This window comes from Malurus melanocephalus, unplaced genomic scaffold, assembly GCF_030028575.1.
Source record: "Malurus melanocephalus ecotype Western Australia unplaced genomic scaffold, MMel_1.1 scaffold_14, whole genome shotgun sequence".
Lineage (NCBI taxonomy): Eukaryota > Metazoa > Chordata > Aves > Passeriformes > Maluridae > Malurus > Malurus melanocephalus.
The window spans coordinates 3,554,414-3,657,468 of NW_026623246.1; the positions used below are offsets into that span (position 1 = coordinate 3,554,414).

General features: G+C 40.4%; 2 protein-coding genes across 3 annotated transcripts; both read left to right on the plus strand.

Annotated features, from left to right (window-relative positions):
• Positions 1–10,269: 10,269 nt before the first annotated feature.
• ARMC3 (armadillo repeat containing 3) lies at positions 10,270–60,232 on the plus strand. The gene is given in 17 exon segments (XM_057383033.1): positions 10,270–10,314; positions 18,519–18,636; positions 20,612–20,737; positions 21,810–21,878; positions 22,212–22,387; positions 23,724–23,918; positions 24,530–24,713; positions 29,840–29,989; positions 30,115–30,220; positions 43,028–43,277; positions 44,452–44,588; positions 48,057–48,225; positions 49,118–49,227; positions 51,087–51,152; positions 56,280–56,477; positions 58,427–58,589; positions 60,032–60,232. Coding segments are annotated over 17 exon segments (2,463 nt in total).
• A 12,741-nt stretch (positions 60,233–72,973) lies between these two features.
• Positions 72,974–81,869, plus strand: MSRB2 (methionine sulfoxide reductase B2). Of its 2 annotated transcripts, XM_057383794.1 has the most exons (6): positions 73,174–73,232; positions 73,309–73,561; positions 74,524–74,630; positions 75,608–75,684; positions 79,560–79,707; positions 80,848–81,869. In XM_057383794.1, exons 2-6 carry the CDS (start codon positions 73,378–73,380, stop codon positions 80,953–80,955), a joined length of 624 nt encoding a protein of 207 aa, XP_057239777.1. In that variant the 5' UTR covers positions 73,174–73,232; positions 73,309–73,377; the 3' UTR covers positions 80,956–81,869. The 2 variants fall into 2 exon arrangements, with proteins under 2 accessions (XP_057239784.1, XP_057239777.1); XM_057383801.1 differs by lacking the exon at positions 73,309–73,561 and having other exon boundaries at positions 72,974–73,232.
• Positions 81,870–103,055: the final 21,186 nt, after the last annotated feature.

Consider the following 103,055-nt stretch of genomic DNA (forward strand, 5'->3'; position numbering starts at 1 on the left):
TACCAGAAGGGAACTTACAGAAAGGATCAGTAAGACTATTTATGAGGGCATGTAGTGACAGGACAAGGGGGAATGGGTTCAAATTGAAAAAATCGTAGGTTTAGATTAGATGTTGGGGGAAAATTCATTACTTGTGAGGGTGGTGAGGCACTGGAACAGGCTGGCATGGGAAGTTGTGAGCATCCCATCCCTGGAGGTGTTCAAGGCCAGGTAGGATGGGGCTCTGGGCAAACTGGTTTAGTTGGAAGTCTCCTCTTCCCACGGCAAGGGGGTTGGAAATAGATGATCTTCAGGGTGCTCTTCCAACCATCATTCTAAKGTTCTATAATTTTAAAAGAAATACATTGAAGTTTTCCTCTGAGCCCAACCATAAAGTCCTCTAAAAACTCTCTGTGTGATAAGGGTATCTGCTGTTTTAAGAAAAGCAATGGCAATTGCAAAATTTATATTAAAATTGTGGTGTTTAGTAGCAGCTGAAGTGTATCAGTATGAGCATAAATATAAACACAACCAGGGCAAATCTTGCACTRTTTCATACTAGAAACTGGGAATTTAGGAATTGGTGTCAGCAAAGGTAGGATAAGACATAGGTGGATGCATTCAGCAGAGGATAACTGTACTAGTACTTTTAAATGTGAACCAGGAAGCAAGAAACCACAGTGGACCTTCCGTAAGGAAACTTAGATGGTAGACGAAAAAGAATTTTGTTTAAAAATCTGGGTAGATAATATGGAAAAAGAAAAGTACCAGTTCACTTMAGGTGAGATGTGGAATTTTTGTGTGGCTGTAACATGAAAGGTATGAAGTCCAGAATTGTATGGATAATAGATGAGAATAAAAAAAACAGTTGGGTACAGAAGTTTTCTCCCAAAGAACAGTAATAGGTGATTAAGCTATTGGAGGAAAACCTCACCTCATTTGTTAATATTTCAAAGGTTTTGAGAATTTTGTAGACTGGAATTTCAAAGCAAAATACGGATCGGCTGGTAGAGAAGCACTATCTGCAGTACAGAGCTTTTTAAAAATATTTTTGGTTGTCTGGAGTTATCATCTATATGAGGTAGTYTGATACTTATGCAAGGTAAAGACATCTGCTTTCTATTGTTCATTGACAGTGGGCAAGATCACTTTYGCATTTATTGATGGAAGCAACATTTCYTTTTTTAATTTYCTTTCATTTTTRTGATTCTTATCATGTTGCCATTTTCTGATTATCTAATATTCTTCTRACACAATGAATGCCAACATGGGCTTATATATCCATTGCTCCACTTACGTTTGCAAGTCTGCTACCTGTATATTTGTCTTAAACTGCAACAAATACATGTATTTTTTTTTGCTGTTAACATAATAAAGTCAGGTGAGTGAGCAGTTAAAATTATACAGTAGGGCTACTCTTGCAGATGTAACCATGAAAATCATGAACGTGATAGTAACACATCTGAGACATTTCCTGTGTTAGCAAAGAAGTATGAGTACAATTTTGTACAAGACAGGAGAGGTTTCATCTGGGATACTGTGTTCAGCTGAGGTCATCCATGTTTTCAAAAGGGTGACTTAACAAATGCTTATGAGCATGATCTTTCTAATGCAAAAATTCAGAAAAGAAAACAGCCAATATATTTCTTCGAAGAGAAAATTATTAATAGAAGCAGTTTCCACATCCCTATATTCTTAGCAAGTCTTGGAAAAGTAAGGGCTAAAGTTAGAGTTTATGTCATTTCCTGGGGTTCTTATGGGGTTATGTTGTGGTGTTCTTTACTCATAGTTCGTGTGTGTGTGTGTGTGTATATGTATATGTTTTGTTATTGCTGTTTTTTTTTAAAAGTCCCTGCCTGCAGACACTCTTTTGTTGCCTTTGCTATGTTGCATCACAGCCATTTTTCAGAACCTATTTATACTGTCTAAAATAACTTCATTTTCTGAAAAAATGCTTCATACTCTTCAGCTATACTTCTTTAGCTAGCCAGATGGTGACATATGGCCACGTCTCTTCTTGCTCTTTTGCTTGCACATGCATRTACTAAATATTTGCAGTGGTAAACTTTTTTAYTAAGGAAGGAAAGAGCATAGGGTTTTCAGTACGTGCGGTGTGAGAAATCTTTTGATTAACGTTGCAGTTTTTCATCCTTACAGTAGATARAGACTATTGTATATATAATATATTTTAATATTGTATGCGTTAAAATTGTATATATATATATAATATTAAGAAATAAAACAGAGATGAGGATAAATATCCTTTTTGTGTTCTATTTAGGATTTTTGTTTGTTAAAAACCTGACTAATGTATAAAATTTTACTGTAATATACAATCATTATAATGTTTTACACTTTTGATGAAAAGGTTGTTCAATGAATAACATGCTGCTTGGACATGATTTTTCTTTCTAAAGCAATCTGAACACTTCAGTCAACAGCRTGTGTCTTCAGAAAGTTTGTGAAGCCCCTTTTTTGAAGGTTTTTCTATGTAGATAAGTCTTTGACATTCTGTTTKAATTTAGGTACATATTTCTGTAGTTATTTAAATTAAAAGAGGCCTTGTGGAAARATTTGACCAAATAGAGAGTTGGGCAATCACAAGACATGAAATTGAGCAAGGGCAAGTGTCAGGGATGGGGCGGCCTTGGGTGTATGCACTAGGAAAGGAATATAGACTAGGAAAGGGATCTGGGGGTCCTGGTCCATGGCAAGTTGAACATGAGCCAGCAGTGTCCTGGYAGCCAGGAGGGTCAACCCTGTCCTGGGGGGCATCAGGGACAGCRTCACCAGCCGGGCAAGGGAGGGGACTGTGCTGCTCTGCTCTCAGCTGGGGTGGCCTCACCTCAAGKGCTGGGGGCAGTTTTGGGCACCACAGTAGAAAAAAGATATTAAACTATGAGTGTTCAAAGAAGGGCTGTGAGGATGGTTGWAGTGTCTGGAAAGGAAGCTGTGTGAGGAGCAGCTGAGGTCACTCRTCTTGTTCAAMCTGAAGGACACCAAGAGGAGAYCTCATTGAAATCTACCGCTTCCTCACAGAGGGAAGTGGAGGGTTGGGCACAGATCTCTCTGGTGACCAGTGACAACMCCTGAGGGAATGGCCTCAGGGTTTCTCAAGGGAGGTTTAGATAGGATATCAGGAAAAATTTCTTCACCCAGRGGRTAGCTGGGYRCTGGRACAGCTCCCCAGGGAAKWGGTCAGAGCAYGAGCCTGAAAGAGTTCAAGAAGCATTYGGACAATGCKCTCAGGCACATGGTGTGACTCTTGGGGTGGTGCCGTGCAGGGCCAGGAGTTGRACTTAATCRTCCTGATGGGTCCCTTCCAACTCAGTATATTCTATGAGTCTGTGTGGGAAAAAAGGAATCATTTTTTGGAGGAAAGTAGAATTCATTAGGCTAACAAAATGAAAACTGAGTKGGGGTATGTTTGTTATCTTCAGATAGAGGAAGGGCAKGATCAGAGGGCTGGAGARCCTGTCCTATGCAGRTAGGCTGAGAGAGTTGKTGGTTTTCAGCCTGCAGAAGTGAAGGATCCAGGGACACTTTAGAGCACATCCCAGTATCTACAGTGGGCTCAACAAGAGAGCTGGAGGGGGACTTTTTACAAGGCCATGTAGGGATGGGACAAGGGGGAATGGCTTTAAACTRTAAGAGGGTRGGTTTAGGTTAGACAGTCACTCAGAGGGTGGTKAGACTTTGGAACAAGTTTCCTAGAGAAGTTGTGGATCCATCACTCGTGTTCAAGGCCAGGCTGGATGGGGCTTTGGCAGCCTCRTCTAGTRGAAGGTGTCCTTGYCCATGGCAGCAGGGTTGGAATTAGAGGATCTTTAAGGGCTYTTCCAACCAAATCATTCTATAATTCTAAATTTGATTCTGATTCTATGTATGGAAATATATGTGGAATTTATATAATATACTGTATTATATGCACAGAATATAGTAAACATATTTAGYATAAAATAAAAATATAGTGTAAATCTTTACTATAAATGTATATGTCCGCAAAGAAAGCAAGTGACAAATATTCAGACATGACACGTACACAGTAAAGAGTAGACTGAAAATTAAAAATTGAAAAAAAGGTCCCTGACACTGAGCAATTGGCTTATGGAACAACTTTTTAATGAGAGAGGTGGGAACAAAGTATCTAAGGTTTTTAAGATCTGGTGTGATAGGTGTCTGGTGGAATTAATAACGCAGTGGCTGTGATGGGGAGGTGAACTGATCGATTTGTTCAGAATTTCCTTTTCCCCAGATGTCCCTGTGAAACTGCCAGGATAGGCATTCATTTTAAGACATGTATATAGGCACAGCTGGCTAAAATCTTAGGAGTGCCTTTAATTTTTTCCTAGTATTTCTTCCTAAATCAGACCATCTTTGCCTTCTGAATGTCCTGCTATTATAGCTCAGATAATGGTTGTTTRACWACTGTSTCTCATTTGGTTTMGATTAAGTCAATTTTTYTTTAGTCCCATTCYCATKGGATGAGGGATTTCACTATGCATCYTAGACWTTTAAARTCATAYACATAATTTCTAAAAATCTCCTCATTTCAGGTTGTCACAGCTTAGATTCTTCAAGGATAGATCCTAGGTCTGGTGTTATWTAAAATGTTCACTATAATTTGGAAGTGAGCAATAGAATAGAGAAGTAAAAATTTTCTGGTGAGATAAAATAATTTTGTTACAACTAAGGAAAACTTGTAGAGAATTCTGAGACCGCTCCTGCAGTTGGGTGAACTGGTAACACCATGACAAATAAAATTCATTGTTGATGAAAGCAATGTAATTTATACTGTTGGGAGTATTTGGAACAATATACTCTTCAGCAGTAAATCTAAATTATTRTGATCAACTGATAAAATGAACTATTTACCATATGTAACTTAGTAAAAATCTTCACGGAGGAAACTGGGTAAAAATAAATACCCTGAAAGTTACAATGTCACTTGAAGAATTCAGTAGTGTGCTAGAATTGATTATGGTATTTCTGGATAGGTACATCATATCTGAGGAAAGTTTAACAGTCACAAAGGGACTCTGAGACAGGAAACATACATGTCCGGAAAAGCTATATGGAAAAAATATTTAACACAGCTTAGAAAGGAGGTAAATCAGAATGTACAGTGAGTAAAGGTAAAAAAGATCAAGYCAAGGCATCTGTTAACTAAAGTTGTAATAGAAGAAGAAAAGGTTATTGTGTTGAACAGAATAACACATTTAAGCTATTTACATATTTTTAAATCTAAGGAATAATTTCTTATACAATACACTTGACAATTGGACCTATGCTGTAACATGTCTGACTAAGAATGAAGAGTAAAAAGATTAGGCATTTATGTGGATGGTAAAAATAGCTACTATTGTTAGGAAGAACATAAAAACTTTTACAGATCTAAACCTTGGTACTTTAGGGAAATAGAAACCCTGTAACAGATGGAGGAAATCTGACTTTTGGGATTAGTTTCATGCATTTATCAGAAACATTTGTCTGTTGCCCTTCTGGAGTCTGGGTATTGATCAGCCATGTGGAAGACTGTTCTTATTCACAGAATCACAGAAGCACAGAGTGGGTCAGGTTGGAAGGGGCCACACAGGGTCATCTGGTCCAACCTCCCTGCGCAAGGAAGCCATCCTAGAGCACATGGCACAGGATTGCATCCAGGTGGTTCTTGAATCTCTCCATTGAGGGGGACTCCACACCATCTCTCAGCACAATCTGTTCCAATGCTTGGTCACCTGCAGAGTAAAGAAGCACTTCCTCATATTCAGGTGGAACTTCCTCCTCATTTTTTTTTAAATATACACATGGACACAGATGAAACAGTGGGCAAATTCRTAGGCCTTGACTCAATTTGTCTCTCATAGAATGTATTATTTTCATACAATGTATTACTTTCATGTGGCACATATATATATATCTKCAGGAACTGAATATTAAATTGGACCTCCTATCTCTTTTTAACTCTCTTATTCTATGAAGCCAAGTTTTTTAATAGTGGGCTAAATGCTTTCACTGTCATTACAACACAGTGAAAGGGGAGTCTGTTGATCCATATTTAAGGAGTTGGGCAGAAAAAAAAATGAAAGACTAATTTGGGGGAAAGAAAGTTTTAAGACAACCCACCTTGTTCTCTTAATTAAAATGAAGCTATCTGAGAATGATGTGGAGGATATTTAGGCTGACATGGAAGCTTAAGCTGGCTGGAGTGTGATTGTCTGCTGAYGATACAATTATCTTTCAATGGCATCGGATGGCAGCAGTACTAGAATGTCCATACAAAAATCAATTGAAATAATCAATGATAATGACCGATTTATAGGCAATTTTCATTCTTATCACAAGAAAAAAAWAGCTTCTCTGAGACAAAACTAAACAGCCAAACTTACCTAAACTTGCTCAACTAAATTGATATGTAATTATCACCTGGAAGGCAAAAAGAATCTCACTTGTGYGTCATTTTCTGTAAGAACCTGAAAATCGTGGCTAGGTTGTAGTAACATGGATTCAGACTGTCTTATAGCATTGAACTGTTAATTTCAATGTGCATCATGTAATAAACAGCTGGTTAGAGGCTATTTCTAAATCCTTCTCTKTGCACTGCTTTTCTACAGGGGTAATTGCACTCAAAAGGGACCTTTCATTCCTTGATTAAGAGGTAAGCTCCACAGTTGGCTGTGCCTTTGACTTATTCCTGTTCTTCATCTCTGTTTTWGCAGTGTGTGCAGGGTCCAAGGTTATTGCATCTTTTACTTAAGGTTTAAGATTTTCAGATCTGCAATCTAAGAAACTACTCACCCTGAGAAAAGTAACTATTCCCATTAAGGCAAGGCAGTAAAATTAAGTAAGTACAGGGATAAGGGCCATCCTTATCTTATGATCTAGTACTAGGAATCTGCTCCTCTGAGCAGGCACCTGCAGCAACCTTTTCAAAAACTAAATATGTTTTCCTTATTTTATTTGACTAGGCAGAGATGCCASTTCCTGATAAAATAGTCAAGAATTTAGATGGTTCCACTTTTAACCAAAAAAATCCACATTTGTGGCTTTCCTTAAAATAATTTTCTGCTTACAGGTGGAATGTTCTGGTCATAGAGCTATTACTGGAGATGTGCCTGTTCCTGCAGCCATTTCAAAAAAGACAGTGTGGCTGTGTTTTGTCATATGCCTGGTTCTGATATGTTCGAACTGCTATGATAGTGTCTGCCAGACCTAGCATGGCATGTGGATTCCTGTGGAGAATGGGGTGAAAAACTTAGCTCACAAACTTTGATGTCAATGTAAATGTAAATACATGAGCTAAACACTCTAGACTCTGGTTTTGATCCAAGCAAAAAGCAGTTATTTTTAAGATGCGATGCCTTTTTCATACCTACTTTAGGATGAATCTGCCTTAAGAGCTGTTGAATATGTTGACTAAATCTCCATCAATTATCAAGCAGAGTAATTGACTTTAGTGCTGATGCTTAATTTGGTTTAGTGGACACTAGTCATAGATTCCAGATACAGGTTTAACTTAGGGTACTCACACTGGAGTGGTTCTGGTCCCATGGGAAAGCTGGTGGTCTAAAGTTCARAGTGAAGGGAAGTGCCTACTGAGCTCAGGCACTAAGAATAGCCAGAGCTGAGGGAGAGTGTTGGGGATTGTGGTTTTGGAATGAGGATTTAGTTGGACATAATGACTGTCCTGCTGGTTGAGAGACAACACCTGATTGCACAACTGCACTAAAACTGGGTCGCAGGAAAGTAAAACAGGCTAGTTTGTCTACCATGGATGCAATAAATTCCAGGTGAAGGACAGGAAGTAGCTTAGGRTGGTAACTTCATAGATTGCTTGACTAGGCATTGGATACATCTGTTAGGTCAAAGTACTTTATTACCTCTAGCTCTACATGATTTAAAACAATCAACCCTTTAATCTCAAAAAACATATGTAGAAAAGGCGTGCACATATGATTCTAGAAATGTGCAAAACATGAAGCAGAGGATATTACTCAAATGAGAATATTATTTTATTTTTAAGATTAAAAAACATAGAATCCATAGTTTAGTTTGGAAAAGACCTTTAAGAGCAGTGAGTCCAGCTGTTAACCTAAGACTGCCAAGCMCRCCACTAAGCCATGTCTCTAAGYGCCGCATGTCTTTTAAATACCTCCAGGACTGGTGGCTCAAGTACTTCCCTGGGCAACCTGTTCCAATGCTTGACAACGTTTTTGCTGAAGAAATATTTCCTAATATCCCCCTGGCTCAATTTGAGGCCAGTTTCTCTTGCCCTATTGCTTGTTATCTGGAAGGAGAGAATGCGGAGAACTTTATACTCACACCAACATTAGATGGCAGAATGCATTGAAATCTAGACTAGTAATTGTAACAAAGAAACACACTGAGGTGTATAATCCACAGTAAACTAATTGACCTGTTCTCTCTGTTGCTACAGATCATACTGCTTTTTAAATAAAATTTTTAAGGAACCAAATATTCCTGAGCATTTAAAAATACGTACAAGTTTCTTAAAAATGTGCTCAGAAGTTGGATGTAATTATTAGACTGAGGAAATATTTGCCATTAAAAGCCTTAGTTATTCTTTGTCTTGAAATATATATAATTTGACTTTGAGAGCATTAATTATGCAGCATTATAAGTAATTTTACATTAATTAACTTTTAAAAATATTTGTTTTAAACTTAAACTCACTCAGAATTAAAATTACCTTTTATGAGTGCAGCTTGATTTATATTTGAAAATAATTGAGCTGAACTGAATGATTCTAAATAAGTCCATATCTCCCTATCAGGAGTTAGCACAATTTAAATAACTTGGATTTCCTGAATGTCCAACTAAATCTGATTCTTGTATTTGTGCATGATTCTTACTTTCTACAGTGACTGCATAAATCAGAAGGTAGTATGTCCATCATACTTGTTGAATATACTGTCAATAATTTGTCCTTAAGCTTTTTCTTTTATAAGTTAATTTGTCTCTGGCCAAAGCTTGCTTTCTGAAACACTGAATTCATGTGTGTGTGGTTCATTTGTGTATATGATGTGTACAGATAGACAAAGATAAAGCAGATTGGAACTGAAAAACCTTTGGTTCAATGTATCTTCCTCACAAAACTGTTATTAGTGCCCTGCCTATGAAGTTTTAAATTTCAGATCTGTTTTTAGAATGTGCTTATCTACTGCTTTCATTAGTGCTGTGTTACAATTTATTTGTAGAGGCTGGTAGAGGAAAATTCAAGAAGAGCTCCAAATTTTTGTTGAACGCAAGTAACAGCCTTGACTTTTGTAACCAGCCAGGCTACAGCTCATATTGCATTAGAAAATAATCTCTTATRCCAGAGGGAGGCTCTCAGTAAACCCTGGCTGAGGGTTAACATGTGGTCTCCCTCTGGGAACTAACCAGGGAATTAACAAGAGGCACTAACGGTGCACATTGCACTTTTGCACAGTGTTAAAACAAACTTAAGTTTGGGATAACTTGGGTTACATTCTATGCACAGCTAGTGTGAGTGGCTCATGTTGTCCTTTACTTTTGCCTGTACCTTACCTGGAAGGCTCTGCTGTTGGCATTTGCAAGCCACATGAAATTAGGTCCACATGAGGTATTACATCCATATGCTTCAGAAGCTGCTATTAGATGCAGCTGAGAAGGTCTTCTTCATTATGTGCACATATGCTAATACAAAAAAAGAAAGAAAAAGTAGAAGACAAGCTGGACTTGGTGTAAATAAGTGTAACRTTTTTAAATCAGTGAAACTTATACTGTGTGGAACTGTTTCTTAATACCTTCAGACCTGATTTTTGTCTCCTGTGAAATACGAACAGAAAATTCAAATTGTGTTTGAATCATGTTGCCAAGGCAGAACTTATATGTACATCCTGCAGTTGTATGGAATGTGTRCCAGCATAGAATGTATAGACAAACATGGGGAAATTCCCTAAAAGTACTTTCAAGTTCATATATGGCAGAAAGGGATGTTCTATGTACATGTACCACTTTACAATCTGAGCCTGCAATGTCTCAGACCTTTTTAGCTATGTATGTTGTTGACAAATGTATTTTACCTAATGTGTACAAATATTAGAAATAGGGGTGACTTTCTAATAGTATAGAAAGTAATAATATAGRATTTACTGTGTCAAAGAAATCTTCACACTGATTTGGTGGGTCAAATGAATAAGAAAGTCTGTCTTACAAGCTTTCCTAAGTCAYTGGTAAACTGGTTCCTAAAACACAGAAGGGACTTTGTTTGTCTGCTTTTATTTTTTTTGTTTGTTTGTTTTTAGAATGGGTAAAAAAGTAAAGAAGGAAGAGTCTCCACCCAAGGATGTGGTAAGTTTATAAACTGCTATGTGCCATAAAATAAACATTACACAATTATAGGCCCAGCTCTACCATCCTTACTTAGTTCCTTATTCTCCTAGTTTACCCACATTATTCTAAAAATGGCTTTTAAAGATGACTCTGTTTTTGCTTTTCTTGGACAGCGTACAAACCAGAGTGACTGGGCATGTGTAGTTCTTTGTAGAGATTGTTGTCTTTGGCAGGCATTGCAAACAGTAATGTATGAAACAATCCAGGCTTCTTTTTATTCGAAGAACAGTGTTAGCTTTCTCTTTGTAACAATCAAAGGAGAAAGGAGAAGAGAGACCTGAAATCTGCCTGTCTTTTCAACTGTGAAGACATACTCTTCCTTTAAGGATGAAAGAGTTAAGAGCCTAGATGGATCTGCAGAGTTTTTTACTGAATACACAATCTGACAAATATTTTGAATAATACTACATACTCTGGCTCTTTTGCAAATATATACAGTSTTTAGAAGCAATTTAGGTTTTTTGTTGTCATTGGAAGTACAGTGAAAAGTACAAGAACTGAAGCCAAATATATCATAATGGTGATGGTGTGRCTTTTTTCAAAAGGTGGAATTTAAGGGTTTGGCACTAGGACACTTTTTGAGAGTTTTTATAAATTCACAAGGTATGAAGAGACCCCCAAAAAGAGAAATGTTCAACATATAACTATTTTTTAAAGTTAAATTGTTTTATTCAGAAAGAAGTAGAGGAAATATAGAAAYATTGAAAAGAGTATAGTATAAATTCTGTGAATTTACTGTAACCAAATTAATGAAAATGGGCACCTCAGTAAGTCCTACGGAGGCAGTTCCAGTCCCTCAATGAGTCCCAGTAAATRCAAAGTTCAGTACACTGTTTTTAAAAACAAAAAGGATTTATGTGTAAAGAATTGTAGTACTGCAAGAACTTTTTCAAAGGTCACAGAAAAGTTAGTCAGCAAAAATTACATTACAATTGCAATATTAAATAAGCATAAATAGTTTTTACTAAGRCAGTAATATCCAATAGCCATGATGTCACAGAGACATAGCAGTTGTCATMAGGTTTACCACACTGTTTTGTGGAAAGGTGAGTATTACAAATGTAATTCATAAACTTCAATCAATAATAAATTCTTATGAAAGGAGATTACATAAAACTTCCATGTAACATATATGTATAAAATCATCTAGAAAGCCAGGAATCACAAAGAAGGTGAATAAGTCTAATTTWAAAAGGCCTGAAGAATCAAAAACAAGTATCTTTGCAGTCTAAGAAAAGGTTTGAAAGGCATGATGACACACTTAAGTCATACATGAGCTGAAGTAATAAAAGTTGTCTTTTTCAGTAAATCTAGAAAACCAGTAGATGCAGCATCACAATTTCTAGATCCAAATGATACAGTTAGATTTTCTAGATAAAAGTGTGGTACAGCCTACTATGTACTATGATAACCTGTGAATACACAGAAAAAGTCAGTAAAACTATCCAAAAGGAATCAGTTGGAAAGAGTGAATTCCAGATGGCATCTACAGCTTTTGGCTCAGTTTTTACCCTTATTGTACTTCAGGCTAGCATATCTGTTCCGACTGCCGTAGCAGTAGAAAAGAATCCTGAATGTTGCATATAAAGACAGTATTGAACATGTAAATAGATAATTGATTAGTTGTAACTATTAATGAAGAAAATCTTACCATGATGAGAATRTTGTTGGTAACCATTATGTAAAATCAAATCTGAAAACTTGAAATTTCACCTGGGTATTTCYGATGGGAGGAAATGAGATGCAGACAAAATAAAAGATGTATTAGCTGTTATCTTCTGATTGATAATCTGTTTATGAAAATGTCAAGTCCTAGAAAAGAAGCCTTGAGATAATGTAGACGGGCTTGTAAAAGAGGGTCTTTGTGCACGCAGAGTACTCTGAGAATATATGGTACTGCAGATGATCAGTAATTTTTTTTAGATTTCTAGGAACAGGTGGGAAACACATCTCTTAGCCTAGCCACTGCTTACATATTTCAGGAAGTATTCCTGAAGATTCTGTTTTCCTGCCTTTCATAATTTGTCTTTTACTATTCTGTGTTCTGAGAATTGGTCTCCAACAGGAAAAACATTGCTTTGAGCCTCTATCTCTATATGAATTACCKAAGACAGTAATTCAGGCAGATAAAATAAACTAGCTTTGACATAGATTGATAGGAACTTTTCATATGATATCTACATTAAGTTTGGTCTAGACAATATTATTATTCAACCATTTTAGCTAAGTCASGGACAATGAAAGGGGAGCCTAAGATTATCCCTAGAGAAAATACTGGAGTGTTATCAGTTAAAGAAAGCTACAGATAACTTGGTGGATAAGTCTAACTATTTTTGAAAATGGCTTCGTTCACAAGACTGGTGTTAAGAAAAGGTGAAACATTTGAATTCSTACAGTCAGCTCCTGAATTTGTCTCCACATAAACACCTTCTTTTGATTAATGCCTAAATATTAATTTGACCTGAATTTAGTGAGGCTTTCAATACTGTCTCTTGTAACATCCTCATAGGTAAACTGGTGAAGTACAGACAAGATAGATAGACAGTGTAAATGAACTGAAAAGTAGCTGAGCTGACAGCCTCAAAGAGATCAGCAGCATGAGATGCTGTAAGAGGTCAGGTGCTACTGTTGTGCTCCAGGGGTTAATCCWGGGGTGGATACAGTTTAACCTCTTCATTAATGACCTTAATGGTGGACAGAGTGCAACCCCTGCAAGTTTGCAGAAGATACGAAATTGAGAGGAGTGATTGATAGACCACATGGTTGTGCAGCCATTCTCAACAAACTAGAGAGGTAGGAAWTTGGGAATTTAATTAAGTTCAATAAGGGGAAATGGCAAAGTCCTGCACCTGGGGGAAGAATATCCGGTGCAGACTGGGTGATGACCAGCTGGAAAGCAGCTTTACAGGAAAGAACCTGGTGATTCTGGTGGATATGCCCCAGCAATGTGARCAATGTGAACTTGGGACATACTGACTTGAAAGAAACCCAACAAAACCCTGGGTATTAGGTAGAGCATTGCCGCAACTTGAGAGAGGGGACTCTTGTCTTTCACTCAGCTGGTGAGTGAGACCACACCTGGAGTGCTGTGTCTTGTTCTGGGTTCTCTGGTGCAAGAGAGACAAAGGCCTTACTGGAACTAAGTCTTGGAGCATTTGTTATAGGAGGAGAGACTGACAGCTGGGACYGCTCAGTCTTGAGAGAATGCTCGGAGGGGGTCTTGTCAGTGTAAAAACTGCTGATATGAAGAAGTAAACAAATCAGGCCAGGCTCTTCTCAGTGGTACCCAATGGAAAGATGAGAGGCAGTAGGCACAAATGGAAATGCAGGAGGTTCCATTTAAGCGTAAGAAAAAATTTCTTTTTTACTGTAACTAAGATGGAGCATGGCATAGGTTGTCAAGAGAGCTTGTGGAGTCTCTGTGCTTGGAGATACTTAAAATCAAACTRTGCACTAGCCCTGAGCTCTAGCCCACCCTGCTCTGAACAGGGTAGTGTGACCAGATCATCTGCAGAGGTGCCTTCTAATATCAACTATTTGTGATTCAATGGAATATCTTAGGTTTTATTGTTCATATAGGAAATTAGCCAATCACAGAACTGAAACAATCAATATGTCCAGRTATCTAGTAGCTCTGCTTTTCTAGGTAAAGGCAAAGGGATTAAGAATATCAAAGCTATCAGTAGTGCTTTGGGAGAGAACTAGCAAAGGTACAAAAATTAGCAATAAAGCTTTTTCAAATTGACTAGATACAAGATGCTTCTTAGAGGGACACTATTAGGTGATTGCAGTCATGAAAGGAAAGCAAAATTGCTTATTTTTGTGTCAGAAGACAAAGCAATGTGTTAATCACTAAAATAAATTTTATAAAATTTCCCAAGTAAGAATAAATAATATTTGCCCAGGTCTTGTGCTAGATAAAAAATAGCTAACATCTGAAATTGTGGTACTGTTACCTATCATATTTAATGAGTACCCTTTGTACAAGAAGAATGGAGGGCAGGAAATTTCATTTTCAAAAGGAAATACAGCAATAATTATAGGAAGTTTTTCTTCTGTGCTGTGTTATTTGGTAGAAATAGTTATGGAAAGAAAACCAAAACTAAAATCAAACCAGTGGATAAATACGATAGTAATGGGGGAGAATCAATAGTGCTTGTGTAGAGGAAATTTAAGCTATGAAATCGACTTCAGTTCTTTGGAGGAGTCAGTGAGCAAGTGGATAAGGTATTCTGATTAATACAGTTACTTAGCCTTTTCAAAAGTTTTCAGACCAGGCTTTTCACTCACATAAACGTGAACAGATAAAAAGAAATTCCTCTCCTAGCAATAATGTCTGGTTATAAAATAGGAAGCAAAGGTGAGAAAACAAGTTACTGTTTAGATTTCCTAACGCAGAGAAGTTGCCAGTCGGGTTTTGCTCTGCAACYGTGTGATCCAATGTATCAAAATGAATGTGGATATTTTCATGATAATGGCATTCAATTCCAAAGTAGGAAAAAGTGAAGAAGTACAACATTTCAAAATCTGGAAATAAAAGAAAAAGCATCATGTTAGTAGCAAATGCATTATACATGCACATGAATGCTATTAACAATTCTGGTGTTTCCATCTCAAAAAGGTACAGTGGAACTGTAGAAAGACAATAGAATGACCTAAGGACGAACTAAGACAACAAGAACAGACAGAGTGGCTTCTGTTTTAGCAAAGATCAAAGGGAATAGGTTTCTTCATTCCCAGACGGAATCACTGTGAAGAGGAGTATCATAGAGACATAAAGACGTACAAAATTATGAATATACAGGGAAGGGAAAGGTGTGTAATTKATTTCCCTTTTTCTTATGGTGAATGAACTGTGGAGGACAAATAAAATAATCAGGTGGTATTTTTAAAATGAAGAAGAAGAAGCACAGTTATTTTGTGACTTTTGAACTGTGCTACTTGTGTCTCAGAATATTAAGGGTAGTTAAAATACAGATGGCTTCAAAAATTATGTACTGAATTTTTCTTGGACTTTTTGATCATAGAGATAATATCACTGRGCTTTCCAGTTCTCTAGGTTGCAGAGTGCTGGAATCTGAGAGGAAACATAAGTAAAATTTAATAGTCTCTTGCCCACACCTGTTACATGGCCTTTGTCAGAGACAGGATGCTGGGATAGATGGGAAATTTGGTCTGACTGGAAACATATTTTGTATTACATTCAATTTCAACTAAATTAAGTTGATGGAAGCAAAAAGCAAAAACAAAAACCAAAAAACAAAAAAAACCCAAGAAAACCACAAACCAAAACCAAACCCCACATACTCTTCAGTTTCTAATGCCTTTGAAGTGAAAGGTGCACAAAAGTCAAGATCAAAGACATGTAGAAAGATTTGAGTTATATCTTTCTTTTTCTTTTAACTTGCTTTTTTCTTAGTACAAACAATATTGGAAATATTGTTGCTTATAAATCAGTTAAATTTCTATATTTAATTCAAGGTTGTTTGTAACTTCAGGTATATTATTCTGGCATATCATGTTCTGTATGTGCCATTACAGGAAGAGTCTCAATGATATATGAAGATTTAAATGCAACCCCTGATTAAAAAAACAGGTGTAACACTAGCTATGCTGGCATTATGAAAAGGAGAAGTCATAACCAGTTCTATGACAGTTTTGATGAACAATGTTATTTCCCAGCAAATCACAGAATCACAGAATGATTCAGGTTGGAAGGGACCACAGTGRGTCATCTGGTCCACCCTCCCTGCTCAAGGAGGCCCATCCCAGAGCACACAGCACAGGAYTGTGTCCAGATGGTTCTGGAATATCTCCAGTGAGGGCGAATCCATACGCTCTCTGGGCAACATGTTCCCATGCACAGTCACCTGTACAGTAAAGAAATTCTTCCTGAATCACTCACCTGCTCAGGTCTCTGACTTCTTAAACATACATTGATTTTAGGGACATTTTTTACTGTGTTTTCAGCACAAACCTGCTTTTAATAGAATGCCTRTTGAATATTTCAGACAGTAATAACGAATCTATTGTCTGATCAAATGCGTAAAAATTAGACTAATTGCACTCTGCTCATGTGCCAACCTGACATTAAACCTTAGGAATTTTCATTGAGCTGTGGTTTATACAATTACTTGTGAACACRAGAAATACTGAAAATGGAGCAATGCAATTGTGACTTTGGTATTAGATCMATGTATAAATAACTGAGATCTAAAACTTATTTCATCTTTCATTTCATATTGAACTTCATCTGAGATCAGTATTGGTGTTTTCCTTTTCTCTGAAGAGCTTACAGCCTTTTCTAAAACTTGGAGCTTTATCCCATCACCAAGTATTTGGCCAGACTCAGGAGATACGTCTGTGCTTAAATAATAGCACTTACCTTAAGGATCTTGTTCTGTCCATGCGAAGACCCCATGAAGGAGGCTAAAGGGACTTTCAGTCAYCTTTAAGTTCTCCCATGAATAGAATGAACTGTGATAAGCTGAWTTTTTTTGCCTCCTTTCAGTCCAAGAATTCCCATAAACAATTCCATCATTTTTGGCCCATCATTAGGATGTAACTTGCACCACCATGCTATTATTTGATTTAATTCCTGTTCCAGAGTCATTATTAGGCAAAATGACTTTTGGTACAGTAAGCTGATTATGTTTTTGTTTTTTTTAGAAAAGAGCATTTTTCCATTACTTGGCCCATGCCACCACCTTGTCACAGCAAACAGGAAATTGACGGTGTCTTCAGATTTTCAGACTTCATTCAAACTATGTAGACCAGTTAAGCACATTAGGCAGGCCATCTCTTCATGAAACTTGTATGTTGAGGTTGCTGCCTGYTAAATTGTGTGATCTGTCTAGTGGAAGATGTTGAATTATTTAGATTTAAAAACCTATCAAAAATACTAATTTAAAAGTCTTGGTGCTAGTATCGTATTTTGTCTTATTTTTGAGCAAATCAGAGAAGGGAGAAGGAAAAACCCCTCCTCTGTGTTCATTTTTCTTCTAGCACACCCATAACATTTTTTAAGATTTGCTGCCCATAATTTCCTTGAGTGACAACTGATTTGTATGTGTCTTCATACCTTTATTATTCAGCAGCATGTTCCTCTGATGTAGCTATTAGAAGTTTTTTTAATGGAGCTGACCAAATAATTGTAATTTGTAAATATATACGTATATATATTATGACAATATTTTAATTAATTTGTACTGCTGTCCTATAATCTGCTATATTTTAAATATAAATGCATTGGTTTTGAGAAAGTGTATGACATCAGTATTGTAGTTTCTATATGTAACATAGATACTCTATAAGCCTGAAGTGTGAGGACAGAAGACAGTTTTTCCATAGTAACTAATTACTTTAAATTCGAGGAGGCTCAAAACTTTTTGATGAGTAGAATTTTCAGAAATCCTTGTGTCTTTTTAAGAAAAAAGGGCTTTTTTAGAAGATTCCCTTACTCAAGTAATGTTAGTCCTAAGGAGTCTATTGAGAGSGTGAAAACTGATTTGTTGGAAGATTTCTTTCTGCATGAAAGAGCTTAGAAATGGAAATGAAACCTTTGTATCATTTCTCGCTGGGTGAGCAGGAATTAYGTTTTGGAAATACTTCATCTAGTACAGGATCATGGTGAGCTGATGAACTGAGCTGACAAAAGCACAGAAAGTGTTCTGTTGTATTTTAAGCAACCACAAAATTTCATTGCCACAGAGTAACCGAATCCTCTTCSTTGTACACCACCTGAGTTCACAGGCTCTCTGTACAGCTGTGCAAAAGAAACTTCTCATGCCTGCTTCTGAAGCCACAGAATGCYCTTACATGAGTAACAACTACATGGTTTGTTACCTTCAAAACTTTCTAGACTTGCAGGGAAGTGTCAAGGTTTTCCCAAAATCTTCATACATKATGAAATTGTGGTTATATTTATTTGGAAGTCAATTATTCTTTCTTATTTTTAACAACGTCTCTAACTGTTATTTTAAAAAATGTATTTTTTTCCAAGTAAATAGCAACTCATTGGTATTTCTAATTCAGTGTGGATATCAAACGAGGTTTTATTTTTAATGAAATGTGKGAGTCTACTGCAGCACACGGGAAGACTCAGTATAAATCAAACTTTTCTTTCCCTTTTTTTTTGTTCTGGTTTTTTTTTTTGTTTGTAGTTTGATCCCTTATTGATTGAAAGCAAAGCACCAGTAACAGCTGTGCTAATGCTTAGCTCGCCTGAAAACGAAGTTTTGACCAAAGCATGTGAAGCTCTGTATAAATTTGCATCAAAAGGTTAGTCTTTTTGCAATGAGCTTTGTTTTKCACTGCTTTGATTTTTGTCGTAGTTCACAATTCTTCAGTTTCCTAGCATTAAAATCTTACTTTCTTSTCAAAGGTGTCTATTGAAGTTTGGTTGGATAGGTGAAGTACCTATCCAGCCTGTAGTTGCAGTAAATAAAGAAATCTTACAATCTGCATGAATGAAAATTTTATCGTTTTGTTGTAGAATTTTATATTCACTGTTTAATAGGGCTTCTTTTAAATATAACATAGATATATATTCTTTATGAGCAACAGATCCACAATTGGGAAAGAATTCTCTTATGTTACAGTTTGAAACTTCTGTACCAGTGTAGTTATTTTAAGGTTCAGTTTTCAATGAAAGGAACTTCTTAGCTTTTTTCTGGTTTCTTTTCTTTTTCCATAAAGTTGCTGTGTCAGTATTTCTGTGCAGATGATTTATTGAAGACTGTTCAGCCTCCTTTATAAGACTTATTTCAATATGTGTTGGGAATCTAACAGGTCTCCAAGATTCCAAATCTTCCAACACTCCCTGTATAATCTATAGCTATATGTCATGTTCAAGGTACTCAGGAGACAAACAACTGTAYGACAAAAGCTCAAATTTCTGTAGCACATAATTTCCTAAATTGTCTCCTACTTATTCCATTTTGTTCAATATTAGTCACTSAAATTGGTATACACTGGTAGTATTCTTGCTCTGATTAATCTGGTTTAATTTTAATTTCCATTTTATTTATGTTTTCTTAAAAAAATATGTATTAATACASTGAATATTATATTGATGTAAATTACCTACACTGCTGAAGTTGTGAGAGAAGAGCTGAAGTCTTTGACAATTGGCGGGGGGTCATTGGATTCTGAAAGATGTTTAGGTTCAGTTTAAGATGGCAAGCTTGGCTGAGGGCATGAGATCAAATTCTGAATATGTGCAGTGAGAATCTGAACTGTTGATCCAGATTCTGGATTCTTGCTGGCTCCTTCCCTTCTGTCCACAGAAAAATGTCACACTGTAAGAGGACAGATGTTTATGGCTTTTATGTTTATACTAAAAGACTAATCTTTTACATTATTCATATAGATGTTCCTGCAATCTTCCAGAAGACTAGACTGTAACTTTGCAGTGTGGCACAAGAGAAGGAGTTGTTTTCAATKAATTAATAGCAGTTAATCTATTTCTTTAAGTGTTTCAAGTAAATTAAGTCTCATCCCTCAATAAAAAATGCTTCCTCCATTTTAACCATGTCTGGCCTGAGAATGAGCGTGAGTCTCCAGTTTCCTCTCACATTGCTCACTTGTAGCCAGAAGGGCAGGCATGGTTCATTAGAAAATAAATTATAAAGCTGTTGTGGGAACTGAGAATAGGAGTAGGGTTGGGATTTTTTTCTTGGGGTTTGTGTGTGTTTTGCATGAGCAGGAACAGAAGGCTGTAATCACACTAARCTCCTCTGTTCTTTGCATGTCCAGCACCTATTCACCTACAAAGCACTTCATTCTCAGGTGGTAAAAATCTYGAGTAGGAATTAATGATACAAAAGCTGGTAGTTGCTCCCCTTGAGGGATATTAAAGATCCACAGAATTAATGAACTGGTGTTTTGAGGAAGAAAAAACTGGGAGGCAAGAAAAGAGGAAAATAAAACATGTTTACCTGATACTGGTCACCTGTACTTTACTAAGTAGAAAACTTTCTTCTGTACTTCCACTGCAGTCTCCAACAAGAGAGTTGAGTGTGCAACAGACAGAAGTTTCCTTTGTTTTAAAAATGTGAATTAATCTTAAATACTACTAATCCTTGAAACTATTTGACACATATTTATTTGGGGTATAAATTAGATGATCTCCCAAGGACCTATCAGGCCTCTGTTCTTTGATTCTATTGTCCAGTGAAAGATTGGAAGCGGTTTCACTTCAGAGCTATGAGGTTGCTGGCATTTTTCTTGGGCTTTTAACCCAATTTCTTTTCAGATGATGTAAACAAAGTGACACTTCTTGGTCTTGGAGCATTGGAACAACTGTATAAACTCATCTCACATGAAGATCCAATAGTACGCAGAAATGCCATCATGGTATTTGGCATCATGGCCTCTAATCGTAAGAGTCTCAATTTTTAACTATTTTTCAATGTGTGGTCATCAAAACAAGAGATAGACCATGTGAAAAAATCCTGTATTAATGGCCTACAATAAAGAGTAAGTGATGTAAGGTTGAGTTTCACTGGCTGTTATTTTTATAGTTCTTTATAGACCTATATCTGATTAAGACAATTAAGCAGGTCTTAATTTGAATAATGTTCCACCCAGTTGTCTTCCATGAGGATATCTCAGCTGCTTTCTAAGTCTTTTTATCAGCTGCTACCTGCTTTCCATGCTGCACTGGACCTTACCCTCTTGGCTTACTTTTAATTTGGCATTAACATGTAGTCAATGCTGCTTCATGGACATGGATTTGAATGAACAAAGATCTCCCATTTATATTAACATCTTAATTGTTTTCTTATTTAAAAGTAAATTAAACTCATACCTTTTTTTCTTATATTTCAACATGTTGAGATCATTGATAATAACAACACAGCTCTGTAGGATTGCACGAAGCCTGTCCCAAAGAATATTATTTGATTTTTCTGTCCAGTGGTTGTGGTTTTTCTAGTTTGCCATTAGCAATAATAAAAATACAATCTGAAAGTCTTTACTGGGATTTTAGTAAGACCTGTGTAATTCATGTTTTCCATTTGCTGTGTGGGCTGGCATTAGCATAAAATTGCAAAGTGATGGCTTGAAAACTAAATAACAGAAGGATTGCTTTCAGTTTGATAATTTTAACCACCAGTAATTTTAACCATCAGGGTACGACTTCTTTGGCAACCAAAATAGCACAATATTTAGTCAGAACTTATTAGATTCAAGTATTTTGAATAAAGTTTCAATGAAATATAGAGGAACTTCATATCTATCAAATGTCAAAGAATGTCATCTGCTACTTGAATGTTCTTTTTTTTCTGGGCCCATTATGGTCTTGGTCTAACTTTAGCTGTGTCTTTCCCAGTCAGATCTTTTTGTCATTTGGGGAGTAACCATAAGTACATTTTGCTTGGAGCAGATTCTGTTTCTTTACTAGCCAACATTGCCAAACAAAAGACTTCATATTTGTATTTACTTCATTGTAGATGATGTCAAGAAGTTACTGAAAGAACTGGATGTCACAAATGCACTTATATCACAGCTGACGCCAGAAGGTACCTTACAGTATTCATTCCTTGTGCAAAAGGCCAGTCAGAAATAATTTATGATTTCCATTTTATCAGACAATTTAATAAAATTTTCCCTGTAACTTATGCTTTGTCCTACTGCATGTTAAACAGGTAAATGCTTTTAGAGGAGTAACTCTGTAGCTCCCTGAGTAGATTTTTATGTTGTACAGATGGAAAAAGATGTTTATGGTCATATCGTGTATGGTTAACAGCTATTATTTATTGACTTCAAATAGTATTTTAAACTACTGGTTTAGTGAACATACTCTGTGCTGAATAAAACTTGATCAAAGTGTTTCTTTTTTTTTTTTTCCACAGAAGATGTAGTTATCCATGAGTTTGCTACTCTATGTTTAGCATATATGGCTGTTGAATATACTGTTAAAGTAAAAATATTTAAGCAAGGTGGGTTAGAACCACTTATCAGACTGCTAGGTAGTCCTGATCCTGATGTTAAGAAGAATTCAGTTGAATGTATCTACCTTTTGGTACAGGTAAAGTTTGTTCTTGTTGTCTTAAATTACAGAGGCAGATAAGCATTGGAACCCCTACCCTTGACATTCTGTGGGGGTTAATAATTTGAAAATATTTGTTTCCTTTACTCCTCAGTGTTCCTCAATGTATTTGAAATGAGTCCTTGAATGTAAAATCAGTTATGAATATAGCTGATTTTACTTTAATTCTGTTGAACTTAATGCAATTATCTGTGCTGTACACTAGTATAAATAAAATCAGGATAAGATTCTGATTTTTAAAATTAAATAATAATTTGCCTTCTTAGTTGAAAAATAATATTCTTGGTAAAGAGAGTTGTAATCTGTCTATCCAAAAGGATGGAATAATCCTSTAAATTAAAGAACTACCAATTGTATTGTGTCTTGTTTTGACCAGCAAGTCCATAACACAATTTTGAACATCTTTTTAATGATAGGCGAATGCTGTCAACAGCTACTTTCCATACTGGGAGGAATAAATTTGTTATTGGCTACTTTCACACTCTGCACTAATGTCATCCATATGCTGCTTAGCAAAAGAATGGTGCATTTGTATGGCCATTCTCTCTCATGGCTTAAGCGAATCAATTCAATAATGAATTCAGTTTATAACTCTATCTCTTTTGGGGCATCAGAGCATGTCTATTCAGAATCACATTTTACTCTTTCTCCTTTTCTACTATCTCGCTGTCTTTGTTGCAGGGTATATCTGGATAACTGCACCTGGTGCTTGCTTATATTGATAAGGATAATTGCATGCTGCACATGTGCAATAAGCTATTTAAAAGCAAATTGTAATTTATTTATTTATTTTCCTTTTTAATATAATCAACTACTSTCTTTTTATTAAGCTGCACATTCTCTGTTTAAAGTTGAAATTTTGAATTGTCATTTTGTAATTGATAAAACAAAAGAAGATATAACCAGGCAACCATACCAAAGTACAAAACTGTTTTACTCCCACTGAGGTAAATAAATATGGTGAAACTAAATTAAAAAAACTTTCTCCAAGAAACATGTTGAGACACACGTGGCAAAATCAAGAGTGATTAGGCTTCTTTAGACAGCACTAGATTCTGTAGTATGTACTTCAGTCATGCAAAAAAMCCCTAGAATTTAAGGTTTGTGGGGCTTGATTATGTTCAGTTTGGTTCTTAGCTTAAAAGAAAGAAATCTTCAGAACTGAAGCTCTGGACTATTGACTCAKTTTTTAATATTTGAGATCAGATTTTTGGTGTTCTTTCTGTGAARTGACAGAATTGTTATATATACATTGAAGTGACGTATTGTTATATTCTCTGTCACAAACATTCTTTGTTGGAATATTTTATTGCAGGATTTTCAAATCCGTGCTGCAGCTCGTGAACTGAATTTAATTCCACCCTTGGTGGGACTACTGCAATCTGAATACCCGGTCATTCAGGTGTTAGCCCTTCGAACCTTAGAAGTAATGAGCAAAGACAGAGAAACCAGGATAATACTGGGAGAGAATAAGGGATTAGATCGCCTTGTGAATATACTGGAAAACAGTGTATGGTTTACTTGCTTTAAAACTTTTTTTTGTTCCTGATGCTGATGTTTGTATGACTAATGAGAAATATTACTTATTTTATGGAAGAATTATATAAGAGAGTTCCTTACTTGGAGTGGACTATGATGGAAATAGGATAAGTTGGGATATCTAGTTTACTAAGAAAAGAAGCAAAGACATTCCCCAAAGTGTTTATTGAATTTACTTTATATATCAATGGCCTTGGACACAATTTCCTACCATTGTTTATGTTACTATGAGACTCAGTTTAGTGCTTCTTGAGTTCAGGTGTTGCAATGGGCAGTATAATGCATAGAAATTAGTGAAGTTTCCAAAGTTTTAAGATCGCAGGCCCATTCTGAGTACYTGTCTGACCCAYTTCGATGCAAATAAGAAACTTCTGRGAGTTTTACTGTTTTTAATAAAATGTGTTGCATCCTAAGGCATCATCAAATAAAGTATATGAAAATATGAATTTGTTAATACGTACTTGGTAGTATGAATAAACTGTCCAAAAGAAAGTTACAACAATTATTGTGCAAACTTAAAAGCCAAAGATATTTYAATCCTGATTTCAAGATTGTTTGTTTGTTGGGGTTTTTTTAAATTAGGAACTCAATGATCTACATATTGAAACTCTTGCTGTGTTGGCAAATTGTCTCGAAGATGTGCAGACTCTGCAGCTGATTCAGACAACAGGAGGCCTTAAAAAACTACTTTCATTTCTAAAAGTCTCAACTGTTCCTGATATTCAGAAGAACGCAGCAAAGGCAATTACTAAAGCAGCTTATGACTGTATGTGACTTTTTAATAATCCATGGACATGAATTTGTTTATGAAATGAATTTTTATCCATGCTCTCTGGTTGAACGTAGTACTTGTGCAGAGGAAAACACTGGCAAGAATTAATTGAAGTGATGACTCTTGCCAGTCACAGCAGCAATTGGATGCTAGGAGGTATATATGTATATGTATGTGTATATATGTATACGTATATGTATATGTATATGTATGTGTATATGTATATATGTATACGTATATGTATACGTATATGCATATGTATATGTACATGCATATGTACATGTACATGTATATGTATATGTATATGTATATGTATATGTATATGTATATGTATATGTATATGTATATGTATATGTATATACACACAGAGATATATATGTATTTAAATGTTAATTTTGCCTCAATTAACTTTTAAATTTTTATATGAATATATTGTAAAATGCTGTCCTCACAGAAAAATGAAGCTCTCAAAATATGATCCTTGTCTTTTGTTTAGTGATGCCAACTGACTGCCATCTTAAGCCACCTTTGCTGGCAATGTTTTCTCSCCACTATCTGTTAAGACTTCTTTGCAAGCTGACTTCCTTTTGCATTCAACTGCTCGTCTAAATGTCAGGCAATTTCAAATACAAATTCCTTTAACAGAGGCATGAAAGGAAACCTTTCAAATGGCTTGCAGGTTAATATTCCCAGTGGAGTTAAATAGTTGCATTGTAATCTTTTTATAATTATTMATCCTATAGTTCTTTTTTATATGCTTTTTTTTAATTCATCAAGGAATTCTGAATTAGGCAGAACAGCATTTATACCYAGAAGGATGCTCTTTTAAATAAAAYTACATTTGAAATTTYTTCARTATCTTGGCTATTGAGTTGCAATGTGTGCCAAGTAGTGTTGTATAATAAAATGCAATGGAACTAACTACATACTTCTGACTATAGAAGATGTTACTTTTGTCAAGGCATTTCTATGACAGTTGAATTTAAATATTTCTATCATATTTCTGGCACCTTGTGGTTGAATCATGACTTTAATTTATGTGTATTTAAAAATATGTCATTTAATTTAATACATGGATAAAATAATCTGTCCTTTCTGACATATTTCAGTYTTCCTTTCTTCTCTCCCCATACTGTCTTTCCAATTCTCTTCTCACTTTGCTTAGTTTGATGTCCTGAATATTTGTAATTATTTGGATTGAAATTTATACACAAAAAGAGTGCCCTAGTATTCTGTGGGGTTATCTGTGCTTTAGTCATTATCTGTTGGCAGCTTGGCAAGTCACAGAAAATTGTTTTCATTAATGTTCAGGTATCAAAGATAGGAAGGGAGTCTTTTCTTTGTGTATTTTCYTGTGTTGTTATTTTATTATACTACTTAAGACTGTCACTATCATTTTTATAGTCCTGTGACAGGCTTGTAAGTTGTATGCTAAGCAGATTTATATTTGCTCCTACTTCTTTCCGCTGCATCTTACTCCTTTATCATATTTATTTTCAAATAAGCATAGCCTTCTTTTCCTCTTTCACACTTTTTTCAGTTTTTGTGGCCTAATATTTTAGCAGCTGTTAGTAGAAACATGCCTGAGCACATTTTTAAAGCACGGTGGCAAGAACCACACATAATATATTACAGTACTGCCTATGATCTTATATCATGGGATGTTACCGTCAGTGAAGATGCATCTTCTTGTCATGCTTCTTTACAAATGGAGTCAATGAGGTTTCATTATAAAGGTTTGCTCTCTTCTTCAGCCTATGACAGTTAKTATGGATGTAGCAAGCTGGGAAAATACATCAAAAGAAGATATAAAATATTTGCTTTCAAGCTGTAGAATTTTGGTGACAACCAGTTAGACAAAAGGTAACTTGCTGTCCTGGTGCAGTGGAAAACATAGTACAGAAAACTTGCTGCTCAATGTGGGCTCCAAAAGCACTGAATTTTTCAGATACAGTACTCTGTACTTAWGACAAAAAATGCTGCTTTTCATTGGAATGAAAAACCTACTTCTGCGATGACAGAACAAGTATCTAGCTGGGTTTTTAATCCTAGCAGCTGAGTATACAGCAGTATCTGGTTTWGAAATTATTTTTGTTGACAGATGGAATTTAGTTTTGGATTGKTTTTTTTTTCCTGATAGATGTGATCATAGCAAGTAGTTTTATTTTATGTCSCTTTCAACTCTTTGGAAAGGGACTCCTGTAACTTGGTGTTATGGTTATAAGATATATTTATCCCTTATGAGGTATTCTCAATATCAGAATAAATTACATGGTATAAACATGATATTCAACTTTAAATAGCATTCTTAGGATGCTGTTCTGTTTAAGTACATTAAAATGGATTGTATTTCTATACATCATTTCTATAATCATTATGCATTTGTCCCTAAATTTTGTTTTGTTCTGTAATATAATTTTGAATTTAATATAGTAATTTATTGATGATTTTGTTTTGTGTGCTCAGAATTATAGTGGTGAATTACACTGTGATTTCTGCCTGGCCCACCAAATAATGCAGTCATTTCAGAAGGCAAAATATAATCTGATGCTATAAATTATTGAATGTCTGTGAGTGGATTATCTGGATTGTTGATTAAGAAGGACCTGATTTTCCCCTGACAATGTCAGATACACCAGCAACAACAAAATGCTGTGGAGTATATATGGAGAAAGTGATGATCATGCTTGCTCTGCCAAACTTCTGGTTTGAAGCTCTCCCCATTATTTTTGTGTATCTCAATGCATCTCATGCAYTGAGAAGGGAAGTACACTAAACATGCTCTGTACCCTGATTAACATGCATTTCATARTACAGATCTTTGTTTATCTGGGTTATCTCAAGTCAAGATCAAAGAGAGGTCATGATACTATTAAACATTAACTTTTTTTTTCATTTGAAATTGCTRTAAATAATACCAAATAATAATACAAATTATACCAAATTAATAATACCAGTAAGGTAGTGGCAGTAACCTGAATAGGTGATCAATAGAACTCAGGTCATGACTTTGGGGTAAGAAGGGGAAATAATAGGAAAATATATTGAAAAATAAAAGTTGTCTCACCATGGTGTCAAGGCATGAAAAACTGGACAGAATGGTTTATCCTCCAGATACTTTTAGGTATGTGTTCTTGATTTTCCTTCATGTTAAATCAATGTATTCAAATAACTTAGAAGTCCAGAAATTCATCACTGTAAACATGGTGTTGGCACTTACATATGAAGTACTTCAGTATAAACGATGCTTTTCAATTGTGCATTCTTTCTTGTCTGTAGTAAAGGAAACAAAGGAAATAACTCATCACACAGAGTCAGCAGAAAATGTTCATCCTTTAAATAGAATTGGCACCTGGGTATTGAAATATTAATAATTTTCATTGAYCTAGGTACCTAAATATACAAGCATACTCTTTACCATAAGCTCAAATTAAAAATCTGTTTTTCCACATTATTATAAATTCTTCTTTTGTTTGAAATATTTAAAATTACTAGTTTCATGCTTTCAAATTAATTATTAATATTATTTCATAGACATAAATTATCTTCAACGTAAAACACAGATCATCATAGCTGCCCTGAAAAGCAAGAATAATTTTTAAGAAAATCAGTATATTAATAAATAACTTGCTGTACAAAAAAMCAAATTACTGAGGCATGAAGAACCTCTAGAGATCATTATTTGGGATTATGGACTACTTTGTCAAGCAACAGGCCAGCAACACACTTGATAGCTTGTCAAAATGGTCTTTCCCTTGAGAGCTGGCTGATATGCATCAAGGTTGTGGCAAAGTCCTGCTGACACTTAAATTCCTCTCTGTTTTATTTGTTGCATCTTTTTTTTTGTGATTTCATTTGTGTATCTGAGAATTCTAAAGAAGTTTAAAACTGAGCTGAATGGGTGAAAGTGACTGCACCTGTCTCATCTATATGCTTTGAGTAATTTCTGCTCTAATTACATTTTCARTCAAACTTGCTTTTCATTGACTTTGCAGACTTGTATTTGTTTGCTTATATTCACTACAGATTCAGATTTATCTAAAAGAATACTTACAATATTTTTTTCTTTAATTTTTTTTTTTATTTGGAGGACAGCAATCAGCACAGTAGCTGATTGCTGATAAAATTGCTAAATATTTTGAAACCCCACTGACTTCTCAGTTCCTGAATTTAATACATTCAAAAATTCTACCATGTAGTTATAACTTCCAGCATGCAATTAGTCTGGTTTAAATTATGCATATGGTTAAATGTTTATTGACTCTCATCATTATAGAGCTTCTTGGCTGTCCAGTGCCTTTCTGCATTAGAAAGTTTCTTTCAGGGCTCTTTCTAAGAGACACCCACATTTCTGATRCTATCCATTTAGGGAGAAGGGAGTTATCAGTTTATTGTTATCTACATACAGGTGTCTGTAGATACTTAGTAGGCACTGTGTGTTGTTATTTGTGTAGAGGAAGGAGCATCTCTGTCCTGCAGCTATGCTGGTCAGTGCAGTGTAGGTCAGCAGTGAACCAGGCKAAACTGCAAAATTCAAATTCTCTGCAAAGGGGACATTAACAAAGAACTACAAGCTGTGCGGAATTTAAAATTTTCTTAGTAATTCTCCTTGCCTTTTTTTGGCTCTTTTAGTATGTTGGGTGGTATTTCACCAAGTTCAGTTGTACATTGACTGGTGTGTTCTTCAATTTTATGCATTTGGACTTTGTTAGCATAACCTGAAGTCAAGCACAATCCTGAGTMAGTCTGATCTGTTGCATTGGAAAAGCTGTTTCCATCAAGCCTGTATGCATTCTGTGGTTTTAAAGGCTTACAGAGAACAAACTTTGCATTCTGTTGGGCYATGTATGTTTATACTGTGTTTAATAGTCATCATTTGGGCTTGATTCAGAGTTCAGTGAAGCCTAATCTGGGAGTTGGACTTGGATGATCCTTGTGAGTCCCTTGCAGCTCAGGATGTTCTAAAATGGGTTTGGCTCTGGTCCTTTGTGCACATTTGTTAAAGGCTGCTTCCTCTGTTACCAAAATATTTCTCACAACTAAGTGAAATAAAATTAATGTTCTTTCACTGATTTGGAAAACAAATGCAGATTAATTCTATTGTTATTTCTCATTTAAAGCTGAAATCCGAAAAATCTTACATTGGGAGAAGATTGAGAAATTCCTCCTAAGCCTTTTGGAAGCTAAAAATGATGTCAAAATTGCTGCTTGCCAAGCAATTTCTGCCATGTGTGAGCATATAGACAGTAAATATATCCTTGGACTCGAGGGTAAGTAAGGTGGAAGATGATGAAATGTGAATTTATGTTTTTTTCTGTTTGTAAGGAGAATATTATAACCTTCTAGACTGCCATATTTATTTAAAGGTTCATATATACCATTATTTCTTTCAAAGGGATTCCTCAGCTAGTGCATTTGCTTAGCAGTGAYAATGAAGAGGTAAAAGAAGCTGCAGTGACAGCATTAGTTAATTTGACAACAGCCAGTCCTGGAAATGTAAGGTGAGTCTGCAATAATTAAATAATTATTTAAAATGCTAATCTGAAGTGATAATATTTTGATTTTTAAAGAATGCTTCATCTTGTCCTTATCCTACAAGGCAGGTCTGTTTGAATTTGACTGTAAGCACTTTTTGGTGCTTATGGATCACTAGAATAGCTTGGTTCTCATCAGCATTACTGTTGTAGAGTTGTACTGTCTCTCCTAACATTTGCTTCATCAAGGAAAGGTATGAAGCAGATGCAATGAAAGCAGACATATAAGCMATGTTTTGAAGAGCACATATGAGCAAAATATGCCTTATAATCAAAAGCATTTGATGTGGAGCTCTTTTTGTAAATCAAAAACCATAGAGGTATTTTAAAAACTGATGCTTTGTACAACCTTTTTGACTGATCTAAATTCATTCTTTGAGGGAGATATATCTCCTGAATATTGGCATTGTTTTGCTCTTCTTTTTTTTTTTTTTTTTTTTTTTTTTTTTTTTTTTTTTTTTTTTTTTTTTTTTTTTTTTTTTTTTTTTTTTTTTTTTTTTTTTTTTNTTTTGTTTCCCAATTAATAGAGTATGCTTCTAGTGCATTCTCTGAAAGAAGTGTGACTTCAGTACCCAAAATTGCTAACAAAGGTAACAATGGTTAGCTCACTATGTGTTCCAAAACAATTGTATCAACTAAATTCTACTGTGAGCTGCAGTAGATAAAAGTGATGGTATTAAAAGTCCTGTTCAGGGAAAAGCAACAGAGCAGTGTGATGTACACGAGCAATCACATTAAACTTACAAACGAACAAAAATCCTTAAAAGTTTCCTGGAATATACTTTAAAAAGTTATACAAAGAATGATTCACAGGCATTCTTTGAAGTGAAAAAGTAAAAAACTCACAAAATAAATTATGTTTCAATTTATTGATTCAGCTCTAACAGTCCCTAGTATTCACTTAATGTTACCAGATAGAGCCATAATATGACACCAGAGGAATCTGTTCTCAGATTCACATAGTAAATTTTTTTTTTGTCTGATATTCTGCTCTCCTCGTGTGCTGGACTCTTCAGTTGGTGTCAGTGGGAGTCACACACACATAAAACAAGCACAGTTCTGGAGTCCAGAGGTCAAACTTTCAGTTCCACTACAGCTGTTTTTCGTAGTGCAGCCCTTTGAGGTTTTACATTGTGAAAAGGGGATCTCTGTAGCGTTTTCAGTTGGTATAGCAGCTTATGCCAACTCATTCCATTTTTTTTGCTAAGGAGATAGTCAGGACATTGTTTAGCTCAACTGCTGGAACAATTCTCTGAGACCTCAGGCAGGGAAATAGCTGTCTCTGTTCCTCTGCATTATAATGAAGTCCGTATTTGTTTCTTGCTGAGCASAGTCAGGAAATTGTAAAGGTGGCTTACATACACTTCTCTCTCTTTGCAGTCCAGTTTCGAGTACAATATGGAAGCACCAGATAATCTAATCACAGGTCTTCTGTGAAAATCAGGAAGCAATAATTTACATTAAATATGTATATTGGATGAATTCCATGTGACTATATAATTACTTCAAAGCTTCATTTCTAAATCAAAACCATTAATAAGTCATAGAAGAGTCTGAGTGTGACTAGGATCTATAAATGAATATATAGTGTTGAACCCTTAGCTGATACAAATTGGTGTAGTTCCAGCTCACTGACTGGCTATCAGACCCGTATTTATTTTACATTCACATAATAGGAAAAAAAATAGTTTGGAGAAAATTCATTCCAGATTGAGTTACCATAATCATATTTCATTCTAGAATGTTTCATTTGTATGTCCTGTAGACCGCTGAAAATAAGTATATAAATAATGAAGATGTTSATACACTTTTATAATAATGTGACTTTGCTGTGTGATTATGTTGACAATATTCTGATTTCAAATGAAACTGATAAGTCTAGTGCCCTTTTATCAGTTATGTATTAGATTCTTGTAAGAAACCCTCCAAGTATATAAAAACATAAAGGTAGTAGTAGCAGGTGCACCTTGTGTGGCAAAAACAAAATGGGTCCAGTGATGGGGAAAACTGTTTGCTGTAAGTGCTTTCGCTTTTTACTGGCCAGTCAAATATTCAACCTTGCTGAACTCGTATGCRTGCATTCTGCTCTTTTTCATTCCATGAGCATTTTTGTATATTATACTGATTGAAGGATGTGTACCTTGCCCTTTTATTTTGTATGGTGTATATTTGAGGATATAAAATGATTATAAGATGTTGCTATTTTTGCTGGAGATTTATTGTTCTTGATAGGAATATCAAAAAGTGCTGCCACCTTTTCATATAATATGGAAAGAATACAATAAAAAAATACACAAATTGTGTGTAATTAAAACTCCCACCATAGGTAGCTCATAAAGATAAAGTTTCCATTGATTAATAGCAAAGAACAGCATTGGCAATGGGCAATACTACCCCCCATTAATGTATATTAACCTTGACCCTTTTGTGCTTCCCCACAGCAATGAAAGGCTAGTTCTGTACCCTTACCCAATCAGTCCTTTGTTTCTCAACTGAGACAGGTTATAAAGGTGTCAGATATGGTGGAGGTTTGGTAAATAGAACACCTGTTCACRATGAACGGGACAGAGACCAGCTTGTCACGTGATTCAAGTCCTCAGGCAACCATGATTTGGCAAAAAGAAATAAATTAATGAATTAATATGTTTTTTAGAGTATTTTAACCAAAAATGTAGACCAGAAGAGGACATGAGTCCCATAAAAGTGGTTTGRGTTTTCAGGTTTACTGGAAAAAATGGATTTTCAATAGGATCTCYACCATAACACATAACAATTAATATAAATGGCTTCTAAAATATTTCACCATTTATGTTTTTGCTGCAGAGCTGATGGTGTGTCGTACTTCATTAGCACATAGAAAATCTACAGTGATCAAATGACTCGTTAGTTTACAGACTGACACCCCAAAATTATGCATTTACAAGAATTTTACCATAAGAACAGAGTTTTAATGCTGCTCAATATTGATGATAAATCCTTGTAAAYTTGTTAATAATTAGCCTAAGTAAGAACAAAATTGCAAAGTACATTGCAGTTTAAAAGCCCATGTGCTTATTCTAACGAGCTATGTTACCGTGTGTAGATAGCTCTGAGGTCATCTTTGAAGTATATGTCAGAATTTTCTTCTGTGRTGTGCTTCTGGAAAAAAAAGAGAATTATGTCCAGCTGGGTATTTGCATCCATCTTTTCCATCACATTTTATAATCCAGAGCAATAACTTGCTTTACTGAAAACTGTATACAGTTATTTGTACAGCAAAATGCCATTTTAAGAATCTCTGAAGCTTTCTGTTTCTGCTGTGTCCAGCCTTTGGGCAATGTGGGCGCAGTCACTTCAGTAATGGGCGTGATGCACAAATGGAACAATTACAAGCGAACAAAGAAACAGCAGCGTCATCTGTTGGGCAGGAAAATAAGTGATTCTGTGCCATACATCTAATCCTGGAACAAATGGCTTATCTCAGCCTCTGCATTTTTTTTTTTTTCATTTAAAGTATAATCAAAGATTTTCACTTCTCCTGTATTTATTTAGATAATTGTGTTAAATACAAATATGATACTAGAAGTAGCACATAGAAATAAAATCTCAAGTGTACCAGTTGGACATTAATTTGACCAGCTCTTTTCTTCAGTATTGCCGTAGCACAAATGCCATTTCTAATAGCTGCCTTCATGAATCTGGCAATGTCTGAATTCCAGGCACCTAATGGATTTGCCACTAAAGAAAGACATGTGCTCTGGAACTTAGAACTTCGTGCTGGACATGAAAACTAATTGACAGCCTCAAATAATATTTGTCCTAAATTGTTTGTTTTAAGTGCAAAATTTATAGCATTCAGTTAGAATTTGGTCTGGGGGAAGAAGGAAAAGAATGTTTTTTCTTCATCTGTACCAAGGGCTGCAGGAAGTTGTGGTACATGACAGACATATGACAGAACATTTATATAGGGGTTTACAGTAAGTGTAATGTGACAAATTTCTGTATTATATCTTGATTCAAGACAGTAAAGTATCCCAAAATTTACAAAGTCAGCAAACTTATGTTATTTAATTTTCTAATTTTTAAATTCTTCACAGGAATCAGAGAACCAATTTAAATTCGCAAAGGTTATATCCATATAGGGAGCTCTAGGTATTAGCACAGCATCTGAATGTGTGCCTTCTCAAATGGGTCAAGATTGTCAAGATTTGAGAGTAGCTGGGATAGGAGGAGAAGTTGGGAACTCACTGGTTATGGACAGTGCCCAGTGAGGAGTAAGTCAGTTGTTCCCTTGACATTAGTGGATGTTGTATCTATTCCAAACTGAAATTCATATACTGATCTAATGACTCAAAATACAATCCTCAGTCTRTTCCACCTGTAGTCAAAGCGTCTCACCTTTTTAAACTGAGATTTTCAGTACACAGCAGATTTTTTCATTGTTTGTAAGGTGAGTATGSCTGTCAAGGAATGAATTTGAAAAACATCCAGTTTTTCTTACATTCTGAATATCGTTATTATTAGGAAGTAGTGATTACTGCAATTAGGTAGTAATATCACTATGTATTAATCTTCCCATTAGAAAATGGGAAACTTAGTAGTAGCTTTTCTCTTTCAAGACTAGATGGAACCTAATTCCCATAAATATTGAAGTGTCAATATTATGCAAGATAACACATTTGCATTAATGTATGTGTTAATTTATGAGAACAGGAACACAAATTTCTACATTCTATAAGAGCTACATTTAATAGCATAAATAGGTGATAATCCATTGTAGGTTTTGTCTTTTATGGTTTAATTGTTCTTTAAGATATAAGTTTGTTTTTCTGAAGGAGGAAATCAACAATGGAATGCTGCTGGCGGTATTGTGTAGATGTAATATGTTTTAATACTGACCCCTAGTGACAGAATTATATTTTTGAGCTAATGTGCTTCAAGGTAAAGGGATTTTTTTTAATTTTGTGGGTCATGCTGTTACTTTTTAGCATTAACATCCATATCTAGTGCACCCTGTAAAACAATTATCTCATGCCATGAACAGCTTCTTCTTTTTCCTTTCGGTTACTGTATATCCATATTGTGGGCGGTACTTTATAAAATAAAAACAAMAGAGAATGAAGTCATTACCCATTACCTAATAGTTCTCAAGCTTTTCCTTGCCAGTTACATTTTCACTTCCGTTGAAAATTGCAAAACATTTGTTTTATGGCAAATTTCTCCCTTGGCCGAAAAACTGAATTAATTCCTGCATCTGGGATGTCACTCATAAACAGGTTCACAATAAGACTTTAACATCACATCAGATGACTGAGACAACCCACGGACATGGGTCTGTGCCCTGCTGGCAGGTGAAAAATCTTTCATACAGCCAGCTGTTGTATTTTTCTCTTAGATTTGGGAAGGTGTGGCTACATGGGAAAGTCCTTCTGTAGGCTTAGATACTGTAACTGTGTTTTCTTCCCWGTACAGTTCTTTCACCGAACAAAGAAATAAACAACAACAACAAAAAGTTATTCTCCTGGGGTCTTCTTTTGTTGTTGTTGGTTTTTTTGGTTTTTTTTTTTGTTTGTTTGTTTGGTTTTTTTTTTAACTTTGGGGTTATTTTCAAGACAAAGACCAATATAGAACATTTATCTCTAACACAGATCTCATGTCACCACATTCTAAAGTGCATGGAAACCTGAGTAGATCCAAAATAGTTTCAGACAGAACAGAGAACATTTCTAGGATAATCATAGCTACATAGAAATTTTACTCCTTGTAAGTGCAGCAGAATCTTTTGGCCTGCTTTTATACCCCTACTTTCAAAGCCTTGCAGTATGATCACTGTTTATCTTAGCTGTGGAAGGCTGGAATTTCACTCAGAGCATGTGTGTTGTCACCTGTAACTTCCCATGATACATTTCTGTGGGATCAAGTGAAAGTTTTTTCTTCCCGGATGGAGACTTCTAAACCTGGGAGAAAAAACTTCCTTTTGTGTAGCAGCACAAGTACCATGATTACTCTTGAGTGTGTAGCCCTGCAACGTCATTCAGCAGTATGCACTGAGATGAATTACTCTTTTTATGAATTAAAAGCGACAAGGGTTATTTTAGATATGAGTAAATTTCAGACAAACGTATTTATGCTTTTGCATTTGTACTTTCTTTGTAGTAGATTTCGAAATGAAATTATTTAAGTGTATGTTTGAACTTATTTTAGTATGGTGTGAAGTATTGTTTATTTGAGGTGTCTATAAGGAAATTTTARGGTTATGGCTGGTCTGCCCTGCTGTGAATTTAACCTGTGTGATGACTGTGGCATGTTGCCTACTTAGACTGTTATTTGGTAAAAATAATCTTTCAGAAGTAACCTTAACATTTTGACATGCAATCTTAGTAATTTTATCTTAACGTACTAGTATAGGTGAATGTTCTTAAAGATGTAATTTAAAGAGAGAAACCTAAAAGCATGAATTTTTGCACTCTAAATCATTGTAAGAGCATGAGATTTTAGCAAGGCAAAACAGACTACTGCCATTTGAGATACATTCACAGTTGTCCAGAAAAGAGTTATCCAGAAGTTAAAGCTCAAGTTCACAGTCCAAAGTACTTTGTGTAGAGACTGACTTACACAACTTTTTTATTCTCTTTCAACTGGTGCTTCCAAAGATGAAGAACCATGGTCTCATCACTCCCTCTGTTCAGAGGAATTGTGAGGATCCTGATTTGGCTCTTTCCTTCCTTCCTTCCCTTACACTTCCACGAAAGCTGCTCTGGCAACATCTGCATGTTGCCTCTTATTTTGCTTTTGTGTGCATTCCAGACTCTAAATATTTGTGCCTACTTACTGATTTTTGCATGCACTACTTCTGGGGTCAGAAAAAAATAGAGAGGGGGATTGTGTCATTTTGATGAGCTTATCCTGGCTGAAGGTACATGGGATCTTTCAGGAGCAMAAAGGGTTTCTAATCATAAAGGGTTGAATTTCAACCCTTCCACATAATAGTAGAAATATCAGAAATTCTTAACAAAGATTGCAAATGGTATTATTGTTGAAAGTCTGAGGTGTCATGAACAGATAGTTCATTATCAATGCTCCTGTAATATTTTAAATTAGATATASTACAGTTTTATAACTGCGATCTGTAGTAACTTTGTCAGATGACTTAAATGATAGACATTAGAAGATCTCTGTGAATTGCTAAATCAAAGTCAGGTATTACAGTCTCTGCTAACCCAGACAGTTTGAGGTTTTATTGCTTCCAGACTGTGAGCTTTATTGAGTTTTGGTTTTGTTGCAGTTTTAACAAGATACTTGTCATTAGAAAATAGGAAGAGAGGGTTCAGTTCCTGAAAGGAAAAATTAATATGGTTTGTTGATATCATCAATATTTTTATTGGAGCACAAAAAGCTCCCAGTCTGTAGATCAGAGTCTCTTGTTCTAAATTCCCTTACTCAGAATAAACATACTGACATTAATTTCTCTTGCATAGTGAAGAAAACAGAAGTAATATTAGTCTTTTACTAAAATACGAATGACTATTTACAACAGTCAATCACTTTTAAAAATAATTAAATCACAAAGTGGAATTTTTGATAAGTGCAGAAGACATTAATTGGATGTGATTATTTTGATGGCATAACAAGGCTAATGAAGAATACTAATACATTTAAGGAATAAAAAGAAAGCTATTTCTTGAGGTGTTTTCAAACTTCTGGTTATGATATTCTTTTTCAGTCAGAAATTGCAAAAGAGAGCTGGATCAAAAATGCCTTGTGTGAAAAAGAAGTCATGCGATTTAACACAGATAGAGTTGATTTTAAAAAAGGTGTGTAATTAGATGCATAATTCTTATGCATAATTTACATGCAATTATGTATGAAAATGAAGTATGCACAGGCATAAATGGCTAGCTAAGCACCTCACACACAATCACAGTAATTTTTAATTTTGCACAGAAATGAAACAGGCAGTTGCAAACACATTTGAAAAAAATGAAGTCCAGTGAGGAGGAAAATTTTGGATCTTTTCTGAGCAGAAATTGTGCTAAATCCTCAGTTGGGGGAGGGGGGGAATAAACAGCATTGAAATCAATAAAAAATAATTTAATATAAACCAGTTTATGTTCGGTTGTGGTAGAAGAAACGGAACCAAACATGCTTGATCATTTTTATGAAGTGTCAGTCTCACTAGTGTAAATTTAGTATAATCCAGAGTAAACAGTGGTGTCAAGCTGTACCACTGCTCTTCCCCTCTATCTCCCTTCCCTGGGAGGTTGTTTAGGTTGGGGGTTTGGGGGGCAGTCTCAGTGATTTCTGRCAGCTCTTTGAACATTTTTAGTTGCTTTCTCCCTTAGGCTAGACCTTCTCTTCAGGAGGAAAAGCTAGCTGGACCATTCCCGGCTCTAAGTAAATAATCCGTTATTTTTCTTGCTGTGGCTAGAAGGCTTGGTCACAGACCAGAGCTTTTATGCTGCTGTGATGATAAGAAAKAGATGGTTTTTGCCACAGAGTGCTTGTACTACTAAAAATAAAATTAAGTAAAAAAAACCCCACACAATTTTCATCAAATTTTTATTGCTGATTGTTTTCTCAACACACTCCCAATATCTGAACTTTACTATTGCACCCCAGATGACTATAGCAACAAAATACTCACTTTGGTGACACTCATGCACACTTCTCCAAAGTGTCTGTTAAAAAAAAGTTTGTGCAGTGAAGTTTTAGATAATGATTTTATTGACAACTTTAATTTATTTTTGCAGTAAAAGCAGTAAAGAAAATATTTGTTTTTCTGAGTCTCTCAGCATTTTTTCTTTTAGCCTTGAATTATCTTTTAGAAAATTTTCAAGAAAATGGCTTAATMACTTGTTACAATGTGTATTTAAAATTAATAAATCAAATATCTATTATCTGAACTTTTAATATTTTTCTTCCTAATGACAGTTGAAAAAATATTTTAGCTGTTCTTRAATACAGTAATTTGAATCCAATTTTAATCAGAATTTTACTGTTTCACTAAAGGGCATAGTTAAGGTGCATAGGGGTACCTGAACTGTATATATGCTGTTTAAGGTAAATGCCTAACCCTGTTAGGCAGGTGTTTCATAATATGTGCCTATGATTCATAACATTTAAATTATTTTAACTTTATTTAAGCTCTGCAATTCCTACATCTTTTTCTCTTGTTTGTAGATCAAATAGGCAGCTTCCACTTTGGARTAAAAAATGGTGATGTTGCTAATGCAATATCCTTTTTTTTTACTCTTGTCAGTGTCTTCTTTCCTTTTCCCTAACCTTTTTTCTTCATGTTCAGAAAAGTATGTATTTTGAAAATATACACAACATGGAGGGAAAACCTTGTATATTTATATAATTTACTCCTTTTCCACATTAAAAAGTGTATACTTTTTTTTTCAGCTAAACCAAGGCTCACTTCTTTCTTGAGGATGTAGTTCTATAGTGGAAGCACTGATAAATTCCACAGTCTCAGTAGGATTTGTGTAAAGGAGAGTGATCTGGAGATCTGGGAGAGATTCTTGTGCTGATCTACATTAGGCAAAGACAGTGCTGGTAAAAGCATTCTCTGACTTTTGTTGCCTTATAATAAAAGAATACACAGTGCATGTTTCTGCCCAAGATAGAAGGGAACAAGGATAATTGTACTTAGTGTTTCATCACTTCATTGTGGTATTTCAGCGCTTTAAACATGTTCATTCTCTCAGCTCCCTTCCGAGGGATTCAGGTTCTGTGACATTTCTGTGTTCTCCAGAGGCCTGTGGGGTAGGAGTGAGTTGAACTGTGGATTCCCTGTTTTTCCTTCTCCTGTGTGCGTCTCTGTTACCAGGGCACAGCACTGGCCTCMGATGTTCATGCCCTCTTAAAAACTTACTCACAAAGGTATTTGTTACCTTCAACTCTTGTTACCTGCCATCATCACTTTGAACAAATTCTTTTTGCCTTGTGCTCAGTTGTGCTACTTGATTAAACCATATGCATGAAACCATGATTCAGAATGAGCCTGCGCGAAAGTAGAATGCAGGATAGAAATAAATATGTATGATCTTCTAAATCAGTGGTTCTCAACCTTTTTGAAGTTGAGTGGCACTTGAGAAAATTGGCTGTGCTCTGTACCTTGCTGAGGTCAGCTCTGAACACACAAGGAGCCGTCACCTTGCTCTTTTGTTAAGTGCTTGTATACTTGCTGGTTTTATGGAAATTATAGTAAATCTGCTTATAATGTGATTGGCTACATCATTCAGTGCTGTGTATCATTTTGTAGCCMGTCTGTTAGGGGCTATATGTTTACTAGGAGCTCTAATGGGAGAATATGTGTATCTTGGGTGTAGTATAGGAATAGTAAGCCCTATACTTACTGCAGAAATATTGGATATACCACACCTGTGAGATACAGGGATACATTTCATGAGTAGTAAATTAGTCCCATAAGTCCTGGAATTTCTGTGTATCCGTTGTAAAGAAGAAACTGCTTGATTTTATTTTTGGTTTATTTTATTATGATTTTTTTTCCTATCTGGGTAAAATGTGTGTGCATGCCCTGCATGGTACAGTAGATCTGATAGCTCACAGGCACTGTGCCTCACTGTGCATGGCCATGTGTGTGTATGGTGAGTCTCACCCACGCTGTGCCAGCAGGTACATCACACCATTGTTATATGTGCTGTGAGTGTGAGGTTTTCCAGCACGCCTGCGATACATGTGGTGTATAGCTGACTCTTGAATGGGCAATCAACATATATACAGCAGCCTGGATAGAGCTACAGCAGTCCTGAAGCTGAAAATTTGGATAAAATTTTCATGGGCAAGGTAAGACAGTGTTAACCAAAGAAGTACAGTGGCCTTACCTAAGTAAAACACCCAAAAAACTGCAAGAAAAAAGCCACCCACCAAACAAAACATTTTCACCTCTTCATCATCTGGTCACGGAGGAAAGGGGAAGGAGACAAAGGGAAATCCAGCTAGTTGAAGACAGTCAGAGGAGTGCAGTGTGGGACATCTGATAACGTAGGATTCACTTCTGAATAGAGAATGAAGTGCTTGCATTAAAGCTRCTGGTGCTCCAGGAAGATTAATTAGGCAACACCAAACTGACCCTGTATTTTAATGCTGCACCCAAGCTAAAAGTCCCACTAATCTTCAGTCCCTGGATTCTTGCCTTTTCYCTGATTTTCCAAACAGGTAACTGCTGCCTACCTGCCAAATTTCCTGACATCCATGCTCCAGCACTGCTGTTGAGCTGCCACTGCCTTGCACCTGAGGCAAAAATGAGAGTAACAAACCCTGTTAGGCTCTGGTGATTCATTCCAGGTATGCTCAGGAGCATCTGTGTGCCCCTCTTTGACAATGTGGAGCTACTTGCACTAAAATGAATTCACAGTAAGACCTACACCAAGTTGCCCATGTAACGAGATTATGTGGCTCAGGTTGACATGTACTCTACTTTCAGTTCTATTTGCATAAAAGTGTGACTGTCAGCATTATTCATGTGGTTTTTTTTTTTATCAATGCCTGAAAGTCTTTGATAGTATAATGATTCCTTTTATATGTGAAATGTCTAAGCTTGGTTTATTTTGTAGCTGTGTAAGTTATCAAAATGTTAGTCAAATTTTGCTAAGACACTGCACAGTAAAAGATTCTACAGTAAAAGATTTTCACATGTAGATCTCTTTTATTACTGTATTCACAGAAATTTAGAGAAACTTATAAAAAGTGTAAATTCCTTTGTTGAAGAGYTTTTATGTTTTTAATGTAGACAACATGTACTAAAAGAGGGTTTAAAAAGCAGTTACAATGAAAATTCTACTTGCCATCTGTGAATTCCCATTGCTAACAATATTGCCAACTTTTATTTAATGAACAGATGAGCCTAAAGTAACATTATATATCCTCTAATAGTATAGCTCCTTGCACCTASTGCTTTCTTCTACCCAAAGTTGCTATTTCATTAATAATATTTCTTCAGCTGTTTTTTTTCCTTGACGGTTCTCTAAATCTGTTAAATTATCTTTWAAAAAATATCCCAACCATCTTCCCCAATGGTATTTGGAAATTATATCTGGGAACAGAGGGAATATTTTAACTGGATCTGCTGTTGATAGACTAGTTGGTCTGGACTCTCAGTCATAGCCAGTCCTGGGCTCTGATCTGATGAGTCTSCTGTTATCCTGCTGTCTAACTCAACTTGTATAAGTCCAGCTCAGTAATTCCTACACTGCACTGAACTGCACCGGGTACACTTATGCAGTAAGAATGACAGAAACTTGATCTACATGTTTATACCACCTAGGTACCTGATCACAGAAATTTCCAGAGGCAGAAAAGTGAAAAATGTGGTATACCATAATCCTTTCCAGAAGAAGTGCTAGAATGTTTATGGGGAGATGTGGTAAGAGGCTGCAGAAGCATTTGCCTGTAACTAAAGATATGGAAATTCTGGCCCTTTGAAAAGATGCAGGATTTAATTGACTTATGCAACACCTCAGAAAGAATCCATGTCCTAGTAAGTTAAAGAATCCAGAAGTTTGAGACTTGATTTGTCTGCTTAGGTTGTGCCTCTTGAACTTCACACTGTGAGTCATATATAAATCACATACACACACACACACACACACACACACACACACATACACATATATATGTACAGATACATACATATGCATGTCTATATATATATCTATATCTATGTCAATCATGAAATGTAATACTAGTTTAGTTGGGAAATGCTACGCACCAAGAAGAAAAAAGGGTCCTAAAGTAACAAATATGTTTTCCCCTTCTTCATTTTGCTAGGGCTGTTGCTGAGGCTGAAGGAATTGTGCCATTAATGAACACCTTGAATGCCCAGAGGGATGGAGCCATTGCCAATGCCATTGCAGTGCTAATAAATCTGTCCATGCAAGAGCCATTGCGCACCACTATCCAGAGCAATGGGATCATGAGTGCCCTTGTAGGGCCACTGCACTCAACCAACAGCAAAGTGCAGAGCAAAGCAGCGTTTGCTGTGGCTGCCTTTGGTTGTGATGCTAATGCACGAACTGAGGTAAAACTACTCTTTCAGGTTGTGGTTATTGATAACATTTCTAGATCATGAGGTGGGAGTTATATTAACCTAGAGCCCGTTGTGTCTGTCCTAGAAGTCCTGAGCTTTTTAGGTAGCTACTTATTTTTCACTTCTGTGAAACTTGTTCTGCTGAATTTAGCTCAGTTTTTCATGAGAAAACCCTTTTGRAAAGGGTTTTCTTTAACTGGTATTTCCATGACTGTCCTTACTTGCACCAAATTAATGCTTTGCAGCTTTTCGGTGGCTTCAAAGAGCTCTAGCCAGGGCTGTATCTTGATCTTTATATTTAGAAGCATTAAACATCAATGTTTCTTTCAGCTGCAACTGTCGGCTGAACTTTGCAGATGAGAAGTTGAGTCCTCTTTACTCTCCCTCAGTGTTCTGTTGCCCACTTTCAAGGYCTGAACAGCAATGTCTGACCTTGATTAATGAGATACTGGATGTGCATGGAGTAAATGTATTTCAGACAAAACTCGAAATATAATTAATCCTTTGATCAGTGGCATCCAGCAAGCTGAACTCTTTGCTGTTTATGAATTGGTCATAGTATTTTATTCTCATAAATAAGAATGATGCTATGTGCATTCATAAATCATAAGCTGGGGTTTTCTCATGGGTCAAGGCTGTTAATTAGGACATGAATAAGGGGCACAGATAATTAATCTACCTCTTTCAGTGTCCTTAAAATGTCTTTCTCTTCGAAAATCCAAATGAGCAATATTTCCTCCAGCATGTATAGGAAAGATACTGTAGCACACAAGAGAATACGATGTTAATAAGATTGTCATACATACAATACAAATTCAATTGTATTGTGATGTAAATTAGTTGCTAGGAGGCACCAGAACACAGAAAAATCTGTGTAACTCTCTGTGGCAGCCTTGGGTTGTGTAGTCTCTTTGGGTTCCACACTGCAGCCTAATAACTGAAAAGGAGGGCAGAGCCAGAAGGGATGTCTGTCTTGTACCACTCTGAACTCCAGCCTATGCAGCATTCACAGAAACACAGACTCCCCATAAACAACCTTTTTTTTTTTTTCCAGCTCAATGTATCTTGTCTAAAGGCTTGAATGTTTTGGGAGGTKAATTTCACAGGCTGTTCTTACTGGGATAGATGAAAGATTTAAGTGGCAATGTCTTGAYGTTTTTTATAGTTGAGAAGTGCAGGCGGGCTGGAACAACTCGTTAAATTGCTGCATTCTAATAATGACGAAGTCAGAAGAAATGCCAGTTGGGCTGTTATGGTCTGTGGAAGTGATCAACTAACTGCTATTGAACTATGCAATCTAGGGTGAGTACAAATAGTATCAAAAGTCAGAAGAAAATTTCTGAAGGGAGAACTCAATTTAAGACAATCTTTATTTTTAGGAACAAAAGTCTTCTGACAAAATATAAGTCTGTAGTGAGAACTCTCTGGAATTATAAAACATTCATTGTTTCTGTGACTGAATTAGGCTTTATATTGAAGATAACTTATTTCAGTCAATATTGGGGACTACAGTGGCCCATACATTTAAAACTGAAATAAAGGTTTCAGACTGAATTTAATATACAGTAAATTGTACTTGTTACATACAGACCAAATTTGATTTACAAACTCTGGTTAACTGCAGGTGTGTTGAATGGTTATGTAAAAGGGGCTGTTTTATTCTTTCTTAGAAACTCCCAATTCCATATATTAATATCTGAATTACAAAAACTGGTTTAGGTTATAAGAATTATGACACAGGACTCCTCAGGGCAATTCTCTTAAAGTTACTGTTAAATGAAAATTTACATAATTGGGSGGCTCCCTCTGCTGGGCACTTCTCTGATCACTGGAAAGACACTTTAAATCCATCTGTGAAGGGATTTCAGAGAGACTCAGGGATTCAGATCAGGTGGGGATGTCAAGGGTRATGTTATCCATCTGTCTGGTGTAAGACTGAATAAGGTACCCTGACATATTTTGGCTTGTGTAAATACTGATCCTTAAAGAGTTTCACAACTTTCCGAAGTAGCCTATTCCCATGCTGAAGTGTCCTTACACTTAGAAGGGGTTTCTCAGTTTTAAATATCCCTTAAAACAAATCATATTGTCCTGCTTTCAGTGACATTGAATAATCACTTTTTATGGCAATTTAACTCACCAAATTTTCTCCTTTTCCCTGTCCCTCTTTGTTTTCTTTTCATGACAAAATAAAAATGCTAAGCAAGTTTTGTTTTGGAATCTTGTATCATTTCATCACACATCTCTTAATTTCTCTCATTTTTGATGCCATTTTGAAGTGTCATCTCCCAGCCTGGATGAAGTACTTCAGAGGAAGTTGTACCACCATCAAATAAAGCTCAGTAATTATTTTCTGTATCTTGCATATGGCTCTTTTCTTATTTAATCCCTTTTTGAGACAGTATTGAAGTAGGACTCTAATTTATGAGTCCTTCGAGTTTGACAGCATATTACTGATAATAATACATTAAGCACAGTTTTTCAACTAGTCAGGCTCTACTTCATGTGATTTTCATGTAGATCATATTTCCCTGACTTGCTCATGAGTATCCAAGTAGGAATATGTGAAAAGACTTACTAAAGTAAAAACGTATCTGTACTCAGCTTGTATCTCACATCTATTTTTTCTGCCTATATGTGAAGTCAGTTACCCCATTGCAAGGGTTAGATTGACTTTACATGACTTACTCTTGACAAATATATAACAGCTATTTCTCATCTCTTGTTGCTTGCAAACCAATTGTTTAATAATTTGATATGGTATTCTTTTGATACTGAAATTTGGCTGAATGATCTCTATTGTAATTTTCTTGTTCCTAGTTTTTTCAAAACTAGATAGTATCTTTGTCCTTCTCCACTCTCCAGGCATTTAGCCTAGAATTTTCCAATACAATTATAAATAGTTCACATGTTGCTTTTGCAAATGGATGTGCATGGAGTAAATGTATTTCAGACAAAACTCGAAATATAATTAATCCTTTGATCAGTGGCATCCAGCAAGCCACTGTAGTGGCTCATACACTGTAGTGTATGAGGCAATTGTCCTCAGGGACTGCTAACCTTGTCTTCTCAAACTTATTCTAGACATGTTACGACTACTGTTTCTACCTCCTTTTTAATATTACTGCTTGGCATCTGCTTGAAACCTTTCTATGAAAACTGAAGCAAAAAAGGCATCAGACACTTCAGTCTTTTCTGAGCCATCTGTTATGAGTTTTCATCCCACATCGAGTTTTAGGCCTACATTTTCCTCTCTGATTTGTAGCATATGAAACATTTATTTTTTGTTTTGGTTATGTCTCACTTTGCCTGTGCATCTTTTGGGTTTGTCCCTTACTACTTCTATTCTGTTGGAAGTGTCACTGTTTCCAGTTCTGTTTAAATCCTGGTGGTTTTTTTGGTTTTCATGTCTTCACAGAATTTTTGGTACAGCTATATTTGTSTGGTTTTGGCTTATCTTTTGTCCATATAAGGGTAATGTGCCTGTAATGTCATCTGGTTCAGACCTTACTGTACACATTGGTGTTTCTTTATTCATTTTCCCCTTTGAAATTCTTCCCTGTGTTACTTGCTGGTTATCTACAATGTGCTGGAGACATATAGCCTGAACTGCTCTTCCACTGTCTTCTCTCATTTCTTTCTTCTACACAATGTTGTCATTTGCCTTTCCTGAAAAATCCGTTCTCTAGAATTCATCTGAATTCATCCCTTCAAAAGTCTACATTGTAGATGTCCACAGCTGAGGGTGTCTGTGTAGTTCACAGAGAGAAATGAGCAGTCTAAACATGGGGATCGTTATATATATATATATATATATATATATATATATATATATATAATGTATATATAAAATTGAATCCTTGAGGTGCGAAAAATATCTGCATGTGTGCATAGTCACATGCACAGAAATTTGAATGTGTGTACACACACACATATGAAGGCATCACCCTTTTTTCATGGTTTTTTTTTTCATTCCTAAACAGTCCCGCAACTGCAGAAGGTGATGTTCTCCTGATTCAGTTTTGTTTATTTTCTTAGTGAGCTCTTCCTAAGTTTTTCAGGYCAAAAGTGGTGAGTATATGGGTTTCAGCACAAGAAACACCTTAGGAAATTAATTTCTGTCCTCCCATGTCCCTACATTACTATTTGTTTCTATGTCCATGCTGCAGAAATCCTGCTATTGTGGTGGTGTTGATACAAYTCCTTGTGTTTCCATGCTCATTCATGTTTAGCAAATATCTGCCAGCGGTGCTCCCCCAAACATTCCTAGACCACAAAGATTCACACAATGCATAATGCACTACTGGAATCTGCAAATTGCATTGCAGCTGAAAAAGAGAGAGAGAGAGAGAGAGGCAGAGAGGGAGAGAAGTTGCCTGGACTTTATGATATGGTCAGCTCTGATCATCATTCTTCTTACATTGTTTTTTCCTTAAGTTCTCTATGGTGCATAGCATCCTTCTAGACAAAAGGTTGTAGCATCCTTCYAGAYAAAAGGTTCTGGCATCCTGACTGCATTTTTTTAATGTAGCATTTAATTGCCTAAAGGAATTGCTTTTGCTTTTGAGCACCACAAGGTATTTTCCTTCCCTAGAGAAGAAATTCTGTGCGGCACAGCCGGCTCCTTGCTGGCCCAGGGGGCACAGGATCAGCATTTGGAAGTGAATCTATCTTGGCCTTGGTAATGCTGAAAACTAACTCTGACCTGTATAATAACAGTTTATTAGTCTTTAATGATGAATTAATTATCCTTGGCATTTTATTTATCAGTGCTTTAGACATCCTAGAAGAAATAAATCTGTCAACAAAGCGTCAAAATAAGTTTAGTGAAGCTGCTCTGGAAAAACTACTTGATAACAATCTTTCCCAAAAGTACAGCCGGATGGGATATTTATCATCAAGTAATATCATTGTTAATGGATTCTATGATTGTGGTCAGGTAAGCTGTTCTAAACAAATTACTCTATTTAAAAAGAGTAAAATTTTCATTTTAATTTAGAAAGAGTAGTGTAGCAAAAAAGCCAGAGTCTAGCTACAGAAATACTTCGTTTTCTTGTCCTGAAATTTCACAGCTGTTACACAGACTTTTTTGATTATCTTTTTTCATGGATGAAATAATCTTCATGCTATTCCCTATCTGTGATCTTCCCAATCCTATCTRAGCTGTTCAGACCTCATTCCTTTCCAGATCCTTTCTCAAATTTTAGCTCTTCTGGTCTCTTTCCCTGCACTGTATTTAATATTAACTTGACATTGAATGACCTGTGGAYGTTTTGTTTGTTTATTTTTACATAAGGGAGCAAAGAGTTCTTATTTTCACCTCGGTCACGACCCTTTCTCTCACARAAGAAGTGTTTGTATATAAAGACTGACTCTAGTATCACTTGTTAGTGCTGTGTTCAGTTTAGATCCGAGAAGGACTTTTCAAAATACCCAAATGAATTTGAAATATCAGTCTTACAGACAATCAATGAAATATCAGCTCCTAAAGCACTGGGTTGCTTATAAAAATTCCATCCTGTAATTGTAAAGCTTTCAGAGGCAGGAATATTTCCTTATTCTGGAACTTTTTGGAATGCCTTAATAGCCATAACTACAAGCTAAATTACAAAATAGTTATAASCAATCTTTTCTAAGAAAAATTGATAAAGAAAATGCAAATTAAGAAGAAAATAACTTCAGATATTTTGAATGGTTTTGTAAGTTTTCACTCTGTCTCTGATTTTGTATTAGGAATTTTAAATTACTGTTGAGGTATCTTTTAAATGTATTTTTTCTCKGCATCTTTTACTGAAAAGAACACCTTATATTTTATGCTAATTTTCTTGTAGGTAAAACGTGGAGCAAGATTTTTGACTTTGGAAGAACTAAGCAAGAAAGGGCTTACAGACCGTAGGGCCATAATCCTCATTAATGCTAAGCCCCAAGAAGAGTGAGTCATGTTAGATGTACTAGCATTTGTTGTAATAGCTCATCTTTTCATTGGTTTTCACTGTTTCCAACACAAATTTCATTCTATCTGTCTGTCTGTCTGTCTATCTATCTATCTATCTATCTATCTATCTATCTGTCTGTCTGTCTGTCTGTCTGTCTATCTATCTATCTATCTATCTATCTATCCACACACATATATAGAGACACCTGTTTTATTCCCAGCATGGTGCTTTTATGTCCTAGAAGACAAAACATTTGGGTTTTTAAAATAAGAATTTGGAAAATAACTTATTCAGTTGAATTGCTTTTTTAGTCTTAGCCTTTAAGACTCATTAATTTAACACTGATTCCTGATGATGGGACACCCAGTCTTTTATTAGTTATAACAAAGCTTGTTATCTGCAGTAATAATTATGTCATCTAAGCTGAATGTCAACATTCGACAGTGAAACCTATGATTTGATGGTTCYCCTGTACAGACAAATGCATGGAATTTTAAGCACATCATCCCGAGGGGCGGGACAAATMCAAGCATTAAGCTCTCAGCCTTGATAAAGAACCTGTGACCATTTTTTCTCTGTTTAAGTTGAAGCCAGCCTAACAAATCWTAGATTTGAATGCAGGAAGTTGGTATTGGGCTTGTTTAAATGGGAGCCATTTCCTGTAAACAGTCTCACAGATCAAAGATCGCTCTACCAATATTTTGCAAGTCCAAAAACTTCTTCTCTGTCAACACATCACATATTTGGTTTATAGTATCATTAGCTTCCCTTTTAAGCTTGTTTATGACACTATAAAGATGTCTAGGAATATCTATGACAAATTAGACTTCCATACTTTTTGTTGATCCCTAGAGTTGTCTTTAACTATCAGGTTTTCTTTCTTTGATTTTGATAAGGATTCTTGCTTTTGTACTTTGGCAGCAGTCTTACTCCCCAGTTACTTTTTTGTCCATCATKGGATATTCACCAATCCCAGAAAGGAAAAAAAAAAAAAAAAACTCTAGCAGAGGAGCTAGCAGGGCTTGCTGGCAGAGCTGGCCTGAAAGGGGGAAGAGGACAAACCCAGGCTGGCCGGTGATGAGTGATGGCATGGTGTGTCAAAACTAATGGGACTCTTCAATCTGCCTCAGGAGGTGTTGGCTTCAATGCACCACACCTGAAATGTCTCTACACTGAGAACCCACATGAGGGACAAACAAGGGCAGCTCAGGGCTTTGGTGCAGTCCCAGAGATTTGACATCATTGGCACAAGTGACACCTGATGGGATGAGTGCTGTGACTGGAGTGCCCTGTTGGATGGCTCCAGGCTCCTCAGCAGGGACAGGCACAGCGGGAGAGCTGGAGGGGTGGCACTGCCTTTGATGGAAGGGGTGGAATGTGTGGAGATCACAGCTGGAATGGCACAGTTGGGAGCCTCTGGATGACACAACCAGTGACAGGAGCCAAGGGAATGGCCTGGATTCTCTCAGGGGAGGCTTAAGTCAGATATCAGGAAAAGGTTCTTCACCCAGAGAGTGAGCTGAGCACTGGAACAGCTCCCCAGGGACGTGGCCACAGCACCAAGCCTGACAGAGTTCAGAAGGCACATGGTGTGACTCTTTGGAATGGTTCTGTGCAGAGTTAGGAGTTGGATTCAGTGATCCTGATGAGTCCCTACCAGCTCAGCATATTCTACCATTCTGTGATTCCATATTTCTTTTTTGATCCCTGGATTAATGTCTGGTTTATTAGTAATTATGTTATTTCTTCCACTTATATACCACCGATGAATATATTTACTGTCCTTTAAAATCCAAACACCATAGCATCACATGCAAATATTAACTCTGCAAATAACATGCAAAAATATCTTACTCTTTTTCAGGGTTGTAGAGAAAGTACAAGATGTATCACCATCTGTTTCAAGAGCAAGCAGTAGAGAAAAAGGAAGGTATGGTTTTCAGATTTACTAATTGTCRATGCTCTGTTATTGCTCTAACACTAGAAATAGAATTCTAACAACATAGAAATAGAATTCTAACTGAAAATAGTGACAGTTTCTGAATGGACTACAAATACTTAAATACAATGTTGAATGTTTTGGAGTCTTTCACTCACCTCCTGTTTCCAGTAATATTAATTTGTCTATCTTAGTGATTATTTGTCCTCCCTTCCCATGCTGTATTGAACAGCTCACACTTGTTTGCTTTTTTTTTCTTTCATTATCTATTGGAAGCAGTGAAATGCTGTTATTTTACAACCTGACAACCAAGACACAGGGAAATTGCAGAAGAAGACATTTTTCAGTTTAGAACCTAGACCCATAAAATGTTCCTACATTGCCTACATGACTCCTTATTTCTAGATTAAATCTCTTCCAGTGGAATTCCTTAGGTGGAAAAGGTGAGAACAGTGTGGTCAGAACTGTCCTGATTTTTAGGCAACTAGACTAAAAATGCTTCACTACTGCAGGGCTTGTCCTGATCCATAAGATACTCTAGGCACAGTGCTACAGTCTGTCTGTTCCTGCCAAGTAAATCAGAACCTCTACTCTTGTAGTAAAAAATTAATTTCTCTCTTTTACAGAAAGATGATTTGAGTCTGTCCTTCACACCTGCAGATAGCTGACCRCAAGATTTTTGGGGTTTAGCAGAGYCTTTGTGRTTTATTGTAGCTGATCACTAATGATGAGGTGTAACRAACAGGGCTTTCTATTTCAGCGGTTCAGGTACTTAACATCCTTTACWGTCACCAAGACCAGGCTTCTAGACCTTGTCTAATACAAAACACTTAACCCGTAGTTTGTTCCTGTGGAAGAAAACTGAGCCATGGTCTCCCAACTGTCYTTCCTGTAAAAAAGCAGCACAATCACGACCACAACAGTACCTTTTGGAGAAGGCAGGTGTACATGCCAAATTCCAGGGGAATCCAAAACCAGTCCAAATAGAGCCTCCTTGCCATCAATGGAATGGTCTCTAGTCCTTGATTGGAATATATATAACCAAAACTCTCCTTGAGTTTTCTGTTAGCTAACCTAATGAACTGACCATTCATCATGCTAGTTTCTGTGGGTCCCAGTCCTGACTTCCTAATTTTCCTTTCTTTATGGTATAGGGAGCCTTGGCAATGGCTCAGGGAGGTAAATTCTAGCCAGTGGTACACATTGCAAAATGCTAAATTCTGSAGGGTTGGAAGAAAAGGAGAAATAGTGTGTTGTAGGAGCTGATGTACTAAGTTTCCAGTTTTTATGTTGGAGCTCATCCATGAACTGTGACACACTGCTGTCTGTACATGCATTTTATTGACAGAGATAATGGCTGATTTCTTACACTGCTTGTCTATTTCTGTGTACATTTGTATCTGTGCTTGAGAGACGATATGTGCAGTAAGAATGTCCAGACAAAACTGAAAACTGCTTTTGACTCAGTGATTCAGTGATGTCTCCAATGAAGGAAAGGCAGGAGTTATATGAACAATGGTGTTCACTCAGCAAAAGCAGCACTAGAGAAAAAGGCTGAAAGTATTATACTTTGAATTACATTTGAATATATTTGAGTTACATCAATTTGTTTAGAACTGACACACAAATTGTTGACAGATAGTAGCCACTGACTGTGAATGGTTGAGGTTGTGACTTAAGTCAGACTAGTCTATCCAAAAGTTATTTCTTACAAAGCATACATTTGCATTTGACTAGTTATTTGGACTGGAAGCACTTCTGGCATTCAGTTTAARTCATTTCACAGTGGATACCTGAAATGGATCATGTGAATTGCATTGTGGAARGTTCCTGTTTCAGGATGTACCAGAGTAGATGCAGCAGCTCTAGCGTCTCAGGAGGCCTGTCCCGGCTTCTGCTCCTTGCAGGTCCTCCTGCTGTCCCGCATGCTCTGCTCATGACCCACTGTGCATGTGCCACTTTACTCAAAGGAAACACAGACAAGAGRAGATGCTGAGCCCCAGTTATGTTTTCTCTCCTCTAGCTGGGAGTTCCTTCACCTCAGAAGATGCTTTAGAGTCCTAGGCCATTTTGTATAGTCTCAGGAGCTGAGACCTGTTCTGACAAGATAATTCATTTGTTTATTACAGCGTCTGATAAGGATACACTGGATAGTTCYCTTTGAATGTAATTTATGTCAATTACAGAGTAAATGCTCTGTTTGCAACCATAACTCTTTTGGAAAGCAAAAAATTTTATTTAGAAAAAGCAAATACTTGCCTCAATTTCCCATAGTAAACCTTGCAGGGATACAAGGACTCCTTTCTTCAAGTATGAAATAATTGCTTTTGAATGTCAYGATGAAGTTCTATGATTTATAATCCCATTGTCATTCATTTTGAATCCATAATTCATACATCATTATTATTATTAATTTGTGAGATATATGGGAGTTACTTGAAGGTCAGTATCTGACTCCAAGTCTCAAACATGCTTAGACATTTTCCTACATATTTTTTCCTTTGATCATAAGTTTCTGYTCATCGTTATTTTGCAAAGTACTACTGAACACTGTTTAAAGCCATTGTTTTGAAAAAGTGATACTACTTTATATAAACTGTAGTTGAAAGCCAAAAGAAAGGGCAGTTGTAATTGTCTGTTGGAAATGTTTGAATTAGATGTAGAGGAAGTGCCTAGTTGATAGTTTGACATATATTTGCATTGACAGCAACATTTTTCATCAAGCAGTTTCATGTGTGATATRCACATTGACTGGGCTAAAAGACTGTATTTAATGTAAACTAATAAATGTGTATTTATTCAGTTCTATGTTCCAGTACAACATTTAAGGAAATACTTCTCAAAGCTCATTTATTCCTTTTCAAAAGAGAACCAGGGCATTTAAGCTATGCAATASAGGAAAGAAAATAGGTGTCATGGCTGTCTTTTGATGGTAGAACGTTGTATTGGCTGCCTTCTTCCTCCAGCTGATGCTCTGGTGACCTGTTGGACTCTTGTACTAAAGTTGCAAAGAATCAGAAACAGCTTGGAGACTATTAAGTGCCATGAGCTCTCCTTAGCAATGTTCCTCTGCTTTCACAGCAAGTATTCTCATGACTGGAATACAGCTCTGAGAAATTAGAGTGATTTTTTTCTGATGACACAATTCCTACTGGTAAGGGATTAAAGAAAAAAGACAATAGTAGTCTGCTAGTGGTTACTGGTTGTTTTATAGCACTGAGCTGTAAGATAGCAGCTCCACACTTCATTTTGAGATAAGGATTAGACAGTTATGATGATGAGTTGAGCAGTAAGGTAGAGACAAGTGTGGAAGACAATCTTGAATCAGCTATTCCACCAAGGAACAGAACTCAGTCATACCTGAGAGAAATAAGCAGCATTAGAAAAACCCAAGCAAATCACTGTTCAAACCCATCTATCTCAGATGTTTTCTTCCTGAAAGCAGGAAAGGAGGAGAATAAGTGTGATTTGAGACTCATTTGAGTAGATAGGAATAGGGAACAAATTTTCCTATAGCACTGTAGTTTAATGGTGCACTTCTCATCGAGGAAACAAAGGTACTGGGAGGATAGAGGGGAAGAAGAGGGAAAAGGGCAAATGGAGAAGAAACAAGAATTACAGCATTTATAAAAGTTGTTCTTTTGAAAACTGCTTGAACTGGACACCAGAGAATTGGGAATAATTCAGGATTTTTTAAACATGGTATTCTTAACCATAATGGATAAATGGATAAATGGATACGCAGATAGCTATTTAATCTAGCATTATAAGGTTCCCTGGCTATAGTTAGATAGAGTCAAATTAGATAAGAAAACTGTTTGTCTGCTTTTTTCCAAGTATAAGTATAATTAATAACCAGAACAGTTTATTTAAGAGGGTGGTGAATTTTCTATAATTTTAAGATTAAATCTTAATTGGTTATCCTTCTAAAATAATGTGCATTGTGACACCAAAGAAAAGGGCTTTTTGTGAATATGGTAAATCTCAATAGGTTAAAGAARAGTTTGCAAAGTATTCTGAAGACAAATTGCTTGAATTCAACTACTGATAATGGTGTATGCCCTTTTGCTTTGTTAAATGCCTTCCATCTTAAGAGTGCTATTCATAATAAAAATTTTAAGAATAATTTGAAGAGCAAGCAATAATGATAGTGTGTCCTGGAGCCATGTACTGTAGTGGTCCTTTATTTCTTTTTTTCTTTTTCCTTCCAAGATCACCAGAAGTATTATGGATTTTTAAAAAAAATAAGCCAGAACTCTTTAATGAAGGAAATTTTTTTTATTTCATACTATAATAGTGCAGGATCTCTGCTGAAAAAAATACATAATGCTTACAATACATTAGGTTCATATGATCTCACAAATGAAAGATCCTAAACTGTCTGACTGCATAGGCCTTAATAATACCTCTGATAAGATACCCATTTTATAGYTGCTGCATAACTTGTGAAATGCACAGTATTTAATCTAAGAAGAACAAGCATTTCACTTATACTTCTGTTGGGTGCTCTTCAGAATCACAGCCATTTTTCAGATCCTGAGCATTAGTGAAATATGAAGCATATGCAATGAAAAAAGTCAGCAAAAACACAGACTTGTTACAAAATCTTCCTCTGACAAGCCATGTTGTATAATAGTTTGCATAATGCTTGAAGTACCTGAATTTGCAAGTACAGAGACTGTCTTGTCAAGATTTGAGCTGTGCTTTTGATACCATTTGTTCTTTTATTTGAAGTCCAGATTTTTGTCATAAAAACTCATTTGAGTTCATGATTTTTAGTTCATTTCTGTACAGAATTAAACCATAAATTATGTTCTATATGCATATAGTAGATATCTAGTCMCCTAGATAATCCATATATGGGAAAGGCATATCAGAGCCATTAACAAAAAATAAAATGAGAATTTGCAACAATATTCACATGGAGCTAGTGGCACTTGCTTCCTAAACACCTCCTGAGGGCATATTCTCTACAGCTTTTTGGACATTTGTTACCAAGAGAAAAGATGCCTCCTACCCTCCATCTCTCTCCAGTCAATTGTCCTGCTGGAGAACTAATGTATTTGAATTTTAGAGATTACACTATTCTCAGTAAATGTGTATTTTTTTCTATGTAAGAAAAGGGAAGGGGAAAAAAGAAGAGGATAAAACAAAGGAAGTTACTGGAGTTACACCCAAAGTCCAGGAGGAAATAAATCTAGAACATGCCCAATGGGTACCACCACCTGACTTTATTTTAATGGATTACATTAATGAAGCTTCCAAAACAATTCTACCACTAACTACTACCCGGGAACAGATTGTGGCTCTTGCACAGTGAGTACCAAATTGTATTTCCATAAGCTGAATTGGTGAAATAACTGTATTTTGTTTTCTATAGAGCCAAAATCATAAGACAAATTTTCTAACATAGCCTTTAAGTGCTCCTGTTATTAATATCCTGATGATATAATAGTGCCAGAATATTGCAATAGTGCATATACAGACTGTTGTTACCAATGTGTGATTCATTAGTTACACTGACTACTCAGCCTGGGCACCAATCACTGTCACCTCCAAGCAGCGTCTCTTTTTATCTTCTCCTTAGTTTAACCTTTATATCTTAGCAATTTCCTGGCTGCCTCCTGAATCTGGAGAGTTTGGTGTCAGACCCCACTTACTCTCACAAAATTTGTTACTTTTACTAACTCTCATTTTTAATGAAGTGGTCTAATGTGATATGAGAAATGACTTTTCCATTGATTGCAGAATTTGACAGGACAGATACTCATCCTTAACTATCCAGCTSTGTATAAATCATGCTGCCTTCCTCAAGGTGGAATCCATAAAATTCTCTTTTAAATCCGCTCTTCTAACACACCAGTGAAATACTTTCGGACACAAGTGAAACAACCCACACAGGTGTTGTTTCACAACCCAGTGAAACAAACATGGGAAATTTAAGTAGACTGTTTTCTGTGGGGATTTTTATGTTTGTGTTGCATTTCAAGCGGCTGCCTGAATAGCATGTKTTGAAGAGGGAGTGCTGGAGAAGGCAGCTGCAGCATCCCTCAGCAGCCTGGCAGCCTGGGCAGAGTTCCTCTTGTGCTCAACTGGGGAGGGGGTCAGGCTAAGGAACATCAGCAGTGCTGGATGACTCCTTTGGAAGAAACACAGMGCACCTTTGTGTGGTGGTGAGCACMTCAGCTYGGGCARCTTTGCTCACTTTTTTGAGGGCTGGCCATGGGCGCACCCAGCACAAGGAACTTCCTTGAGTCCCACACTTTCTCAGCTTCACCAGTAGTTCCCAGCTTCAAGATGTCACATCTGACACACTCAGTTATAGCTCCTCGCACCCGTGCTGTTGCAACCAGTGCCTCCTCYGCCCTAAGTTTTGAGAAGTGAGGCCTTGGAGTTTGCCTTGCTTGTGTGGTGAAGACAGAACATGTTCACAGCTTTTGCAGAGGAAGAGTGAGATTTTCATGTCAGCTCTGAAACATCTTGTCCAGAGTGAGAGCCCTCAACAATCCTTGTCCTCGTGGCTGAGACACTGAGAGAAATAAAGGTCTTTACACACAGCCACCCTGCACAGGGGAGATGAAGGTGTGCATGTATGAGGAGACTTGCAAACCAGGGCTTGGTCCTGTGTGTGCACCATCATCCAAAAGACATGCTTTTTGGCAGTTTGCACTGACTGTAAATTTTGACCTGTTTCTTTTTCTGAGCTATTTGTTTTAATGCATAAAAACTGCTCACCCCCAAAATACAGGCTTCAATAAAAGAAAGCGCATGTGAATCTAGAATCTAGACACTTTCCTATGCTGGGATCATTATCTATGGCTTTGACATACATATTCTCATGTCTTCATTCCTATTTCAAACAAGTCATAGGTCTGGGGACTGTAATATGTAACATACCTCATCTGTTACCTGTAAATATAAACACCAGCTTCTGTAATTTCTTTCTCTGTAATTACACTGTTATTATGTTTTTTTCTGAGAACTTTGTGCCTATACTACACCACTCCAGAATCTCTGTGTTTGCACCTTGTTTAGGTCTGTGACAAATATGACTGACCTGAGTTATGGTTATCTGTATTTATCAGTAAGCATATTTAAAATACCAATTACTGGATTTTAAAAAATAATTAAGCAAACATAGAAAAAGTTTCACAGTCTCAAAGGTCATTAATTTCTTGCTTATATACATTTCATTTTGCTAAATGTTTGCAATATGTACAAGTGAAATTATAGCTGTAATTGATCCCAGTATGCATTTGAAACAGGTTTGTYGCAGACAAGATGGGTGGCTCTGTTGAAAAAGAGAAACTCCATAACTACTGCTGGGAACTTCACATAAGTGAAATAGAATTTGAACTGAAAAGCAACATTGTGCCTATTGGGAAAATACAAAAAGGGACGTTCTATCACAGGGCTTTACTTTTCAAGGTACATTATCATTTATTTTGCAATATAACATATTGATGTTAAATAGATAAACTAATCAAAAGTATATTTGCATCAGTATAATACTGTACTGATATTCCTGTAAAATCTTTTGTATACAGTTTCATAATTTTTCACTAGCAAAGTTGATTTCCCAGTGAATGAAAGCCAGCATYGCTTCTTTCTGTAAACATTCTTGTTGTCATTAAATTGTCTTAAGTGATATCAGCAGAATACTTGATAAATGGCAAAAAGCCAAAGTATTTGATTTGGAGTCAAAACATTTTACATTTTCTGTAAACTGTAAAATATTGAATTATGCAGCTTCCTTCTTTTKCCATGCTGCAAATGTAAACTTGTTGGGACAATTTTTATTTGGTATCTGTGATATTCTGATAGTATATAATAGCTTTTKTGTTCTTGTTTCTTAGACTGGGAAGTTTTATTTCTTCTTTCTTTATATGAAGATGTACTGATGCAGCCAAGTTATCTGTCCCATCCTTTTTTTCTTGGCAGGGTTTTTCTCTTTCTTGAATGGAATGAAAAAGAGAAACAAGGGCCTAGTACATTAAGCAGGAGGGATCTAAAAAAGAGTACACAGGAGAAAGAGTACAACCCTAAATTTATGRTATCCATAGGGAGGGAAAGTTTCCCAACTTATTTTATGAAGTTCTGAGGGTGTGAATTAATTATGCTCCACTGTCCTAAGAAACTTTTGTAGGGACAGATCATCTCTCTTRAAGCACAGCTCTCTAAGCAATGGATATCCAGGTCCATTTGTAACAACTTAAAAATCTTCTAGGATTTCCTTCCTTCACAGGAGATGCATGGTGAGAAAGCAGTTTTGTAGCTGGAATCTATTATAGGTCTGTCTTGATAGGRCAACCCAGAGGAAAGGCAGGTGTTTCATCTAGCAGACACTTGGCTCRCATTTCATTGCTTCCCACATTTCCAGGGCTGAAAAGCAAGGAGTGAAGCAACAGTCCTAAATTTACCCTGATAAAAATGTACATTTTTACACTTAATATTTCATACTAGCTATGTATGTGCTCTGTGCCTACACCTCATTGTTTGAATAGACTTCACAATGTAATTCAAAAGTCTTCCAAATAGAAAAAACCATTGCTGGGTACTGTGGGTGTTGCACTTMATTTGATATCTGAAGGACTGATAAACAAATGTATCAGTGTTTGAAAAGAGTTAAAAATGAATATTTTTAATGTTGTACATAGGATATCAAACAATAACATTTAAAAGCCTACAATTTCTGAGCAGAACCAAAAATAAAGCTTTGAAATTTGGAACAGCTGAGAAATTTATGAAGTCTGTTTCAAGAATTGGCCTTTCAGGTGTTTGTTTTGTTTTTAAGCATCTMTGGGCATTGCTGTATATCACAGAAGCTACATGGATGAACAGTGATTAACTACTTTTTCTTTCTTTTTTAGGCGATAGCAGACAGAATTGGCATTGGCTGTAGTTTAGTTCGGGACAAGTATAACAGAGCTTGGAATGAAGTTAAATTGGTTGATGACTCTCCCAAAGGGCACCTGCTTCCTCCTCAAGAGTATATTGTAGATCTAATGTTTGAACCAGGCAGTTTGCTAAAACAAAGAAGTGCCAAGGCAGATCAATACAAACAGATTTAATTATCTTGTTGAATTTCACCAAAATAAATACTTAAAACATGTTTCTGGTTCTGCATTTATGAAACATAAGGGGGTTCATACCCAGCTATCAAAAAGAAGTGTATCTGGTATGTTGTCTTAAAGGTTTAATTAAACATGTTTTTGGCATCCAACTTCAGTTCTTAGAAAKGTCATTAATTTTTTTTGTACTATTTTAAGACTAAACTGCAAAACTACGGATTTAAATTCGATAATCAGTAATATTTGGTGTGTGCTAACAGCATATTGGGTTTTTTWAAAAAAATTTTCCTTTGAATCCCATGCACACTTACAGGAATTTCATGTCCATAAAGCAAGAAAATGTGACATCTGATGAAATAACAAGTCACCTAAAAACAACTGGACAGTTTTTATGTGAAATAACCCAAGAACTGAGGATTAGAACTRCAATAACAGTATACTTTCAGCCTCTGTAGAAAAAAAACTCCATTTATATTTCTTAGAACTTGGCAGAGTTAATATTTACAGATAATAAGATATTCTGGATGAAATTAAATACTGTTTGTCCTGGCACAAGGAAGACAGATGATTGATAAGTTAATGCTTGTAATCTCTGTTTAAGTTCTCTATTTTTCACTTGAAGATAAAATGGACTCTGAGAACTCAGCAGTTTTAGACAGGGAATTTGTATTTCTTGCAGCCTTGGGTAACGGGGTGTTGCTRAAGAGTGGTGGTGCTTCTAAGGGAGGTAAAATACTGGCTAGAACACTCTGGTGAACACTTCCTGGTGAAACTGTCAGGAAGGTACTGGAGTATTTCAGAGAGCACTACTCTCAATTGAGTTTACTGTACAGAACTGAGAAAATGTCCTGTATAGCAGTTAGGCCAGTGCAGGCAACGTTGTACAGAACTGAATTTCTGAAGACCAGAACACCTAAAACAAGGCATTTACTTCCTGCCCACCAAAAATGTGATTAAAAAATTTGGCATCTGTGTTCTTTTAGCTTCTTTATGTTTGTGTAAGCACAGTCACTTGACTGCTTTGGGTTGAGGAGGTTTGTATCTGTTGTATTCATTACTKCTCATCAGCATGATCATAATGCTCCTTCTCCTTCCTCCTCTGACATTCAGCATGATTTCCTGGTAGCCCTTAGGGGAACATTTTATCTTCATGTTGTAAAWTCACTTATATGGCCTCATGTTCTTTTTTTTTTTTTTTACCTTATGTTCAGCAGTCCTGTAGACATCAGAATGAAAAAGAACTCTGGAAACAAAATGCAGGRTGTGCTGGCAGAACTGAGAGAAATGTGAGGATGTGTTTCTTATCATTGCTATGTAGCAGGTAGTGGACTGACAGAAAGTCATATGTTCTCACTGACAGGTATGATTCAGTATGGAAAACCACAAGTTGTACTTTACAACTTTGAAAGTACAGTAAACTGAAGTAAAATAAGAATTAATTTCCTGCTAGGTATCATTTTGTATAGTTTTCTTACATTGGAATTCCATTATTTTGTATTGGAACCATAATGTTAAAATATGACTTACTGTGTTTGAGGAGGTCTTGAAAAGAAAGCAATTTCTGTTGTTTCAAATAAAAATTGATATTAAAGAAAAAGACAAAAATGCAGGTTTTCAAAATAAAAACTGGGAAACTTCTAGACATAAAAGCTCACTTTACATAAAATAGTTATCTAAACAAATAAAGCCAAATACTATACCCTGCATTGTATAATGCAGAATTTGGTGATCGAAAAATGTAGCATCAAAAAATTATTTATGTCTTTCAGTTTTGAACTGTGTACTATCTGAGTTCTGTCACTTCAAAATTGTAATGTACTGGGATGTCAGAATTAAGATCTAGGAAGAATATAAACACTTCAATCTCAAACTATTACTTTGAAAACTGCACTTTATTTGTCAAGTAAGTCAAGAGATGCCACACTTTTWAATTTGATATTAATCAGGGACCTGTAGTTGTGTCCATGGCCTGGTGAAAAATTCTCCCAGCCTTGGTAAGAGCAGCTCAGCTCACACTCATTCCAGAACTGAATCAGGAAACAAAATATTTGCACGTTTCTACAGGGCTCAGCTGGGTGAATATTCCCTGGATATGCCCAGCACACACCGTGTGGCTTGGGCCATGCCTGAGGGAATTGATCACCTACCTTCATTTAGGGAGCAGATGGGGAAGGGCTCGTATTTCCTTTGACATAAYAGTTCACTGGGCAGATCAGTCACACAAAAGGAGTCAGGCTTGATGCCTTCCTAAGCACGAACAAAATAGTCTGCAGCTACCTCACTGCRGGATCTCTTCTGGCCACTAAGCACTCTGCATCTCTTTTTGAAGATCTGCTGTCATGTAGAAAAGAATGCAGAATTAATAAACTACAGAAACAGAAAAGYTGAGCAACCTCTTCGGCTTACTATTTGAGGTAGCAATTAGGCTTTTCCTTTGGGAAAAAAAGAAGTCTGGGTCTCCAGTACCCACTTCCAGAAATTTACTTATAATTTTCTGCATAAACATGTGAATTTCTACTGTAAAATGTAGAAAATGTACCCTACCTAGAACAAAATCTCATAATTAGGTGCTGTCCTGCAAAGTGAAAAGCTGTCTTAAGCAAAGGTAACAACTGAGATGAGGTTCAGTCCTCCACAGCTGTAACCACCAGGCAATGAGACAAAAATGGGTATCATGGCCAGCAGCTGTACAGATAAAAACCAAATGTGATGGGCTCAGACAAAGAGGGCATGCAAATGGTTATCCCAGGACAGTGATGGGAACTGAAGATTCTAATTTGAAYGAGGCACACCTCTAAGTCATCCTCACTGTGGTGTCTGTACTTTTGAGAGAAGTTGGCATGGAGACTCATTCCTCCTGTAAACAGGAACTGCCCAACTTAGTACTGACTGTGCAAATTTGCCCTGCTCAGCTTCCTGCATTGTCTTTTCCAAGGATTGTGCCAGGGATACACCAGACATGCACACACATATCCCCCAGAAATATCCTGCTACCCTCACTACTCCTTAAAAGGAATTTTGATTTGGCATTGAAAAGCACAGTGCTTAATATACAGCACATCTGCATATCAAGAAATACAAATATGGACTGTGTTGATAAAAGGTCAGGTATGATTCCTACCTTTCTGATGAATGTGAGCCAGTAAAGCAACAGGCCAAACTGATGGTGGTGTCAATGGGATTGCAAGTTGCAGTAGAGGTTTTGGTACGAGAGAGTCTAATGCTTTGACCCTATATCCATCTCTTTTTGCTTCTGTGTGTGCTGGGTCCATTTTGGCTAAGGAAATAATTCCAGGCTTTGTCGACAAGTTTTTGGCTGAGATATGTTTCTGAGGGGTTCTTCTGGTAAACACTTTGCTGCCCAAGTGGCCTGTTCTTCCCCCAGCAGTCATCAAGGCAGTACAGATTGCTGACAGCAGCCYCACCAGTGCTTCCATGCTTCCCTTCTGTTGCCCTTCATCCCTAAGTGGTAGGAACACTGATGTTAACTGACACTTGTTTTATCTTTATGCTAGCAGGGAACAACTGCAGTGCAATTTATAGARTTGGGACATTTCAAATAGTTTCTGATTACCCACTGTGAAACTAGAACATTGGCAGAATGTTGCTCCCTCAAACTGTGCACTCCCGTGCATGTAGAAATTGAAATGAGCACTTCCTCCYGGAAATCTCCATTGCTGATTAACTCTGGATCCTCAGAAGAATCCAGAGCTCTCAGAACAAAATAGGTGTCCATTTTCAGATCCATGAGAAACTTTTATTTTGTTACTGTTCTCATTAAACTTGTCATCAGGGAAAAACAAGTCTTTCATTAGTAAATGCGGGCTTTAGGTCATGACATGTTATTTCATCTATAGCTTCACTGCATGAATCTGCACCTCTTCTACATGACTCATTTCTCYGTAAATCCAGTTCATTATCAATATAGAGTGTCAGAATGAAAACTTCAGAGGCAGTAGGCATTTAGTGGCCAGTGTGTCAAATTAGTTAAGATGGAAAAGTGCACTAAAACATTTATTATATTCATAGCCCTCTTGCTGGCTTATACAAGAGTCTTCCTCCCAACTCTTTGGCACTACCTATTTTCTTCAGAAGACTGAAAAAAGAAAAAAAAAATCCCCTTGCAATTAAAAGTCCAAGCACATTGCAACAAAATAGAAGAGGAAAGCATAAGAATGGAAAAACAGGCTGAAGCCAGGAGTATATCCAAGCAAGTAACCCATGACCAGCRATGATCAGTATAGAAAAGGTAAAGAGCATGGCCTAAATACATTTCTGCATTTCCAGAGTACTCTGCTAGGTTCRGCACTTCACAGCTGAGGGGATTTCTGTGTGTCTAGGGATTTAAAATTACATTTACACAGAGATGAAAGCACATAGCACAGCACAGATATASAGGTACAATCACCCACTGGCACATCCAATATACAAACCCTGTAACTCTGCAGCTGTGCCAGGGCTCCTCCTCTCCTCCCAGGCAGCTGCACCTCTTCCCAAAAGGCACAGAGGGAAATGACCAAATGACTCTGCTCTAGCACTTGTGGTGGCCTTTGCAATACAACTGTGTATATGGGACATGATTTTTTCAGTTCACCAGTATTGATATTGGGGCAGATCTTTGCAAATAAATTACCTGCTCTTTAGCCCTCTTAATGAACTTACTATTTTTCTATTATACAGACATTGTCTCTGACTCTGAAAGACATCAGAAATACTGGAATAACTTTATCTGGCCTTCCTTGTTCACTATCACCCAGGCAGAATTTATAATTCATGTTCAGGGAGARTACACACAGAATGAGAGAAACACAGGGAAAGAGACMTATACTCACACACRCATACGTGTCCTTGACTATAAAAAYGTTATTTGCAGGACATGGAAGAAATTGGAATATTGAAGACACAATGACCTAGCAAAAGATTTTTTTCATGAAGGAATAAGTTTATTTGCATGCTAATGAACCAGCTAGTTCTTCTAGCTCATTGATGTTTCACTGACATGCTAAGGTGCCATCTATGGAAACCTTGTACAAAGCATAATTGAAGCCAGTTCTTGCTTGAAGTTGGATAGCTGTTGRGGGAAATATAGCAAAATGAGAAAAGCAATCAAAGTAGGCAGCAGATCCTRTTGCTCATGCAGCCCTTTGTCCAGGCTACACCCACCTACTCAAATGCTGKCCACGACCAGCTCTCCTCATGCTGGTCCTACCTTGCAAATGAGCACAGCAGAGGGTTTCTTTAACYCTGTCTTCCAACAGACCAAAYGCTTGCACTCTGCAGGATCTCTTTYAGAMTAAGAGACAAAAAAAGCTCTTCAGCAAGTGCTGTACACTGCTGTTGTTCACTCCCTCATCCATGCTGCACAGAAGTAGCAAAACTCTCCATAGGGTCCATAGTGTAACATCTTTCCTTTTCCTGGAGCCAGTGGTGTGCAAGTTTGCTATAAAACATGGTGCCAAGTTCTTGTGAAGCAGAAACAAGCTCCAAAGTCACTTCACCCTTTTGTTGCAAGCAAGGTTGAGCTAACCACCCAGCCAGAAACCTGAGCGCCTGCTGGTMCCACAGATTGCAGTTTCACTGTTCCCCATTTCTCTGCTACTGCTTTGTCTTGCTGTTTCCAGGAGGTATCCCCAGATTGTCTTACTGTGACTGATACTCATCTCCTGTGTTTTCTAATCTACATCCTGTCATGGCTTAACATCAGCTGTCAGCCCCACATAGCTGCTCATGCACTCCCCCTCCTGTTAGATAGGGGAGAAAATGAGAATAGTGAGACAACTCCGTATAACAGGTACAACAAAAGGTGAACATGCCAGCAAAGGAATTCATTCACCACTTCCCATGGCCAGGCAGGTATTCAGCCATCCCCAGGAGAACAGGGCTCCATCACATGCTAATGGTGACTTGGGAAGATGAGCACAGTTACAGAATCACAGAATCACAAATCACAGAATCAATTTGGCTGGAGAAGACTTCCAAGATCACTGAGTCCAACGTTTGACCAGACACCCCCATGCYACTTAGACCATGGTTCTAAGTGCCATATCCAGTCTTTTTAAACACCTCYAGGGAGTGGATCTTCATCAAGACTCCAACACCACCCTAAACAACACCACTCTGAATGTCCTCTCCCTTCCTTCTTCTCCCCCCAGTTTATATATGGAGCACAATGCCATATGCTATGGAATATCCCTCTGGCCACTTGGCRTCAGCATCCTGGCTCTGTACCGTCACATTTTTTTGTGCAYCCCCAGCCCACYTGTGGGTGGGGTGAGGAGCACAAAAGGCCTTGGCACTGTATAAGAGGTGCTCAGAAATAACAAACACATCYCTGTGTTATCAACAYYGGTTCCAGCACAAATCCAAAACACAGGCCCATGCCAGCTACTGTGAAATAAATTAATTCTATCCTATTCAAAATCAGCACASCTTTTTCTACAAATCAACAGTGCAAATCTACAGAAGGTTTTGAACAAAAAAAACCTCACACCATAGTATGTTTTTCATTCCTTTTTAGTATGAGCTTCTCTGAACAAGGTGCTTTTAGTGATACAGTCTGAAAGAAGATTCCTTAAGGGCCAGGTGTCAAAAAGATATTAAAGAGTCAAAAGGCTTTTCAAAATGTCAAGTCATTAGTTTTAATTGGCATTAGGGTACATATTATGAAAGACTGGAGGTCTGCTCAGTGTCCCAAGATATAACAGACCTTGGTAATGATATCTAAGTTCCAAAGTTGGAGAATTCTCTGACAAATGGGCACTCTTAAGACACAGTTTATCCGCAGTAGATCATACAGAAGAATCACATGCTGTGAGTGCCAGTTTCTTTTCATAACGCTGCTTTTGCTGCAGACTTCTAATGTAAGTGGATTTAATCTTAGATCCACCTGCTATTAATGGGAGCTACATTACTGAAGAGAGAACTAGGCAAATAAAGGCTGGCTCCTAGGTATAAATAGGTGCAAAAAGTCAGGGACTGTAAGCCCAGACATTGGGTTATTGAGGTACTAAATTTCTTCAGGAATTCCCAATGACAGTACCTATCAGGAATTGACAGGGACTGGGATTTTGTAACACTGGGCCAAATTTACTGTTGGATCTAAGCAGCTCACTGGAGTTTCCACAAGCCAAGAGTTGTGTGGYATGTGGTACAGGTTAAAACACAAATAATGTAAAGTGCAGGGTGAGCTCCGAATGCAGTGTTTCATGTGCCAAGGATAACACTGGTCCAATGCTCAGAATGCYTTCTTCAGAGCAAAACCTCTGGTCAGAAATCAGCAGTTATTTCCACAGGGATTGTCTGYAGCTTTTGTTACCATGGGGTAGAGGAGGGACGGGAGTCACAGAATCATRGAATGGTTTGAGCTGGGAGGGCTCCTAAAGATGTTCTCATTCCAACCCCCATAATGAGCAGGGACACCTTCCGCTAGGCCAAGATGTCCCAAGCCCCATCCAACCTGACCTTGAACACTTCCAGGCTTGGGAGATCSACAGCTTCTCTGTTTCAGTGCCTCATTCAGGGGCTGCCACTGATTCAGGGTGTTGTTGCCACTTGCTGTGTATTTGCTGACCACAGAAATTGAGTAGGAAAGGGTAGCACATGTTCAGTGGTGTCAGTATCAGTTTTGATACTGAAACACTGCTGAAAATTAGGTATGGTGGGAAGATATCTGTGCTTGGCACTCAGGAATTAAAGCAATGTGCTAACAAATGTGCTAGCAATACCTGACCTACCAGTATTTTTTCTTGCTAGATGAATGGCAGTATGATGTAAAAATAAGAGGTCCATGTGAAACCTAGAGCCTSCTCTGATCCTTTCTACTGTCTTCCTACAAAGCAGGTATGGACAAAAGCATTTACCACAGCAGCACTGACTCAGTACACTCTACCTATTAAAAGGCTCCTCCCCTAAAGTTCTCACAGAATTAGGTTCTCGCTGCAGATCTGGACAAATTTGATATCACGTGAAGCTGGAGGTGAAGTTTCTGCTCAGCTCAGAGCTGCTCTGATAGGTCCTGGAAAGGAAACCCCAACTCCTGTTCATTTAGGAGCAAGGTGTGCAGGGCCGGACTGTCCCCAGGCACTTCATTTTCATGAAACAGAAAACCAACTCATGCCTTGAGAACAGACTGCTAGTTTTTCCAACTGATAACTGGTGAATATACTGGAGACCAAGGATTCTAACTGAATCTTGAAGTACTGCTACAAGAATGAGTTTGAGGCAGGCAAAGCACACAGGTAGTGCAGAACTGCACCACTGTGCACTTGCACATCCCTTAGGCAGTTGAGTCTCTCCCACTGCTTCTACCTTAATACATGTTTCTTATTTTTCAATTCACACATCCATTTGATAAAATCAAAATCTGGTTTTATATAACTGGGAAAATAAAACTCTAACAAAAGAACTCCAAAACCACAGATGTAAAATTATTTTTGAGATGTATCATTCCCTCTATTGTCCATCTACTTGATTAACAGTCCTTACTCTGTAATTCCTTCCCTGGTGAAATCAAGAGGCAAGTCCAGCATCCATGTCTGACCACAAAGGGAATGGGGGAAATGCAGTCTGTGGGGAAATTTTAAGGAGCATGATTTTGTGCTTTCCCTGATTAGAAAATACATTAAAAATAAAACTTTAGAAGCTTACCTAAGAGAGAAGGAGAGAAGATTAATAACTTCACTTACATGAATCCCAAATTTAAAAATACATCTAAGATTAATGGGTGGGAATAAAACTTGTTCTAGTGAGCCCCATTCCTCAGTAATTCCCATTTGCTGGGAAAAAGGTAAACTCTGTTATCGGGGAAGTCACTCTGTTGAAGAGAGCCATTTTCCCAATCAGAGTGTGAAGCATGACATATCCTACTCTTAAATCATTTATATTTTATTTTTTTATGATGCAATCATGAATGAGCTTTTTCTGCATTTGTAATGAGAGAAYAGAACAGATGGTCAGGGCTTAGTTCAGGGTGATAAATCCATTAAGACAACCTACAGAAAGCTGCTGCTATGGCACTTGCTGCCAAATAAGTGCAGATTCAGTTCATTCAGTTCATTCAGTTCATTCAGTTCATTCATTTCAGCTTTGGGTAATGTGTAGAAGAACCATCTCAGTTCTTCACTACCTTGGGGTACAAGGGATAAGAAATCACACAAAGTTTGTGGGATGTATTATWACTGTCTATGTRGCYCAAGAAACTTGGATGGTRTGATATGGGGATGCATAGGGCAATGCAGAGAATTAGCCTGGATTTGTTGTTTCCCAATGGCTTCCCCTGAAGTTGGACGCACTCCACACCAGACTGCACGTTTGCTTTTACCTGAACCAGTGGCTCAATTGCAGAGTGGAGTGTTCTATCAAGGAGTGACTGCATACTATCCATGAATTCATTCCTTCACGTTTTGCAAGAAATTTCTCAAAGCATGTAGAATCCTAGAATAATTTCTACTGGACAGGACCTAAAGAGGGCATTTGGTCTAATCCAACTCAAAGCATTTGTCACAGAGGACCAAACATGTAGGTCCAACTGGACCCTTCCAAYTGGAACTATTCTATTCCAGTCTGTTCTGTTCWGTTCAAAAYCTACCCTTAGAATCCAACWGAAGGCTYYCACTTAAGCTAGTYCACAAATAAATCTTATWATTTTCTAAAAACAAAGGTTAGAATAAGCAGGTATCCTATAGTTTATGATTAGCAAAAAGAGATATAAACCATAAAGCAAACAAAGCAAAGAGTTGTGTGTTCATTATTTCTGACAATGTCTTTGGCCAGAATCACATCAGGGCYATAAATGAACCTAAGCAGAATCCATAGATCAGCTTCAGGGAGGTTCAGATCTGCATTCAGTCTCTGTGTGCCCCTGGAAACCAGCAATACCCTTTTCCAAGGCACTTCGACACTTCTGCTTCTACTACATTTTGCCGAAATCCCTTTCCATCACCGGAATTCAGCACCAGAGCATTAYCACATATCTTTAGACAGTGTTYCCATGTGKAAACAGTATCTCCMTATACCAAGAGCTCAGAGTTTCATCACACCTGAGTGGCTAAGGCTGGCTGTGGAGTTGTATGGATYAGAGGAGAGAGAAGACCCTGCTGARGAAGGACGTGGAGTTACTGCACTGTCTCCTACAAAAGCATTGAGGGTTCCTGTGGGGAAAACAGAGCTCCCCACAGATACAAGCTACCAGTGAAGTGCTTATGCTAGGCCCCTGTTCTTCACTCCCCAGGGACCTGGGCACACAGCACCACTACAAATGACAGGTCCAAGACAAATTCTTGCATGTTGAGCTCCMACGTTTCAGTGGAAGCACCCTATAGGTACACTAGGTATGACAAAGTGAGCAGAGGAAAACTGATTGCATACAAATGCATAAAAATTAAACCACCACAATTTCAGTGTTCTCTTCCATACGTAGTAATGTCAGGGGGCTTTATTAACAAAGCTTTGTAAGCAGATGTTTGMATTTGAGCAGGGTTCATTTGACTTCTGTTCCTCACTGCTTCCTGGCTGACTGCTCAGTATCTGCAGTGTAGGCATTACGTGATGCTTTGCTTGTCCCCAAAGCCATCAGTCAAGAGAGGTGAGCAGGGAAATGGTTTACTTGGATCCCAAATAAATATTAGCAGGATAGTCTGGACTGTGACTGCTCCCCTTTTCCCTCCTGCTCTCGCCTACACGYGCTGCTGCTGCTGCCTCGGCACAGAGCTACACTGTGGGAGGAGCTGAGGAGCTTCTCCCCATCCACGTGTGTCTAATGGGACACTGCTTTGGATGAGGCCCCTTCCCTGGATGCAGCTTGTGTATGTGCTGGAGTCAGGTGGCATTTTTAACAAAAAATCTGCTGAATTATGACTCRGGGAGAATTTACTTGAAAATTTACATAATGTAGCTAGAGGAGATTTTTAACCACTTCCCCTAGTGCATAAGGGAGAAAAAAAATAAGAGGAAAATTAAGTAACAGCTTAATTGGCTTTTAGAACAGTCTATGGGGAAAAAGGCAGGCTGGATGTCTGCCTAGCTACACGGCTTGGTGTGTGCTGTAACCATGGGAGGCARCATTACAGGCATGACAGGACAATGATTTGATTTTTCAGCACTGAAGATCTGAAAAATGAATTACCTCCATCTGGGGGGGTTGTTTTCCACCTGAGGAAGACCTGTCATGCTGGTTTGGATAACTGCAGGTCAGGCTTCTGTTGGAGGGAAAAACAGAGGATCTGCTCTGCCGTGCACCACCTCAAATGTGGATGATGGCTGTTGGCATGAATGGAATCTTCCTCTTCCACCATCACCCTCATTTTAATCAAGGAATGGGTTGCAAYGAATCGGGTAACTGAGAGGATGATGAGCCTGATGCCTTGTGCTCCTTCTGCTCCCACTGCCCCCCAGCAGCATGACCCTGGACCTCACTTCCCTCCTCCAGAACCTGAGGAAAATGGCACAGCAGCAGACCTGTGCTGGTTGAGCTCCCACTGCCTCCAAACTGCTGCATTTTGGTATGGTAYCAGTAACAAAGAACTGCAAGGAAGATATTAACAGTTCATTTTTTTTATTTAATTTTGTCTTTAAACAAAGCACCAGTGAAGTCAATGTCAGCTACAAAAAAAATGCAAGTTCCAGGACYAACCACTTTCTCTCACCCTCCTTCATTTCTCAGATAATTCAGGGAGACCTCCATTGATTATTTGTCCTCCTCAGGACCAAACACTGTCTGAGATCAAGACCAGGAATGTGAGGAAAAGGCCTGTTTTCCACAGATGAAAACAAAGATAGAGGCCAGGAGTGACACCATCACCTGCCACCACTTTCCAGCCCTAAGCCATCTTCCAGAACTGGGGGAGTGTTGGATTGGGTCTCTCCTCTCCAAAGGCTCCCCAATAGGTTCCAATGCCCTCCTAAATCATGCCTAAACGACTGATACAAGATGCCATAGGGGTAAGCTAGAAAGTGTTTGGAAATACCACAGGATTATCCCTTCCCAAAAYAGCTGAACATGGAAAAATGCCGTCCCTCTGCCTATAGCATGRATTCATCCTTCTGCCAGCACCAAGAGCCCTGGCAAAGGCCCCCCTGCCCTGTCAGCATCACCGCTCTCCTAACATCCTGAATTGTACTCCTGAGGACTCACAGGCATCACATATCCGGGATTTTTATCCAGGTACTCTGGCTTCACTCCACTGTGTCTTATTACATAGGACCAAGCCATAAATCAGCCGTGTGCCCCACTCCCCGCTGCCACTGCAGACAGTGAATGCATCATGTAGGAGCCTTGCTGATATCCATCCTTTGGTGCAATATTCCGTGAATCCGAGCAGAAGCAGTGATTACAGCCATGGTACTGATCATATTTTGTGTGAGATATCCTCAGCTGCCATGGAACTCACTGTCTTAGGCATAAGGATGGTTCAATAAAAATGTGTATATACAAGCCTGATAAGACAAAGACTATTTTTTAGCTTTGATTTCAGAATTAGGCTAGAAGAACTAAACTAAAAAGAAAGTAATTTTGTATTAAATACCATTAGTAGCTTTGTCATCCAATGTAGTAAAAAGAACTTCCTTCCACTTCCTTCAGAAATGACAAATTAACTCCAAATCAGAAATTGAACTATTGGGGAAAAAGTAGATAGTTGCATTAAGGCTTATCCTGGAAAAMTAACTTGTGTTTAGGTCTACSTTTTAAGGACGGGCTGCCAAACTAWACCACGTGTCCTATTACATGTGTATTTATAGGCCAAGCCAAAGCAGCCGTGACTGCAAATCACCCCAGGAAAACAGGAAACCCTCGGATAGCACAGCTCCTTCACCACTCCTCGATCAACAGCAGAGAGAGCAATGCCTGTAACACACATCCAGGACAGCAAGAGCGCTTTTGCATGCAAGTATCAGACTTGGTCTCCTTAACAGCAACCTAGAATGGCTGCAAGCAAATGTCTTAACAGGATTTCGTTAACGGCTGCAACGAGTGTTCCTTTTGAAGCTGTTCTCTTGCCTCTCGGTAAGAAGATTGAAACCTTTACCTGTAAATAATGCAGCGGCATTTAAACGTGTGCTTTATTCACTGCTTTTCTCAGGTCTGATTATTTAGCTGGAACGCAGGGATTACACACAGCCGACGTTTCCCCCGGTCCCGCCCCGCCGCGATGGCGGCCCGTCCGCTCTGGAGGCTGCTCGGGAGCCGCCGCCCGATCCTCCCGCTCCTCCTGTTCCACCGCCCGATCCTCCCGTTCCACCGCCCGATCCTCCCGCTCCTCCCGATCCACCGCCCGATCCTCCCGCTCCTCCCGCCGCTGCCGAGCGCCGCCCGCGCTGCGCACCGAGCCCCAGGTACCGCCCGCAGCACGGGGAGGAAGGGAGGGAAAGGGCATCCCTGTCCTCGCCTCTTCTGGCCGCGTTAGCGTGCTCTAGGTTATTGTCTTGTCCTAAACTTTAGTAACTGTAAGTAGTTTTTCTTGTGGAACGATCATTTTCAAATTCATTTCCCCCTCCGCCCAGTCTCATCTCTACCTTGTAAGAGATGAATGMAGACAAATGAATTCATTCCTCAGGAGCTGGTTGTTTTTCAAGGATCCCGTGCTGTTGGGAGGCAGACTAGGAAGTAGTTCCCCACCTCAGATTTTTTGATTRGGAAGGTATTATATTGTTTTACTCACTGTTTTTCAGCCAGTCTATTAATTCTTTGCCAATCCCATAGCACCGTGATTGTTCTGCATGGTGCGTACAGACTCRCAGGATGCGCTGCTGGAGGTTGGCACCATGATGGGTGATTACTGCTCTGCTGTTGGATGTTCCTCATTTAACTATGGTCCTGTTTCTCTTGGGCTGTGGCTTTCTTCCAGTGCTCCTTCTCAGCACTTTTCACTGGGGCTTGTGGAAGCTGCTTGTGTTAACAGCCCATAAATGAACATTAGTTCTGGTTTTGGAGGGTTTCCAAGACGTTTGYCAAACCTTTCAGTGATGCCCAGGGATGAAGGAGGAGCACCAGCAGACCAGCAATYATCCTGAGCCAGGGCAGAGGGCTGCACTGGGAGAGTGGGTGGTACCTTGAGTCATAGGTACCCATTTCCTTTACAAGCCTTCCCAAGCAGTTGCTGGAGCTGCTCTCTGGATGTAGCACCCCAAATGGAAAGCAGATGCAAAGTCCTGCCCTCAGCCCTGCTCRTGTCCCTGACCTGCCCTCTGTGCTTGGTCTGTACCCACAGAGACCTTGGGAAAACTGAGATGATGATAAAAAGCGTCAATGGAATCTACGTTATCTTACTAAATTATCTTTGTATATCTAATTGAAGACACAGGCTCTCTGACTAAACAAGCTGAAGCAACTGCTGCTACAGACTGGAAAAAAAAATTGACTCCGGAGCAATTCTATGTTACACGAGAAAAAGGAACTGAACCGGTGAGCAAAAGTGCTAATGGTGTCCAAGGGTGAGCCACCTCCTCTGCCTGCTGGGCACAGAAAAACCTGCCCTGGGGAGCTGTCACCACTCAGTTTCTTCACAGGATTTCCCCTGCCTTCCTGTGGATGAAAATTAGATTCAACGTATGGAATGGGGTGGATTTTATTCTGAYCCAGACTGTTTTGCAGATGGAAAAAAAATCTGCATTATTTCCATATTTTATTGGGTTTCTTTCTGGGATACTTTGCTGCCAGATCAGCTATCTGTGTGATAGGAGTAGAGGCCTCTCCAGAGGAGAGAGAGATCATATTTTTGTCCTGTAGTCTCCTTTTTTGACCATATGTAGATTAGCCATGGACATCTSAATCTAGCATTGCCTTCAGGAGATGGGTTATTCCTCATGTGCCAGATCACCCATCCACATTCCCACCTTTCCTGCTTCTGTTATATGGTGACCATGTAGCGTTGTGGCTGGAGTGCTGGTTGTCCCTAGCCCCAAGGCAGAGCTCCTGCACACATGGATCATGTACAATGGGATTGAGCCATGTGAACTTTGCCCAAATCCWTATTTGTAAAATAGGGATCCCAGGATCGGACCATGCCGGAAGGGGGAGAGTCCCTTCGTAAACCACTTTAAAGTTGTGGCAGTTCATAGCAGAACCCTGGCCTTTGGGATCCTGCACATTTCACCAGTTTTTTGGAGGTCATGACTCCATGCTTGGTACCTGGATGATTTATTTATCTGACTGGTCTCAAAGTTTGTGGGGGTAGGGGGTAGTCCTCACCACTAATCCAAAGGCATCCTCTCCTTCATTTCTTCAGGCTGCTAATGTTTGTTCTTCAAAGCCCCCCTGCAAAGCCTTCTTTTTATGGTTTTTCTCCTGTTTCGAATCTGATTCTTACATGCTTGTTCCAGATGGTGAGCTTTTAAAGACCTGCATTATTAACTTCTCTTTTTTCCTTCCTATTTTAAAAGCCATTCAGTGGGCTCTATCTGAAYAACACAGAATCAGGAATATACTGCTGTGTATGCTGCAATGCCCCACTCTTCAGGTAATATCCTTTGGCTTTCACAACATCTTTAACATGTACTAATTGTGGCATGAATGGCATGGAAAGTGTGGGTCAGAAGAGCAATCCCTTGGTGCCCAAGTGCTGTGTGTAAGTCTTGCAGGATACCTTGCAGGATACACATGCATGGTGCTCCTTTTCCCTGAGCTCATGAGGATTGCCAGTGCCTGCACACAGCTGTCACATTATGGTCTATGCATTTTTCCTGACATGTACTGTGCTTTTTGGTTGATGATAATTCATTGTTTAAGAGGTCCTTAAGCCACAAGGTGCCACAAAATACGTGTATGTATGCATGGTATCATAAACACATAAAACATGTGTTTTCTCAGTTTGTGTGCTCCCCATACTCATCTTCTTTCACTCGTGCTGGAGGGACCTTGGTGTGCGTTTGTCGAGTGTTGTGATGTTCTTATTGTGGGATCCCTCACATTGGAGCTGAGACCTTCTCTTCACCCCCACCCCCTCCTAAATTCCCTAAATTACACTCCAATATTCTTGCCTTTTTGGTTACATTTACTTCTTAAAGCCTGTCTGCAAATGACTGCACAGTTAACCTCTGTGCTCTTTACAATACTGTGTATTTTGCAACTGCATTAACGTCTAAGTAAAAGGAAATAGAGTGCCTTGGAGTAGGATGTGCAGAGGGTGTTCTATTCTCTGTGACTGAAGCAGGAAAGACAGTTTCTTATATTTTTGGTCTAGAAAATAGTCCTTATTTATTCCCAGCTGAGAACTGAGTGGAATGTGGCTGATATGCCCACATTTATGAAGACTTTGAAGGATGAATCACRGATCAGAACTTCAAATGGGATGTCAAGGATCAAGAGATCTGGGTAGTAAGAAAGGAGGGGAACATGTAATTAATGTATTGAAAATAAACCTAAACTAAGAAATTGAATTATGATTGTGTGCAATTAGTTTTCCATTGGCCAAGTKCAGAAAACTATTCTTATGCAAACATGCATTTGCTTAAATGTATGATTTTCTGTGGAGGTTTGCTAATGAACACTTCTAAATAAATTTATTTCTGATGTTAGCACAGCATTACAAAATATTCTGAAGGCAAATATAAAAGCAAAAAATACCTCTGGAAAATTMAGATAAATTAGAGAAATTTTAAATTACTAAGCTGTGGAAGAGTTCCTTCAACAGGCATCTTTTATATGAGACAATTGATATTGACAGACGAACATGAAGAGAGACAAACACAGGAGGGAATTGCTTCTGTTGTTAAACTAGTGACAAAACAGCAATATAACCAGTCAGGCTGCCTTTTGCACTGTCCAGCCCTCAGACAATATAAGTACTTTTCTTCATGACACAAGATAATGCAAAGCCTTGCAGACAAAAAAAAAGCCAAACTTTCAGGAAGAAAAAAAAATAAAAAGCCTTGTAAGAAAATTGGAAACTACAAAATGTGCAAAATTATCTGAAAATGTATTTTCCATGGAGGTGTTACGCGGTGGAGAACATTAGCAATGAGGGGGAGAAATGGTATTGGATAAGAGATTCATTCATCATATTTATTTCCTAGTCCATTAAAAATGTTCTTTCTTTTTCAAATGCATTAGATCATTAGCTACAGGTAAACATAAAGTATTTCTTCCTTTCTTTGAAACATATGTGTATACATTTATACCAGAATTTATTACCTTCTGTTACCAGATATTCATTTGAAAGAGTTGGAAATACATGGAACAAACCCCTAACCTTTAAAGATAGCAAATTGTGGTGCTTTAATGAAATCTCAAACCTTCATCAAACCATAAACCTACAGCTGAGATTCATACAGCAAAAAGCACTTTTTAGAATTATCTGGATTCCATCCAGGACGACTGAAATAGGGATCAAAGTAAATGACATGTGCTGGAGGAATGGTGTGTCGAAGGCTAATCTAATGCATATGTYTAGGGAAAGTCCATTTATCCATAAATTAAGTGGTGAAATACTTCAAAGGACAAATATGATCTTGAACAGCAGTATTTTTGGGTACTAAAATGTTTCTATTAGGGAATCTAAGTGATATTACTGTTAATAAAACCGCACAGAGACCATTTCTGTTGAGAGCTAGTTTAACAGCTCAAAAGATTGTTCTTTTAGCAATGGAAAGCATCTACAATAAACTTAAGTATTGTGAGCGGCATGTAGGGGACAGTCAGGGTCAAATGCAAAAACCACGCAGTGCAAAAGGCCTTGACTCTGTGGGTTTTCAGAAAGGATCTTTYTGAAAACAGAAAAATCTTTCTGTGTCTGTGTGTAAATACACCTAAGAGTCTCTGTGTCAAAAAATAAGAGTTTTGGTAAAAAAGAACAAAGCAGATGTATGTCAGGGAAGCTCAGAAGACATTTGTTGATATGTGTTCCCCAGGTTGTTTTTGGGATTCTGTGGCTGGTAGGCACAGTATTCATGTGGTTTTGAGGCAGGGAAAGCAAKGAGCCCTCTTTGGCTGGAAAGAAACACACCTGGAGCCCTGAAAACCTTCACAAACACAGAGTCTGCAAACTGCTTTTGCTTCAGAGCTCCTGTGCYGTGTCCTATTTCTCTCCAGTTTTACAGAGAGGAGGGAGAACATTTCTCATGGCTATTTGTGCATCGATGTAAAGGACTAAGCAACAGCCCACACWAAAACTAGCCTTTGGTCATTCTGTGCTTGCAAATCCTCTTTTATTTCCACTGCTGCATTACTCAGTGGCAGCYCTGTAAAGATGTTTATAGAAATGCTGACTCACACACTGCTCTTTGGGTTGGATTTTTTAAGCTTTTTGTCCAGCTTGTTTGTCATGTCTTAATGAAAGAATATACAAAATGTATACCGAAATGTGCTTGATATATACCACATATTTTGGTTTAAATTCTGTCTTAACTAACGTTTTAATCCCCTTGCTCAAACGCTGCTGCTGGTGTTGATGTCTCCATCCACCACTAGATGCCAGTAAGAGCATTGGRTTTGGACAAAAATCATGGGAAACCGAGAGGAAGTGGTTGTGATGAATCTCCAGACCGTTTACCTGAGAAGTATATGAACCTACCATCATTTCTTGTTCTAACTCATGCTAGGTCCCTCTTCAATCAGAGAAGGTTCATATTGCTGTCAAAACTTGCACAATTTTAAAGAGGAGGGATTATCTCATTTCTATACCAAATCCCCAAAATATCTTCTGATCWTATTTTCCAATATGCTCTAGGTTTTAATATGCAGCTAAACAATGTTGGTCATCTTGGATGTTAACAGGGAACACCCATAGATTGACAGTCTGTTGTGCTGTTTCTTTTGGCTGTGATTATCTCTCGGGAAGAGTAAATCTTTGTGTTGTGAGGATTTGTCATTGGTTGATGGATGGTTTGAGCAAGGCTCTGTTTGATTTTCTGAACCAGCTTGATGGCTGACTGCAAGACAAAGCCATCACCATCAGGCACGAGCCTGGTCTGGTGGGCCAGCCCAGCCTTTGTCTATTCATTTCTTCTTGAAAACTCTCTTCTCTGAGATTGCTGGATTGGGCCAGGCTTCAGACTGCAGCTTTGTAGGTGTAATTCAGTTAAAYGCTGCAGCATGGTGTTAGTATAGTACCGTTGTCAGGAAAAAACCCTTTTCCAAGCTTTTTAAAATATCAACCTGTCACTGAAATAGAAACAGTGAGGCAAAATCTCCTGTTGTGAGCTGATTAAGAATTCCCTTTGTAAAAGCGTTTCCAGCACGGTTTGATGCCAGTGAGAAAACTTCTAYTGTGCCAAATTTTATTAATAGTGGTACAATCCAGGAATAAGGGAAAAAAAGCCGATGTTTTTAATAGAAGCAGACTCTTCTTTAACATCCCTGTTGTTAATTAACAAGAAGATCTGGTTTCCACTATAGCTCAGAAAAGAAGTACAACTCTGGGACTGGATGGCCGTCGTTTTCTGAGGCTTATGGTGCTTGTGGCAGAGATGAAAGTAATACCAATATCACGAGACGACCAGACAACTCACTGGGATCAACTAGAACTGAAGTTGTCTGCAAACAGGTATGTTTATGATGGAGATGATACACAAAGACACAAATCTTAGCAGATAAGGTGTGCCCATGAATGAATCTACCTAAATGCAGCACTGAGAATTACAGTTTTACTGGAGCCATTCTGTCTCAGCCTGGGGTGAAGAAAWGTGTGTGAAGGGGAAAGCAGTTGTRTATGTATAACCAAGAGCTGGAGTTTAGACAGAAAAGTTACCCAAAGTGTGCTGCAAGGTGTGACAAGAGACAGCAGAAAGGACTCTGATATAGGGTCCAGGCATTTGGCCCAGCACAGGGACAGTTCTTCCTCATTCAGTCTTGCAAAATATTTGCTGTTCTTGAAATATGCAGAGACTGAGGCAGCAGCCATTGAAGCCATTTGCAGCCATTATTATTTGCTCTGCAGGTGGCTGTGCCCTGCATCTCCAGACCTATTTTCTATGGATTCTCTTGTTTCACAGAAGCCACCCTTCTATTTTTTCTAGCTATTTTGACTCCCTCAGTCATCTCTCTTCTACACTAGAAAGGTCCGGTTCCTTCAACTGTTCTTTTTATGCAGTGCTTTGTAGTGTGCTGATGATTCTTTTGCTCTGCTATTCATTCTTCCCAGCTGACCCTTTTGCTTCTTGAAGTAGAGTTCAGGGCTGGACAGAGCACTGCAGCTGGGCCAGCCTGCAGCATGGGTTAGAGTCTGTTCAGGTGTATTAGAAACACCTTTACCTTTCCACAACCCATATTACACAGACACATATTTCTTTTGGGACCTGCTGTAATAATCAGGCTCTTTTTCTAAAGAATTGCCACCCCTAACCATTTCTTCCTAATTCTGGATCTGTTTTTTACTTTTGTGAAGGTATAAAATTTTGTAATTGGGATGAGGAGATAGGACTCAAGCTGTACCAGGGAAGGTTCAGGCTGGACCTCAGGGGGAATTTCTTCATGGAAAGGGTGTTAAGCATTGGAATGGAGTGCCAGRGAGGTGGTGAAGTCACCATCCCTTGAGGTGTTTGAAAAGCAACTGGACATGGCATTTAGTGCCRTGGTGGTGATCAATCAAAGATGGATTCTGTGTACTGAGAGGTCTTTTCCAACCTAAGTGATTCTGTCATTCTGTAGCTATACAATAATGAAATGGTGATCATTTCTRTTGCAGTGTGATGCCCATCTAGGCCACGTGTTTGATGATGGACCTGCACCTTCTGGGCAGAGGTTCTGTATCAACAGTGTTTCATTAAACTTCAAACCAGGCTCTGCTCAGTGAGGAGGGTCTCTGACTTGCAGAACATTCTTTCTCTGCTCATACGGCACACTTGTGAAAAATTCTGCTTTTAATATATAACTCMAATTTTAACATTTATGCTGTAGTAACTTTGTTTTCCCCCTGTTACCGTTGATAAAATACATATTTTTGTTGTAACTCTGGCAGTCTATCTTTTCATGGTTGGTGCAATATGTTGATCTGCTTATTGTATTTTTTAATTAAAAAACCCAAACCTGTGCAATAGTTCACATTCACAGCTATCATCATTAACTGTATTGAGGCTGCTGAAATGAGGTGTTCTCCTGAACCTGACTGCCAATTCAGAGCAGTAGTTGTGGCACTCAGGAATGCAGCTGTACGTGGCTGACCGTGGCAGAGCTTACACTTCTGTAAAATCATCATATCCTTCTAAAGGGAAGCAACAATAACATGAATCTTTAAATAAGGTCTGAGGGTTTTTTTCCCCTGATGTGAGAGACCTTGAGCTGAGCCACGTGACTTTTCTGTGATCCCATAAAAGCAAAGTCCTCAAGGAGGAACTGATTGAAACTATGTCAGGCAATGGAACCAGTGTAGACATGGAGTCTTTCTTCTTTTAAATAAATTATTTTGATTCTGTGTCCAATAGCAAAGCTGAAATGGGGTTTGCTCCAGAAATTTCTCTTACAGCAATTATATGATAATAATGTAATGATGTGTAATATCTTCAGCCTTCTGTTATCACTTGTGTGTTTTAGAATCCAAAAATAAAAATTAATATCAAATTTACTGTATTTGGGGGAAATAAATCAGTATAATAAATCAGTTTGGTAAAGTGATGCTTTTGATGCCTTGTCTGTTCTTCCTTGTACAAATTTGTAAATACTTCTGCATTCTCCCAAGCATTGTCATTATGATTTGCCCTAACAGCAAAATAAATCCTATGTCTGTTAAACTGAGCTTTCCTTCCTTCAGAATTTTTTCCAGAGAAAATAATCTCTGACTCAGAACATCAGCTTCACTAAACTGGCTGGGTTTAAATGCTTCCCTGCTGAGAGTTACTAGGCAACATCTCATTTGGTTTTACCTACACCAGACTGTTTCCATTCTCCCCACTTTGGTTGCCTCMGTGATAAAAAGTGTGCTTTCATCTACCAGTGTAATCTTAAAGCTGTTTAATGTCTTCAGAARATGGACCTTTGCTGCACTGAATTTACTTCTGCTCTTTCTGTCTTGGAGCTCTGTGGTTTTTCATTCTCCTGTGCATTCTACAGGAGAACTCTGCAATTCCATAACTTTTAAAAACATCATAGAGACAACGGTCACTACAGCCAAACTGATGGCAGAAAGGCCACCAGAGGTGAGAAGCAGCATGACTCAATAAGAGACCTGGTGCTGCTGGTTTTCAGTAGTGTCATAGTTGGTGACAGTCCCATTGCCATCAGAGATGTCTTTCAACAATTTGCTGTGCCTGTGCTGCCTCATGCTTTGCCTCCCAGGGGTGCCCCTGCAGCACCCACTGTTGCCTGCCTGCCCTGACCAGGCTGTGCATGCCCAGCCTGCTCTGATCTGTGTTCTCAAGAGCCTTCAGAGCTTGTACAGAAATCACTGTCTTTGCACGCTCTGAATCCACGTGCCCCTCCTATTCTGATATRCTTTCATCCACTGTTTGTTTTTCTTAAAATCTGTTGCACAGCTACTGCTTAGGTTATTTAATCTTTAAAGGCATTTTTTACTCAGGCAGCCTTCTCCCCTCTCCTTGCCTTTCTCAACAGGAGAGGGTTCTCTCGGAAMGGGAAAAGGTATTCCCCCGTGGACTCTTGTGTTCAGCCAGGTGCTGGTGGGAGGAGCCAGCACCTGCCTTAGAGCAGTGACTTTTGGCTGGGATACYGATGGAAATGTTCCTCATTTATGCAAGTGGCTGCAAGTAGAACAGAGCTGGCAAAATACCTGTTTATTTCCTTTTCCCAGARATTCCAGGTCTCGCTGGCACCTTTTACAGATGCAAGTACCATACAAACAAAACAGACCATGAAGCTGAGAAAACAAATACCCACACTGACCTGTGTGSAAACCACTTTTAGTTTGGTACCATGGATGGATGAACCTGGTTGGTGGAGATCACTGAGCAAACACTGCAAAGCCCCCGAGACACCACGCACTGGGATAAGCAGCCTTGTTCTGCTTCAAGAGAAATGGGGAAAGGGGATTTGACTACGTGTGTAAAATCAGAGTAATGGCACATCACCTTTCAGTGTGGTGTAAACTGCTGGACATTTGAGACCTCTGACCAAAAGCTCTTTGGGGCAGTGCACTTCATTATCCTCTGTGTCTGTGGTACCAGCCACACCAGGACAGGTCCCAACTAAAGGCCCACAGTGTCATAAGATAATGAAAAATAAAGACCAGTAAAAATGGAAGGCATTATTAAAGAGTGCCATAGGCGATAAGAATTTCCTCATGTAACTGCAATACTTTGTTCCACCATAGTGAATAAGGAACAGTTGCTTTTATGAGCTGAACATACCCTGCCAGGCAACTGCAGATTTTTGTTCCATCCTTCTATCTGAGGACTTTTTTGGGTGGTTATTTCATTAATTAGTTTCAATGATGGTACTTTTTATCCCATTGTGTTTTTAAATAGCCTTTGTATAAATCATAATTGAGGTTTCTACATAATTCTGAAGAGATTTTTACATATTAAACTATTCAATGACTGTCTTTACATCATGTCTACAAGTCAGGTAACTATTCTCCATTTTACCGAGGGAAGACTTGATGAGAAAAATTTAATTGACTTGCTCAAGACTTTGAATGAAATTTGCAGCTAGGCCAGAGTTAGACTCTGTAAGGYTCATGACCACATCCGTTTATCAGACCCCGCTTTTTCAAAACTTGCCTTGGTATTTGAATATTTAGTGGGGAGAGGGATGTAAATTGTTAAAAGAGAGGAGGTAAACTTAGCATGAGGTTTTCCAGCTACAGTATTAAAACCATATCTGAGCCAACATAGRCAACTTGGCTCATAAAGAACAATACCTGGCCTCTTTCTAAGAACAAATGTGGTAAGAGCTTGGTTAGAAATTGGAGGAAAGAAAGAAAACAGAAAGAAGGAACAGGTTACTCTTATATTACAAGACTCTTCACTCAGAAGAAARTCAGAATGGCAGATATGGGCAGAAATCATAATACCCATTATTTTAACCGTGTGTCCACAGAGTTGTAGTGATGTTATTTTCTGTTGCATCATGCTACAGATCATTTGGGTTCTTGTTTTATGCTTGTGGATGGCCTAGTCTGATTTCCATCAGAACTTGAAAGGAGGGAGGCTATTCTCAGTGCAAATACAGGATTTTTTTCCACCCTAAACATGTCCAGCGTGAGGTGACTGGACATAGCCTGCATGACAAGGAACTGGAAAAGTGTCAGCTTGGGTTTTCCTTTTTTTTTTTTTTTTCTCCTGAGTATTTAGCTAGTACTCCTGAGCACGTTTGTATTTTCTGGTCTTAAACCTTAGCCCTACAGTGTAGAAGAAATAAGTCCTGTCACCACACGGCTCCACTGCCTCCTCTTTCATTCTCTTAATGACTTTTTGCACTGGGCAGTGAAGTGTTTTAAGCCATGCTCCTGTGCCTGCCCCACCTCCTGGCGTGCCCGAGTGATGAGCTGATGGCAGCACTGCCCTCACAGCACTTCATGTACTGCTCAGCACCGCTCACCCTCATGGATCTCGCAGCTCTTCACACACAAATGATGCCTCGCCCCGGCCCTTTGAGGTGGTGGTGAGCCACAGAACTGGAAGCTGAGGGACAGCTGTGGGAAGTGACTCGCCCACAGTCCCCTGGGGCAAGGCAGGCAAATCTGATTACAGAAAGGGTTCTCAAAAGCTCTCCAAGTGTGAGCTGCTGCCAAAATTCACAAAGGCAAAGTAGTTTAAAAGCAAGGCTCTTTATTGAAGAAGTGCCCAGATTTTTTCAAGACTAAAAGAATTTGTCTCAAGGCAGGTGTGTCCATGGGGACTGGTTTTAGTAGCACTGAGGAATTTGTGTGAAAGAGATTGGCTGCTCGCCATGGGGCAAAAGAAAGATAAATGCATGCCCATTATTGCGCTCCCTTTTACTGTCTTCTCTTTTGTTGTGGTGTTATTTTTTTTTCTGTTGCTCTGTGCTATCCTTCCTCGCTCCTCCTCCCTGGGCTCTGTCTCCCTTGASTGCACTCACCCTTACCTTCGTGCCTGAACCCTCCCGGCTCCGCACTCAGTTCGCTCCKCTTGGTGCGAGAGATGAGCAAGCGCACGGTCCGAGTCAGCAGCTCCCTGCCTGTGCCGGGGGTGGCTGCGGGGATCCGGCCGGGTGGATCGGGACATTGGAACCGCTGCAGGCTCCGGGGACTGCATCCCCGGCAGGCTCCGGGCATTGAATCCCCTGCCAGAGCAAACGCCGGCTTTTGCTCGCCTGCTTTGCACACACAGTTTGATAACACGACTTCGAGAAGAACTCATCAGCAGCAGAGAAGTTGCCACAGGAACCAGGAAAAATAAGCAAAAAAAAGTCTTAAGGGATTCTTGCATAGCCTGCTTCATTCAGGAAACAAAAGCTGTGCTGCCCTGCTGTATTACTGATGCAGATGTGTGGACCACAACCAGGTCATCTTTGCTCAGGTGTCCTTTGTGGAAGATCAAAAGATGGATCCAGACAACTTGTAATAGCAGGAAATGAYAGGAAAGAACAGCAACTGATATCCAGCTGCTAAGAAAGAGGGACAGGCAACACAGAGGAGGGTGCTGGAATCAGAGATGATGAGAATCCATGTCTTCCATTTCAGAGGAGTCAGCACTGAAGGCTGGTCACACAGCTGGTGGATGTCAGCTGAAGAACTGTCTGTGAGCTCTCGGAAATGGGAGAGCTGAGATCAATCCTCCCTGGTGTGAAAGTCTCTTTGGGATAGTTCTGACAGAGACATGGGATGCCTATRCATTTTCTGGAATTACTGAAGGAGAAAGCCTTGTGAAGGGCTAGGATATGAGSAGTGCTAGAAGCAGGTGTTCATGTTTGGGAAGCTCAGGAGATTGACCTCACTGTTAATCAGAATACCAGGTGCAAAATGAACCCGCGTACATTGACTGACCCAGCAATGACCCTATCCCAATCTAGAAAATGTTCCCTCCCTATTACAGCCTTTACATTTTAGCTCTTAGTCCTGGGCCTCTCCTGAATGCACTTGGGTATTCACGCTAGGATCCATTATAAACAAAGATTGTTAAACCTTGTCATGTACAATATGTCTAGCTGGAGTTTCCTTAGGCCCCCAGAGAAGGAAAAAAGGGGCCTCCATGACACAGCTCCTTGTCAATAGCTCAAAAAACCTCTGGGCTTGGTCTGGGGCATTTTCCAAAACCGGATCACATGTAACTTTCTATGACCTTGTAGCCTTCACTTAAGTTTTATGAATGAATCTCTATTAAAAGCGGGGGGTAAATGTTTTTCCTTTGTCCCTCTTTCAGTTTACAAATTTGTCTTCTCCTATAGCCAGCTGTTAAAAGATTGGTTCTGCCCCTGCTTTCACCTTTCCTGTTTTATCAGCTGAGACGTCAAACTGAGGGCCTGACCACTTGGTGTTAAAGATCCATGGCTTTTTTTGTAAGGCAGTGGCCTGGCCAACTCTAGACTCTAAATGCTGCCTTGTCTTGCAGTTTGAGTTAGCCTCTGGCACCCTAAATCCTGAGGCGTCGTTGCCTTGAGCAATGAACAGCTTCTCTGTCCTAATTCAGGGGTGACAGCAGTTAAGCAGTAGGTTTAAGAAACATGTATTTCTGGTGTGTGAGCAGTGCTGAGAGGCTCGATTCTTTCAGCTCTTGCAAATTGTTCGACATGCACAGAGGAAAAGGGCTGTAGAAATGCTTATGATGGCTTATTATTTTGGTCCTGTTGCTATTTTTGTTTCTATTACCCCTGTGCCAATTCATCTTTTCTGCAGGATTTCACCTTTTTGCTCTACATCTGCCTCAAGAAYAGCCAGAAGTTGCCAATTGATAAAYATTGTCTAAATGGAAGAAGCAGATCCACTTCTCCAAAGAGGCTGTAAAACTCCACTCCMCCCATACCATAGTATTTAATGAAGTCACTTAAGCATCTCTTCACAGATAACTACCACAGATCAGAGGTGTTCAGCCTTGTGATGTCTTCCCAGCCCTTCAAGGACCTGTCTGCCATCAGAACCATTCTTCTGGATGGAGAAAGACACACAAAGCTATTTGATGGAACCATGGCAGGGTGAGGGGGGCAGCTTGTGCRTGCTCTGGAGATGTGATACAGACAGGATTGGGATTGGGCTTCTCCACAGCAGGAAGACCTCATGGGGTGAGGTGTGGTATAAGGAGTAGGTGGGAATATGAGGTGGAGGATATTGCTTGAAGGAGATGACATTYGGCCTAAGAAAGTTAACAGGGTAGAGTTTTGGGATCCTGCTCTRTAGAGGTGTGGTATATGGTTGGGTGGTTTTGGAGAGAGATGGACAATGATTACTCAGAGTCACCTCAAAATATGCTAAAAATTAAATCTAATAATGACTAGTCAGAGTCACTTCAAAATATGTTAAAAATTAAATCTAATACTCCATAGTGTCTTGACAATTTTCCTTGAAACACATTGCGACTCAAATGGCTGCTCTGCAGTGATCTCTAGGATACGTTTGCTTTCAAACCTGCTGCAACATTTAATCCCCTCGAAAAAGCAGCTTCCCYCAAACATATTATATGGACTTTCTCTTCTAAGAGTGGTTTGTGCCATTGCCAGGCTCAAAATCCTTCTTCACATAATGCCCTACACAGGGCACGTACAGAGAAGAGAGGTTTGTTATCTCCGGTTTGCTGGTGCATCAAAGGAAGTTGCAGATGGTCCCTGTGAATCTGATCCAATACTCTTTGAAGTCAATGAAACCTCTTCCCTCGACCCCTCATTCAGTTCTTCTCTCTCAGCTCCTTATGCAAATCATAGTCTATTTTGTGTGTCTCTCWGACAAAACCAACATGTTCCTCCCAAGCATGTCCCTTTGTGGAACCTGATGGCAAACCTTTCAAAATTCTTGGTGTTCTCTTTTTCTGGTGAAGCGTGACTYGAAAGTAGATTGGTGCTATCCAAAGCGGGGTGGAAGAAGTAAGCCCCGACCCTWCAAACCTGTTTAAGTACTAATTACTGACAGCTATTATCACTGACTGCAGCAGGACTGCTCACCTGGGTAACAGCCAGACGGAATAGGCTCAGAGAGGAACCTGAAAATCAGACACAATGCCAATGAATGCAGGCCACTTGACAGCAAAGAGTTGTCAGGAAGCCAAACTGGAAAGTGCTGTCCAAGCCTACAATGAAATTRTCTGCATTTGCTACAAAAACCCAAACGAACAAATAAATTGATGGATGGAAGGACAGAGTGCATCAGTCCTAGAAAGCTCAGGAGGAAATTATTGAAAAATTAGGCCAAAATTCRCAGTGGAGGCTAAAACCAAAACGGGGCAGCCCTAATTGTGATATCTAGGATACAATCCCAATGCTTTGTGCCTTATAAGATAGTTCTCATGTATTCATGTGCCAACTGCCCGCCCCCCCCCCCCCCCCCCCCCCCCAACAATTAAAAATCCGGGATACGGATTAAAGCGATAGCAGGTGGCAATCTAATTACTATCAATCTTACATCTGAATCTCTCATTTGTCATATAAGCCCAACAACAGCTGGCTCTCAACCCTAGTTATCCTCGTGTCTGTCACAACAGGTTCAAAGAAGGTGCGGAGGGATGGTCCYTCATCTGCAAGGAGCTCGGGGAGCAGGGGGTGTCCAGGTGCTGTGATGGGATGGAGGGTCCCCAGTTCAGCCGATTTTGCGTTCCCTTCACGGGAGCCGATCCCGGGGGCACTCGGCACCCTGAGCCTGCCCGGAGCAACGCGGGCTGAGCAGCACGGCGAACGGGAGGTGCCGTTCTTAGTGACAGCTACAGAGAAAGCACATTTGTATTTTTCGGGGCTGACTCAGTCGTATCAGTGTTCCAGGCTCCGCTCCCGGCCGGCTCCGAGCGGCGTCACGAGGTGGCGGCAGAGCCCCGAGGCTCCCGCTCCTGGCCGGCTTTTCCCGTGGGGAATCYGGGGAGCTGGCCTGGAAATAGACTGAATAAACTGTTGTGTTGTGAGTTTGGGGGATGTCTGTGTTCAAGCTTAATAGAAGCTTGGTCGATTTTTACAGCCAGGTAAAAATCATAGCTTCCTTGAATAGGTCACACTTCCATCCCGGAGCACAAGCCCAGGCTCAAACTTATTTGTAGCTTTGAGAGCTCTGTGTGGTATTTGCCRCTTAAACTAAAAAGTGGTAGGCTGGCTGTGCCATCAGTATGTTCTCTGCTGCCATTCGGTGAGAGACAGTAAGATCTGAAATGAAGAGAGATGATATTTGGGCAGGGAAGAAGGAAAAAAAAGATGGTGTATCCACAGTGGCACAGCGGAGTATAGACCAGGAGAGAAAGGGAGTGAAATTAGGTGGCATGGACAGGGGTTCCGGCAGTAACTGGGATGAGYGAGGGAAGAACCCTGGARTCKCATCACAGAATCATTGAATGGTTTGAGYTGGAAGGGACCTTAAGGATCATCTAGTTCCAACCCTCCTGCCATGGGCAGGGATGCCAAGGATGCCTCACCAGCTTGCTGTGAGTCCCATTCAACCTTGTACACTTTGAGRGAYGGGGCATCCACRRCTTCTCTGGGCAACATGTTCCAGTGCCTCATCACCCCTGCAGTAAAGACTTTCTTCCTAAAGTCTAATCTAMACCTACTCTCAGCTTAAAGCCATCCTCTCTTGTCCTATCACTATATGCCCTTGTAAATAGTTTCTCTCCATCCTTTCTGTAGTTTCCCTTTAGGTACTGGAGGGTCACAATTAAGTCAGCTTTCTCTTTTCCAGGCTGAACAGTCCCAATTTTCTTAGCCTTTCCTCATAGGAAAGGTACACCATCCCTCTAATTATCTTCATGGCCTCATCTGGACTTTTGCCAGCAGGTCAATGTCCTTCATGTGCTGCAGACCCCAGAGCTGGATGCAGGTGGGGTCTCACCAGAGCAGAGTAGAGGGGCAGAATCCTCCCCTTGACCAGCTGCCCACGGTGCTTTTGGTGCAGCCCAGGACATGTCTGGCGTTCAGAGGGTGCACATGGCTGGCTCATGTCCAGCCTCTCACCCACCAGAACCCCCACAAGCCCTCCTGGGCAGGGCTGCTCTAGGTCTGTTCATCCCCAGCCTGTGCTGACCTGGAGAACAGCATCTCTGAGGGCTCATTGGAGTGTGTAACCTGGATGTGTCTGGTGGCTCAAGCTATCATTACTAGCACGACCCTTCAAAGAAATGGGGATGTTCACCAGGAGGTGAACTCCATTTGCATCTGATARCAGGAAAGAACTGACAGTGTTATAAACGAAAGTACACCTTACAATATGTTATTGTCCCTCAGCTTATTCCTAAACAATTGCAATCCCCAGGGATCCAAAATAAAGAGAGAGAGAGCATCTCTGCCCTCTTTAGAGAGGGCAATCTGGTGTGTGAAACACCAGGCAGAAGCCTGGGAATGCAGGAGCTGAGCCGTGAAGACCTACGGAGGATTTGCAATGAATGCTGGCATGGCAAAAAGAGGGCACTGAWTTCACACGCATTGCCCTGAGCCTTTGTGTGCCAGCTCTCGCTGCCCAGTCCCACAGCCATAATTAAGGGATTCCCACTTGCCATGAACAGGTGCAGCCCCACCCAAACAACAAGGCTGCAGACAAAAGATTACAAATAAGGCCTAAATCCCTCTACTGTACATTGCAGTGGTGAGGGGGGACAGGTGGCCCAGGGTGATTCAGGTTCAGTCCCCATGCTGGGGTGGGAAATTGCAGCAGCTCATTTGGATCTGATAACTCCTTGCTGGCTGTGTTGATTGGGAARCCGATGGAGGCATGGATTAAATCAAACAGCCTGTAAGATACTGACAGTGGAACTTTTCCTACAGATTTCTGACAGCTTGCAAATAAAGGCACAGATGATGGGGAAGCTGCTTTCTCAAGCTATCCCTYTCTCACCCATATTCTATGTCATTCATTCAGCTGTAATTGGTCATAAAGATCTTGTACATCACATGAGCCCGAGTGTATGCATGCAGAGCAATTGCAGTGCTCACACACCTTTGGGACTTGCTATGTCCAGAAGAAGTCTTGAGAATTTGGTAACAACAACAACAACAAAAATGTAAAAATTGTCATCTGATGTGATATTTGCTGTTTTCCAAGTTTATTGCATATGAGTATTCCATATTGCTGTGTTATGTTTTACCACTGTGTCCTGCCTGTAGATTTGGAAGGAAGTCTTACCCCATCTCATACAAATGTCCAGTTTCACAATCTGTACTACATAATGCATCTGCCGTGGGTGCATGTGGCTCTGTTACCACAGATCAGAGTGCCCTGCAAGTTTTCCTCTGGCTGACCTCACCTGAGAGTGAGCCAAATGCTATTTTCTGCATTTAACAGGTAGGGTTGGGTTATAAAACACTGGACTTCTCTGAATTAGCAAAAACACCCAAGCTAAACTTTAAACAGCGCAGGTTCTCTTGGTGATTGTTAGACACCTATAAGCATGTAAAGATGGTCCAGAAGTAATTTAAAGTGATTAGCTTTCTACATGGCATATCTTCAGTAGTGCTGAAAAATCAGCCAGACTAAGCATGGGCCAGACTGAGTGCAGGACACTTAAGGACTTGAAAACTCTTGTCAGGCATTTAAATAATTTAAATGGCAGAGTGCCTTAAGAAACGTGTAGCTGCCTAAATATTAGTCCTTCAAATTGCAGGCGAGTTGTTTCAGTTCCTCCTGTTGCCAGTGAGCCAAGAGTGGCATCTTCATTTCGTTCTAGATGCTCTCAGGTATCCCAAATGAGCAGCCTGCCCAGTTCCAGCTCAGTCCCCAGAGAGGTGCGAGTCTCCTGTTGATCCTGTGTCATTCTGCAAGCCCCAAGTACTACACAGGTTTGGACACTATGTGATATTTAACGTGGTGTTAGACCATATATGTCATACTGCTCTGTGTAAGGGACCGAATCCCTCTTCTAATTAGTGTCCAGCTCTTGACTGGATGAAGTTAATGAGGACTCACGCCCTAAGTGACTTRCTTGAGGACATTGATGCCAGAGGCATGTGTTTACAAGCCTAAAAAAGAGCAAAGAAGAGGATCCTGGGAAGTATAAATCCATCAGCGTAACCATGATAATGAGAGTCAATTATTAATCAATTTGTAAGCACATAAGTGATAAGAAGGCTGTAAAACATATCGGTGTGGATTAATCAAGAACATATCACTTCRAATTAATTCAGTGTCCTTATTTGAAGGACTAACTAGCCAAGTGTATAAAGAGATAGATGTGATACACGTCAACTTTGTYAGTGTCCAAAGCCTTTACTCTTCATGTAAACAAAATCTTTTAACGAGATCTAAATAAAATAGGGATTAGAATGAGCATATAATGTTTGAATCATACAAAAGTGCTCATCCACAGTTCACTGGCAAAACTGGAAATGCCAAGTGGAGTCCTGCAGGTGTCTGTTGTAGCCTCAGTGTTTTSAACAATAAACAGGCTATTGGGAAAGAGAGTGCTTAATTCAGCTCCACTGGCTGGGAGAGGCTGGGAGAGGTTGATTTGGAGAACAGAATCAGGACTCACATTGATCTTCACAGATTGGAAAGCTTGCCTGAAATCAATAAGCTGCACTGTAATAAGACAAGCACAAAATGCAATCTTAGGATGAAAGACATATCGAATGCATGATTTGTGAAATGAAGAATAACTGATAAGGCAGCAGTAGTGCAGGAATGGATCAGCTGGCTGTTGTGAGCCATGCACCAGGCAAAATGGGAGATGCAGAAAAACAAATGTCATTTGAGGGTATATTAACAGCCGTGTTTTGGATAAAATACTGAGGTAATTATTCTGCTCTACTTGGCACTGGTGAGGCTTAGCCTAAGTACAGTGTCTGGTTTTGGACATTACACTTGAAGAAATGCTACAGGGAAATAGGCAGCTAGCAGCATAAAAATGTGGAGATTCTTAAAAYGTGCACACTTGAAGGAATATGGATTTGCTAAGTCTCAGGAAGAGGTCATTGAGAGGAGATATGAAAACAATTCTTTTTGTGAGAAAGTTTCTTATAGAGTGGAATGAACAATGTTCTCCCATGCCTACTGGAAGGTGAATGTAGGAGAAGAGCTATGAGGCTAGGTAAAACTGTTCTTTTAACGTGTGGACAGCTTCCAAAGGAAATGCAGCATCTCCTTGTGTACATGTTTTTCATGTCCCTGACTTGGTTAATAATTTGCCATAAAGATAAAAACCTCAGGGCTAAATGGATGCAGAGATGTGGTTTTGCAATGCCTAAATTGTAGGTGCTGGGCACGCAGCCCCAAGGCTCCTGGTATAGTGAGAGGCAGGTGATCCACAAAGAACGTAGGAGARACCCAGTGGGCTCAGTAAGGAGCCAACAAAGGTCTAACTCTGGGCTGCAGAAAAACATAACTGCACTTAGAAATGGGGGTTGAGGGATCTGCRGTGGAAATCCTTTCCTGGAACTGAACAACCACGGCAGGTCAGCCATTCTGYTAAAAGTCATCAAGATAGTTTTAACATCATATTACAGCCGAGACTACTCAAAAAAAACCCCCCATCAACAATGTGGAGTATTTCCTTGAGAGAGACGCTTGTGTGGCTAGATGGTAGCTGATGGGAGATTCCTGAGCAATGTAGACCCATAAGGTGCATTTAAGCCTTTGGTTTTCCTGTATCTCTAAGTATTATCTCKTTCCAAGACAAGAATCATTAATTCAAAAGTCAGCTCTATTAAATAGTACCTAATAGTTTTTAAAAAATTATTGGAGTTTAAAAAGTCGTTAGACAAATTCATGAAAGGAAGAGAGAGGGAAATGTGTCAAGAGTTCTTAGTCACAAAGGCCTATGCCACAGCTCAGGATAATAATCTCATAACAGAAAAATTCTGATGAAGAATTGTGAACAAAAGAAGKACTGAAAATAATATTTGACAGTCACAGAGAAGGAAAGGCATCCCAGAATGGAAGGAGCTTGAAAAATCATCAGAGGAAGCCTAGAACTGYGAGTATCAAAGTGGAAAAGAAGAATAGAAATCCAGTGTTAAGAGGTCCCACTTTAGAGACATGTTTTAAGAATGCATGATTTGRCTGTGTCTTGATAGTCCTTGCCAGGAAGAGGAGGAAAAAACCTTGGGGCACTGGTTAATGACAAAGTGGTCATGAGCYTCTGAAGGACCATGGCCATGAAAAAGGTAAATACAACCCTTAGAGTACAAAGTGAGGGATTTTGGCAGAAAGGCAAATGCTGRCATAATTCCCCAAGGAGCTGTGAGAGCTGTCCTGGACGGCTGTGTACCATTATGGTTCTGGTTGTCCCAGAAGATTAATTTATGTGGAGAAAAGGGCAGAAGAAGGTGATAAAGAAAGGGGGAGTCCCATCCTGAGCTTGCTTTGCTTGTCCTGGCAAAATGAGAGCTGGGAAGGAACGTGGTGGCTCCATATAGACCTAGGGAAAATCCCGTGAAGATTGAGATCTTTCATGGGAACCAACACWCACACCAGAACAGATGGGCATAAACCAGGGAGGAAGAATGCAGGGGAGGAGGATAGAAAATGGATGGGGTATTTAACCACCAAAAATGGTCAATGACTGACTTTATTTCTAATCTAGAGCTGTTTTTACTTATGGAGGAGACAATGTAACGCGGGTGCTCAGCAGAATGGAGAAGTGCCCTGTTATCCATTGGGATAAGGGTCTCAATCGTTGGAAATTGTCAGGAACAAAAAAATTAAAGCTGAATCGCAGCTCCTCCTGCTAGCTGGTGTTGGGGAGCCTTGCTGCCCTTGTTATACCGTAAAGCACGTTTCTAGCTTTCCATCCGCTGTGCCCTGCTCTGCTGTGTTTCAGCGAATCCTTCTGCWCTTGTTGGGACGGTCTTAGGTAGTGTTTCAAACGAGCGATCCTGCGTCAGAGCAGCGTTGTCAGGACCTGGTCTCAAGGAACTATTTCCCCTTCCCATGAGTGGTTTTGTGTCTTGGAAGAGAATTCTCATCAAACGTGCTTTTAACACACCGCTTTCCTCCAGTGGTCCTGTGTATAAATTGCCCGTGGAGGAACGGGAGGGACGCGCACAGCCCGTACCGCGGGGCGGGGGCACAGGGAAGGTTCTGCCGCCGGCGGCTCCGGGCAGCCCGGGGAGCCAGCCCCTGCTCCCAGGCTGCCCACGCCTTCTGGAGCGGTCACAGCCCCTCCGTTCCCCGCGTTCCCCCAGGGGACTGGTTCTGTTCGTTGYGATCTCATGGCGCTGCGGCGCACTAAGGGAGTCACTGCTCCGTTCCCATCCTGCAAAAGCAGCACCCGCCCGACGTCTCCCACCCTGCACCGTGGCTGCCTTTTCCTCTGGCCTTCCCGTGCCCCGGGCCTGGCAGGGCAGCTCCGGCTGGCCCCGTARGCTGGGCACCGCTGCCCCGTTCGCTCCTGAACAGCTCCCTCAGGAGGAGCCGGGCGGCAGCCGTGGCCCTGCCGCCTCCGCAGCCGGCGGAGCTTCGAGCCCGGCCATCTCCGTTGATTTAAATGTTATTAACTTTAAGCCCTACTATTGATGGTCAATTTAGAAGCTGATGAAACAGYAAATTGTTGGTGGAAACGTAGGCAGCTTTGTGCTTTGCCAAGCAGGTGCCTGGCGGTTTTAGTCAAGGACTGGTAAATTTACAAGAGCGCAATGAACGTGCCCTCCCCGGGCTATTGTGAAATCCAGGGGCGAACAAAGGCGAACGTGAATATTCACACGACCGCCTTTCAGTGTGTGGCATTGCTTCGCAATTTTAAAGCGCTGCGCTTTTTTTGTTGTTGTTGTTTTGTTTAGGAAAAAAAACCAAAAAACTACCAACACTCCTCCCCCCCCGAATCAGAAAGTACCTGTTTGCGTTTTAAAGGACATGGAAATCATCCGTGAGCAACCATATAATTTGATTTGCTAAGCAATCTGCGAGGCGATTGCACATCATTTATAATGTTCATTGAGCATTTTGCTTAATTGTGTCTCTTTTTGTAAAGGAAGCACAGCCCCCTCCCGGCTGCGGCCGGCACAAGTGGCCAGATTCCCATGGACCCGCCGACAACCGCCGGCCCTGCGCGGCGTTTTTCCCAAGCGGAGCCGTCCCCCCACGCACGTCTGGGGGGCGAGAAAAGGGCTCAGGTACGAGCTCGCTGTCTGAACCCCCTCTGCTCATAGCCCGCGGCTCCGGCAGGTGCTGCCCGTGCAGGCTGGCGGGTGCCCGGCTCGCCTCTCGCCGGGRCGGTGCGTCTCCCGGGCGGCGAGCCCCGGGCTCCACAGGTGCGGGACGGACCCGGCCKCAGCGATGCCGGAAAGGGCTGATTCCCTTTGCCAGCCCCAGGTCCGGGAGAGGAGTTCTGAGAGACCTGGAAACCGGCACCAGGAGGGAAGGAAAGACCTTTCATGCGCCACCTCGCTGGGGTCCGCCCCATCCCGTTCCCCGCACGTGCTTTGCCGTTGTCGGTCGCTCCGGGGAACCTGCGCGCAGGGCGGCAGCGCGACCGAGAGGCCCCTCGGGGCAGGGAGGTACCGGCCGGGAGAACGRCGTTTAGCTGGTCCAGGGCGAGCCCCCCGCAGCCGGCGACCCCCCGCCTTTCAGACCCCTGCAAGGAGCGGCGGGGCTCGGTGGGAGCGGGGCTGGGGCTGGCAGCCCCTTCGCTCTCCGSCGGAGCGAAGCCGGTAGCCCGCCCGCACCTTTTGCCTGCCGCGGCCGCCCAGCCGCACCATATAATTTGATTTTCCCCCGTGCCCGCAGATCGATTGCAGCTCATTTGTTACATTCAGCGGTTCCTCGGGACGGCGAGGGGGGAGAAGGGCGGGCCGGGGGAGCCGGCGGCACAAGTGTTGGGATTCCCATGGGCTGTGCCTGCTCTCCAGCTTGCCGCACTGGCACCCCGGCCCGAGCGGCCGAAGGAGGGGGGTTTGCAGACACGGTGACCTCCGCGATCTCGGTTTGAAAGAGCCTGAAAGGCGGCCCGCTATGGTGCATTACCAGCCCAGCGCCCAGGTACCAGCTCGGAGAGGAGGGAGCGCAGCCGGGCCGACCCCCGGCTGCAGGTGCCGCCTCCTCCGCCGGGCGGGCGAGGGCCCGGGGCCGTCCCGCTGCCTTTGTGGGGCCGCCGTCCCGCCGCGCAGCGCTCGCCCCGGTAGCGGCGCCGAGGGGGGAGAGCTTTTCCCCGCCTTATTTATGGGCCTCACGTGGCGGAGGGGGAAGGGGTGGGCTCCCCGCGGCCTGCCTTGCTCCCTCCGCAACCCTGGGCCAGTCYCTGCTCCGGGAAAGCCGCCCGGGTCCCGGGCACCTGCCTCCGGAGATGCTTGAGCTACATGGTCCGGGATGCTGTGGGCTGGTGGGGTTCTGCTGGCCCGCGGGAAGCGAACGAGCTCCCGCAGACATCTCTGCTAAGTGGTTTTGTGTCTTCAATACCTGGCACCTCAGACCTTGCTGGTGTCTCGCGTGTGGCCTTCTCCCCTCGTCTTCAGACCAAGAAAGTTCTGTAAAAGTTTATTACCACGAAACACACAATCCCCCAAAGGTTGCCCTGAACAGAGCTTGATTTAAATTATGATTCCAGTGGTAAAAAATTCCTGGAAGTTGCTCAATTAAAGTGCCACTTTGTATCGTGAATTGCAGTASAGTTTTGGGTTTGGGTTGGTTTTTTTCCCCCTTAATTCCTTTCCTGGTAGRGTATGATTTGCACAGATACTGGGCAAACTGATCCAGTCTTTTAAAATACTCCTGCTTCCTTTCTCCACCAAACATTGCATCTCTGAATGAGTGCAGCACGCCAAGGAATCCCAGCAGATGAGCTGCTGAGTTTTATAGTCTTGAGAGGAAAATGGTTGTGCTCAGAATTTGTTCCACTGGGGCTTTATGGAGCTGACACCTCTTGTTTAACCAAACACTGAGGAGTGGGTATGAAGATTTGAGAAGARTATTGGGTAGTGCCTGCATGGATGAAGGTGGACCTCTCCTGCCTTGTCTTCCCATGCCTGTGGTATGACCCCCTTGAAGGGTATTGGATCAACAACGGGAGTCAGGAAAAACACGCAGGTAATGTAAGGATAAGAGTTGGATGGGAAACCAAACACAACTGGGGACTTCTGGAGACCTGGGGTTTTGCCTCAGCTGTAGCTAACAGGATTCGTTATTCTGGAAAATCACATGAGTTTGGAGCGACTTCACCAGACTCCAGACTAAAAGGCGGGGTGTGGGGAGTGGATCTCGCCCCTTACCTGTGTCTCCCCTTCACGTCGGACGTCACTGTTTCCCTTTTAAAGCCACCTGTTATCCATTTTCCGTGTCCCAACTGTTGGGTGAAACGTGGCAGAAAGCAGAAGCCGGGGCACCTATGGGTTGGAGTGATTTGGGGGCAGCAGGGGCCTGACAGCCCCTCACGCAGCAGCAGCAGGGGCTCCGGGTGCGCGCCAAAGCAACGAGGACGAGCGCTGCCGCTTCTCACCTTGTGGCTCGTCCCTCGGCGGGAGTCGCGCGTTCCTGCGCGGGTGCCCAAAGGGACACGCTCACCGCCGCGCCCGCGCTAAGGCAGCCAGGCGCACGGGTGTGCGAAGGTGTTGGTGGGGATGGAGGCAGACCCCTGGGAGGTGCAAGGGCCCCCAGAGCCCGAACCATCGGGCACGGCCCGAAATGCTCAGCGCGGCGAGCGCTGGTGCAGTCAGCGAGCCGGGACTGGYATCCTGTCGCGCTGTGTGCAGACCATCGCAGGGAGCCGTGCGCGCCTTGCAGCCCCTCCGGAAGGAGAGATTGTCCCCGCTTCCCGACCCGCTCCGGCCCCAAGAGACCTCGAGGGGCAACCTGTCAATGGGAAGCGATGGGTGGCGGCAGGCCAGGCGCGCTTCTTGCCCTAGAGAAGAAGAGCCTCTGTGGACTCTCAGTGGTGCTGGGGGGACCCTGCGCACAGAGATCTTTACCTCCTTCCCGAGCCAGGGTCGGACCCCATCTCTTGATGAAGGCTCGGTTTACTGGGCCGGGGCGTACAYAGGGCTGAGCACCTCAGCAGGGTCAGGGACGCGCCTGCTCTGGGTCTCAGAAACAAGGTGCGCACCCTCTCCTCATTCCCCCGGCGAGAGGCTTTGCGTGGTTCCTTGGACTGTCGGGAGCGGGTGCTGGTGCTCCAGACTCTGCGGGCAGCCCTGCCCTGCCCCATATCCCCCCCCATCCCTGGATTTTTGGCGAGTCTTAGTCCCCGTGAAGGTGGCTGGCAGCTGGACTTGTGTGGTCATGGACTCTGAAGGAAACACGATGTGCTTCTTAGCGAGTCGTTCATCGCCCCCACCGCCCCCTTCCTTACCCCTCCTCCCTTCACACTTGTTACTGCCTCCGATGAATTGAAATAACGGAGTGTCAGGCKCTGTTCATACGTTTTCATTGCTGGAGAGTGGTGCAGTGTCTTTCCAAAAGGAGAGCAAAAGGGGGCCAGGTGAGACATTCGTGCTGGACAAATATTGAGAGAAGGGAGTTTGCGACACGGGCAATGGTGGCCCAAGGTGCAATGCCGCGGCCCAGGCTCCGCTTGTACCGGTTCCTGGTTCTTGCACGTTTCCTTTCGTAATATTTTAGGCAATCCGAGAGGAGCCTTCCCGCGCCTCAGGCGGTTCCTTCGGGGACGGTTGGTACGCATTTCCCAAAGACAAATSTACAAAACTGGAATCGTTCGTCTTTAAAACCATCACTGCCGCAGGGACGAGGGCTGAGTTCGGCACAGCGAAGGAATCGCYTCTGCGGGCGTCGCATCGAGCGCTGAGGAGCCGGGGAGCGGTGTTTCATTGCCTGCGCACCCCAGCGCACAGGCAGAGCGCCAGCCCTGCCCGTCGTGGGGTTCTCCCTGCATCGCTTTTCTCCCTGGGGCACTGCTCCCGAATTTTCCAATGATCTGCTAGGTCTAACCGGTTTCAAGACAAGCTCCGAGCCCCAGTTGTTTGGAAGCAGTGGGTTCACAAAATATCCTTCCACTTCTCTTTGCAACGTACCCCTTCCCGACGGTCCTGACGGAGCTGCCTCACAGGGACAGACAGACCGAACAGAACGACTTCCCAGACCACTTGCCTGAGTGTCGTGGCCCCATGGTGTCATGACGCTCCACAGTGTGACATTCGCTTCCTAGCGCTGTAGGGCTAACCCCGACTGCGCGGTGCTATGGTGCGCCAGAGCAAAACGGCTTCTGGCAGTTCGGGGAAAGAGAGAAAGACTGGCATGGTAAGTGAACTCGGCTACCCAATCTCCCTGGGCATATGTTGTGCTTGGATCAACAGGAGAGATCCTTTTCTCTTGCTTACCCCTCAAGGGCCTTCAGTTAAGGCTGTCGGGAGGATGCTTCACCGCCGTGTTAACGAGAGGTGCCCTGGCGCCTGCCACACTATCGAGGACAAGGTCACACCGTGGACAAAATGCTGCGCTGGGAGAAGGCTGGTGGCCGAAGTGTTGGAGGAAAGAGCCTATTTGGAGATGTTGCTCCCCCTAGGGGTGTGTGTGACCTGGGGGAAACGTTGCAAGGTGGGCTATGAATGAGCGCATGTGATGTGTGTGCGAGTCTGCATTGAGCGGGGGCAGTGGTGTCAGGGGCCACTCAACATGATTCACTCATCGGCTTTCAAGTGCCCGGCTCCAGCCAGAATGTGACAGGAGCCACCCAGTGGGTGATGACTCCTTGGGCACTCAAGGGAGGGAACAGAGCCAGCTCTGTGGTCAGGAAATTCCCCCGAAATCACCTCAGTGTTGCTAGGGTTTTGCTTTCTTCTTTTTCCGTGTGTTTTGCGGTGAGTGTGATACGGATCTGAAAGGGATGCACGATCTGTTTTAGGTTTGTATTTGTGCTTTGGCTATGGTGCTCCACCCGTAGCGATCATTCCCTGGCTGCACTCAAGTCAATTTGCTTTTGGAAAGGGAGATACCTCAACCTCAGGCACGGCCCGGCCTGGCCGCGTTGCGCGGGGCTCGCGGTGGAGAAAGATTAGGCTCGCGTTCAGGTGTGTTCCTGCGGGACAAGAGAGATCGCGGGCTGAGCTGAGCCCCTGTCCCTCGGGTCTGCACAGGCCTGAAGGCCGGGCTGCTGGCGGTGACACGAAACGGGGGCGCGGGGACAGCACCTCGGCAGCGCAGAACAGCTGTAGGGCTGGCTGTGGATGAGCTGGCKGCTCCTGGGGACTGTGGGGCTGCAGGGGTGGCCGTGGGCTCCCCCGGACTATCMGGCCCCTCCATCCCGCACGGCAGCCTCAAGGGCTGGGCAAGGCAGGTCCCTGCCCTCCCACCAGAGCCTCACGCCCGACTGCCGTGGGGTGACGGTGTGAGGGGCAGCGCAGCCCTCTGAGGAGCCCCGGGGCGGGGAAGGGAAAACACCACTGTTCCATGCGGGACCGAAGCTGTGTTTGCTCTTCCAGGTGGGTATTTCGGCTCAGGGCTCCTCGGGAGGAGTRATCCGAGGGACAGAGATGCCTCTGCCAAGCTACGGCTGGGAACACCGAGAGTCCTCCCGGCCGCYGTGCTCACTGCCACTCGGAGCGGTCCCCACCGGGCTCCGCTGGGCAGCGAGCTGGGTGGGAACCAGCCGTGTGCCCCGGCCGCACGGAATGCCAGCAGCAGCTCTGAACGGTGTGAACACGATCACACCCCAGAAGACCGAGGGAAGGGATTATTCCCTGCACTCGACGGTCGTGAGACCGCATCTAAGACTTGCGGGCGGTTTTGGGACAGCCGGTGCGGGAAACAATGGTGAGGGGTGAAGGGCTGACGAGGCAGAGGAAGCTGGAGCAGCCTGACTGGGGCGGGAAAGCTCCCCTGGAGGGGTGCTGGCTCAGCCAGCTGGGGCACAGGCGTGTCAGGAGCACCCGGAACGATGCGGGGATGGRCATCTAGAGGCCTGGATCTTGACAGAGGTGCGTGGTGAGAGTTTGAGGACGGCGGTCATGAATGGAAACAGGAATCCGGACGCACTCATCCCAGTCTCYTCCGAGGTCGCCGGTCCCTCCCCGCGGGTGGACGTGAACGAGGAACCGCATTGCCGTTGCATCGCCCCTCTATGGGGACACTCCCATAGTTTCCCCTTTTCGGGACGGTGGAAGTAGTCCCCTGGCCACGCGTGAGCGTGTTCCTGGCTTCGCGCAGAGGTCTCCGCCTTGCCTTCTCGTATTTTTCGCGTGGTCCGTCTGCAGGCGGGACTTTCCAAGAAGTCGTTCTTGCAAAGCTCTTTGTTCCCTCCCGTGACTCACGCGTTTCCCTGCCGTTATCACGGCGATGTCAGCGGCTTTGAAGTCGAGTCATTTATTACCTCCCCGGAGCTGGCCCTGTCTTGCTCTGCTGATAGACCCGGGTACGTTTCCACGCGGAGTTTGATCTCTGTCCGCGCCGGTGGCACACTGGAAAGTCACTTTCGATAAACCTCGACAGACACTGCCGGACAAACTATTGCAGCACTAATGACAGAGATAATCCTCTCCTAATCTGGCGGGTAATCCATTTCACTCCAGTGAGAATTTTTAGGGCTTTAATCAGTGAGAGTCAGTTAGGGAATTATTAACAGAGCCTCCGCAGAGCGAGCTCGTCCAGAGAGGGGCAATGGTAGCGGGAAAAGGGAAAACGCAACGGGGCCCGATGAGGTCAAAATCGATGCACGGCCGGGCGCAAGAGCTGACGTGATGTATTTTGATGTTGCGATAGAATTGCCTTCAATTCGAACGCCACGAAGAACCCCGCGCCATCGATCGTCTCTATGCCCGCTCTTACGCTGGCTTTGCTGGCGACGGGGACTGGCGGTCCCGGGAGAGCGGGCAGAGCGCCGGGGGTAAGAAGCGCGGGGGTGACGCTTCCGGGTGCCGAAAGGGAGGCCGTGTCAAAGCCAAAGAGGMGCGTTTGGGTAGCGGCTCTTGAGGAGAAGTGCTTAGGCGGTCCGGGGTCCCTCGCCCGACGTGCGGGAGCCGCCGGTGCAAGCGGCTGCGGCGGAGCCGGGC